This window comes from Cuculus canorus, chromosome 5, assembly GCF_017976375.1.
Source record: "Cuculus canorus isolate bCucCan1 chromosome 5, bCucCan1.pri, whole genome shotgun sequence".
In the NCBI taxonomy this organism is placed as follows: Eukaryota; Metazoa; Chordata; class Aves; order Cuculiformes; family Cuculidae; genus Cuculus; species Cuculus canorus.
In genome coordinates this window covers 9729607-9857594 of record NC_071405.1, presented here as the reverse complement: position 1 = coordinate 9857594, position 127988 = coordinate 9729607, and the positions used below count along the sequence as shown (strand labels likewise).

Below are 127988 nucleotides of genomic sequence, written 5' to 3'. Positions count from 1 at the left end.
GGCTCTTTTCTGAGCAACAGGGAAGCTGTTACAGCCCAAAGCTTTCTTAGGGTGAAATGATTTAAGCACCTCCCCGGCATCCTGCTGATCTTTCGGGAGGGGAGGAAGCCCGATAGCTGAGACTCTTCGGGATGATAATTGTGGTGTATTTGCAGAATCAAAGGTTTCCCCTTGGAGCAGAGCCAGCAAGCTTTGGGAAGAAGAATGGATCCGATACAAAGGGGTTTTTTAAAAGCCCATTAAGTTGCCTAGGGGCTGAGCTCATGTTCCCACCACTTCAGCAGGCAGCTCTGGGGGAGTGAGATTTCATTCCCATCGTCTCAGACCAAGTGGGAAAGTTCCTCTTGCCCCTTCCTCGCCTTCCCAGGTCTGCATAGGGAAAGCAATCACCCCGGGGTCTGGGGGCAGACCCTGAGGGAGCTGAGGGGCTGCTATCTCCCACCCTACACTGCGAACGCCTGGACAGCTGGAGCCAGGAGCCCCGGGCTGCTGCGAGACCTGTGGCTGGGAGCTATGGGAGACGTGCGAGACTTGGCCTGTATTTGAGCCCTGAAACCTGTAACCTATTCTTATCATTTGCACTGTCCCTTATAAATAAGCCAGGCATCTAGGAGGTGTAAAAATGCTCCCAAGACCTGATCTCATGCCCCACTCACTGTGGATCAAAACGGGGAAAGCCATGAACAGACCAGGCTTGCTGCAGGACCTGGGGGCTCTTCTCCCAGATAAGTCTGTGTCCTGAATATAATCTCTGGACTGAGGTTATTTCAGAGCTGGTGGAAAAGGCTGAGCTGTGCATGTCTATTCCCTCCTAGTGATACTGCCTTGAAAGACGCTTGGGGCAGCCCTCTTGATCCCAGCCCCCTGGGCTTGGTCTGTCCCGTGCCTGAATCAGCATCCCGTTCCTAGCACAACCATTCCGCTCCCCTGATCTGGACTGAAACATAAACAGCCTGACAGTCCTGTCAGCATTTCTCTCCTTAAGGGTTTCTAGAGGCAACAATCAGCTCTAGGAGTCAGCTCTTACTCATGCCGCCTCCGTGGAAAATATAAGAATAGGGTTAGCAATCCAGCTGTGACTAAGGAGGTTGCAACTGGGGAGGTCCCCCTTGTTGTTGGTGTGACCATGATTTTCCTCCCTGCCAACTTGGCAACACCCTTGTATCACCAGTGATTCGAGGCAGGGAGGGCACGGCCAGGATCCATCCAGCTCCCTGGGGCAGGTGGGGCAAGGAGGTGTACGGACATCTTTTAGATTCTGAGGACATCAGTCCTGCCAGGATATTGAACAGAGCCTTCTTCATGGACCTAAAATTATTGCAAGGCAGACAGAGGAGGAGGGAGAGGTTTGAGTGCTTGGGCAGTCAGGGAAAAGGATGAGAAGAGGAAAGACCAAAGCTTTCTTGTGGTGTCCAACCTCATGTCCAGCCAGGAAAATTTTCCAAGTAGGGGTTTTCCTATGGATGTAGCCTGGAGCAGCCAGAGGTGGCTGCAATAACTTCCTTTCCCCAGTGCAAACACTGCTCCCAGCACTGTGGCTCCACAAGCTGATGAAGCCACGGCAGCACCGAGAGCCTGGGTGGAGCAGCATACCATGGAAGAGGGCATAAGAGCCCATGAAAGTACCTCCCAGCAGGGAAATTGCATCCGGAAAGCAACCAGAAGCCCTCCAGGGAAAACCTGTAAGCAAATATACCCAGACAAGAGAGATGATCTCAGGGCACCGATATCACCCCAGGAATGTCCATGGATAAAGCAGAGGCTGGAGCAGTCCTGTGCTTGCTCCATCCACATAGGATTCCTGCCCTGTGAACTCCTGACAGGGATGCAACAAGGTCCGCTGCTCTGCTGATTGTAACATCGTTGTTCAAGTCTTATATCATATCTGTCCTGAATCCTGCGTATTAGAAAGAGATCCAGTATGAGGACGTGAAAAAGCCACACTGATGCTTTGAAAGATATTGGGAGCATGTACATCCAGTAACACAGCTGTCAGGGATAGGAAAAATTTTTCTGCCTGTACTGGTCGCTGAGTCTTCACATTCCAGCTTGTGTGCAGGGAGGAACAAAACCTCTTAGCTCTGCACTTACTGGAGACAGGAGGCACAACTTGAAGTCATCTGGAGTCAAGCACTGTAAAAACTTAATGATGCAGGACAAATCAGGGTGACCAAAATAGCAAGCAAGATAGAGACGGTCTTGTGATTTAATGCGCTCGGCCAAGACTAGGGGTAACTGGGAGCAGTTCCCAGGTCGACTGCAAGCTCCATGTGTCACCTTGGCTGAGTCACTAGGGACAAACACTGCCAAGAACTGGCTTAGGCATCTCGCAAAACTAAGATAGGTGCTTACAAGACAATTGTATCAAAAATCAGAAGGATTAAGATATTTCAAACGCAGCTAGGCCCTTGACGAGGGCTCCTAATTCCCATCAGACAAGCTCCTCGCCCTAACGGATGGTGAAGTTAGGCTGGGACCCACCTGGTGACCTGGGTTAAGTGTTTTATGCTCCATTAAGGGGACGGAGGCTCAGCATGAGCCCAAGATGAGTTGGCACTTCCTCGCTCTGCTACAGGTCTGGAGCAAAGGATGCTCTACTGATAAGGCAACAGCCTCACTTGGCTTCCACCACAAGATGGGTTTGTAACCCACTCCCCCAAGCAATGGAGCCAGCATCTGGCCAGGACACTTCCACCACCCCGTTTGCACTTCCTGAAAAGCCTTAAACTGAGGTTTTAAGTGGGATTTAAGTGATGCCCTGTTTTTTTCTGGCCTCTCTGCACAGGCAATAAATTCAGCCCCTTCTAGATGTGAACAAATAAAAGCAGCTCTCCCTGTAGGCTGTGTATGCACACATCGCCGTTAAACCCTTCTCTGACAGCCCGAGCAACAGCTGGTGTAAATCTACAGCAGTCTCTGGGTTTGAGAGAGAGGCACTGATTTACACCCCTCTCCCATCCCTTCTCTCCTCTTCCTCCTGCTTCACCTCTTCCCTGGCCGCTACCCCTGACCTTACCTCTTCCCTGCTCTCTGGAGATAAATAACCCTGGATATGAGGAAGATAATGGGGCATTCTCCTTTAATCCACCGAGAATTTGCTCCATCTTCTTTGAAACAGGAGAGGGTTTTTTGTCTGTTACCTTCAACAGCAATTCAGTGCAGGAAAAATCACCTCCAGGAACAGGGAGGAGAAAAGAGATGTGGGCAAAGTTACAGATCCCTGTTCAGGAATGACCTGTTTTCTAGCAGGGTTGAGGAGCCTAGCAAGGAAGAGATAGTGCCCTTGACCCACTCTGAGCTGCACACTTCCCATCAGAGTCCACATTTGATGCTGGCACTAGGCTAGGAGTGAAGCCTGGCACCAGGTGGAGGATCTGGGGAGGAGGATTCACGCTTGGCTTCCTGAGCGGTTAGGAGCTGCGTGGTAGGAAGCCCAAGACAGGCCAGGCACAAGGAAGATGATCCAAACCAGCGCACGGCCACACGCACAGCATCTCATGGGAGACAGCCAGAGGATGGATGGAGAGAGAAGCACAAGATGCTTCTGGCGGCTACAGAAGGCAGACGAGAGGGGAGAAAGGCAACCGCAGGAGCCGCAGAGAGGTGCAGGTTGAAAGACCCTGGCTGAGGCACTAAGACATTGTATTAATGTCTTCCTACAGCCCCAGCATGCCTGCAAGTGCTTTATATCTCATTGCCACTCATCTGAGTCAAATGTTAGCCACAGGGCATGGCAGTTTCTGAAGGTGAAGTGGCCAGCAGAGGCTGGGCTCTCCCCGCATCTCCCAGCACAGAGGCTCAGACCTCAACTAGAGGCAGTAGCTGTTTGCCATAAGTCTCACAATCTGCTCTCTAATTATTTCTCGCATTTTACCCTTCTCTAAACACGTTGGAAAAGAAGTCAGTTACTCGGGCTAAATATCTCTGCTTCCATCAAGGTACAACTCCCTTGTACGCCATAAAGCATTTATGTGCATGTGATTAAATGCCATTGAAGAGAGTGGGAATTTGCTTACAAGCAAATTACAAATTCCTTACAAGCTTATGGACTTTGCAGAATCAGGGCCTAAATCCACTAAGTCTCTGCTAACACTCCCAGCCAACGCAGGCACGTCTGAGTCCTGACTTGGGAATGCATTTATTTTCCCTTTTGAGGCTATGAAACATTACGCCAAAGCTTCACCTCCCCCTGCCAGCTGCCAGGAGCTGATGTGAATACTGGGGCAAAATTGGGTTCGGCACTGATAGAGATAATGCTGGCTTAGGGTGCGGTTTGTTTTCAAGAAGAACCTCCTAGCTCAGACACAGAGCCGCAAAAGGTCCTCTACACAGTTTAAAAGCCTCATATCAATGACAGAGCAAAAAGCATAATGCTGTCTCTTACCTTTGAGCTAAAACCAACCCTGATTGCAGTTGATGGAAATCTTCCCGTAAGCAGGATGGTGGTAGGAGCTCACAGCGTGTTTTTTTTTCATTCAGTGCAAGTCTTCGGCTTAGACCAGAACAACAACTAAATAAAAGCCATGGCCCATTTTTCTGCTGAGCAGACCATCTGTGCAACATGAAAGACTATAAACTCAAGATGAGAGGTCTTCCTACTTCCAAAATCGATTTTATTTAATTTTTGTATGGGAATGGGTTCCATATTCCATTACTGTCAGCTGAAGCAAGAACGTCTTTTTAAGTTTCACTGGAGCAGACACATAAAAACTCCCCCCTAGGGATAAGACAGTATTGATCTCACACGGATTGAGCTCAGAGAACATTTATAGGGTCTAGTGAGCCGCTAATGATGAACAAGACCAAACATATTCTTGTAGATTTAGAACAAGAAACCCATTTTCTTTCCCTCAGCTCACAGAAAGTCCTGGTTTAGTTTTGCATCCAATGAACAGACACTATCAAAACCCTCTTGTAACAAGGCATTATAAGGATTATTCTCCAGGAAGGCTTGGTCCCCACGTTCTCCCCTTCTCAGAGCTGGATGCTCATCTGTGTTAGGGTATGACTATTGCATGTGTCCTACTTAGCCAGAGAGGCTCTGGGCAGCTGGTAATTGGGCTTTCCTGCCTGAATACAGGAGCTTAATTTAATAGGCGGCTGTTGGAAAAACAAGCAGGAAAGCAACACAATTGGACTTGATAAGCAGCCTCCTAACAAGCTCAGAGGAGGCAATTACAAGAAAATGGCTGAGCCGTTTCGATGGGGAAGATGCACTTCCAGATGCCAACCGTTACACAGCTGCTTGTCCAGGCTGGGAGCCTCCAGATCAAACCATCACTATATAGTTAATGAATGTCCCCGAGGAGGAGAGTGGGAAGGGGAGTCCTAGGAGGACATTTTGAGGAGAAATAAAGATGAATGCAAGAGTATAAGAAAAGGTGTGCTGGGTAAAATGGGGGGACCATCCTGCCTGACATCCTTTCTCTCCCGTAGCCAGTGCTGTGTGATAACCCAAGCAAACAAGACTACTTTCCTGTAAACTCTCCAAGCCTGCAGCAGGGTGTGGTTCCAGGACCTCTTGAGCCTGAGGCTTGTATAGAGATTATGTACTGAATAATCCTAGCCTAGCCAGTTACATAGGGGAAAAATGCTCCATATCTTCGATCGTTAGTTCTTTGGTGAGAACAGAGACCAGAGCTGCTCACAGCATTCAAAGAACGAACCAGGAATTCGTAAAATATTTTTTCCTCTTTCCTCATTAATTCCTAGCCATCTATTTGCTTTTTTGACTGCTGCTCAGCAATGAGATGATGCTTTCATCAAATGTCCTGTTATAACCTCAGGATCCTATTCCTATGAACAGTCAGTTCAGAGCCCATCACTGTGTGCATGACATTAGCAGTGCTTCCTCTGAAGTTCATCATTTACATTTACATTGAATTTCATTTGTCATTTTATCAGCAAGCGTCCCGAGGTCCTTCTGTGGGTTGCTGCCGTCGGCCTTTCCGAGCAGCTCCGTGCCACTAGCAACCATCGCCACTTTCCCACCCACCCCTACTTCCACAGCAGTGACGAAGATTCTGAACAACAAAGATTTCTGCGCAGATCTCTAACAGACTTCCCTGGACCTCCCCTCACTGTGGAGGCTGACTATCCCTGTCTGCCCTTTGTGGTTTCTGTCTTTAAACCACTTAATTTTTCATGGCTTCTTACTCTCTTCAAGAGCCTTTGATGAAGGATTTTGCCAGAGCCTTTAAGAAATCCATACCTATTATATCCATTAGATCTCTGTTGTCTACCATCCAAAGACTATGCTAGAGTTTTTGAGTTACAATTTCTCCTGACAAAAGCTGTGCGGGCTCTTCTCCAGTACACTTCGAGACATGTTTATCTTTGTATCCTACCAGGTTTATAGCATTACTACTCCCAATAACCCACATTTAACATTTCTTACCCCCAAAATGCCTCCATGATTGCCACCTTCCATTGCTCCAACATCAAGGTAACGTTGAGAGCACCTGCACACTACAATGAGTAGGTTGTTCCTTTTGCCAGTATGACCTGTGAGCCCTTTTTCTGGTACTTCAGCTTGAATTCAAGTCTCCAACATGTCCTCTGGAAAGAAGGCATCTCCCAATCCCCACCATGAGCCAAAGGGGACACCCTATACATCACAGAAGCAGAGAACCATTAAGGTTGGAAAAGACCTCTAAGCTCATCCAGTCCAACACCACTGTGCCTATTAAGAAGTGCCACGTCTACACACTTTTTTAATATGTCCAGGGAAGGAGACTCCACCACTGCCCTGGGCAGCTTGTTCCAATGTTTAACCACTCTTTTGGTAAAGGCATTTTTTCTATTATCCAATTTAAACCTCCTCTGGCACAACTTGAGGCCATTTCCTCTATCGCTTCTTACTTGGGGGAAGAGACCAACATCCACCTCACTGTAACCTCCTTTCAGATAGTTGTAAAGAGCAACGACATCTCCCCTCAGTTTCCTCTTCTCATTGCATTAGAATAGGAATTACAGCAATGCATCTCTTGCTGTGGGCCGGAACGGACACAGAGACAGGTTCTGGGCAATCTTCAGCAGTTTGCATCTTTTCATGATTCCGGGAAGTGGTTAAGTCCCTGGCAAGACAAGCACATCTATAGAAAGGCATTGATGGTTTCAGAAGGGGTTATTTCACTTTTCAGAGCCTTGACTAGTTTCCAGAAAGGGACAGGATGGAATCCCTGCTGAAAGGTTCGTTCTCAGGACAGTAGCTCAAGGGTTGGTGCTTGTTTGCCAAACTCTAGACTGTGAAGAGCCATTTAAAAAAGCTTAGAGGTGAAGTCAGCACAGTAACAGGGAACTGGGATGGCTTTGAAATTCAAATCTATAAAGTGAAGCAGTTTTTTCTCTTAGCAAGTCACACTTATCCTGTGGAGCTCATTGCCACGGGAGACCAGAAGTCAGGAACAGGACAATGCATGGTGAGAAGGAGAAAATCCATTTTATGAAAGTGTGGCTTTGTTGAGATAAATGTACCTTCTTACTTTAAAAACAACAACAAAAAAACACCAGCTCAAGTCTTAAGGGATTTCTCTAATGGGCACAACCATTCCTGAGACTCTGTTGCATTTTTCTCCAGCAGTGTTGTAGATCACTTGTTTGGAACATGGATTCCGTATCTATACATGTTATACATACATTTCTGACAATCTCCCTTGTACAGAAGGTGATCTAGGAGTCTGGATGACTGTCTACAACGTATCCCATTTCTCACGTTACATTTGGTTCTATGCTGTGGTATTGACTCCCCTATGGATGCTCTTTCTTTACTTTCCCATCATTGGCCCTTCCTTTGTCTCTGTATCAGTTTGAGTGGGCTCCATATGAAAAACAATCCCTGTAAATCCCCTTCAGACCTTCCCATTACTGTTGTTGCTGAGAAAAAAAAAATCATACAAGTTATAAATAGCTTGATTTCTCATCCAGAAAAAAAAAAAGTTTACTTAAGCTAAAATGTTACCCGCTGTTAATTTGATCTGGAGTTTTGATTTGCACCAAAGCAATAACTCCTTTTGCATAAAGCCCACAGCCTTGCCTCATGTGATGAGGTTATGCCGGTGCATGTGGAAATCCAGCCATATTGCTGCCCTGATTTACGTGAAATGGGAACCCCCGGAAAATTGATTTCTTAAATCCAAGCTGACAAGCAGGGAATGCTGGAGCTTGAGAGAACTTTTTCAGGCAGCTGGGATGTTGATCCTATGTGTCTGTGATCCCCCATGTCGCCAGTCGGATGAAACTTTATCTTTGCTCCTTGCCTGGGTGGGAGCCGGATCCTCCCCACACTGCTCCCATCCTGCCTCCAGCATCACCAGCGCCAGGAGATCCGCACTGGGCCTCCAGCTTCACATCAGGACATCGTCCATGCGGTTACAGGCACACCCTCTGTTGGGTAAAAAAAACGGCTGGATGGCCGAGCCCAAAGAGTAGTGGTAAATGAAGTTAATCCGGTTGGAGGCTGGTCACAAAGTGGTGTCCCTTGGGCTCAGTGCTGCGTCCAGCTCTGTTCAATGTCTTTATCAATGATCTGAATGAAGTGATCAAGTGCTTCATCGCTTTCTGGATGACAGCTGGTCAGAAATGCTGATCTCCTTGAGGGTAGGGAGGCTCTGCAGAGGGATCTGAACAGGCTGGATCGGTGGGCTGAGACCAACGGTGTAAGGTCCATAAGGCTCAGTGCCTGGTCATGCACTTGGGACACGACAACTCCATGCAGCACTCCAGGCTTGGGGAAGAGCGGCTGGAACGCTGCCCAGTGGAAAAGGATGTGGTGATATTGGTTGACAGTGGCTGAACATGTGCCAGCAGTGGCCCCAGTTGCTGGGCTTGGATCAGGCTTGGATCCTGGCTTGGATCAGCCACGGTGTGGCCAGCAGGACCAGCGAAGGGGCTGTGCCTCTCTATTTAGTGCTGGTGAGGCTGTACCTCAAATCCTGTGTTCAGTTCTGGGCCCCTCACTACAAGAAGGACATTGAGGGGCTGGAGTGTGTCCAGAGAAGGGAATGAAACTGATGAATGTTCTGGAGAACAAATGCTACAAGGAGCAGCTGAGGGAACTGAGGCTGTTCAGGCTAGAGAAATGCAGGCTGAGGGGAGACCTTATTGCTCTGTAACTGAAAGGAGGGTGTAGTGAGGTAGATGCTGGTCTCTTCTCCACGTAACAAGTTACAGCACAAGAGGAAATGTCCTTAAGTTGCACCAGGGGAGGTTTAGCGTGGATATAAGGAAGTACATCTTCTCAGGCACTGGCAAAGGCTGCCCAGCGAGGTATAGGTGGAGTCCCTATCCCTACAGGGGATTAAAAGACAGGCAGATGAGGTGTTGAGGGATCTGGTTTAGTACAGGGATCTGGTTTAATACTGGACAGGTATGGTGGGACTGGACGATCTCCAAAGTCTTTTCCAACCATGCGCTTCCATGTTTCCAAGAACCCGTCCCAGCGGCACCGGCGGCAACTGGGGGGGCGTGACCAGAGGAGTGACGTCACCCTGGAGGGCGGGGCCGCGGCTCCCATTGCCGGCAGGGACCGCGTGTAGGGGGCGTGGCCGTGTATAGGGGCGTGGCTTGGCGATGGGGGTGTGGCCACCTCCCCACTGCGTAGCCTGGAACATGGGGCGGGGCCTGATTGTGGAGGCGTGGCTACCACTGTCTCATTATGCACAGGGTCTTGTGGGGAGGCGTGGCCTGGCCGAAGGGGCTTGGCCTGGGAACGTGCTCTAGGCGAGGGGGCGTAGCAGCCACAACCGCATAGTGGACGGAGCTGCGGGGGCGTGGCTTGGAGGAGAGGGCGTGGTTTGACGGAGGGGGCGTGGGTTTTGGCGTGACCTGGTGGAGGGGGCGGTCCTGTCTAAGGGGGCGTGGCCTGCGGGAGGGGCGTGGTGACCACAGCCCCATTGGATTGGGGGTGTGACCTATTGGAAGGGGTGTGACCTGGCGGGGGCGCGGTCTGTCCAAGGGGGCGTGGTCTGCCTATGGGGGCGAGACCTGATGAGGGCGTGGTCTGCTGTAGGGGCGTGGCTTGTAGGAGAGGGCGTGGTCTGGTGTGGGCGTGGCTTGTAGGAGAGGGCGTGGTCTGGTGGGGGCGTGGCCTCACGAGGGTGTGTGGCCTGTGGCGGGCGTGTCTTATAGGAGGGGTGTGGTCTGCCGGAGGGGGCGTGGTCTCCTGGAGGGGAGCGTGACGGCCCCATGGTGTACAGCGGCTGCGAGGGGGCAGTGGCCTGTAGAAGGGGCGTGGTCTACCGGGGCGTGGCCTATCGGAGGGGGCGTGTCCGCGGCCCCATTGTGGGCAGGGGCCGGGCGGGCTCCGCGCCGCGCAGCGCAGTGCCGCGCCGGCAGGTACGGCGATCCGCGCCACCGGGTGAGTCCACAGCGGCCCCGCCGCTTCCGTCGTTCTCCCCTTCCTCTCCTTTCTGGCTTTCGGCGGAGGGGGTGGGGTGCGGGAAGGTTTCCCTTTCTCCCGGCCCCCGCGAGGGATCCGGTTGCGCCGGCAGCGGGGCGGGGACCGGGGGTTCTCAGCGCTCTCGGGGTGCCGTTTACCCGCCGAAGGGAGGGCAGGAGCGAGTCCACAGCCCACCCCCCCCCCAGCCCCACCCCGGCTTTTACTCTCGGGCGGGCCCCGCGGCTCCCTCCCCTCCCCCGTCCTTCCCCTCTCCCGATATTCCCTGTGTGCAGGGCTTGTCGTGGCCTCCGGTGCCGGTGCGGGATGGGTGGGAAGTGGAGCGGAGCCCCGGAGCCGTGCCCGGGCGGTGCCCACCCCTGTGGAGCCGGGCAGGGGGCGCCCACCGGCGGGCGGGGGATGCGGGGATGCTGCGGCGCTGCCTTCTCCATGGCAACGTCTCCCAGGGCTGCTTCGACCTCGGCTCCCACCCAAACCGGGCGCGATGTGACCCTTTCCTTACCTGCAGAGCCCCGGGGGTGGGGTTCTCTGGAGGTGTTTAAAAGACGGGTAGACGAGGGGCTCAGGGACATGGTTTAGTGGCGGATAGGTATGGTTGGACTCGGTGATCCAAGAGGTCTTTTCCAACCTGGTGATTCTATGATTCCCCTGGCTGAGCAAAGCCTGTTTTGCAGGAGGTTCTCTGTCTTCCGCCAACCTCCCCGCTTGGCGCAGCAATTGGAGCTGCCTGATGATCTGTTTGTGTAAAACATCTTGCTGCGGGCATGCTCTGGTCCAGCCTGATGCTCTCCATACCTGGTGTATGTGGGAGAAGGATTTCGGCATGTCTTGGTGTTGAGCTATGACTGTGTCAGTGGTGTAGGGCTCCAGCGCCATCCGGAGAGCTTCCAGACATGGGGGTCAAGTCTGTCGCTGGCTGCACTGAGATGGAAATTCGGGGAGATTTGAATCAGGGGGGTTGTGTGGAGGAAGGGCGATACCCTCGCTGCATGCAAACTGTAGGGGTTGGCACCCGTTTCCATTGGCGTGCGATGGCTGCAGTCGTATCCTGCCTGATCTTGACTTGCTTGGCACAAAGTCATTGGTATTAACAGTGGCGTTTCATCCTTGGGTTCCACGGTGCTTGCAGACGGCTGTGCTGCCTCATGCCTTGGTGCCTCTGTGAAAATTGTTTGCCGCATCTTTTAGTGATCAAGGTTATTTTAAGGCAAAAAAAGCATGATAATTCTCCTCCTGACAAAACCTGCTTGAGCTGACAGGGCTGCATGCTGCCAAACAGGGGTTGAGGAACTCTCTGTGGAAATTTGAGGCGGGTGGGAGATCCTGGGATGCAGCCAAGCTCCCTTTGCCAGGTACCAGAGGTTCCAGCAAGGCCTGAGCATTGCAGATACTCAGCGTTGTACAATGAGCCGGCTTCTCCTGGCTGCACCGACATTTTTTTCCCCCTCTCTAGAGGTTGATTCTGATACTGCATACAAAACCGAGTGGTGCTGTGTATTAAGGTGAACCGCAATGCAACCTCCTTATCCTGTATCGCTGAAAACAACATATGCCAAAGCCATTGGTGTTCCCTGTCTGCCCCTCTTTTGGTCCCACTGGGAGTAAATGGATCTTGCAGCATCCAGACCTTCTTCCATGGGTGCTGGGTTTTATTTTGGTGTGCAGTGCCCCCCCAAGCCTTGCGGGCTGGGCATCCACCTTGCTGTTCCTCGATTAGTGAGTGACTCGCCTTGCTTTCCCTATGGCTGTATGCCAGGACCTGTCTCTTCTCTGTCAGGAGCAGGAAGCAAAAGCCAAAGTCCGCAATCTCTGACCGCCCGATGTGTGATACCGGGACAGCAGGAAGCACTGACGCTTCCTGGCTCCGGACAGCTTTGGCGTGTGGCTCTGCTGGTGGTGCCCCTGCATGGCCCTGCGGTTTTTGGGTCCAGCCAGCCAGGCGTATGCACTGCTCTGCATCCTAGCCTCCACCCTGGGGAGGCAAACAGGATGGGTGAGGTGTAAAATCAGAGCCGAATCTGCTCCCCTGGGCTTGAAACGGAGTCAAACTGGTCTTGACCTGAGCTGCTTCATTATCTGACCCTTTGTTTGCAGCAGGGGTGCTGGGGAGAGCAGGAAAGGGCTGGCTGTGGTGGGCTGGCTCCTCTGGTCCCAGATAAGCCCTCCTGCTGAGGATAGGCAGGAGCTGGGGACAGCCAGTCTAACTGGGTCATGTTTATCTCTATTTGATTCTTGCTTTGTTTTGGTTTGTTCCCCCTCTTCTCCCGCGCTGCCATTGCCATGGCCGAGGAGCCCAGCACAGAGCTTTTGGTGGCTGGTCTCCTTTCGAATACTGTTTACCAGGTGGCCAGGAGAGCACCCCCTCTCCCTCTGTATTCTGTTTGTGTGCATTGACTATCGATACTGGCTTGATGCCTGAAGGTCTTTGGCCGATGTGCTTACGGCAGCCCACCACATGCGCAGGTAGCAAATTTACCTGCTGCATTTATAACCTGAACTCATTAAAAACCGGCTGGGGATGCTGATAGATGCACCACCCAGAGTGGGTGGTCGTCTTTCGCCTATCCTCCTGCTGCACAGATACGCACTGAGCTGCTTCTACACACGCTTTTATCTTGGAAGTATTAATAAACGGAGCTTGCCTATTTATATGAGCCTTTTCAAGAGGCTGGTGGGGCTGCCTTGAAGGCTTGCTTGGCACTGCAAGCATTCAGAGCTTTTTTTTTCTGTGCATGCTCTAGCAGTCGATAAGCCAGGGCATCCAGCTGTCGGCTTTGGAGATTGCCAAAGCCTGCTCAACAAGATTTCTGCAGCCTTCGCTCACAAATGAGGATTTTGTTGGACGCTTTGGTTTCTGACTTGATGCTGGTAATTAAATATCTTAGCTTGGCTTCAGAAAGCTGCCACTGCCATGGAGTGACTGGTGAGGCCATGTGAAGCAGGATGCTCTTGTTCTGCTGGAATTGAGTGCGACCTAACTAAGGTTATTCAGCCTGTGATTTCTTTTTTTTTTTTAAATACACCTTTTTATATAAGTAAAATTCTTTTAAAAGAGGAAAAAAAAACCCTTACTTTTTACTGCTACACTCTTAAGCTTGCATAGACCTGCTGGGACAGTTGTTTATTTGCAAGTCATGGCAGCCCAATGCTGTAAAATTCAAATCATGTCCATATTGATTTTTTCCCCCCTTTTTAAGGTAATCATATGTGTACTTTTTGCTCCTGCACCACAACAGATATCAGCACTGTGCTGAAAAAAGAGGTAATCTGAACAAAAAGCGGGAAATTGGGGAAGAAATACTGGATATCTGATCCTGACTTCTGTGTGGGTTAATTAAGATGCTAAGATTTACTTACTCTATGTGCTTACCATACTAAGGGATGAGAGAAACAATTAGTAGAGGGTTGGAAAGAAGTTAAACATACCAGCAGAATGCATTTCCAACTTTCTATTTGATGTAAAAAAATAAGGGTTCCCCAGCTCCTTCTAAGATGCTGAGTGGGATTTGCTGTTTGCCTTCGATTCTTCTTTCCTCCCACCACTTCTTAAACCTGGAAAGAAAGCTGTGTTGGTGCCTTCTTACCTTCCTGCCCTCTCAGGAGATCATTTACACTTAGTATCTCCTGTCCTGGCGTGTTTTAATGTTTTGAAATACGTTGAAGAACATGAAGTTCTACGGTAGCATAGAAAATCTCAGTGAGTCATAAAGCTTTCAAATCTTTGTGGCCTCTGAGAAGAAAACCGAAGGAGGTGGAGATGAGAGAGGTGGCCTGGCACACCATGAAGATGTGGTTAGTTGACTGGAGAGTTTCATGATCTGAGCTGACAGTTCTTTGTTTCGTGATTGGTTTGGCCTGAGCACCAGCCACCTGAATTACAGCAAACTAACCAAATTAACATGTGAAGTTGACTGGACATCTGCTCTGTGTTTTCCTCATGGTGAAATTGGGTGGGGTCATTCCCAAGGGCATCCCATCTCACACTGCACCCAGGTCTGGAGCAACTTCTGTGTGCTCTGCATGAATCTCTGATCACCCTGTCCTGTTGGTGCTCTGTCCTGCGTTCGCCCCTAGCCTTTTTGGAGGAGTTTGTTTTGAATTTACTAAATTGAAGACTTTTGTGCTGCTTGGAGCAGTTGGATGAGGAGGTCACTCCTAACCTCTTCCGAAATCAGCTAGATGCATGAAGAGGCCCAACCTAGTGACAGTCATTGAGCCAGTATTACCATGACTCAATAAATTACTCAACACGTTACTCCTCATGGACTGAGTTGCCTTGAGAGTCTTTGTGTTCAACCCATTGCCTTGACCCAATGAAGTGGCAGTGCTGGTGGATGGGTGTGTTCTCGCCCACCCCAGCACGTGCCAGCCGGTCATCACAGCAGTGCTTACTAGTGCTAACGTGTCAAACCGCTGGAGCAGTGTTGCTATTTACTCCTCATTTCTTCCTGGAGGATATGCCAGTTGCTTCGCTACTGTTTGGAATTTTCTTTTATGGTATTTTGGAGGTCTCTCGCTGAATTCTTCTGGACTCGGCACTGAGGAAATACAGTAGCATGTCTGCAGTGCGGTTAGTAAGAGGTGGAACATTGTTGGTTGGAGGCATCCTCGTCTTTCTCAACACAGCACTGAGTTCCATGGCTCTTGCAGGGCCTGGTGGAAGATTGAAGGGTTATTCGCCTTGCCAGACAAGTGGCTTCATGTTTCGCTTTCTGCATTCCTCCGGGTGAGCATTGCATAGCATGCTACGTGCTGCTTACCTGAATCATCTCTTTCCTGTGCACGCAGCCTCACTGCCTGGAAGTCAGGGCAGTCCCTCTCCAGGCTGCTCCGTCAACGCATTAGTGTTTCTACACAAAATGGCATGTGGAGGGTGTGGTGGAGGAGCGGCTGAAGTGTCCAGCTCTGGCTTCAGTGGTGAAGGTGACTCTTGCTGCTTTTACCGCCCCTCCTAAAGGGATGGTTTTTGGAAGCTGAACCCAGTGACCCAATTCCCAAACTCTGGATTTGGGCTGTTGCCAGGAATTTTGCACTGAGGCTCCTCATCCCTTCTTGCACAAGCCCTGGATGGAGAGCAGCCTCACAAAGTTCCAAGCAACACGGCAGACACCAGCGAGATAAAGAGAGAGGAAGGACCCAATGAATTCATCTGACCTGTACCCATCCTCAGGAGAGCAAAGGAAAACACAGTGGGATATCCAGGTGCAACTTGCTCCTTGCTGCTCTGATAGGCTGGGCTGCTGGCAGATCCCGCCCCAGGACACTGTGACAGGAGGAAGGCAATTCAAAACTGTGCCATTCAGGGGCAGACTTGGGGGAGGTTGGATGAAATGCCAGTAGCTGGGCTCTGTACCAATATGCAAAACTTTGCTATGGAGCTTGGCAGCTTTTGGGGAAAGGCTGTGCAGGGCGTTGGTTCCTTCTATGCTTTGCAGGAGTAAAGATCAGCTTGCCTTCCCGATGGAGGCCCTTCTAGTAAGTGGGGCATCCTCAGAGATTTTAGGGTTGAGCATTTGAGGGTAGATTATTAACATGCCAGAAAGTGCACACACTGGTTTTCTATAGGAACAAACCTGCTTGTACCCCAAGGCTACAGCACAGAGGAGTCAGGGCTGTGCTCTGCACCTGGGAGCCAGATCGGCACTGCTTTGACCAGCAGGAGAGGACAGTACTTGTCCTGAAAATCAAAGAAAACTGAGTGTGAGAATGAGGGATGCAGAGTGGCATTGTTCTGGGGTGGCACCCGCAGCTGCTCAGGTCTGGGATGTAACAGGGAGAGCGCAGCAGGTCAGGGTGGTGGCAAGACCCATGGCATCTTATGCTGCTCAGGCGATGTCCTGGCAGCTCTTTGGCTGTTACAGACAACCTTTGTTAGCAGCAGATTTTGCTCCCAGCTCCAGCAGAGAGGAGAAGGTTGGAGGAGCAGTCTGGAGACTGTTTCCCCTGCCCCAACCAAGCAAGGTGTGTTGCTTGGTATAGCACAGCCGTCGAGGCAGCATAGCCAGGGTGTTTTCTGGCTCAGATGTGTTGCATGACATTTAGCTTAGGCTGTGGTGGGTCTGCCTCGCTGCTGCTCTCGAGTGTTTCTTTTGTGCACTGAGTGAACAGTGCTTAGAGGAGCTGTGAACTCTTGCGTGTCATTCTGGAGAGTCTGTGGTAGCTGAGGTCCGGTGCAGCTGTTTCCTTCAAGGATGCTTGTGTGGATGTAAGCAACTGTAAATCTGTTTGTGTAAAGCTTTATCTCCTGTGGCTGCCAGGCACCCTTTGCACTCCCATTCCTTCACACTGCTGCTCCTGGAAACCACAGCATCTTCTCACTGGAGGTGAGGACAGCGGAGATGTGGCTGGGTAAGGTGGATACCCTTGCTGTGCCCAGCTTTCATAGCAGTCACAGAAACATAGAATTGTTTGAGTCAGATGGGACATTAAAGGTCATCTGGTTCCAAGCCCTCTTCTGTAGGCAGGGGCACCTCCCACTGGATCAGGTTGCTCAAAGCCTCATCCAGCCTGGCCTTGGACACCTGGTATAGGGCATTACAACTTCTCCGGGAAACCTGTGCCACTGCCTCATCATCCTCACAGGCAAAAATCCCTTCCTGATATTTAATCTAAATCTCTCCTCTTTCAGCTCAAAACCATTTCCCATCATCCTATCCCTGCACTCCCTGATAAAGAGGCCCTCCAGCTTTCCTGTAGCCCCTTTCAGTACTGGAAGGCTGCTCTAATGTTTCATGCAAAGAACACTTCATTTGCTGAGGTTTTCTCTTGTCTCCCCCAAGGCGTTAGAAGTGTCTTGGCTCTGTGCAGGGAAGAGAGGCTGCTGTCTGCCTTAATATCAGGTTAAGTCTTACAGATGCATGGTGATTTCCAGCTGCCCTGTTTTGCTTGGCACTGTTCTCCTTGTGCATCCCATGTGTAACTTTCTGCTGCCATTCCTCTGCTGAGGGACACTCGCCCAGCTTGCTCATGGATGTCCCAGGGTTGGAGCTCTTCCAGCTGCAAGGGAGAAAAGCAGTCCAGGGTGACGCTGCCTTGTTTTTTCTTCTGCCACTGAGTCCTGTGGTCAAAGACGAGGCTTCTCCCATCGTTATTTCTCTGCCTCCAGGAGTTGGCAAGGTTAAGGCTGTTGGGAGCCTGGGTGTTGCTCACCAGTGCCAGGCAAGTGTCGGGCAGGAGAAAAGCTGAACTTGCAAATCTGTTCCTGGGCGCTCTGGCAAGTCACGCCAAGGACTGTTTGAACTGTGGTAATCCGCGGTGCCTCTGGAGCAACCTTGTTTACTGGAGCTGGCACTTCAAATGAGTATCCTGACAGATATTTTACGTAAGCCATTTGCTTACCAAAGCTCTGCAGGTACAAGAGGGTGGTCTTGAGACCTCAGCCAACCTGCCTCCTCCTCGCTGCAGCATTTTGGAAGCATCCTACAAAGACACTTAAGGCTTTTTGGGGACAACTCAGATCCATTTATAAACTCCAGCTCATTTATCTTCCTTAGAGAGTGCTGCTCGGCAAATTGCATGTGAAATAGCTGGTGGCTCCAGGGCCATGAGAAATCTCGACCTGTCACACAGAGCAAAAAGATGTCGAGGAAAATTTTTGGAGCGTGCTAAATATTGTAATCCCTACAGTCAGTTTGCTTTTGTGTATGGAGCTGGAAATGAGTTTATGATCATCGTTTTCTCACATTTACTTTACTAAATGCTGCTTTAGCAGTCAGGAGTTCACTAGCATTTGCTGTTTCTTAGGTGAAGCAGTGGTGGTTGTAGTGGTTTTCAAACTGCAGTGATGGGCTGTTATTGGGGTTATGGACTCATGAAATGGTGCTGTTCCCTCAGTTGGCACACTAGGATAAAATGCAATATCTCCCTGGCTTTTCCAGACATCCTATAGCATGGCAGCTTTCAGCATGAGAAGAAGAGAGTAAAGAGGGACTTTAACCTCCAAATACTAAGTGAATGGATTTCCAAAGAATCGCTTGTAATTGCATCAGAGGAAGCTCTGTTGGCTTTTCACAGAGGATGAGGATGAACTACGTGAGACGTGTGAGACAGTGATGATGAAGTCTCACGGCTGCATCTTGGTTGCCTCATATCCATATGTCTTCCTTTTGCCTTGTGTTTTAGATTACGTCTTTTGTTTTCCTCGGAGTCAGGGGTGAAACTGTGTCTTCAGGATCTGTCATCCCTGGTATGCAGTGGAGTGTTGGAGCATTTAAGGAGGGACCGATCACGGAGGACTCTTAAGAGCTGAGCTCCAGCTATAGCAATAGGTTGTTACAGTGCATACTGAGATGCACGTTCTTAGTCTGGAAAGTCAGCTCTTGGGGCAACACAAGGAGCATGGAGAAAGACCTATGAAAAATGGGTGCTCATTTTTCCATGGGGAGGAAAAAGCCAAACAAAGCGTATCCAACAGCACTTTGTCAGCAAATGTCATGGGGATGTCTGTACTCAGCTTCTGGGCTGCTTAATTACAGCTTCTCTTGCTGCTGAAAGTAAAAATTTGAATCTGTTCACTCTGGGGTTCCCACAGGAACTTTTTGGGGTGGCACCAGCCCCATAGCTCTATGCCGAGCAGCCCTTGTCCAAGGCCAGGAAATGGGTTGCGCTTTTTGGAACGGTTGGACTCGATGATCCAATGGGTCCTTTCCAACCTTGTGATTCTGTGATTCTGTGATTCTGTGATTTGCTTGCACCATGCCTTGGATTTGCAAGCACCCATTGTGGTTGAGGAAGGTCTTGGAAAAACACTGCTCTGCCCTATAGCAAACCCACCTGCTGCAAAAGGGTCTTGGAAAGGTGCTGTGGTGCTTGAGGGATGTTGCTATAAAGGCCCAAAACACATGACTGACATCCTTTCTGGTGCTGGCTTTGCTTTCAGTGCTTTCCTGCAGGAAGATCCACAGCTCCACTCTCCCTTGGGTGCAGTGTTTCCTGCTGAGCAGAATTGGCTTGGACTTGGACAAATAAACAGACCTCCAACACCACCTGTGCTGGAGCTGGGAGTCCTGGGCTGTTACACAGGTGGAGAAGGTTGTAACCGAATGGCCCTTTCCTGGCTTCTCTACCTGTGCCACTGCTACAGCTGGCTCTGCAGCCCTGGAATTGCATTGCCATCTAATTTATGATACTCTGCATTTCAAGGACTGCTTTATATTCTTGTTTCTATGTTGTTGCATAGCTCCAAGAGAGGAAAATATCACTAACCCTTCCATTTTGCACATAATTTCTTTTCTGTTCAGAGTTCTGTGTTATGAAAGCTTGTGAGATGCTGTTGTTGGAGTCTGGTGTTGGTGACCTTCTGCTGCACATAGAATCACAGAATGGTTTGAGTCAGAGGGGAAGTTAAAGCCCATCCAGTCCCAACCCACCTCCCATGGGCAGGAACACCTTCCACTGGATCAGGTTGCACAAAGCCCCATCCAACCTGGCCTTGAACACCTCCAGGGATGGGGTATCCATGACTTCTCTGGGCAACCTGTAACAATGCCTCACCACCCTCACAGGAATCTAAATCTCCCCTCTTTCAGCTTAAAACTGTTCCCCCTCATCCTGTCCCAGCACACCCTGATAAAGAGTCCCTCCCCCTCCTGTAGTCCCCTTTCAGTACTGAAAGGCTGCTGTAAGGTCTCTCCAGAGCCTTCTCTTCTCCAGGCTGAACGACCACAACTCTCTCAGCCTGTCCTTGTAGCAGAGGTCCTCCAGCCCTCTGATCATCTTCGTGACCTCCTCTGCACCTGCTCCAATGTGTCCATGACTTTCCTCTGCTGAGGACTCCAGAACTGAACCACAAGACTCTTGATGAGGCTTCAAGAGAGCAGAGTGGAGGGGCAGAAACCTCTCCCTCGCCCTGCTACTCACACTTCTTCTGATCCAGTCCAGGGTTCGATTGGCTTTCTGGGCTGCAAGTACACTTTGCTGGCTCGTATTGAGCTTCTTATCCACCAACACACCTGGGCAAAGGAGCAGGGTGGTCTTTTACCTTCACTTGCGGGTTGCTTGATGGTCTTCCAGCACTGTTGCAGCAAGGAACTGGCTTGATCATAGGGATATGGCTGGTTTGGTTCGTAGTGCCTGGGCTTTGGCTGCTGAAGCACCTGCAGTCTTGGTCTCTCAGGGCAGCCTCTGGGTCACGAAGCGCCTGGCACAGATGGCTGGTAACCACTTGCCAGTACTGGTCTAACCCCAAGTCCATTAACAGCCCATGGGATTGAGTCTTCCCCTTCCTCCTCCTGCTTCCTCCCCCTCCCTCACTTTTCAACACCAGGTTTTTGAATAAATCATCTAGGATGTGATCACACAGGAAACTCGGCGATTTGTAAGGGTTTCTTTTATAGCTGAGTTAGGAAGTGAATTCAGCTCCCCAGGGTTTCAGTCCTGTGCTTTTTAATCACAAGGTTCTCTATCCTTTCCACTCCGTCACTTGTGACGTGACGTCTCCTCAGCCGCATAGGTTTTTCCTCTGCTTCTGCCTGCCTGCAGACACAATAGCTGCTGGAAATGCTCTTCTAGAACCTGAAACGGATAGGGATTGCCTGCGGAAAATGCAGATTTGATCTGCGTTACGTCTTTTTGTTGTTATTTTGTTTATCTTGGTTATCCTTTTCCTTCAAAGAAAAGCAAAGCCCTTGTTCCTGCAGAATGCATCGCTCCTGATGCGTTCCTCGCTGGAAGTAACATGGTCAAAATACTGCATTCCTTTGTGCATCTTCTTTATTTTCTTCTTTGTCGGTGGGAGCTTAGGGAGTATAATGGGCAGATTAGCAACTGTATTTGTGGAGTAACCCATCTTTGTGCAGGTCTGGCTAGAAACCAATTAAGCTTGTCTTGATCTCTAAATGAGATTTTTGTCGAACGCCTTACCCAACTGCCTTTTGCATCCATTAATAGCGGGGTGGGATGAAAATAGCTGAACGTGTAAAGATCGCGTGTTGGATAAATAGAGAGGCGTGGGTTGCGGGGAGGTTCCCTGGGATGCGTGCGAACCACTGCCTCTTTGTGTGGTGGTTTTGTAGCTCCAGTTCTTGAAATCTGGGATTAGGTATATTTGGCTGCTAGTGTGGTGGCGTGCCTGGCATGAGGTCAGAGGCAGAGATGCTGGATAAATAGTGAATGTCCTCTGGATTTCATTAATATGCCAGTTCCCATCCCTATAACATCCCAGGAGGAGACGAGGGTGTGTTTGGAGCTCCTCGTGACTCTCAGCTGTGAGTCCCCCTGGTCTTGGCTTGCTTTTTAGCCTGGAAAATCCCTGTTGCTTTCCAGGGGGACACGTTGAATTGCTGGTCTGGGGGACCCTGCCTGGGTTGCTGCTGCCGTGATGAGAACCGGTCTGGGAACAGCACTTCAGTGCAGCGTTTTTGAAGAGCACCGGCTAAATAATCATGCTTTTAATAAACTGTGCCTTCGGGGAAGCCTTATATCTCTGTTCCAGGCTGCTTCTGCATCAAGATAATATTGCCGAGCAGCTGGATTTTGCTTTGGGAGATGTAGGTGGGGGAAGAGATTTCTTTTAGTGTGCAAACATTCATTACAATCACCTTTATTTGTAAAGTAACTGTAGCCAAGCAGTGCGCAGCCTAATACGTTCTTCCCTGAATGGGTGGCTTCTCTGTTGTGGCCAAACAGTGTAGAGAGTGATCTCAAGGGAAGGAGGGAAAGAAAACACTGGGTGAACTGTGCTCTCTTTGTTGGAAAGGATCCTGTTTTCTCTGTTCTAGCCCTCCTGGCTGCCACCTGACTGCTGCTACCCCAGCTCCGAGCTGCGAGTGTGGGCTTTGCTGGCAACAAGTTATGGGGCTTTGGTGGTGGGATCATGATGTTGCGCTTGTGCAAGGACGTAGCTGATTCAGATGAGCCAAATTGTGGAGCTAGGAGGAATAAATCCACGTGAGGCGTGGTCGATGGCAGACGGGAGCTCCTGGCGTAAGCAGGCTCAGCTAATTTAATCTGCGGTGGACCCGATCTGCTTTGTCTTCTAGTTGAGTTAAATATACCCTTTGAGTTGTGGTTACAGAGGCTAACTCCAATTTTGATTATGCAAAATGTGCTAACATGGGACACAGCTGGCTGCCTCCGACCAGAGCTGGGAGGAGGGAGGGATGGGGCGTCCCACGGTCAAGACCTGCATTGCTCTCTCCTGCTAACCTGTATCTGGACCACAGCTGAGGGGCAGGATGCTCGATAGGCAGCTGCATGGAGAACTCTAGTTCTGGGGTTTCGGGCAATACAGGTTTTGGAAACACTGGGTCTTGTAGCATAGCTATGAACTTTCCATCATCTGACAGGTTTTAAAGTTTAGAGTCTATGCTACAGCTATCTGAGTATGGCTGGTGGCTTCAGAACAGAGAAAAAGACCCTCTCCATCTTTGCAGAATTCCCAGAGGCAACAGATCAGTATTTCTGTACACAAAGGAGTACAAAGCTATTGATCATCTTGAGCAGCAATTTGAAGCAGTTTTAGCTTTGGAAGGCAAAAGGGAAGTTAAATGCTAGTGGGGAAATTTACTATATTTGTCCAAAGGTGCCACCTGGGAAATCATGTGTCTGGGATTAAGATCGGCAAGTTATGGCCAGGCTGGGGGCAGCCTGTGTGCACCCTGGTCTGTCTGTGCTAATGCTCTCCCAGAGCTGCTGGGTGGATCTCTGTTTGCTTCATCTCCTGAGATTTGCCTTTGGTGACAGCATCTCAGAGTCTTCTGTTTGGCCTCATGAGAGTCCTCAATAGACCAAAAAGTCACAACAGGTAAAAAGTACTAATTCGTCTTAGACTTGGGTATTAGAAAAAAATTTTTCACAGTGAGACTGGTGAAACACTGGCACAGGTTGCTTGGGGAGGTAGTGGATACCCCATCCCTGGAAACATTCAAGGTCAGGTTAGATGTGGCTCTGAGCAACCTGCATGAGTAGAAGATGTCCCTGCTTCTGCAGGGGCGGTTGGACTGGATGACCTGTAAAGGTCCCTTCCAACACAAAGAATTCTGTGATTCTCCAGTCTTCTCCAGGTGACAGCCTCAAAGCCAAGCATCACTTTATCTTTTCAGACTTCTGTGTTGCAGGCTTCAAAAGAGCCAAGAAAGCAGTTAATCAGGAGAGCTTTAAGGAAATGTCATAGTATCATAGTATCATAGTATCGTTAGGGTTGGAAGGGACCTTAAAGATCATCCAGTTCCAACCCCCCTGCCATGGGCAGGGACACCTCCCACTGGGTCAGGCTGCCCAAGGCCCCATCCAACCTGGCCTTGAACACCTCCAGGGATGGGGCAGCCACAACCTTCCTGGGCAACCTGTTCCAATGCCTCGCCACTCTCATGGTGAAGAAATTCTTCCTAATGTCCAGACTAAATCTGCCCCTCTCCAGTTTATACCCATTCCCCTTGGTCCCATCCCCACAAGCCTTTATGAATAGCCCCTCTCCACCTTTCCTGTTGGCCCCCTTCAGGTACTGGAAGGTCACTATAAGATCTCCTCTGAGCCTTCTCTTCTCCAGGCTGAACAAGCCCAACTCTCTCAGCCTCATAGGGAAGGTGCTCCAGCCCTCTGGATCATCTTTGTAGCCCTCCTCTGGACCCATTCCAACAGCTCCATATCCTTCTTACGTTGAGGATTCCAGAACTGGACACAGTATTCCAGATGAGGTCTCACAAGAGAGGAATAGATTTCTCTTGTGAAATGTGTCTTCAGGGTCTCCAATATCAGCCACTTCTGCATTAAATACCTGGTGACAGTTGTGCGAGCGACATATGGTGGTATTTGCTGTAGGCTGGCAAACCACTATTTGCCATTTGCTTATATGCAGAGTGTGTGACCATCTTATCCCTGAGCAGCTGGATTTAACCCCCATATCTGCCTGTGTTTTGGCAGCGTGCTGTGCTCTGCTGTGCTCTCCTGCTCCTCCACCCTGGCGTACTGGGAGGAGCCCGGATAGCTGAAGCTGCAGGTAGGGGCTTCCAGGGGAAATGGGTGTTTGCCCTCCCTGGAATGACTGATTACTTCTGTTAGTTAAAAAAACCCACAGCTCCTGGAGAGGGATGATTAATTAAATTGTTTAAGTGAATGAGTTTCCCTTTAACTTTAAAATATATAATTATGTCTGTGTATCGCATCATGATACCTAAAAGAATGAGCCCATGACCTGCTTTATCCTTGATTCAGCTTCCAGATAGAGAGGGGAGGTAAATTTTAGGTAAAAGTAGGGGAACTAGCTTTGCTCTTGCAAGGTCAACTTCTCAGCTTCTGTGGTGATGCCTGAGTTTGTTCATTAAGAAAAGCAGGGATTTGCTTTCCAAGGGCAGGGTGGTTTGTGCTTTCCTGGTATCTCAAGAGTAGGATGGCACTCATACAGTTGGAAGAAGGTTCCCTGGCCAGAGTGAAAGCCACAGCAGGTAGTGGCACATCCTCAGCTCTCTGCCTCTTTGTTCTCACAGTCCTAGGCTTGGCTCCTGCCTTTCCTCTTTGCCATTTTAAGTGATTTCCAGTGAGTGAAGAAGTGTGTATTTGGTGGTTGCACCTTCCTGTGTGGTGCTGACTTTACAGGTGTGATTGTGCCTGTTCTGTATTGCTTCGGGTGTGCGTGGGCAGCAGCTGAAGGTGTTAGGGGTTGCTACGAGCTCACCTGCCTCATTCAGGTACCAGCCACGCCATGGCAAGAGTGTGCCAAGTTCAGCACTAACCCGTGTCCCCAAATGCCACATCTACACCTCTCTTAAATACCTCCAGGGATGGCAAGTCAACCACTTCCCTGGGCAGCCTGCTCCGATACGCGACAACTCTTTCAGTGGAGAATTTTTTCCTAATATCCAGTCTGAACCTCCCATGGTGCAACTTGAAGCCATTTTCTCTTGTCCTATCACTTGTAACTTGGGAGAAGAGACCAGCGCCTGCCTTGCTTCAGCCTCCTTTCAGGCAGCTGGAAAGAGCAATAAGGTCTCCCCTGAGCGTCCTTTTCTCCAGGCTAAACAAATCCATTGATTTTTTTGTTTTTAATCCTCGCTACACAAAGGAGTAGTTTTCTCTCCATCACCCCCAAACAGCAGTGCCAGGGCAGGTGGTCCACTCAGGGTGGTGGTTCGTGGTCCCTGAGGCAGAAGGATGCTGGAACCAGGAGGATGCTGCAGAGCCAGGCACCGTGCCTTGGGTCTGGGAGGAGGCAACATCGTCACACCAGGAATGCGAAACCCATTAGCTTTTTATTCTGCAAAGGCAACACACATGGGAATGGCAACCCCTCAATGGAGAGTTAAGTGAATAGATGTGACGAGACACGTTTGTTTATCAAAATACTGATCGGTGCCAGGGGGTTGGGGTGTGTTTTGGGGAACGAGTGAGGCAGCGTGTCGGGGCGTGGGTGGCTGTGAGCGATGGGGGCCACAAACACAGCTGTGTGTGTGCCTGCATGCCCTGATAACTTGAACTCATTGCTTCTGGGAGTCCCTGCCTCAGATTGCTGCCAGAGATGTGGTAGCCTTTGTTAATCTGCAGAGGTAATTGTAATTTTAATGTTACCAGCGGGAGAGATCGCATGAGGCAGAGGCATTCCTAGAAGACCTCCACAGGTACCATCCTGGAGGCATCCAACATGATGGCTCAGCATCTTTGCTGGTGGTTTTTAAAAGTAAATCTCGAATTAGCACTGATTTATAAAACTAAGAGATGATCTGAAGAAGGGGATGCTGGGAAGTGATGCCAGGAGGTGATTTGGAGCAGTAGAGAGTGGTTTGAGTCATGATCAGTTCTTGCCAAAGTCACTTTGGGAGCAGAGCTTCTGCTTCTATGGTGGAGGGGCAGCTCCTGGTTCTGCCCTTGGCATTTGACGGAGCTGGTTTGATTGATGAGGATGTGGGGAAGTGCCACATGTGCATAAAATCTGGGGAAATGCTTCATGCTGGGGGAATGTGAGCACTCTTCTCTCCATCCAGAAACTAAAAAATGTAAGTATATATATTGCTTTTTCAAGGGGACAGTGGTGGGCATCCAGCTGCTTTTCAGTCTAGCAAACAGCCTGTGTCTGGAAGCCAAAGCTGGGCGAGTCCTATCCAGAATAAAGCACAGGTACAGCCATCTATTTCTTTATTTTTCAGAGAATTGTAGAATGGTTTGTATTGGAAGTGGCCTTTAAAGATCATCTAGTCTAACTCCCCTGTCATAGGCAAGGACATCTTCCACTCAATCGGGTTGCTCAGTGCCCTGTCCAGCCCAATCTTGAATGTTTCCAGGAATGGGGCAACTACAGCCTCACTGAGCAATCGGCTCTGGTGTTTCACCGCCCTCATCATAGAAAATATCTTCCTTCTATCTAGTCTGACTCTACCTTCTTTTAGTTTAAAAACATTGTGCTGCCTTTAACTACTGAAACGAATACTTGCAGAAAATGGCCTCAGACTCATCTTGGCATCCTGGGTCCAGACTGCTGGCAGCTCCAGGAGGGAGCTCGGGCTTGACAAAAGTCTGTTCAGCGCTTGGTATTGAGAGAAGTGGATAAGATTAACAGGCTGCAATGCTTAGGAGTCCCTTACTCTGTGATAAATCACTCTTTCAGAACCAGAACTTCTAATGAGACTTCATGGGGCTGGAAGAGGACAATACAGAGGAGCTCAGCATGGATCTGTGCCATGTCTTCCCAGACAGGTAGTCCATTTCCCTGTCCCACTGTAAGTAGACCCTGGAGGGGTGGCCACAGCAATGCATATCATGCTGTCAATGGCAGCAGCCTCTATGTCCCACCGTGCCTGGTGGCTGCATCCCTATGCAAGCAGGTGTGGATGGAGTTTATGTGCATGGAAAGCAGAAGTCAAGCAGTGTTTTTACCTGCTTGCTTGCAAAATTCGTTCATCAAGTCCACCTGCCATAGGCAGGGAGGTGGGAACTAAGATGAGGCATGGATCTGTGCTGGCTTCCCCTCCAGCCCTATGAAACCCCATTAGAATTGTAGAATGGTTTGGATTGGAAGAGACCTTGAAGCCCATCCAGTTCCAAGTTCCAACCCCCTCTGCCATGGGCAGGGACACCTCCTGCTGGATCAGGTTGCTCAAAGCCCCATTGAACCTGGCCTTGAACAGCTCCAGGGATAGGGCAGCCACAACTTCCCTGGGCAACCTGTGCCAGTGCCTCACCACCCACATCATGAAGAATTTCTTCCTAATGTCTAATCTAAACCTTCTCCCCTCCAATTTAAACTCCTTTCCCCTCATCCTATCACTACATACCTTTGTAAAAAGTCCCTCCCCAGCTTTCTTGCAGAGCCCCTTCAGGTACTGCAAGGCCGCTATATGATGTCTCCACAGCCTTCTTTCCTCCACGCTGAACAACCCCAAGTCTCTCAGCTCCTCCTCTCAGCAGAGGTGCTCCAGCCCTCTGATCATCTTCATGGCCTCCTCTGGACCCATTCCAAAAGTTCCATATCTTTTTTATGTTGGAGATTCCAGAACTGGACACAAAATTCCAGGTGGGCTCTCACAGGAGCAGAGTAGAGGGGGACAATTCCCTCCCTCAGCCACGCTTCTCTAGATGAAGCCCAGGATGCAGTTGGCCTTCTGGGCTGCAAGTGAGAAGATGCTTCTAATGTGTGACACTTCCAAAAGAGTGGCTTCTCCTGAACTATGGGGCTGAAATGATAGTGCTGCAGCCTCTTGCTGCCAAGGATAGCCCTCATTTTGTCTTGTCCCATTCATCTGAATGAAGTAATTTATAAGGACATTTTCCATGAATCAATAAATCCATGCTTGCTGCTGTGCCTGGGAGGTTTAATTTGCTCTAGATACCGCACTGAGTACCTCTGTCCTGAATTGCACTGTGACATCCTGCTCTTTGGGAAAGAATGGGGATACAGTTGGATCCTCTGGGAACACACTGCGGGCAGCTGCTGGTGCCTTGTCCCCCTTAATAGTGCATCCCCCCATGTGGGCTAAAGAGGTTAGAGAGGGTTTAAATGCAATAGTTTCTCTGGGTATGCACATGAAGCCTGAGGAATTCATCCCTTGTGCCAAGCAGTTCCTGATATTACAGGTCTTCGGGAAACTGAAGCCAAAAGTTAAAGGAGGGGAGGGAGCATTGGCCTTTGGAAGAAGACAGAGATCTTGGTTACAGGTAGTTTTCCCTTTCAGATTTCCATGTAGCCTTCCCTGTTGAGAGGAACTGAAAAATTCCTCTTGCACTGCGCCGCCTCCCCTTCCCAAAACTGCTTTTGTGAGCCAAGGAGCGTGCATCTTTTGAAAGCAATGAGTGTGTGTGTGTTTAAGAAGCCCTCCATGAGATCTGCCTGAAAAAAAAAGAGGGTTTAAAAACCCAGCCTTTCTACATGCAGAGAAGTAAAAGATAACCCCGGGATCCTCAGTCCTGAGCTTGTTTCCCTTTGTTTGTCCAAGCACCACCATGGTCTCGTGGATCTGGAGCATCGGTCTGGGGTGGGTTCATCCTATTGCCAAGACCCAGGAGGGAACCTTGCTTTCTGCAGCACTCCTGTTGTGGGTTTGGGCTAGTTTCTGACTTGTTCCTCTGGCATGATGTGTGTTTTGGGGATCTCTGAGCTCACAGAGTATGGCCTGGTGTCGGCCATCCCCATGGTCACCCAGAGCCCATCTCTCTGTCCCATTCCACCTGCCTGGCTGAGCACCCAGGGGCCCCTCTGCTTCTCCTTCAAGATGATTCTGAGACTGTTTTGCCGCTCTTGGAGGTCAGAGCTTGTACTGGGGAATCCAGAAATGTTTCTGGAGCCAAACCACGCCACAGCAAGTGGGTGTGTGCTTGGTCTCTGCTTCTCATTTCCTTCGTTGCTGCAGAGAGCAGCTGAGCTGCACACGGGGTTTCAGCAGGGTGTCCCCTCTTTTGTTCCTCTACACGAGAAACTTCTGTGCATGTGTTTATATTTAAAAGATGTATTTTTAACATAGCTGGCTGTGAGCTGTGCCACTTGGGACTGGTCTGGTTGGGCAACGGAGGGAAGTTCCTGGCAGCCGTGTGATGGTTCTGCTGGTCTGGCCATGCTTGCACTTGGAAAAAAACAAGAATTTACAGGGAACTACCCCAAACTTGCTCAAACCCAGCTAGAAAGGCTCCCTCTGTTGTAAACAGTTTTTGGAGTAAGTCTCAGAGCACTGGTGGCAAGGCCCAGTTGCTGGTTTTGTCTCACAGCCTGGCCCAAACCTTGCCACGAGTGTGTGTCATGAGTTTTCTGTCCCCATTTCCCCGCATGCTTGCTGCTGTGTGCCTCTTCTGGTGGCAGGGCTGGATGTGAGCTTGCTGCTCACCATGCTCATGCCCATCCTCCAGAATGGCGAACGCAAGGTCAAAGCATCGTCGTGCCGACGGCAAACTGGAGCAGCCGTATAAAGTTGTCATTTTAAATAATTGCCAGGATGGTTCCTCCTCCCTTTCCCCCATCCCCATGTTCTTCCCCAGCACCGTGTCCTTTCCCACCCACCACCCGCGGGCTGCCTGGATCTGTTCAAGATTTATGTTAAAAGGGGAATTTTATGTACATAATTAAAACATTGTATTGCTGGGTAGAAATAGGATTTGGTGCCTACTGCTGCGAGTCTTTCTCATGTGTGAGGGTGAACTGATTGATTACTGGGGTTTGAGATTAAATATTCCCCTGAGCTCCACTGGCATTTGGTGTGGTGGGGGGAGGGCTCAGAGCGAGGGAGGAGGAAAGCAATGGTTTTCCTCCAAGGCAAGGAAAGCAGGGGAATGTCTACTGAGCACATGCCCTTGTCTTGCTCTTGGTGCTGTCTGCTGCAACAGAGGCTCCCGGCGCTGGTATCATGGACCACAATAACGCAGGTGTCTTACTCTGAGTGGGTGATGGTGGGTGAGCTGCTGATGGGCTTTGCCAGTTTGTCTCGCTATCACATCCTGTTGTGTCCCTGTGGCTCAGCTGCATCTCCACCTCCCTGCATCCAAGTCAATGCTCAGATCCCTCCAAGCTGGGCAGCGGGGTAGACCTGCAGTCCCCTCCCTTCTCCCTCACAGCATGCCTTGTTTATTTCGTTTCCTTAATGTCTTTTAATTGAAACCCCCCTCTCTTTTTGGTTTCGATGGGAGGGGAGAAAAAACTCCAACACGCTGTTCCTCAAGCACACGGTGGGAGCCTTGCTGTGCCCACGCAGGTTGGAGACACCCGCTTTCCTTGAAGTCTAATTTTAGCTGAAGGCAATGGGATCCCTCCAGGGGTACTGTGGAGGTTTCCTATCAGCCTAGACCTTAAGAAACACGCACGCAAACAAAAACAACACAGAAGCACTTAGGTTTATTTGGGTGAATTCCTTTAAAAAAGGGTGTGACTTCTTTTTTGTGAGCAGCCCCTGGCGCACAGCGGCTTTGTTCTGCTGCAGTCGGGTATTTCAGGTCTTCCAAGATTTAATCAGAATAATTAGTTACTGTCTGTTTATACCTTCTGTTTTTGTTGCAGGGTTTCCAAAGGGCGTATTTATCTTCCAGAGTGCTGCCTAAGTGTCGCTTAATCATTAAACATTTGATTTCCTCCAAGTTATCTGTCATGCTGCTTATGTAAGTAAATAAAATAAAAAGAAGAAGGGAGGGTGGGGATGGTGTTGGTGGATTCTGCTTGGAGGGGGTTTGGAAAGGTTTTTCCTGATTGTCACAGGTTTAATTGCAAGCTGCCTTTGGTTCCCAGCCGTCATGCAGTGATCAGAGGACTGCGTGTTTGAATTGGTGCTTAATGACCCAGCCAGTTTAATGAGGTTGCTTTTAGCCAGGCCTTCATGTATACCCCACTAAACTGGCAAGAGCTGTGTTGCTCCCTGTTATTTCAGGAGGGTAAAAAAAAATGACTTTATGGAAATAAAGGGCTTTTGCTCTCGCTTGTACAGTTACGCCTTCGACTCCTTAACCCGGTCATATCCCATATAAAAATCACAGCTGGCTTGGAAGTAAGTTACCACTATAAATTTGCCAGGATTGGAAATGGGGTGGTTTTCAGCCTTTATTTGCACATTTGGTTGGTGAAGGGGAGCTGGTGGTGCATACCCATGTCTTTAATATGGGAGATGAGACAGATACAGAAAAACACTGCAGAAGAGGATGGGATGAGTGGAAAGTCACAAGACAGATGTGGTGCTGAACCCACCCCTGGTTCATGCTCAGCACCTTAATGAAGGGAAAATATAATGAGATTCAATATTTATCATCAGAGCAGCTAAGGGTGGTTGCTGTGCCGAGGGAACTGTGAGGCTTGGATGATCTGCTTTTTTTCCCTTCGTTTCCCTGTCTTCCCAAGCTGGGGTGGTAGGGGTTGCGCACGGGAATGCTGGCTTGTCAGCTGCCCTCACTGCCTCGTTTATCACGTCAGGCGTGGAAACTCTGGGGGCGAGGGTTCAGGGTGCATGCTGCTTCCGTGATGGTTTAGAGACTTTTACATTCAGAAGCAGCCATTGCCATCAGCTCCTCTGCTCTCCCTTGTGATATGGACCATCAATTTTTGAGGTCAGTAACTTTGTGTTAGTCCTTGTCGGGGATTACAGTGGGGCTTTGCTTTCAATCTTCCCTGAGGGAAGCTCATTAGAGGGAAAGGGCCAAGGCGAGGGCAGGGTGGGACCATCAGGATATGCAGGGCTTTGGTCGCTTCAGTAGACCCAGTGAATTGTGCTTGCATGAAGGCTAAGTTTGAAGTCCATCTCCTCTCTGTTTGTTGGGGAGAGTAAAGATGAACTACTGCTTTACAATGTGTGTTGGTCTCTGTGCTGCATCAGAGCTGAAACTGAGCAGGTTTCCCACATCCCATCCACCTCACCCATCTCCTGAGCAACATTTTGGGGAGATGCTGGCAAATCCTCTCTCCCCTTTGGGACCAACGCAGTTGGTGTCACAGCCTGCACCAGGTTGCTGATGGCTCTCGCTCTTTCTGCTCCGGTGTGTGTGGAGATGGGAAAAGTCCAATCTGATGAAAATATTCTTAAGGGAGGCTGTCAACCTGATGTTTACCCAGCTGGAAAGCTGGTGGAGGTTCAGATGAAATGCTGGAGATGTGTGATGTGCAGTGCAGCCATTGCTTCTGCCCGGTACAGCCCCTCTTGCCACAGTGAGGGATGCCAGAAGGGGTAACAGGTCCCTAATCTCCGTTCTCCCAGCACATGCCTTCAGCCTTTCACAGATCTGCTTAATTTGAAGAGAAGGAGGTGGAGAGGAGGAGCAGAGCTGATGGGAATTGAGAAAGATGAAAGCAACGAGGGGAAGGGAAGTTGTGGAGGTGAATGCTGGGGAGGAAAAGCAGGTGATGTGGCTCAGTTAAATGAAGCATTCACATGGCTATTGAATAGCTTTGGAGCATGTGAATGCTCTGTGTTCCTCTCCTTTCTGTGATGGAAATCACCTCCTGTCTCCATCTCTGTTTGGAGACTGTCTCCCTGTTAGAAGTCCACCTTGGAACATACGTGCAGCTTGGCACCCATGTGCTTTCAAAAAGCCCTTCCAGTTCTTCCCAGGTTCCTTCTTGTTGTGGACTACCCATCCCTTGTCTGGCTGTTGTGAGCCTTGGCCACTGGGAGCGACCACGGGTCCCCTCTCCTGTGGTTTGGTGCTCACTATGCAGTGCTAACTGCTCTGGGATGGGCTTATTGGTCTTCCATCACCTCTCTTTGAGCATCCCACTTCAGGCAGACATAATACCTGTTTGGCTTTGCTATGCTTTTGCAGGGATGAGAGTTTCTTCTTTTCTTTCAGCCATCGGAAATACTCCTCCAAGAGACTAGGAGTTTATTTTCTCCTCAAATATCTTGCTTCTCTTGTTGTCCCTTGATACAGAACTTTCTTGTCTTTATGCGCTTGGGTGTCCTGCCACCTGGTAAAGCAAATTCATGTTGTTTTATTTAATTCCTGTAGAAAATGAAGGTATTTCAGGCTGTTTCCTCTTCTTGGCCCCTAGAATAATGCGACCCTGTGGTGAAGGATGCCAAAGGCAGACCTAGATCCTAAGGAGCAGGATGCAAAGGAAGTTTGCTCTGCAGAAACCTTTATTTCAGTCAAGAAAGAGGAATATTGCCCCACACCATAGCCACCTTCGGAGATGGGCTGTGTTCCCCCATGCAAGCAGACTGTCGCCACCAGGTGCTGCTGAGGTACCCCAAGCACAGTACCACCAGGACTGCAGCTGCTTTCCTGCTCTTGCCCTCTGCTATATGCCCACCAGCCACTTCCAGGCGTGGCAGGAGAAAATTTGAGAGGACATCCCATTTTCCTCATAGCACTCCAAACAAGAGGCTCGGCCTGGTTTAGATTTTAAAAATAACTTGCACATTTGGAAGCTAAGGTTTCAGAATGGCTTCAGATGGAATAATGGCTTTGATTGTGGCAGTCCAAGATCAAGGGAGGGCTTTTTGGGTTTGCTGGATCAACTGGAAAATATATTGTAGTCTAGACTTTATCATCCTTGAGCAAGACTTTTTCAGCTCTACAAGATGTCTAATCAAAAGCCCATGTGCAGTTGATAGGAGGGCTCCTTCAGAAAGGAACCTGCTCGGGGTATAGATTGTGTCCAGAAGCAAGTTGAAAGAGGTGGAGATCAGGACCTCTGAGACTGCTTTACAGGCACTACTGTTTCTGATGAGGCTATCAAAATGGGTAGAAGCTGCTGTGTCAAAGCGCGGTGAGAAAATTGGGGATGGGGACAAGCCATGTGCCAGCCTCCTGGTCCCCAGAGTGGTTGGTTCTTCAGCTGAGCACTGCTGAGACCTTGTTGCTCACTCTTTGACTATTGCTGTTGGGATCAGCTACTCAGACCAGCATCTCCCACAACTGTCTCAGTTTTTGCTGTGTAATAACTATAAAGGTCCACATTTGTTGGTATTTAGACAGAATGTCAACATTTCTTGCTTAAGTGTAGAAAATGTGTGTCCAACCATCAGCCCAACACCACTGTGCCTAATAAACCATATCCCAAAGTACCACGTCTGCACAGTTTTTGAACACCTCCAGGGATGGAGACTACACGACTTCCCTGGGCAGCCTGTTCCAGTGTACCACCACTCTTTCAAGAAATAATTTTTTCTAATATCCAATGAATTTTTTTCTACTATCCAAATATCCATATTTTCTTTCTTTACTTTCCTTAAGTGGGTTTATAAAATAATTTTTATTTTATTTTGGGATTTGGGGGTTTTATTTGGGTTTGGGTTGTTTGTTTTTCTTTTTTTCTTAAATAATTTTCCCTAATTCGAAAGGATCCGAGGCAGAGGTGCTTGGAATAAACTCAAAAGCCTGCCGTGAAGCTGAGGACGTCTGGCCTCGTGCACTCACTGTATTTCTCTTCCTGAATGCCCACAGAGCAGTTGGGCTCCATCACATTGGAAGATGCCCAATTGAGAAAGCAGAGGCATTTTTTCTTTGAAATGCTCTGTTTTCTGCACAAGGGTCTTGAGTGTGTTTTGGCAGGTGTGCTGTTGGAAAAGTAGTCACCAACCATCTCCTCATTGCAATGCATTGTGATGTGGTGCTCAAATAGTGGCACGGGCTGCAGCACTCAAATAATGGCATGGGCTGCAACCGTAGCCCAAGACTTTGGTGATGTCGCAGCCTGGCTGGGAAAGCTTCAGCTGGAAGCTTTGCAAAACATTTGAATCAAGGATGTCATAGCTCGATGTCTGATTGTTTTCCTTTGCTTTGTCCTTGAGAGAGGGAACTGCTGTTAGGTTTCTATTTTTTTTCTTTCCATCAATTACTCTTTTAGACATATTTATTTCCAGGGATTAATTAGAGCAAATGCCAGCATGTAAACAGTTTGTGGTGTAAAATGGTATTAAAATTGGGCTGGAAGGGGTCTCGAGAGGTTACTGTGTCCCCAAGGCAGGGCCAGTTGAATCCATACATCGAACTAGAAGGCAATTCTATTTGCTGGGAGTTGTTTTCTCTGAAATTATCTGAAGAGCAGAGGCAAAAATCTGCCAAATAATACTGTCAGTATGTGTGCACAAGCCTCCTTCAGTTTATTCAAATCATTTGCTGAATAAGTGTTGAAAATTAATGCTGGGTTCATTCCCAGAACTGTTCAATGTAATATTCCAGAGTAACCTTTTCTGCTTTGGCATTTGCCAAAACACTGCAGCTTTCAGGGGTGAGATGCATTTACCCCTATTTGGTTTGGAGACAACCAGACCCCAGAAGCTTCCCTGGTTTGAAGAACAGGTTTTTTTTTTCTTTGTTTCTTGTGAGTTAAAGGCAACTTCTCAGTTCTCCAGGTGGTCTCTGCTTGGGCTAGAGGGGCAGCAACACAAAGCCCCCAGACCCACCCTGACAACACAGGGTGGTTTGGGATAATGCAATGCTAGCCCTGTGGAAATCAATGGCAACCTCTGCTGTTGACATCTGGAGGTTTAGATAATGCTGAGAGATCTGTGGCAGTGATGGGAGATGAGCAGCCTCACTAGAAATCCCTGTCTGCTTTGAGATCAAGAGCCAAGCGATGACTTTCAATTAATTTCCCCTGCTTCTTTGTGTCTTGAGTGATGGATCGAAAAAACTGAATGCAAGAGCCCTAGCTTAATCCAATCCCCTTTTGAAGGTGCTGCAGAGCTCCAGTGGGTCTATTTTTCCTTGCTTTTTGCTTCCCATTTCAATGATGAAAAGTTTTGAAAGAGCTTCACCTGTAGCCAGCTGGATGCTGACTTACTTCCCAGCCAGCATTGTGTTGTTATTAGCATCCATGCATCCCAGACGGTGACTGATTTGCTTTCATCTGTTCCTTTCCCCAGCCAGTTTATAGTAGGTGATAGCAGAATTCATCTATCTTTGGCCGTATGGCAGGTTTGGCAAATCCCCCCCCAAGTCCATCTGTACGTTTAAAGTCAGGATGACTGGCATTAAGCGTTCTTGTTTGAGCAAACATATGCAGAGCTATCACGGCTTAGATTTGTTACAGATGGGTTTCTAGATATAGTCTAAGGCATTCTGCCAGCCAATTTTATATCCGTGTAAAAGTGATTGGCATTCCTATAAATAAAGCTGCTGTGGGGTTATAAATCTAAATATACTTATTCATTAAATTATTTTTACATCTCAAGTGTTTCCATCCTGGGTTATTGTAAGAGAACCATGCTCTTCTCGTGTGTTATCCACAGCTCCAAAAATGCAGTTTCTGAGTTATTTCCCTTGGAAATATGTGTGCGTGAACTATCTGTGAGTCCGTGTGCCATGGCAGGATGAAGGACCTCTTCACCAAGACCTCTTTGCAGTCATCACTGGAAATGATCATGTCCCGGAGGCTGTAACAGGCAGAGCTCCAGAAGCAGTAGTGGCTGTGAATATGAGAGTGTGAACTCTTTCTTTTTTGGTCACAAATTAGTATGACTTTGCTGGGGTATTTAGTCCTTATGACCAAGGAAATACTATTTGCGCTGCTCCTTCAGTGCTGGGAAGGAGTCCCCCGCTAACATCTCATCCATGTCCTCTGACAAGGATCCTCACAAAGGGTTTCCTTCCTGTGTGCCGTGGAGTGCATTTCATGGGAAGGGATGTCTTTCTAACTCATTTAACCACTCTGGCTGTTGTTTTGGCTAAAGGTGAGAGTGACCTCACCTATGAGGACTGAGAGAGGTGGGGTTGTTCAGCCTCGAGAAGGTTGCAGGGAGACCTTAAAGCAGCTTTCCAGTACCTAAATGTGTCCTACAGGAAAGCTGGAGAGGGACTTTTCAGCAAGGCCTGTTGCAACAGGACAAGGAATAATGGTTTTAAACTAAGGAAGGGGAAGTTTAGAATGGATATAAGGAAGAAATTTTTTACAGTGAGGGTGCTGAAACACTGGCATGGGTTGCCCAGGTATAAGAAACTGGTTGGTGGATAAGAAACTGGTTGAATAGTCATATTCAAAGAGTAGTGGCCAATGGCTCAAAGTCCAGATGGAGATCCATGACAAGTGGTGTCCCTCAGGGGTCCATACTGGGACCAGTGCTGTTCAATATCTTCATTGATGATATTGACAGCAACATTGAGTGCACCCTCAGCAACTTTGCGGATGACACCAAACTGAATGGTGTAGTTGCCACATCAGAAGGACAAGATATCATCCAGAGGGACCTGGACAGGCAGGAGAGGCGGGCCTGTGAGAACCTCAGGAGGTTCAGCAAGGCCAAGTGTAAGGTCCTGCACCTGGATCGGGGCAGTCCTCGTTTTCAGTACATGATGGGGGATGATGTGATTGAGAGCAGTCCTGCAGAGAAGGACTAGGGAGTGCTGGTCAATGAGAAGCTCAACATGAGCCGGCAATGTGTGCTCACAGCCCAGATGGCCAACCGTGTCCTGGGCTGCATCAAAAGAAGCGTGACCAGCAGGGCGAGGGAGGGGATTCTGCCCCTCTATTCCTCTCTTGTGAGACCTCATCTGGAATACTGTGTCCCGTTCTGGAATCTTCAATGTAAGAAGGATGTGAAGCTGTTGGAACAGGTCCAGAGGAGGCTACAAAGATGATCCGAAGGGCTGGAGCACCTCCCATACGAGGACAGGCTGAGAGAGTGGTGGTTGTTCAGCCTGGAGAAGAGAAGGCTCATAGGAGACCTTATAGCGACCTTCCAGTACCTGAAGGGGGCCTACAGGAAAGCTGGAGAGAGGCTATTCATAAAAGCTTGGGGGGATAGGATGAGGGGGAACAGATGTAAACTGGAGAGGGGCAGATTTAGACTGGACATTAGGAAGAATTTCTTCACCCTGAGATTGATGAGGCACTGGCACAGGTTGCCCAGGGAGGTTGTGGCTGCCCCATCCCTGGAGGTGTTCAAGGCCAGGTTGGATGGGGCCTTGGGCAGCCTGAGCTAGTGGGATGTCCCTGCCCATGGCAGGGGGTTGGAACTGGATGATCTTTAGTGTCCCTTCCAACCCAAACTATTCTATGTTTCTATGATTTTATGATTCTATGGTGGTGGCCCCATCCCTGAAAAAATTCAAGGTCAGGTTGGACAGGGCTCTGAGCAACCTGATCAAGTTGAAGATGTTCCTGCTTCTGCAGGGGGGTTGGACTGGATGGCCTGTAAAGATCCCTTCCAACCCAAAGCTTTCACAAAGTCCCCCAGTCCGGCTCCAGGCACTGCCATGAGCTGTGCAGGTACAGAGATGGAGGGGGAGCCCAGCCAGCCGCCCATGCAGCCAGGCAGCGGCACAGGCACTGGCAAATCAGGCTTGGTCTTTGCATGGGCTTATGAAAACACTGTGAGCTGCAGCCTCTGGTTTCTTTGGGCTTGTTTTCCTCTCCTTTCAAGGTATTTGAATATTCATTCAATAAATAGTGAAGTGCAGAGCACGTGTGCCTGAGAGGCAGAATATCAGCCGTCTCACTTTCCTCAGTAATAAGGTGCATCATCAAAGTTACCTTATGATTTTAGCTTAGTTTGCTGATGAAAGGAAGCTTTAAAGTTGGTCTGTCCATCTGCTCCTTTCCTATCACTGATAATTCATCAAGTCCATTGGCTGATTTTGTTCCTTTTTCTGGGTTGATTTTCATCTCAACTCCTTGGAGCTCTTGCAACTTTTGTCAAAGCATGTGTCAGGTGAGAAGGATATTGTGGTTTGCTTTTTTTTTTTATTGAGAGAAAGAGTGCAATGAGAGCTCAGTCTGTGCTAGACACTAGGGAATACACATAGATGTTATGAACATCCAAGCCATAAAGAGTGCTTTAGTTGGATTTACCATGTTACAAGACACCGGAGAGCTCATGCTGCAGGTCTCTGCGCAGACATGTAGGTGTTGCAAGGAGGATGTTGCTTATGTGAGTTCTCTGATGTTTAATAAGTATAATTCATCCTGCAGCCTTGATACAAATGTAGTTTATATCACTTAGGTTCAAAGAGGGAAATCTCTTCTTTGTCAAGGCTGGTATTCCCAGTGCTGCTTACCCCACCAAGTATAGTTTCTGTAGCAGAGCATGGTCCACGCAGTCTTGTAGAGTATTAAGAGGCTGGTATCAACATTTGCATATCTTGCCCCTTTGCTGGAACTAGTTGGAGGTCAATGTGGCATTCAGCATTATGAAGACAGGGATTTGGCATTCTGCAGGTGGGGGCTGAATGATGGCGTTGAAAAACCTCACCATCTTCCCTCACAGGAAACCTTAACATGGCAGATGAGCAGCAGCTGGAGAGGAGAACCTATCAAGCCTGAGTGGTGGGTCCTGCATCCTTGGGTTATTTCTGATGCATATTCGCTGAATTGTAGCTGCACGGTGGAGGTAAGAGGCTGGTGTCTGGGTTTTTTGCTGGAGGTACCAGGGGTGACACATGAGCTGGACAGACAGACTGTATTGACAAACTTGGAAGTGAAACGCACCTTGCCTGGTGCAGGACCGGGTAGAGATGAACTTGGCTGTGGCATGAGCTGTGCTGCGTGGCTTCTGCTGGCAAACAGGGAGGTGGTGGCCTCTGAGAATGACATTTCCTGTGTTCTGGTGCAATACCCTGATGCAGAGCCATTCCTTCCCAGGAAAGAGCTCCTTGTTGGCACATGTTACCCAGGCTCTGGAGGTCCTGGTGTGAATGCTCAGAATCCCTAAGGTGCTTTGGTATCCTGGAGGTTACGATGTGCCTGGTTATGCTTAGTGCTTGTGAGAGCTATGTGCTGGTACACGGGTCTTAACGTGGGCGAGACCCTTGCTTCACCTTACATCTCACAGTGGGAAGAGAAAGACCTTGAAAGACCAGCCACCTACTTCCCTGCAGGGGTGCGATGGGGTGCAAGCAGGACTTAATGTTCATTATGTTCTTGGGGAGCTGCCAAGTGTTTGCATATCTGTCTGGCTTTTACTGGTAGATGTCAATACTTTTTTCCATGCCTGGTTTTTGTTCTCTGCTTTCCACCAGAGCTTGAATTCTTTGCAGTATTGAGTTTTTTCCTCTTTATTTCTTTTCTTTTCCTTCCATTTAGTGCTTCAGTAAGAACACAGCTGAAGTACCAGGAGCCCAAACTAAACCTGTCTATTACGCATTACCCGATTAGACGCCATGGTAATAAGCATTTGAATCTAAAGCTAGATTAGGCAGGGAGCAGTCTGGGGCTGGATTTGCATAGCACGCATTCCTTCTCCATATGATGTGTTGGTAAATCTACTGAAAGTGAATTTAAAAAGGACTGGCGTGCTTCAAGTGCTCCTGTTGATGCATAGTTTGTTCTCCCCACAAGGCACTCAGCTGGGCAAAAAATGCCTCTAAGTGCCTGGGAGATGCTGTTTCTCCCCTCCTCCTGCTCTCACAGCTCATGTTGCAGTTGATGGGGATGGGTAGCTTTTGCCAGCTCTAAAAAGCTGCATTAATGGCGTTTTGAAAGTTTTAGTCTGTAGAGGCAGTTATTTCAAGAGTGTCTTCTCTTCCTGTGGTATCTGCAGCAGTAGTGGAGTGAATCTGGAATTTTCAGGTACCTAAATCCAACTTGCAGCTTCTTCAGGCTTTTGCTGCAACTTTACAGGTCTTGTGCTGGAAGATGCTGTGAAAAATTTTTATCCAAACGGTATTTAACTTCCCTTGTATGCAGTCACAAGATTGTAGATGACCTTAGAGTTGCTCTCTCTTTGAGTTATTTCATTAGTGTGTGTTATGGGCATCCAAACTGCACTGTTAATTTAGAGCAATGAGCTACTGAGGTTAGATATGGAGGAGAAGGTTTTACGATGTTTAGGGCAGTGGCTGTGCAGCAAACCTGTGGGCTGGGAGGGGTTTGAGGTGAAGGTTCTGGATGTTGGAGGTTCATAGAATCATAGAATGGTTTGGATTGGAAGGGATCTTAAAGCCCATCCGGTTCCAAACCCCTGCCATAGGCAGGGATACTTTCCACTGGATCAGGTTGCTCCAAGCCTCATCCAGCCTGGTCTTGAACTCCTCCAGGGGTGAGGCATTCACGACTTCTCTGATCAACCTGTTCCAGTGCCTCACCGTCCTCACAGTAAAAGTTTTCTTCCTGATATCGAATCTTTAAGGTTCTGGATGTTCTTGTTCCATTGTAGGGAGGATTTGAGATGGATATGCTTGTGCTAAGAGCTGAGCAAAAAATAGCCTCACCCAGCCCATTCTCGTGGTGAGCTCTGTCTCGTGGCAAAGCATCGAGCAATTATACCTTTGGATATCTCAGTAGAGATGTTCTGGTGTCATTGCAGCCCCTGAACCGGTGCTTTGTCTGTGCTTTTTTATTGTTGGGGTTCTGTGTCACCCCTTTGGGAGCCCAGTGGATGTGGTTCAACCTGCTTGAAGCCTTTGCTTGACCAGCTTGTGACCCTCATAGTGTGGGTGTGAAGAAGCGTGAATCAGGAATAGAGCTCAGTTCACTGGGCTTCAAGCTCAGTTAGACCTGCTGGGCCCCACTTGGTTATCAGTGGTGTTGTCTGGACTGTGTTGAAAGATTTGGAGAGCTGATTAATGGAAAGCTGCAGCCCTGAGTGGCTCCTAATCAGCAAACTTGGTCACCATGTCTGCTTCTAGAGGTGTTTCAGCTTCAAAGCTGCTAAAGGAATGAGGTGGAGAGGAGCGTTCTAGGGGTGCACTTTCTCACTGGAGAGCTGGGATGTCAGACCTGATGTCGGTTACATACATCACCCTGAAGCCAAGAAAAGAGATGAGCTTTGAAGGAATGTCACGAAGGCACTTATCACCAGTGGTACCATGAAACCCTGCCCAGGTGGCAGATGTGAAGACCTCTGTAAGCCCCTGCCACCGCCAGGTTGTGGGAAACCTCAAAGACATGAAGTTCGCTTGTAAGACCTCATCTGGAATACTGTGTCCACTTCTGGAATCCTCAACGTAAGAAGGAGATGGAGCTGTTGAAACAGGTCCAGAGGAGGGCTACAAAGATGATCGGAGGGCTGGAGCACCTTCCATACAAGGATAGGCTGAGAGAGTTGAGCTTGTTCAGCCTGGAGAAGAGAAGGCTCAGAGATCTTATAGCGACCTTCCAGTACCTGAGGAGGGCCTACAGGAAAGCTGGAGACGGGCTATTCATAAAGGCTTGTGGGGGTGGGACAGGGGGCAACGGATACAAACTGGAGAGGGGCAGATTTAGTCTGGACATTAGGAAGAATTTCTTCACCCTGAGATTGGTGAGGCACTGGCACAGGTTGCCCAGGGAGGTTGTGGCTGCCCCATCCCTGGAGGTGTTCAAGGCCAGGTTGGATGGGGCCTTGGGCAGCCTGATCCAATGGGATGTCTCTGCCCATGGCAGAGGGGTTGGAACTGGGTGGTCATTAAGGTCCCTTCCAACCCAAACTATTCTATGGTTCTATGATTCTCCATTGCTTCAGATGGCGAGTAAACTGGACTGATGTTGGTAGGGAGCAGTACTTTCACTTTGCTGGCCAAAGTAGTGGAGTCCAACCCCAAGCAACAAATCATCTGCAGGGAGTTGTGAGCTTGGAAGGGGCCAGGAGCATCGAAGACTGATTTGAAGACTCAGGAAGGCAAGCAAAGTGATGGGGTTGAGTCACAGAGCATCTCTGTAGAGACAGCAGTGGTAGCACGGGAGGCAGGTGGTGGATGGAAGAGGGCAGAGCGCGGTGCTGTATCCCCACAGAAATAGGTGACACTGTGGCTTTCTGAGCCCGTGTCATGCCTACAGTGGCCGCTGGTAAGGTACGTCTGTGCTTGTGGGTGTGTCTGCAATGTGGCTAGTCCCAAATATGTGAACACCCAGACTGCCCTCCTGCAGCAGTTGAGATGAAATTAAAAACTTCAAACACAGTTATCTTCTCTCAGGGTGTCTGAGCCTCTCAGGGTCCCCTTGAGTTACTTTTTCAAGCAGTTCTTTGCAGTTGTGAGTCTTCTTTTTTTTAATGAAAAGGGAGATCATTCCATAAATATCTACAGGGATGGGAAGCTTGTATTGCAGTTTGTGGTGGGTGCAGTATGAAAACCTGCAAAGAGGAGAAATCCACTTCTGTACATAGCCCTGGCAGGGTGGTGGCTGCTGTCACTGTGATATTGCACCTTTGAGGAGGATTTCTGCCCTGGAACACTTGCTCCAGCATTTATGCCTTTGAGGTGGAGAGGCTCATGTTTTAAGCAGCACATAGAGATGGAGGCAGGCAGGATGTCTGCAGCATTAATGATTCTACGGATGCCCGGTTTGGACTTCAAAGCATCTGGGGAAAAACAGATTAGGTTGAATCAGTGCACAAAAGAAAAAATGAAAATCCTGTACATGTACTCGATGTATTTAAATTTGGTTTGTATTGATGTTGATGATGCTGATGTTTTTCTGGATTAAGCATTAAAATAGCATCTATGGATTTTTAAATGCATCCCCTAGGGATCTTCACAGGATGGATGTTTCCCTCTGGATGCCCCTGCTGGGGATGAGGGACCTTCGTTCGGTCCATCATCGGCAGTGATGGGTCAGCTGATGTTGGAGTGAGCCCTTCCTTGCTCCTTGCCATCAGTGGGAGGCAGGATAGTTAGGCAATTAAAACAATGCGTCTCTATTAAGCTCGGCCCTCCGAATTGCAGGTGGTGGGTTTGAGCAGCTCTCTTGGGAACCCTGAGTTCCCACTGTCCTGTGATGTGGGGTGGTACAGCTCCATCCTGATCAAAGTGGAGCATCTGCCATAAGCTACATCACATGTAAACTACACCTCTCCTGGTTGGAGGGGCTCTTGATCAGGGAGTGCAGGGACAGGGCGAGGAGGGAGTGGTTTTAAGCTGAAAGAAGGGAGATTTAGATTAGATTTTAGGAAGAAATGTTTTCGTGTGAGGGTGGTGAGGCCCTGGCACAGATTGCCCAGAGAAGTGGTGGCTGTCCCATCCCTGGAGGTGTTCAAGGACAGGTTGGATGAGGCTTTGAGCAACCTGATCCAGTGGGAGGTGTCCCTGCCCATGGCAGGAGGGTGGAACTGGGTGGGCATCAAGGTCTCTTCCAATCCAAACCATTCTACGATTGTATCTGTTGCATTGACATAAAAAAATCTAATCAAACCTTCCAATTAGTCCCACCTGCTGTGCTCGCCTGCTTTTGTTTATAATGTTTAAATGCAAACAGCCTTTTAGTGTAATGTGATAAAATTTGCTGCTTTTTCCCAGGCTGGGTGGGAGTCAGCGTCATGTTGAAGATGTTGGGATCATGTTGTGTCTGACACGTGCTCATGTATATGGGTTTTCAGTGTTCATCTGCTGAAGCAGAGGGAGGTATTAGTGGTATTAGAGATATTAGTGTTGCTCTGGAAGGAAAGGGACTGGAGGGCCATTTCTGCCATCAGACATTTTTATCAATGAATTCTCAACCCCAGGTTCAGACTTCAGGGGGAAAAAATCACTCTGGATTAATGTCAGGATTTTAAAATCTTTGAAGGGAAATCAGCATTGCAGATGGGTAGGCCAGCTGAGACATCTGACGAGTGTATTTTGTTTGCTTTGGACACTTTCTGGACTACATGTTTAATGATATCTAGCCATCAGTGTCTCTGTTAGGAAGGAATCCTGTTTACAGCAGCCTCCATCCAGTTCCCATTTTGGAAGAGAAAAAAAGCCAGCTTGCTGCACACCATGAACTACATCAACATCAGTGATTCCAGTACCCTTACCTTAAGTGTGGATAATACTAAAAGTCTCCAAATACAACCAAAACTAGCACGTTGGGACTAGTTGCCTGGCTGTGATGGTGGCCCCAAAGCAGACATTGTGGTGCTGATAGAGTGGAAGTGTCTGCTGCTGAGCAACTTGGAAACTCCAGTTTATGAAGCCAAATTAAGAGGCTTTGAGAGAGGAAAAACCTGCTTGCCACCCGCCTTGGTTTTACACTCAGAGAGGCCATCTCAACCTGGAGAGTACTGTTGCAATGGGGAGAAGTGAAATGGAAAGCTCAGCAGTGAGGCTTTTCATAGGATATATCAAAGTCAGAGCCCAAATGTTCACTGGAGGAGCAGGGCTTGAGGCTGGAGAGAGGAGGAAGGGGAGAGAATGAAAATAAAGGAAGACTTTTACTGAACTATTGTTCTCCAGGAAAAGGCTAATTGGCAAACAAATATCCTCCTTCACTGGGAAACACAGTTCCTCTCTCCCGCTTGCCAGACTGTTGAGTTTTTATTGACACAAGCTTTGCATCATCAAAGGGAGTAGTCGGATCTCAGAAATGAAGTGACTTGAATCCACATCCTCTCAGATGGAGAGGGAAATATTGAGAGGGGAGGTCTCCTTCCAGCAGCTGAGCTGGGAGGTGGTCCCAGCGTCTGACATCTGGGGAGGTTTCTGGTCACTGAAGCTGCTCTTCCTGGCTAATTATACGTGACTTTTGATGCACCGGAGTGAGTTTCACAGCTCAGTATTTTCAGCCTCCTGGAGGTGTTTAGTGCTTTGCGTTAGCTTTTTCCGTCATCTGGGGCCAAAACCACTGATGGAGATGGAGCAGGGATGGATGTTGTCTTGTGCTTGTGCTGGGTGATGACGATGGAGCTGGAATGGAAGAGAATGGTCACCCCAGGATGCTCGGCAATGGTGTAGCAGCCCCCCTGAGCTGCCCAGAGGGTCTTGCATCCCACTTTTGACTGGTTTTGGCCTTCAGGACTGCCTGTCCAAGGCTTGGCATCACCCAGCCCAAACACCCACAAAGGCTCTCTGAGAGACCATGTTCAAATGGCAAAGGACAACTTTTGTGAGGATCTTCTCTGCAAGGCTGTGGTCTTTCAGGAGAGCTCTGGCTTGATGTTAAACCCTCCCCCCCGTGTTACCTCAACTTTGAAAGAGGCTTCTTTTCCCCTTTGAGCCCCACCACAATGCAGTGCCGGCAGCTGCCTCCCTGAAACAAGAGCAGGGTGAGGGGATCACCAGGCTGGCCGGCCCCTCATGTCGCTTTTCCTTTCTGCCTGATTTTTCTATGCTGCCTTTTGAAGCCAGAGCACAGGGAGGGCAAGGGGATGCTCCAGCATCCTTCCTGGAGAGCCTTTCACTGCCTCCGCCTCCCTTCGCCTTCCTGGGAAGTCTCTTGGGCTTATCCCATCTCTAACAAGTGTTGAGTTTCAGAATGCAAATTATTCACGGCATTTAAGGGAGGAATATCTGACTTAAAAACTTCTTCCTCCTACTGCCAACCCACCCAGCTTTTTGATTTACTTCTGCAAAAGAAGAACCACAGATCCGCCTGGCTGCTGGAAAAAAAGGCACGCGTGCATTTGTAGAATCAGGTCATTTAACACCCTAGTGAATATTAAGAAATATATATTTATATAGGTTCCCAAACTGGGTCTTGTCTGTGATTCCATGCTTGTTGTCCTTGTTCCTGAAATAAATGGCATTTGCCTGAGGTGATCTGCTGGAGCTCCTGTAAGAAGCGTTCTGTAGCTGTTTAGAGGATCTGGCGCCGGCACTCAGCTCATCACCGATTAAGTTTACCCTTTTAGTGGAGAACTCGTGACCTCCCTCAGTGTTATTGCACTGCTTGAAGTCTAGCTGACTGGGAAACTTCCAGCAAGGTTTGGATTTTAATCCTTGAAAACTAAACAAAGTTTTACTCCAGCAGCATCTTCTCTGGTCACATTCATCTGTGTATTGAGCTGTGCTGTCCTCTGCAACAGCAGTGGGGTAAAGGGCTGTGTAGGTATCCCTGGGGCAGCTCCTGCTGCAGAGGATGGATACTGCAAGCTCACAGTGTCTTCTCCTTGGACCCAAGCTCATCTCCATGCCCTGGGACAGACGTGGTCCTGCAACACAGGCAGCCGTTCCCTGCTCTGAATTTTTGCTGGCTTGCCAAACTAAGCGGTGCTGCTCCGAGGATTGATTTCAGTTGGAGAGCGTTAAGACAGATCCCGTCTCACCCTGCTGTGCGCCACACTCTTCCACCCGAAAACTGGATTGTAGAGTCAACAACGCGCGTACTTCCCTTGGCAGGGAGCTTGCTTGCATGCTGGAGAGGTGACTTGCAAGCTGAGATGTGATATTCTTGCAGTGTGATGGAGGTGGTTGCTCTTTTTCCTGGGTAGCATCATCAACACCTCTAGATAGAAGAACTCCATGCAGACGCATGTGAAAAAAAAAGTCTCTCCCAGCACTTTTGTTGCTTGCCCTAGGTGTAAATTTTGTTTAGATGGAAAAAGGAAGGCTTTTTCTCATGTGTTACAAGTTTGTGCAAATGGGCTTTTTTCCCACCTATGAACGAATAAGTATTTAATGGCTCTTTGAATAAACTGGGTTGATTTTTCTTGCTGAATTTCACCATTGAGCCCCCAAATCTCATCTGCCCTTGAGCAGCGTAAAATACTTTCTTGCAAGAAAGCAGACGCAGATGTACACTTCAGATTGTGACGAATGCCTCAATAGAAGGAAAGAATACAAAGAGGAGATGACACTTTCTAGGGAAGCGCTGTGTTTTTATGATGCTGACAGATGGGACTTTGCAGGAGCGAGCTGAGAGTCTGTGACTGCGTCCAGCTTCTTCCAATATCCTTTGGGTACTGGACAGCCCAAGCAAGATTTGGAGATGCAAAACCTTCTTTGTTGGAGTCATGGAGTATAACAGGATTTTTAGGAATGGGGAAGAGGATCTGGAGTAATTCAGGATTTGGCAGATGTATTTATAAATCGTGAAACCCAAATCTCTGTGATTTGCTTATGCTGAGAATTATGGCTCTTGTGATTTAGTGATGAGTCAGGCTCCTCCTCGCAGCTGATTTTCCTGTGGCATCACAAGAAGTGTTCTGTCCCCATCCCCTTTTGTGGTTGCAGTTTTGCAGGTGGATGAAGGGGAGAGAGGCAATCGTCAGAGTTTAAAGCATTTTATCTGATTGTTTTGGCCTTTGTGCCCCTCCTGCCAATACACACGGATTTCCATCAAACGCAAATATTCCCCTCCTGTGCAGCTTGTGTGTGAAAACAGCTTTGTAAGGGAGAGAGGGTTTTTTGGAAATCGGCATGGGAGCTTGTGGCCAAAGCATCATCCTGGTTGCTTTTAACAGGAACAGCTATGCCAGGAATACCAGCACCGTGCTTAGCATGAGGCTGGCTGCTGCTTAGGGGAAGGCAATCCTGGGTTTTGGCTTTTCATCCACACAAGGGCTCTGTTTCAAAGGTTTTATTTTTCAAAATTAAATAATACTTGGATTCCCCTTTATTAAAAAGAGTTACTTTGTACTGTCTTTGGTGCAAATATGAAACAGAGCAACACTTCTCACTCCAGAGAGAGATGAGCGCAAACGCTGCTGCTTAATCCAATGGAGGCCCTCCAGAGGAGGGCCACAAAGGTGATCCAAGGGCTGGAGCTCCTCCCTTATGAGGAAAGGCTGAGAGAGTTGGGCTTGTTCAGCCTGGAGAAGAGAAGGCTCCGAGGAGACCTTATAGCAGCTTCCAGTACTGAAAGGGGACTACAGGAAAGCTGGGGAGGGGCTCTTGATCAAGGAGTGCAGGGACAGGATAAGGTTAATGGTTCTAAGCTGAAAGGGGGGAGACTTAGATTAGATATTAGGAAGAAATTTTTCACTATGAGGGTGGGGAGGCACTGGCACACGTTGCCCAGAGAAGCTGAGGATGGCCCATCCCTGGAGGTGTTCAAGGACAGGTTGGATGAGGCTTTGGGCAATCTGATCCAGTGGGAGGTGTCGCTGCTGCTGACAGGGCGGTTGGAACTGTGTGGTCTTTAAGTTCCATTCTGACCCAAACCATTCTATGGGCAGAGGACTGTGCATGCATTTCAGAGGGTTTGCAGTTGAAATCAAACCCAAGAAGAGATTGCCAGCTTTCTTGGGTCCGTAAGGTAAAAAAGTATGTTCTGAGAAGTCTTTTCTGTTTCTTAGGCAATAACTCAAACATACAGCTGGTCTGAAAAATGCCGTGAGATCATGTAGTTTTTATTGCTGTGGAGATCTGGACATGATTTGTCATGGGAGGAAAATAATCTAGAATTGTTTGTTTAAAAAAAAGATACAAAATAATTAGTGGGTTTGAAGCGCACCCCAGCACTGCACTGTGTGCTGGGTGTCCTATCCATGGGGGAAGCAGCAAGGGAGAGTGCACCACTGCGCAGTGGTGGGATGGGACAAGCATAGGGTGCAATGTGTGGGTTACCAAATTTCTGCCTTCTGCCTGCTGTAAAAAGTGGTTCAGGACTCCTGGCTGTAGCTTTTGGTGGGGGTGATGATGTCTTCCAAAACTGCCTGCTGAGGCCAATCGCCTCCTGGCCACCACCAGCCAAGGAGATCGCTTCGCAGTGAGGGAAGAAAGAAAAGTTCCATTGGTCAGGAGCATCCCAGCCTGCACTGAAACTCACAGAATAATAGAAACACTGAAGTTGGAAGACACCTCTAAGATCAAGTCCAACCACCAGGCCAAGCTGACCGTGCCTATTAAACTATGTCCCAAAACTCTGCGGGCTCGGTGGAGGAGAAGCTTTGTGTGGCCTAAGATGCCAAAATTGGTCAGAGTTCGGCAGGGAAGCTCATTGAGTCTTACTGCACTTGCACAAAAATCATCTCCCCTGTACAGTCTGCTGAAATAAAGCTTCCTGTTAAGAAAGAGCTCAACAGGAATCTTGCATCCATCTTTTGGGAGGGGATGGGAGAAGAGCCAGAAAAACAACACTCTGTATTCATATTTGAGGATTTAGCTCCTGGCTTCTGGGTGGGTTTGGAGGCGGGTGTGAAGGGGAGCGTGCAGGCTCCTTTGCATGCGTTTGTACCCTTGCCGGGTATTTTTAGACTGCAGACCGCAATGCTCTGATGCTGGTGCTGGCTTTAAACCAGCTTGTTGGGGCATTGGTCACAGACAGGCTTTGGCAGCATGCTGCTCCGCGCGGTCTAATTTAGCTTGCAGAGGAGGCTGTTGAATATGTAATCAGTAATTGCTGCTCTCCTTTCCTTAAAGCAAAGGCGGAAGCGACACCGGGGTCCAATTTTCTCCTAATGACTGATTTCATTTAAGCACTGCTCAGGGCGATGTAGCTTTTTTTTTTTTTTTTTTTTTTTTAAGGGCTGGGAACAACAAAACTGATCTCTCTGCATCACTGAGCTGCAGCTCATGGCCTCTGCCCTGTGTGGCGACTATAGCCTGTTCTGCTGGCACACATGGACTAGAGCTCCTTTTCCTCTCCCTGGCCTTTCAGGCTAAGCCCATTGCAATCACATTTCCACCCTTGTTTTTGAAAAAGCAAAGTTATTTAGGAATGATTCAGCCCCATCAGTCCTTCCTTGGGATTTTGGGTTTGGCTAGAACTTCCCTCAATGACCCTCCCCATCTTATCTTCCCTGGCTCTGTATGTGCAGAGGCAATTAAACTTAATTTATTCTGGCCCGCTTAATAAGTAAAGGCCAGAAGGCACTATTAGATCACAATCTGGCTTCAATTTATTGATCTAATTAGTGCTCGAAGGTATAAATAGGAGGTGGGAGCATGACACTTAACATGTGGTACTGCGTGGAACTGGTCCCTTCTGCTTTCCTTAACGCAAGCCTCCAGGTTGCCAGGGGCTGTCATTTTTTTCTCCATGAGTAACAAATTTCTGCAGGATTTGAAGGGAAGGAGAAGGCTGCTTAGCTGGACTTTGTTCTGATGATGCAATCTGCGCTGTCTGCAGCTTCTGACGACCTGCCAGGGAGCCGTGTTTTGATTTTGATCCATCACATCAATGAATATTCATCAGCCTTCTGAAGGTTTAATGCTGTTTGCCTGGTAGCTAGTGTATTCTTTCTCTAACCCTTTTTAGCCTTGATTGCTAATAACCTACAGCCCACTCAGCCTGCACTGTAGCGTGGTTTGGTTTCTTAAATTGTTTATAGATGAAAATGAGGAACCTCAATAGCTCCAGAGTTGGAAGCAGCTCAAAAATACCTTGTCTTGGTTGTTACATGACTGTCTGCTTTAAAATCCAAAATAAAACTTGCCTTTTGATCTGTCATTTAATCTCCTTGAAAAACATTGTCAGGAGCATGTATCTCTGAAGAGTAGGTGGTGTTCTGATAAAAGCTTTCTGTACATTTTTGCAAGTTCAAGTTGGTGCTTGGACATAGCAGCGGTTTACAAGGATGAGGTTGTTGCGTTGTTGAAAAGGGGGTAGAAATCACTCAGTGGAAGAGGAGAATGGGTCCATCTGCCTCCACTACAGGAGCAGGATCAGGCATGACTCTAGGCACACACGATCATACCCACAGATTGGGAATGACCAAATGATCCAGCTTTGCACAGCTGAGGACATGCAGGTCAGGACTGAGCTGTTGCACCAGGCAAGAAATGCTGGGCAGCCACCAGCATCTCCTTCTGCACCGTGATGCTCATGGCTCTTTACAACCCAAGGCTGCAACATTTTCACCCGTGTTGGAGGGGACAGAGGTCTGTGTGCCTTTGGTTTCTTGTTTCCTTTAGGAAAGAAACTCCCCAACATGTCCCAAAGCTCTTCTAATACCGAAGGGATGCCAGCAGGCTGCTAATGGATTTGCTGCGGTGCTGGCTGCTGGGGAGCTGTGATGAGAGAGTTTTCATGGCAGCTGAAATTCCTTCAGTGCCTGCATTTTTCTGCATCCAATATGCTAAATGTGAAACGAGATTTGGGGCTCTTCAGGAAGGGGGAATCCTCTGGACTGAGCACAGAGCAGTTGCACAGCCTGGGATTATGGTGCATGAAGACCCAATAGCTGTTTCCCATTGTTTGTGGTTCAGCAGATGATTACACCGTGTGCTAAAAATACCCAGTCAAAGACAATTTCAAGATTCTCCATTAAAATAATGTGGGTAAAGTCTGAATTTTCTGCAAAGTCCCTGTTTTGGGAGGGCAGTGTTTGCCATGCAAGTGGTGGTGCAGGGTCCAACCTCAAGTCTGCCCCCAACCTGTCTCCAGCACCGGCTCTCTGCAGGGCACAGCAGCTATTTATTTGGGTGTATAAATCCATAGGCGTAGGGGACTGTCTGGCTCCAGGGAGATCAGGCAGTCCTCTCCAAATGCAGACCTTTTTTCCCAAGCCTCTTCATAGCTTTGTTAATAGATCCGAGTCATCCGTATTTCAACCTTCCACATTAAACTTGGCTGTTTGTCCTGTCTCTTCACATCTCAGTGCCTTGTTTGGCAAAGATAAAATGTATGAGTGTGTGGATTTCTGAGACAAATATTTATGCTTTTAAAAATTATCTCTACTTTGCTAGTTGATTTTTCTCATTAGGGTGTTTCTCGGCTGTTCTCATGACTTGTAGGTGACCCTCCTCTTGGATCATTGACTTTAAGTCCCAGTTTTGGGGCAGTATTTGCCTGGTCCTTGTCATCCTGAGTCAGGCAAGATGTGTCTCCTGCCCTGAGCTTTGCTCCCAACCTGGGTTTCAGAAATCAGCAAAATCCATGCAGCCGCTGGTGCGAGCAGTGCCCCACGTAAGCACTGCGTAGGAAAGTCTGAGCTACTGGCACTGTGTGATTTTTATCAGCTGAAATCGCATCTTGTAAATATTTACTGGAATTTCAAGTAGGGTTTATCTAATTAAAGCCAAGTAAAACTTTCCATGAAAAAGAGCCACCTAACCGGTGGTTGCCAGTTGGTGTTTAGGGACACTTTAAAAGCTTGGGGGAGAATAGAGCCTGTTTTCTCAGCTCTGCTGCTGTCTATGGCTTGGAACATGCCGAGCCACGAGAGGTCTTCAAGCACTGAGTCACCTACGCTGAGGACCATGTACCTTGTGGCCCTGAGTGCATCCAGCTGTTCTGGCAGCAGCCTCCCAAACTGGCCATACTGCTGGCCAGACGGTGATGAGAGGCTGGCGTGGCTGCCGCAGCATGGGGAGATCAGTAGGTATTTGCTGGGATTTTCATCAGTGTTGAGTGTCCACTCTCCCTGTGGGAACGGCAGCACATCTCCTTGCTGCTGCCGGCTTCGGCACAAGGCAAGCAAATACATTTTTTTAATTCACATGGTTGTCAAGGTTGCCAGGACCATAAATGTCAAATCTGAGCAGAAATATTTGGCACGTAAACCATCTCCACTCTTCCTCTCCGCACTGAATGTGTGGGTGGCTTTGATTCCTCCTCCCCTCAGTGGGACGGGAGCGCGGTGCTGCGGGACGGCTGCTTGATCTTCCTCTCTTCTCTTCCCCTCAGGATCTAGTGCCCAGGAGGGAGGGACGCACAGGATTTTGGCCATGGCCCCAAGAAAGAGGAGCAGTCGAGGGATCTCCTTCATCTTCTGCTGCTTTCGCAGCAGCGACCACCCTGAGATCACATACCGGCTGCGCAATGACAGCAGCTTCGCCCTGCAGACCATGGAGCCCGCGTTGCCCATGCCACCGGTGGAGGAGCTGGACGTCATGTTCACCGAGCTGGTCGTAAGTAGGATGTTTTTCTTTTTTGTTCCCTCTGCCCTTTTTTCCCCTCTTTCTAGTCTCCCCAGGCTTGGTTTGAGTATTCAGGCAAGCTTTGGTGTGATGGGAGCATCATGGATGCATCAGGGGCTGCTGCTGGCAGCTGTTCTGCACTGAACCATGAACTCTGTTCCTTCCTGCAGCCCTGTCGTTTCAAGTAGGGTGGTTTCTCTTTCTCATTAGAAAATCTTGATTTCTTATAGCAGGGGTTGGGGGCTGGTCTGGTTTTGTTTACCTCCAGGGTGACACAGCACTGTCAGAACCAGTAATGCAGGTTGTCTCCTGTAGGTGCTAAGTGACTGTACTTGCTAGGCACTCTGCTTCAGAGAAATCCTGCAGAGATTTGGAGAGTCGGGATATTGTTTCTTTATCCCTCAGTACCAGAACTCTGAAAAACAAGGAGTAAAACAAAAAAATCTGAAGCTGAAAAGAGCTTCAGTTTCCCCTAAGCAGTAAAATGTTGGTGTGGTTTTGTGGGATGGACCAACTTTGAGTTGTTTCAGCAGTGAAGTGGGGTTTCTCTATAGTGCTTTAGTGTATAGAGAGGGCTGGGAGTCACAATGCTGGATGATCACACCTCGTGGTATCACGTGTCCCATTAGGTGCCAGGCAGCATGGTTTTGGTGAGCCAGGCCACTTGATAGAGAAGAGATCCAGACTGAATTATGAGAGCTGATTTTGCACAGATATCCTTCTCTCTGGGCACGATGAGACATCTGGTGGGACATCCAAGAAAGGGTGGTGGTGTTGACATGTCCCTGCAGCAAGACCTCTTCTTGCAGCAGTCCTGCGAAATGCTGCTGGTCAGGTTGGGTTTGCTCAAGTGAAGTGACTGCCTCTGTTCCACGTTTTTCTCCACTGATAACTTGGCCAAATCAGATTTTCCCGGGGAAATTCTTTCCCGTGGAAAACTATCCCCATGACCCAGCCAAGGGCAGTGTTAGGGCTTCTTGTGCTGCAGCTTGACATCACCAGCCAGGCTGCAGGAGGCGTCTGTGGGGGCTTATATACTGGAGCCCCACCAAGCCTGCAGCACCTTGTCTCAAACCAGGATTTTCCAAGCATCTCCCCCAAATTCAGCCAGATGCATCATGCAGAGGCCGTGCTGCACGGGATTGCTGTGTGTGCAGCAAGGCAGGAGCTCAGCAGCTCTCACAGGGACCAGCCAGACCTAGGGCGTGCCCTGCTGTGGACTCTTCTGCTATTCATCCCGTGCTGCCAAGATTTTGGGTTTTTCTCCCCAGCTGAGGGTGAGAATAAGGCTTGGAGGCAGCTGCTGCTCCAGGTCACGCTGGCAGCAGAAGCTGTGCTGGCTCCCCAGGGACTGAAGTCATATCGGGAGGGAGGCGACAATGTTTGCCCACCATACATGCAAGCAGCGAAACCCCCTGGCTTCCCTAAAAAACTTATCAGGCAGATCTCAGTCTGAGCCAGTGCCAGGTGGGAAGGAGGAGGAAGCCACACTCTGCCCCGCCAGCACAAGGGGGCAGATTCCAATTTGGGGGGAGTGAAACTGGAAATCCTCCCCTTGCCTCCCATTACAACAGCTCCTTCTTGCTCTCCATAACTGTTGGTGTCAGGTATTAAATTTCAGCATTAGTTAAATGGTTTGGAAAGTGTCCCACTGTTTCTGTATAAACCCACTGTGTAACATTTGGAAGAGAGACAGAGACAGCACTCAGAGGTGCTGAGCTGATTTTTACGCCTGTCGGAGCCCAATGCCACCCAGTCTGTCATGCTCGGCCATCCAGGGCAGGATGGCTTGTGCCTGCTCTGTGAGACCAGGGCTCCCTCCAAAGTCCTCAGTGGCCTCAGCCGATTGGATTGAGGGAAGTCAAAGGAGCTGGAGGAGATCTGGAGGCTTTGCCAGCTCAGGTTGCTCCTTGGCCAACTCTTCTTTTGCAGCTTAAAAGTGACTTTTCTGCTCCACTTGTTCTCTTTAGGGATTCAGAGTGACAGGGGTGTAAGATTTCATGCCTGGGATGGACGGTATCTTTGGGGATGTCATAGTAGTGGGATTGTCACTGGGAGGACAATGTTCCCATAAAGACCAACAATTCAGCAGGGTCCATGCTCTGCAGATCCCAGCCTGTTGCATCATCAAAAGGCAAAACTTCTTTCTTTCTGGAACTGTCCCGCAAAATATTCTCTGGACTTCGGGTGTTTTTAAGTGCGCCTGTTCGTCTGAGTCAGGAAACATCTGCAGCGTGAGAAATCAGTGATTGTCCTGTGCCAGCAGCAGAGGACGAGGGCCTGAGCTGCAGAGGGATGTGGAGCAGCTGTGACTCCAATGTCAGCTCAAGGCTTGATCTGCTCTCCCAGTGTCTGTTTTATGGCTTGCTTTATTTGAGATGGACACTTTGGATTTTAACTACAATACTTAAATAGAATAGTTAAATAGTTAGGGTTTTATTTGTGGCTGTGCAAGTGTTTCTTAAGAGGAACAACAAAGAAATGGGATGGTTTTTTTTGCCCGTGCACAAACAGGAGCAATTACCCTGTACGAAATGCCCCGTGCACATCCTGGGCTGCAGGGACAATGCGCCCTGTCCCAGCCAGTGGTACACAAGCAGGCAAGGTCTTTTCCCTGGCTCGGAGCAGATGCAGATGTTGTTGCTGAGGTCAATGGCTGATCACTGCTTCCTCCCAAAGAGACCTTTTCCCTTTCCTTTCCTTTCCCCTGCCTTGGCTGAATGGGTTTTCATCAGGGTATTGTTGGGATGTCGCTCAATCAAGCACTGGCCCCGTCTGAAAAGCTTTTCTTTGTCCACGGTCTTGCCAGGGCTCCAGCCAGGCTCAGCCACCCAGGGAGGAGCAGGTGCTGGCAGGGAGGCACAGACAAAAATGGGATATTTCAGGAAGATTTACTAATTTGCAGCTTTCTTGGCTGGGACAAAACTTTGTAGTTTTTTGCAACTCTCCTTTCATTGATACTGGTGCACCCTGATGGCTCAGGTGGGTGATATTTGCTTCCTGGCACTCGTGCTGCGGTGTGGTGTCTGCCAGGCAACATCCATTGGATTTAAGGAACTTTAGGATCCATCAGTCCTCCCATAGGACATACCAGGAGGATCGCTGTGTCACAGGGCTGCTCAGCCCCAGCAAGGGGGAGTATCAGGGGCTGCACGAGTGGCCTGCAAACCAAGAGAACAAAGCTGTACCATCTGCCACGGCTTCTTTCAAGAGGCTCCTGCGTATCCAGGCTAACAATATAGCATTTCTTCAAAGGCTAAAATCTTGCTTGCACCCTCAGAGAAAGCACTTGCAAAGCTCCACATAATGGTGCCATATGGTAGATCTTGCCATAACAATCCTCTCTATTTTCTGCCAGCAACTAGACTTTCCACCAGATGGGTAAATGACTGATGTCCTTTATATCTGCTTAACACTCCTTGTCACTCTGAGGTTTGTAATGAAATGCTCTGTGTGTGGTGGTGTGCATCAGCACAGTGGGATGTGCGCCGGGGGGAGTGGAGGCACAGGGGGATTGAAACAGCTTGCTCCGGAGAGGGTAGTGGGAGCCCCAGGTCAGGACGCAGGACCTCTTGCTGGGTCTCCTCCTGGTGGGGAGGGTCTCAGTGGCGTCACTGTCACAGCAGTATGAGAGCGATGTTCCAGCAACTCCTTGGACCGCCTGGGTGCTTGGAGGAGATGCCAGGTCTGACATGGTGTTGCACACATCTGGAGCACGAGGTACCTCTCCCTGGTCCCACGCATCACTCCTAGCCTACATCCCAGCCGATGGAGGGATCAGTTCAGAGGAGGTGCTGCCCCTGCTGCCCATTGAGGCTTGAACTCTCAAATACGCAGCCTTTGAGAAAACTCCAGTTACTGCTCCTGATGGGGCCTCTCAGACTTTTCACCTTAGCAATGCAAACAAAATTCAAGCAGCCTCCATCTAGTCCTGCATCCCACCTGTGTTGTGCAGCAGCCCACTTTAGCCTATGAAACCAGAGCAGGTAACCTTCACCAGGTCCTTCTGCCCAGACCCCAGCAGCCAGCAGGTTGGGGGAGAGCTGGGGAGGTGACGCTGGGAGCCGCGTGGCTGGAGGCTGTGCAGGGTTCCCAGCTCCCCAGGCTTAGGGTGGGTGCAGACCCTTGCCCCCTAACCTTGTGCCGTGTTAGTGGCTGCCTTTACTGGGGTCTGCCGGAGGGGAATATTCACTCATGGTCTCCACAGTTCTAGGTTTATGCCTTCCCCTCACGCAACAAAGAAGGCGGCTCCATCCCTCCCTGCTGCTTTTTGAAGTAGTGGAAACTTGGGAGCCTGGGGAACAAAAGAAAAGGCCTCTGGCAGCTTACAAGATTTATCACAGCATTTGGTTTTGCTGTACTTGGGGCAACTGATTCATTTCTTCAGAGCTGCTCTTTGGATACTATCTGTTAGGAGATAGCATCCCCCATCACAGAGATTAATTCTGTGTCGCCTTTGAAATGCTTCATGGTGGGCGATCGGTCTGTGACTGATGATGTGGGGTGCTCCAGTAAGATGCTCCATGCATTAATACCCTGCAGAGCTGTGCCTTTTCGCCCTCTCAGCACGCCGAGATGATTGCTGTTTTGTATAGTGCTCGAACAGGGAGTGGAGGACAACCTCAGTGCGAGGAGGAGGAGGTGGTGGTACGGTTGGTGTAAGCGCTGTTATGTGTTAATAGCAATGCTGAGCTGGGAACTCATTGCTAGCAATATCCAGTTCTACTTAGGAGCTTAAGTAATGTGTTTTTCCCCAATTTCTAATCCAATAAGGAGAAAGTATGAGGTTTTGGGCCTTGCAAAACAACACGGCTTTTAAGTAACAGCTGAGGGATCAGCTGCGAAGCTAAGCTTTGCATTTCATGCTTGCAGGTCAGCTGTCACTTTCTGCTGCCTGTTTTTTGCAGCATTAAGGACTTGAGGATTTTGGGTAGCACTGAATGATGGCTAAAGCCATTTTCCCCCTATATCTGCAAAGAAAAGCATGCAGTTGGTACACAGAAAAAAATACAATTGCAATAGCCCTTGTGTCCTGGTCAAAACAGCTTTCTTGCAGAGTCTTTCCATGGCCAGACACCCAGCACAGGGCTCCTGACCTGTCCCACCATGGTCTCCCAAGAGCACGTTCCCTTGAGCTTATGAATCGCTTTTAAGGAAGAAAACCAAGTGATTCGCTAATGTCTGCTTTTAAACTCACTCTGCAGGGAACCGTGCAGATGCTTTTACTGGGCTGCCCAGTTTCTGCTTGTTAAATGCAAACAGCCTAGACCTGCCATGCTCTCGTCCCAGCCTGCCACTCACAGCGCTTATTTTCGTCACCTCGTGGTGTTACACTCTCGCAGATAATCTCTTAAACATATGTTTTGATAGGTAAGCATCTGATATAGAAGTCACACACCTACTCAGTGCGAAAATAAGGATTTTCCCCTTACACATGTTCCACAGACCTGAATGAAGTAATCCACTGAGGAACACTATATTTCGGCTGAAATATTTGTGTTATTGCAATATCTGTTACAGCTACAAACCAATGTGGGGGCTTGCCCAAAACCCATGCTGTTCCCAACCTGTAATTTTACGAAGGAGCCGTGTTATAGCACAATGTGAACCCCAGCCTAAGGCAGAGAGCAAATAAGAAACCCCTTTGTTTCCAGGAGAACAGCTGAAGTGGAAAAATTTTATAGTCTACCTGCTAAGTGCTTTCCACTTTGCACTTCGTAAAAGAGGAGGCCACATCCCTGGGAGATGCCTGGACAGCTCATTCTATAACGCATCAGTGACCTTAATTAGGGCGTTTAGGTTTTTGGCTTGTGTCAGCTCGAAGTGTTTCTGGCCCAGGTCACCACAGTGGGTACCAGCCTCGTTACATCCTATGGGGCATCTGCTCCAGCGGTGATAGTTCTCCTTCCTCATTGCTCTGTGGTTCCGTGGTGTTGCTGGAATTACAAGCAGGACTGAGGAGCACGTGGGTTGTGCTTTATCACTGACTTCAGCAGGAAGTGTTCTTGCTGGGAATAGTCTGTGCCTGTCTTGTATCCTTTTGCAGATACCAGTGAAGGCTGTCCATACCCTTGTAGTATCTGTTGCCAACAGAGTCTGAGCCTTCGTTGGCCTGCAAGCACCACTGAGGGTGGCTTTCTTTTTATCTGCAGCTCAGGATCCTGCCTGAGCTCCCAGTGATCTTAATTCCAGTCAATGCCAGTGTTCAAATCAATATTGCTATTTAGAATCATAGAATCATTAGGTTGGAACAGACCTTTGAGATAATCGACTCCAACTCTGTCTTGTCCACTACTAAATCATAGACCTCAGCATATCATGTAAATGCCTTTTAAAACACCTTCAGGGATGGTAACTCAACCACTTCCCTGGGCAGCTTCTGCCAGTGCCTGAGAACTCTTTCTGTATAGAAATTTTTCCTAATGTCCAATCTAAACTTCTCCTGCTGCAGCTTAAGGCCGTTTTGTCTTGTCCTATCACCTATCAACTGGAAGAAGAGACCAACACCCACCTCTCTACAACCTCCTTTTACATAGAGAGCGATAAGGTCTCCCCTCAACCTCCTTTTCTCGAAGCTAAAAACCCCAGTTCCCTCAGCTGCTCCTTGTAAGACTTATTCTCCAGCCCCTTTCACCAGCTTTCCTAAGCGAGCATCCCCATCTGACAGAGGATATCTGAAGCCACATTTGACCCATTGCCTTGACTTCCAGCTTCAGTAGCTCTCAGGGGTGCCAGAAGCAGAGGTGATATCTAAAAACAGATTGAAAAGAGATCTGCTTCTTTGGGTCCACAAATATGAGAATCCGCATCCAAAACCTTTTCTTATTTATTTGCCGCCTGTGTTTTACTATGGTACAGGGTGCACCCACAAAAGGACAGTCATGCGCAGCTGTGGTTGACTTGAATTTAATCAGTTTTATTGATCGCAGTAATAAATAATGGGCCAATACATCTTATTTTTTTTATTTGGGACATTTGTGTATTATACAGTTGTGTGAAAGATGTGCACTGGTGATCCAGCTACAGGGCTTCTAGATCGGAGAGCGCTCTTCAGGGTTAACCTGCACAGATAATAACTCAGGCTGTAAAAATACCCTGTATTTAATTAAAATGGGAGAAAGGTTTTCCAGATGATGTTGGTGAAAAGGTCACAGAAGGCCAAACTCAATAAATTAAAAAAAATTATTTATATGGCTATAAATATATATTAGAACAAAAAAAAAGATTGGGAAACCTAAGTAAATCCTTCTTATTTAAAATACATTAGTACTGGAAGATGAACACCTTTAAAGCCTTTAGCCTATTAAAATAATGAATTAAGTGAAATAATATTAAAGCAGTACATGTTGTCTGCCTTAGTTAGGTGTTTGAACTGGTGGGAACATGAACCAGCTGCACCTAGAGTTTATTGAGGAGCTAAATCACCTATTGATGGCCATAATCATTCCTGCAGAAGAGGAAAGGAATACATATTTTATTTACAGCTGGTCAGTACGTTCAGGTCAATAACTGAAAGCTGCAGAGCAGAGTGGATTTGGATCTTTTCTTCTTACAGTCTAAAAATTTAATGTGGGAAGAGGCTGACTGGGTGTAAGCACTTCAAAGTGCTTACACATTACTCTTTGTTGTGGCTGTTAATTCCCTTGCTGTGGGCAATTTCCTTTATTAAAAAAATTCATTACATGATAACGGCAAAACTAATAAAAATCTTCTATCTGTTCTGCTTATTCATTAAAAAATATGAATAGCTGATTTTTATTCATGTTCTGTAATTCCAGCTGCATGTTGTCAAGAATAAATTAAAAATATGCAGCGATAATATTGGCTGGGGTTGGTTTATCTGGGAGATTGTTTTTAAGGTCTCAGGGTGTTACGGCTGAAAAGATGTGTGCTGCGGAGGAGGTATTTCATTACTAATATTAAAAATAAAAGACTTCATTTCCTATTTAAAGAAAAAAAGCTAAGATAAATCTGCATAAGAATTGTAATCTTCTAAATAAGGAGACCTTTATGGTCCCTTCCAACCCAAACTATTCTATGATTCTGTGAAATAAATGTTGCAGATAGAAGAGCTCCTCCTGGGGTGCAGGGTGGTTTCAAGGCCGTTGTTGTTTGCACTGTAGCAGCCACTGATTAATAAGTCTGTTTCTTTAGGAAAACAGCTTAAAAAGAAAATAGCGTACAAAGTAAAGTTGATTCTGAAGTAGAGGCTTATTGTGCGCCGGTACTGATCATGGGCAGGGCTGGCAGTCATAGAATCATAGAATCACCAGGTTGGAAAGGATCCACTGGATCATTGAGTCCAACCATTCCTAACACTCCGTTAAACCATGTCCCTAAGCACTTCATCCACCCATTCCTTAAACACCTCCAGGGAAGGCGACTCGACCACCTCCCTGGGCAGCCTGTTCCAGTGCCCAATGACTCTTTCTGTGAAGAATTCTTTTCTGATATCCAGCCTGAACCTCCCCTGGCGGAGCTTCAGGCCATTCCTTGTCCTGTCCCCTGTCACTTGGAAGAAGAGGCCAGCTCCCTCCTCTCCACAACCTCCTTTCAGGCAGTTGTAGAGAGTAATAAGGTCTCCCCTCAGTCTCCTCTTCTCCAGGCTAAACAACCCCAGCTCTCTCAGCCGCTCCTCATAAGACTTGTTCTCCAGCCCCCTCACCAGCTTCGTTGCTCTTCTCTGGACACGCTCCAGAGCCTCAACATCCTTCTTGTGGTGAGGGGCCCAGAAATGAACACAGTACTCAAGTTGTGGTCTCACCAGTGCCGAGTACAGAGGGAGAATCACCTCCCTACACCTGCTGGTCACACCGTTTCTGATACAAGCCAAGATGCCATTGGCCTTGTTGGCCACCTGGGCACACTGCTGGCTCATGTTCAGTCGGCTGTCAACCATTACCCCCAGGTCCTTCTCCTCTAGGCAGCTCTCCAGCCACTCCTCCCCCAGTCTGTAGCACTGCATAGGGTTGTTGTGCCCCAAGTGCAGGACCCGGCATTTGGCCTTGTTGAACCTCATGCCATTGGTCTCAGCCCAGTGGTCCAGCCCGTTCAGGCCCCTTTGCAGAGCCTCCCTACCCTCCAGCAGATCCACGCTTCCTCCCAGCTTAGTGTCATCCGCAAACTTGCTGAGGGTGCACTCAACGCCTTCATCCAGGTCATTGATAAAGACATTGAACAGGGCTGGACCCAGTACTGAGCCCTGGGGAACCCCAGGGCTTGTAACTTGTAACTGGCCTCCAGCTGGAGTTAACTCTATTTACCACCACTCTTTGGGCCATCCAAACAGTTTTCAACCCAGGAGAGTGTGCGCCTGTCCAGGCCAGAGGCTGACAGTTTCCTAAGCAGAATGCTGTGAGAAACTGTGTGGAAGGCTTTACCGAAGTCCAAGAAGACAACATCCACAGCCTTTCCCCCATCCAGTAGTCGAGTCACTTTGTCATAGAAGGTGATCAGGTTAGTTTGGCAAGATCTGCCTTTTGTAAACCCGTGTTGACTGGGCCTGATCACCCGGTTCTTTTGCATGTGCTTCATGATAGCACTCAAGATTACCTGTTCCATGACCTTCCCCGGCACTGAGGTCAGACTGAAAGAATGTCCTGAGTTTGAAGGGACCCACAAGGATCATCGAGTCCCGCTCTTGTCCCTGCATAGGACAAGCCCGACGTTAACACCATGTGTCTGAGAGCGTTGTCCAAATGCTTCTTGAATATTGTCAAGCTTGGCTCTGTGACTGCTTCCTTGGGAAGCTGTTCCAGTGCTCCACCACCCTCTGGGTGAAGAACTGAGTGAAGGCAGCTGCCCAGCCGGCCATGCGGACAGTGCCTGTGCATGGCAGAAGATTAGATGAGTTACAGGGGCAAAAAATGCTGATTGCCATTTCCCTTGACACTGCAGCGTTCTGGGATAAATCAAATCGATAAACTTGGAGAAGAATGCCTGGAAGGGGGTGAAAGAGCTATATGACCCCTGAGAAAGGAAGCTGATACAGGCATCAGTGGGCCATTCTTTATTTATTTTTTAATTAATTCCAATGCTGTACCAGTCAATGCCAAGTGTTGCCCAAAAAGTTCATGCTTGTTTCTTTCTTTTTTTTTTTTTCTTTTCAAGCAATCTCTCGTGCTTTATTTGAGGGTGCAGGAGACCTTACTTTTTTGTGCTGTGTCTCTCTGGTGTCCTTACAGAGGTTTTTAAACTGTGCATCCATCTATCCATCAGAAGTAAATTCATTTGCTCTTTGTTTTGTCAGTCATGTATTGATCCAGTGATAAAAGAGGAGAAGTTTAGACTAGATTTTAGAAATAAACCTTTTACACCGAGGGTGGTGAAATACTAGCACAGGTTACCCAGGGAGGTGGTAGATGCCTCATCCCTGGAAACATTTAAGGTCAGATTGGACAGGGCTCTGAGCAACCCAATCCAGTTGAAGATGTCCCTGCTCACTGCAGAGGAGTTGGACTAGATGACCTTCATGGTCCCTTCCAACCCAAACCATTCTATGATGTCTTTCTCTGTGTGCGCGTGTGCACACATCTGTATGTAAATATGAACCCAGAGCAATCCTGCAAGGTTTAAGTAATTTTTATTTTAATTTTGACAATGGATAGGGGTAATGGTTTTAAACTAAGGAAGGGAAGGTTTAGACTGGATATAAGCAAGAGGATATAAGCAAGAAATTTTTTACAATGAGGATGGTGAAACCGTGGCACAGGTTGCCCAGGGAGGTGGTGGGTGCCCCATCCCTGGAAACACTCAAAGTCAGGTTGGATGGGGCTTTGAGCAGACTGATCAAGTGGAAGATGTCCTTGCTCCTGCAAGGGGTTGAACTAGATGACCTGTAAAGATCCCTTCCAACCCAAAGCATTCTATAATTCTCTGATTCTATAACATCTTTACTTTCCTCTGTCAACTCCATCTGTCACAGTTACACAATTTGTCATTCAGAAAGGTGCATTAGGCTGGTAAGATTTTAATCTTTTTTTCTTACCACCTCTGAAGATACTCCAGAGGTTGCAAACTCTGTAAAGGGAATCATCCCTTACTTAATCTCTGCTCCCCTGCTACTTCTTGCAGAATTTTTGTTACCCTATGGGACCAGTGGGCTGTAGGAGAAGAATCAGTGGTGGTCGTGCTGGGGTCTTGCAGCCATGAGTGGGCAGCATGTGGGCTCATCCAGCTCCAAGAGCCTGTCCTGGAGCTTGTTTCTGAGGTCAGAGATTTGCAGCATCCTGCAGTCCATTGCCCCTGTGAAAGCCCATGGCTCTCAGCCAATGCTCATTAAAAAGTCCACTGTGACGTGACATGGGTGAACCAGCAGGGACGGGAGCTTGCACTGAAGGACCGTGCCGTTGTGACATGTGCCCAGTGCTGGATTTCATTCCTTCTCTGCTGAGAGGGTCAGACATTTCTTTTAGCGGCAGTATCTCGTTTTTTCTGCTTGATCTGGCTTTGCCTTCAGCAGGTGGTTGGAGACTACCTTACTGCAAACCAGAGAGATGGTAGAGTCTCCCTCCTTGAAGATATTTAAATCTGTCTGGACATCATCCTGGGCAATGGCTCCAGGTGGCCCTTCTCTGATCAGGAGGTTGGCCCAGAGGACCTCCAGTGGCCTGAGCTCCTCGTATCACCCAGTTGCCAGTTGGGAAGGTAGGGACCAAGGGAACATCTCTCCCAAGTGCCTCCAAGCGTAAGGTGTAGGGAGAGATGAAAAGTCATTTGGCCCATAGGATCCTGCTCACAGAGTGCTGAGCTGAGCCATGTGTTTCTAAGGCAGCTTTAAGAGAATGGCACGGGATCACCTTCACTGGAGCTTTTTCTGTGCTTAAGAGGGAAGAGAAGGTTTGTTTGGCTTGAGCAGAGAGCCATCAGCAAAGCAAACCATGTGGAACTGTTTTACCTCGTAGAAACAGCAAATACACATTGAGAATGAAATCGGGTGGAGGGGGGTTTAAATCATATTCAAATGAAGATTTAATGTTGAAACATGTTTCCTGATCTGAAGGTGAATAGTTTAACAGTATGGGATAAATATTTAAGAGGAGCGTATCTCTTTCCAGTAAAAACAACGCTCTGGGCAGAGACTTCCTTTTGGTAGCAAAATGAGGCTGTTATTTTATGTACATTTGACCTGATTCCAAGAAAATATTTAAAATAGCAAAGTTGGCAGATCCTGCCGTGAGAGGCAGCCAGGTGGAAGGGGCAGAGCTGTGAAAGGCGAGGGTGAAGTGAGGGGTGAGGTACACTGACTCACTGGTTATCTCCTCACTCTTCAACAGCTGCCAACATCGCATGCTCTAGCGGGAACACGTAGCTTGCAAATGGCCTATAAAATTAATTGCCGGTTAGAATCACCTAATTATTGAGCTCATGATATTAATTGAAGGCACATATGGGTTTCTCGGCCACTTTACAACTCCATCACGCAACTACAAAAGGCTCTGTCAGAGCTGTGTTTGTATGGTGGTCTCTTCATCTTTTGGAGTTTGAAGGGCATCTTATGAGTAGCCTGCCTGGAACCAAGGAAAACTGAGGTACTCATTAGTAAGTGTAAACAAAGGGCTGAGGTGGGTGCGGGAATCCCCCCACACATAGAACAGACCAAGAGCCCTGACTCTTCATGGTTAAGTTGCTGTTAAAGCTCCATATAAGTCGTTAGTAGCTGTTTGATTATGAGGAGTTTCCTACTCACTGGGTGCCACATAGTATTTATTTAAACACCTCTCCCAAGCATCCTGCAAGATATCATTAGGTAGGTGTTGCTGAGTGATGCAGGGCTGTGATGACTGAACATGTTAGAGCGGGGCCACAATGAAACACGCTGTGTGAAACTCAGAAGCATTTCTGCACCTTTTTTGGATGTGTTTGCACGTTGTCATGTACCAGGACCTAATATGTTCTTCTGCTTTATTCCTTCTTGCTGCCACTTAGGCTTCAGCTCAGTTTAGATTTTTTTTTTCTTGGTTAATAAATCTTCGTGTTTGCACAAGCTGTATTTTTAGGGTATGGGTATTTTGTAAGTTCAATAAATATTTTTCTAAGAGCCTAAGTACAGATGTGCGTGGCTGGTGCTTTCATGCCTGAATCCCAAATTCAGGTTGCAGGGACATGAGGCTGCAGTGGAAACATTTTTCTGTACTCCCTCAATCCTTCACTGCAGTGGTAAGTAATTATGAGGAGACCCTCATCCTCTCCCACACTCCTAGATGTATAGAACCATAGAATCATTAACGTTGGAAGAGACGTCTAAGATCATCCAGTCCAACCATCAGCCCAACACCACTGTGCTTCCTAAACCGTGTCCCAAAGTGCCACATCTACACATTTTTTTAACACCTCCAGGGATCGAGACTCCACCACTGTTCTCGACAGCCTCTTCCAGTGCTTCCACTCTTTCAGTAAAGATTTTTTTTTCTCATATTCCGCCTAAACCTCTCCTGTCACAACTTGAAGACATTTCCTTTTGTGCTATCACTTGTCACTTGGGAGAAGAGGCCAGCGCCTACCTGGCTACAACCTCCTTTCAGGCTATTGCAAAGAGCAATAAGGTCTCCCCTCAGCCTCCTCTTCTCCAGGCTAAACAACCCCAGTTCCTTCAGCCACTCCTTGAAAGACTTGTTCTCTAGCCCCTTCACCAGCTTCGTTGGCCTTCATTATACTTTTCCAACAGGCTGAATTTCACCTGATTCCCTGTGTCAGGTGTCATCCTGTTGGCCACCTTTAGACCTGCAGAACTGGGCTGAAGCAGAGCTTGAGACCAGCTCATAGCCTGAGAAGATACAAAGGAGGGACTCAAGTGCAATTTCTGTTTTTCTGTTTTTCACATGCACAAGATGTGGAAGGCTGATAGGACTTGCCTAAGGCTTAAGAAGGAGATGGGTTGCTGGATATTAACTTCTGACCTCCCAAACTGTAGAGACATGGGGAGGTTTGAAAGCAGCCCTCACTGGAGGAGTCCCATAGCCAGGTTCTCCTCCCTGGACACAGAGGGAAGAGAGGTGTCTCAGACTGAGCTCAGGCTTTCTTAGTCTTCACTTTTATCCAAGCCTGTTCCACAGCAGCATGTTTATTTCTGTTATAAGGGTGTCTTGCAAGTCTGCTTCCAGAGCTCCATCAACATCAGCTGTGCACAGCACAGTATTTTTACCTGACACTTGATATGGAGGTAAAAGTCAAGGAAGAGGCAAAGTCTCTCCATGTGTACGTAACAGAAAAAGCTCCATGATACCTTTCTGTTTTAGGAATAATGTCATCAGGAAATGAAATTAATACCTGAAGTGGATGTTTCAGCCTCTCAGAGATACTCAGGGCCACCCGCAGCCCTCCATAGCTGCATGTTGTGCTGGGGGGCCCTTGGCTTTGGGTAACAAGAGAGCTGAAGGCTGCCTTCCTTGGCTGCTGGGTGCAATATGAGCTTTACTGAGATCAGCTGCATGTTGTCATGGCCTGTGGGCTTGCTGATGCAGGGATGCGTCTTTCCCCACAAGCATCTTGTTCAGCTTTCACCAAATGGGGCTTTTACCTTTGATTGGGGTACCCGGGGCTACCAGCCTTAGTGGGTAAGTGTTATTATTCGGGCAGGGAAATCTTAATGGGTTTCTATGTAGTTTCTTTTTTTATTTTTTTAGTTATTAGAATTAAGTGTGTGTTTTTTAATGAGGATCCTCATAATTAAGTCCACTGGCTGCATGGGATGAGTTGACTGGAGGCCATGGCAGGGCTCTCCTGTGACCTTCTACAGCATCTATAGTGCTCCCACTGTTGCGCCAACACCCTTTCAGCACAAGGGTTGTCATCAGTGGTGGTGATTTTAAGTGACATCCATGGTTGTAAGATCAATGTTAGCTTTAGCAATGAGCCTCCCAGTCCTTCCTGAATGTTTTATTTAGTTGGTTCTCTGATAAAAGCTCTGACCTACATCCAGCACCAGGAAGCGATGAGGCTTTGATAATACTCAGGCATCCCGGTGGAGGGCATGCTGCTAACTGAGCCTCCAAGTCGAAAATGGATGTGTCCTTTAAATAAAATCAGATAAACCAATAAAGGTTTCAGACAATAAACAACTTTATCTCTGCCAGGCAATGTGTGGTCCTCTTTTGATGGAGTGGATGAACTTCTTTATGAGCTGTAGATATTAGGAAAGGCACCTTTCTATTTTTAGTTATGGGAAAACAAACTACAAGCCAAAAAAAAAAGCTCAGTATTCGATGATATAAGGGTAACAGTGATGGAAATGGACAGGACCGCTCACAGTGCTCAGTTGTGAAGCAGTTATTTGGGGTGGTAAAAAACAAAAGTCCTATGTGAGTTTTTCTTCACTGTACGTATCTTAGATGTGTTCTGTCATCCAGAGCTCTCAATCCTCTGTGCAAGGCTGTCCTGCAGGCAGCCGTACCGGCTTCATGGGTGTCATTTCTAAGATGTTTGCTGCCTTTACAAGCTGTGAAGGCAACGTCTGTGAGGAACGAGGCAGATTTTGCAGCCCTGTCCTCCCGACAGCCGGTTGTAGCTCAGGAGTCAGGCGGAGGTCAGGAACAACAGGATGAGAATTAGCATCATTGCCCTGACAAATCAATAGTCATTGGGCAATGCTGCAGGGCCATCTCTGTGCTGTGATGCGGCCCCACATTGATTTACATCACTTATCTCGGGGGGGGGGGGGGGGGTTGTGTCTATGCCATCACCCGTTTATATACTCATGTTTTGTGGTTTGTTTTTTTTCCCCACTTTCCAGGATGAACTTGACCTCACGGACAAGCACAGAGAGGCCATGTTCGCGCTGCCAGCGGAGAAGAAGTGGCAGATCTACTGCAGCAAGAAAAAAGTAAGGGACCTGTCCATGCTGGGGCTGGGGGCTGAACCAATTCCCTTCCATGAAGGACTGGGAGGAGATTTGGGGAGGGACACAGTTCTTTTTGCAAGCTACGTGGTATTTTGGGTGTCACAGAAACACATCCGGGGTGGCTCTTGGGATGGGACAGTGAACAGTGAGGTCTTCAGTCTCCAAAACTCTTCCTCCTGAGCCTTTTTGGGCTGGAGGTGTCCCCCAACTCCGCACGGGTGTCCCTGCTGGCACAAATGGGTCCATATGGAGTTCCATGGCCACTGAGGTTGGCATCATGTCGACAAGGGGCTGCTCCAGTCACCACCTCTCCTGATCCTACTCTTCTCTGCTGATGTCTAGGAGCCTGATTACAGCCTGCCCGTAAGCCTTCCCCTCCTTTGGTTTTCCAGTTTGCTGCCACGAAACAGGCTTGGGTGTCATTTTTGTCTTCCCACCAGCTCTTCTTGGAGGTTGACACAAATGGAAAGTGCCGTTGGGGAAGCCATGCCCCTGCGGTGCAGCCTGTGAGAGCTTTGGCCCGACAACATGGAGCTTGCTTTTAGGGTGAAGATGTGTCAGATGATGAAGTGCTTTAGGTTCACATGTGGAACAGAGATACTGCTGATAGAACAGGGTTGATGTGAGTTGCTGATGTGTCTGCCAGGCTGCCAGCGTGACGTGCCACTTTGCAATGCTGCTCTTGCAGGCGCCTTTCTCAAGCTGAAAACATGCATAGACATTTCTTTATGTCGAGATGCGCTGATGTCTGAGCTCGGTTGCGTCACCCTTTAGATAGAGGTCAAGAATTTAGGTTCATTTGTATTTCTGCTGGTAAATCAATGCCCAGCTGGCCAAAGCCTGTGGTACCTATAGGCAGGTTTGTGGTTGCAGCATGCAGCAATGCTGGTGCTTGTTTTCACAGTCCATCCAGGATGGGGCAGAGCACCTCTCTGCCTTTCTCCCTTCGTTCATTTGCTTTTGTATCTGGAAGCATGCAGTCTAACTGGTGCTGAGTACCACGGGCTACCTGCCTGCAAGGTGGCCAAAATCAATGTTTTTTTTCACAGTAAACTGAAGATTTTTGCCCCATATGTTGGCACAGGAGTTATCCCCAACTATCTGCTGGGACTCATTTTCTTTCTCAACCTTGGCTAGAGCAAAGATTATGCAGGAGGATCTTTGAGGTCCCTTCCAACTCACACTATCCTATGATTCTATGTACCACTGTGGGGTAAAATGGGCCCAAATCCTCAGTCTCAAAAGCAGGTGGAAGGATGCGAAAGCCTGCAAGGGAAATGCCCCCAGTTGAGGGCATGAGGGCAGGTCGAGAGTAGGGCCACAGAAATGATCAGAGGGCTGGAGCATCTCTCCTGTGGAGAAAGGCGGAGGGAGTTGGGGTTGTTCAGCCTGGAGAAGGCTCGGGGGAGACCTGATAGCAGCCTTTCAATACTTAAAGGTGGCCTATGAGAATGGTGGGGATAGACTTTTTAGCAGGGCTTGTCACAATAGGACAAGGGGTAATGGTTTTAAACTAAAAGAGAGGAGATTTGGACTAGATAAAATTAAGAATTTTTTCACACTGATGGTGTAAGGCACTGGCACACGTTGCCCGGAGAGATGGTGGATGCCCCATCCCTGGAAACATTCAAGGTCAGGTTGAATAAGTCTCTGAGCAACTTGATGTAGTTGTCCCTGCTCCTGCACGGGGGTTGGACTGAATGGCCATTAAAGGTCCTTTCTGACCCAGTCTTTTCTATGTCTCATGATTTAGTTCCGAAGTGTGTTGCTGTGTCCCCTAACCTGGCTGTAGGATTTGGCTCCGCAATGCTGGCAGTTGCCTGGGTTTTCACTGCCATTAATGCCTCTTTTCTCCTGCTTTAGCAATGGCACCAGATTTTCCAGCTGCATTTTAGGCCAAGAGCAGGCTTACCTTGGTCATGTAGGATTAAATTCTAAGCCTCTCATAAATACCCCTGAAATCCCTGTATTATTGTTAGACAGAAGCCTGCAATGCCCGAGATTTACATAGGAGGGGAGAAGAGATGTTAACAAATTACAGGCGCTGGTCTGAATCAACAAGAAAATGGGCAGGGGATGCTCGCTCGTCATTGCCTGTCGGATAAGCAGAGCTGTGCTCTGGTGCATCTGGACAAGGGGAGACAACAGAGACTTAAATCAAGTAAAGCTGTGTAATTATTATTGTGAGTGGAGATTACGTGCTATCTAATCTCCTGAGGCAGGGTTTAGATGGGGCTGATGGTGCCTTTTTCCGATTCCAGCACCTCCTTGTGCTCATGTTTTTCTAAAAACCATGCCGAGAAGCTCCCTGCTCCCGGGGGGGTTGAAAGAGGGGGGCCACAGAATCAGCCTGTAGCTTCCTCAGAGGTCCTCGGAGCAGGCACCCATCCGAGGCTGGATCCTGGCTGCTGTTCTGGTCTGGTCCTCATTCCTCTTACTGCTCTCGGCTGCTCCTTCTGTGCTTGTGATGCCATTTCAGTGAGCTGCAGAGAAGATGTGCTGGTGGAGGCAAATGCTTTTATATCACTTTTTAATGATAAATGAGCAAAACTGTATCAACGGAGGCTCCAGCAGTGGAGGAAATCGGCAATTTGGGGGGCTGGAGAATGTGTCTCTGGGCATGGAAAGCTCTAGGCCGTCCTGCTCCTATGCAATAAGGACTGGTAGGCAGCAGAAACATCATTGCCATCTCCTAGCGGCTTGTGGTAAATCTTAGTCATGTACCTAAGTTTTATGAAGACAAATCGTTTGCATCAAGGGGAGGGGCTGGGCTTCTCCAGCTGACAGCAGCAGCTTGGTTTGGGACAGGGCGGTGGAGCTGGAGACAGGGCAGGGGTCCTACCTCCCTGCCTTGGCTGCAGGCCGAGTGGCAGTGATTTGGGAAGTCCAGGATGCACCCAACTTCTTTGGCCTGCCTGTATTAATTAGCAAGTTGTTGCTTGAGGTGCTGATGACACCCCGTTTCACCTGCTGGATCCCAAGGGGCGGGCAAAGGTGGACATAAGTTGCACGCAGCTGCCTGACTTACTGTTGGAAACAGACTATTAAGAGTTAGACAGCTTCAGTCAGACTTTGATTCCAAAAGCCTCAGTTTGGGGCATTCCTAATTTTTAGCATTTTCTCTGTCTTTCTCCTGGTTGCAGGGCTCCCTGCGCAATCACAGAGACCAGTTCAAACAAGCTCCCATTCCAAAGAGCATCATGAGGCAGGACAGAAACGCTGCTCAGCCTTACCCTCGGAATTTTCCTTGAGAATCAGCTTTGCTGGGCTCTGAAATATCTTATGTTGTGGCTGTAGCTCATGCAGCCAGGGCACTCCCCTGCCTCCATGACAAAGGCATGTGCAGCACAGAAAGCATCTGAATATCAGTCCTTTCAGCATGTTCCTTGCTGCTGTGTGCCATGTCTGGCGTTTCTGCTTTGCCATCGGTGTGACGCGTTATACTCAGCTCTCCAGAGAGCGTCCCAGTTGTTACATGTTTTGTATATTCCCGTGACGGGCAAGATTTTGTAAAAGGTAACCAAACTGAGACATTTTATTGTGCTGGGTTGTCCTGGAAAAGGACCTGGCACCACCTGGCCTTGGCAGTGCTCATCAAGAGGAAATAACGGAAAACCAGCTGTTCCCTGTGTATTTCCTTCCCTGGAATATTTCTCCCGGGCCTGCAGCCTCATATCCTGGTTTCTCTGCCCTGCAAGCACCTGCTTTTATCTCAGCCCACAGTACCGGCTCACCAGGGTGTAGGCTTTGTCCTCACAGATTCTTCATAGAATTATAGAATGGTTTGGGTTGGTTTGGGTCTCCATCCATGGCGACACCGGACCTGTTCCCAGTCCTGACCCTGCTTGGAGCAGGGGGTTGCAGTGGATGAACTCCTCATGGTTCCATCCACCTGCATCACCCTGTGATGCTCAGGAGGGTGAGGAGGGAGCAGAGAGAAAAAAAAGCATCTTGTGGTGGGGGCTGGCAAGGCTGTTAGTGGCAATCCAAGCGGAAACTGAAGACTGCATTAAATCCAGCAGCTGTGCAGCACTCGGGTCAGGAGGGAGATTTAAAGATTATTGGAGAGACCTTCTTTGAAGTCGTCATGTTACTCTACGGTTGTAATAAACAGGGAGATGCAAAAGTGGAGATCTATTAACAGCGAGATGAAATCTGCTTTTAGAAGTGGTATTTCTGGATGATGACTGGTTTCATACCTCATCCCAAAATATTCCACTCCCTGCTGGCCCCACTCTCCAGGAGAGGATATTGCTCGGAAGCACGGGGAGGAAGCAGGAGGGTTTCCAGCTCTACCGTTTCTTTGGCTGCAGGTTTGCTTCAGTGAAAGAGGATGACTCAGGATGCCCTTTCTCAGGAGGCCACGCTCCAAAGCGAGTTAATAATTAACACTTTGCCCTTAGTCTGCAGCACCTCTTAATTACAGGAGGTTTAGCTCCTGCCAACTGATGTACATAATGTCAAACTAGGAAAGCAGCTCAACGGGAAATTTTTATGAATCTCAAAATATAGGTGGATAAGGGGTGTTCAGGCAGACGCTCTAAATAAATGGAAGGGATTGGTAGTGAAAACCAGCTCAGGGAGATACAAAGTCTGACTCTGCTCCCCTCCCTTTCGATTCGGCTGAGCTCTCTGAGCATCTGTAGAGCTGGGGTAAGGGAAAAATGACCTTCAGGGATGCCAAGTGATGCTGCATTCTTTAAGCTTGTGCTGAAAACCTGTTGGCATCATTGACAATGAGTTAATAGCTCTCAGCAGTGTTAAGTTGTGCCCTACAAGCAAAACTTAAGTCTAAAATTTCATCAGGCATCAGATATAAAATGGGGATCCCTTCTCATTAGTAGAAAGCAGCGGTGGTGCTTTTGCAGGGGAGAATGGAGAAAATGTGATAAATTGAGAAAGGAGTGATGGCTCTCCAATAATACTCTATTTCCCAGCCAGCCAGCTTCTTTGCCTCTACTGCGCTTTCCGCCCAGTCCCTCCAGAGAGCTTCACTTTCCAGCTCGCTCTTCCACTTGTCCTGCTCAGTCTTGCAGCTCATTCATGGGGCGTGTGTTGCTGTTTCCTGCATTTAAAAGAGCATCTATTATGAGTTTTTTGCTGCAGTAAGAGAACTAAGAGCAAAACCTGACAATGGTATGCAAGGGGAAGAGGAAAAACTAGCTTGGCATATTGCCGTGCTCCTGCGTCACCTGGGATGGATGAGGAGCATTTCATGGCCCCAGAGCATCCAGATTTACCTGCGGTTATTGCAGCAGCAGGTTGAAATATCATCTCAAGGTGTCGTTTTCCCAGGCTGAGTGAGAGAAACGAGCTGTTTGCGTGGCTGGGGGTATTTTTCAATAGGAAATGTTTATGGGTTTTATCTTTAAAGGTAATTCCCTTTTTAGTTCCAATCACAACACACTTTTATTCAAGTGAGGTTTTTCTCCCTCTCTGGCCAAAAAATCCATCTGTTAGCAATCTTTTTGGATTTTAAAGTGAAGCCTTTCAAACAATGAACCAGCTGACTACGAAAGGCATCTGGTCATGCTATATTTGCTTATGGGGAGCATAATTTTTAAACCCTGGGAAAAGCATACAAGGGAATGTGCGTATTTGCAGAGTAGAGGCTATAGGAAGTGTTGGTGTATGGAAAACTGCAGTGGGATGGGATGGGACAGTTCAGATCCCCAAATCCCAGCTGGGGAAGAATCTGATGAAGTTACAGTCTTTTGCAGCATTGCTGCAAAGGGAAGTGGCTTCAGGTGCATCGTTTAGGTTTTGTTGCAGGGATACCTGGGTGAGGGCTTCAGGGGTCAAAAAATTCCACCAGAACATGCCTGGCAACATCTTGACCGTGTCGGCAGAGCTGGGCTGGATTTAAATGTCCCATGCAGGCTGCAGACCTGTCAGTTTTAAAACCCATCTGCACCTCTGTCTGCTTCTTTTTTGACTTTGCAAACAGAATCCAGGTGGATCATCCACAACAGGAAGGGAGAGCGGGCATCCAAAACATTGTGGGTTGCCAGCTGCCACCAGCTTTCTCTTGCTTGCCTGTTGCAGGGCAGCAAGGAGGGGTGGGGAACACTGTGCAAAATAAAAATGCAGTCAGGAGGATGCATAAAAACAAAGGGGGTTGCTTTGTTTTTTTTGCAGCAGGTGCTAACTGAAAAGGATTTATTTTTAATCTCTTGCTGTGTGTCTCCTGGTGTGAAGTTCTCCTGGGGCAGACCAGCCTTGCAGGTGTTGCTAAGAGGGAGGTGAACCATCAAAGTCACAAGCGTTGTCACTGAAGAGCTCAACAGGGTTTGCTTGGAGCTGGCTGCTGCGAGACGGCCCTTTCCTTCTGAAGTGCTTTCACCTTGAAGGCTCTAACCCAGCAGGTTGGACATCAGGTGGTTGAGTAATTGACCAGCTGCCCTCCAGGGCTCAGCTGTCCCAAAGCAGCTCCACATCCATCACCACAACCAAAGGCTGTGAGTGCAAGAAGGAGGCTGCTGGATCAGATGGAGATGTTGCCGGCAGGGCTGGGCATGTGAAAGGCATAGCCACAAGCTTGGTTTGAAAGCAGAGAAGCTCTAATGAACCCCTGAGGAGCTTCACGAGTGTCTTTCTCCCTGCCACCATGGGGATGCACTGCAAACAGGAGGGTTCATGTCTTCTGGCAGCTGGGTCCTGCAGGTCAGAGAGGCAGGTACTCATGGAGATGCACCTTTCAGGTGAAAATGATGGTGTCTAAACCTGGCCAAGAGCAGCCTGTGAACTGCTTTCATGCCACCACCTCCTCTGTGCTGCTTCCCAGTGTCCTAAGGAGGGTCACTGGGAAGAGCAAGGGCATTTCTGACTGGAATGGGAGCTGCCGACACCCTGGAGGGGTGACACAGAAGCTGTGGAAGTGTCAGACTTCTCGCTAAGACATGGCAGGACTGAGGAGCATGAAATCTCCCCAGGAAGAGCAAAGGGATGGCTAGAGCTGACGGGTCAGTGACCTTCACTTGTAAAAGCTCCCACTAATGAGGCAGTGACTGGGCGCTGCTTTCCCTGCGGCATCTGGCCCTGACAGAGAGAATGGAGCTTGGAGAGAGTGGAGCTTATTTGTTGGGTTTACACCACGACAGCTCCCTGCCACTGCTCCCGCAGTGTGAAAGAGCTGAGCAACGCCATCCGTCAACGTTGTGCACAGAGCTTGGGGCTGAAAGGGCAGTGGAGGCAAGGAGAGGACGCAGCGGTGCCAGGGCTGCAGCTGATGTGATTAGTATTTTTGCCAGGTCCCTGGAAGGAAGAAGTGGAAGTCAGGGGGAGTGGGTGGGAAATGTAGGAGAGGACAGGGCAAAGATTGCCCTTTGCTGCACAGCTTTGGGTTTTCCTAATTTTTGCAGCAGCGCACATGTATCCGTCGGACAGAACAGTTGATGCAAGTGATACAGATGAGAAGGGATCCCCATCCCTGCACTGTGCAATTAAAGCCATCAGCCTGCCTCTAAAAGAGCAGTTCACAGTAAGCCACAGCATGGCACCCAGCTGTCAGCAGAATTCAGATTAGCCCTCACTTCCTGATAAGAAAGCGAACAAAGCAAAGACCTACATACAGCCCAGAGAAGAAGAAAACGAGAGGTGTTTGTGTCCTTGGGGCCAGCCAGGCGAGATGCAGTGGAGCATCCTGGAGAGCTGACAGTGTGCAGTACTCAGCTCCACGTCTGGGCATCCCTCATTGAAGCCAGGCTGCAGAACTCACATCCCTAAAACCCACCCTGGGTGCTGGGAAATAGTTTTACAAATTTACCCTTTCAACTTACAGTGCCCAGAGAGGTTCCTCCCTCCTCCTGGCTCCAAGCAAAGCCTTGTGAGTCACTTCCCTCCAGGCTTGTCACTTTGTCAAGAGATTTCTTTACCTACACTGCATATACTAAAGGACACTTATCAGTGTGCTGTAGACCATTAGCCACAGTAATTACCACTGAGCAACGTCCTGCAGGGAGCAGAGGGAAGCCTGTGCCCTGATCTTTGCTTGCTTTATTGTGCACTCCCCTTTTGCCTGGGAAGTTGCTTTCCGATGAGCCTGCCTGGCTGTTCATCTGAATTAATGAGGTTCTGCTGCACTTAATTGAGAGCGTTGTCTAAATTGGGGGTTTCAGGGAGGAAATGCAAGAGCCCGAGGGAGCCAGGCAAGGGGAAATATTTATAATGCAGCACGTTAATTATAAATGAGCAGTTTAGCCAATTTTGTTGTTCATCCTCCCCTCCATCCCCTGGAGACCTTTATTTTTTTGCTCCAGTGCTTCCTTTCAGCCCTAAATGAGCAGCAGGTCCGGATCCCTGCCCGACTCACAGGTGTTTGCACCATGCAGAAACGCCCTGGGATGCAGGATGAGCCTGCCCTGCTGCCTTCCCATCCCATTTCTTGGCACAGGTCTTGCTCCCTGCCCAAATCTTCTTGCTGGGTACATCTGGACACCTCTTGGTGCTGTGCTGTGGTGGGGACCTTGCCACCCTTTTTAGCTGGTGTTGCTGCTGGGACCACTGCTGGGAGAGGGAGGCTCCAGTGTAAGAGATGTTGATGGTGCCTTGGGGTGATGGGCAGGACCTCCAGTGACATCTCCAGGAGGTGCAAGGAGCTGATCCCTTTTTGAACCAAGTTCAAGGTACACGTGGATGTTCCAGCTCCGCTGTCCGTTGAGGCACCATTGGCATGCCAGCCTCTAAAGTGGGGCAGGAAAGCTGGGAAAATCAAAATCTTTGCCTGCAGGCTTTGCAGGTTTTGTGCAGAGCCTTCCTGTGCACGGTGTAGGATGCCTAGAGGGATGAGTTGGCAGACGTGCACGGCGTTCATGGCTCCCCAGCATCCTTCCCTGCTTCTTCAGTGCCTCCGCCACATGTACGTGCTGTCTCCTGTTTCTGGTGTGTACAGCCGGCGAGCTGTGCGTGGCTGTGTGTACCAGGGAGGGATGTGCTTTTGCACACAGGAATAATGGGAGTGTCCTTTAGGAAGGCATGCAATGTGAACTGAGAAACCAGAAAGACCTGGCTACCTGTGCCAGACAAGATTGTCACCGAGCAGGAAGATGGCCTGGCTGCTTGGCACCACTGAGGAACCATGGGGTCATTCAGCAGGACAAGCGAGTGGCGATGAATAGTCTTAGCACCAAGAAACTGCCCTTCGATTGTAGGAAAATAATGAAAGTGATGCTCTGCAGATTGACCCTGTCATCAGGTGCAGCCTGTCCTCACGTCCCTGTGGTCATTGGCCATGGGCACTTCTCCTGTATCCTGCTCCCATGTCACTCCCATGGGGCTGGTGGTCCCATCTGGGTTAAACTGATGGCTCTAAGCCACAGGTGGCAGAAGTCGTGTGTTTCCCTGGAGTGACAAGTACTTTGCAAACGACAGTTTACTTTTCCCACCCTTCTCACGAGAAGCAGAAGACCTTCCTTCTGCTCTGCAAGAGATGGTGGTAAAATATGTGCCTTTGCATTCAACTCATAAATGTAATTTACACCTGTGTTTCTCAGACTCCCTGACACTTTCTCCAAGCTCCTTGAGCATCTTTCCAACAACATGGATGTCTTTCAGCAGACCGTGTGTGAGTGGGCATGCTGGCTGTTGGGACTCCTGTGGACGCAGCAGGTGCTTCTCTGTACAGTCCAGTGGTGGGAAGGTCTGACTGATCAGACAGCTGCAGATGGGTGTCCTCTTCCTAGCTGCGTGGGAATGTATTGGGTTTCTCTCACTGTGGCAGAAACTTCTCCCTGGCCATGGATTTGTGTGGCCATACTCGATGCTGGCAAGTGACAGTCCCTGCGTGTGGTTCCAGATGTGGCCGGAAATGCGGCAGATGGGCAGTCTCCAAGTTATTTGGAGGTGATTGCTTCACTGAGTCCATTTGTCAGCGTATGGTGAGAGGTCTTTGCCCCTCTGTTCTCTTGCCTTTGCTGGAGGTGAGTTTTCAGGAGAGGGGAAAGCAGAGAGAATCCAGCATATCCCATTTTTCCTGGCTGCAAGACCAAAGGCATCCCTGTCTTTCCCCATCAGGCTGGGTTTTGCACGCTCAGCCAGGAGATGAGCATTCCTCTTTATTTAAGCACTATTTGGACAGGATGGGGACGGTTTTACTTGTTGCTGTCAAAACCTAATTATCAGAGCATGACTATGAATGGCCCTCCACCCATGCAGAGGCAGGCGGTGGGACTTCCTTCGAGTTTGTTAGGTTTGGCACTAGCATGGGTGGGACAGACTTTTTTGTTGCTTTCTAACATCTCAGAAAAATTCTTGCTCTCTGATGATTTCCAATTGGGTAAAAAAAAAAAACCCAAACCCTGGAATGTGGAGGGCAGGTGAATCAAGTGTTTTATTCAAAACCTCAGTTCTTGGCAGGAGTAGGAGGGGAGAACAACCCAAAATATTAAAGCAGAGAGCACGGAAGGCTGAATGTGGTTTTCTTGCTCAGGGAAATTATTTTATTTGCTTTAAACTTGACCAGATCTATAGGACATTAAAAAACAAGTGAGGCTCATGGATATGCATCTGTCAGCAGACAACCTGCCCAAGGGCATGGACAGCCAGCATGGAGACCTGCTTGGGGCTATCTGGTTACTGCCAGACTGCCCTCACGCTTGGAGACAGCTGGGGGTGGCCCCAAGGGTGGATGAGCAGCTTCTCTTGGCCCTCAGCACCTCACAGGAGGTGCCCGAGGGTTTGCTAGGTCTCTTGTTGCTTCCAAACTTCTTTGTTTCATCCCAGAGCCAGGCACAGCGAAGGGTCAGGCTTGCAGAGATGGGCTGCACTGCCCGTGGGGGACCTGGGTCCTGTCCAAATTACCTATCAGTGACTCCGTGCATTCCCATCTTGGCAAGTGGCTGCTTGGGAAGTTTGGATGCACAAACATTTCCTGCGTATACCTCTTGAACCATGGTAAATATTTGTGATTCTGCTCCTTGGGCTTGCAGAAATCAGCCAGAGGATATGTGGCTGTCTGCATGCACAGACGTGGGAGCGGAGGAGGAGATCATCCACCTCCCACCATTGCAGGCGATTGTGGTGAAGGATAACCTTTGCAAACATCTCTTAAAGTTAGGGAGGGGGCAAAGCTGTGCAGCAAGTCGGGCTGTAAACTGAAGATGGTTAGTGAGGGAAGATGCCTGGGATTTACGTAGTATCGTTTGACTGTACAGCCTAGACTTGTGTGGCATTTCTGCTGTGAATCTTGTTTCTTCCACTGACAGCAGTTTTTAGGAAAATACTGCGGGGAAAGCATTGATTTTGAAGTATTCCCTCAAAATCTGCCTACTTGCTCCAAGCAGTCCCTGGGGCCATGCAGCGTTATTTATCTGAGCTGGGCTCAGGAGTCCTTCAGTCATAGAATAGTAGAATCATTTTTTTAGGTTGGAAAAGACCTTTAAGATCATCAAGTCCAACCATTAACCTAACACTGACAAGCCCACCACTAAACCACGTCCCTCAGAGCTACATCTACACATCTTTTAGATACCATTGGTAGGTGCATGTTCTATCCTAACCACTAACAAAGCCCCCAGAGGAGTTGTCTGTTGTACCTGGAGTCTCTCTTAGTGTGTTGGTAAGTCATGATCTTGCTCCGAGAGCAGAGCTTAGTTTGCGTCACATGTACTGGATGGGTCCTTGAGCAGCCTGATCTAGTAGGAGGTGTCCCTGCCCATGGCAGGAGGGTTGGAACTGAGTGATCATTGAGGTCCCTTCCAACCCAAACCATTCTATGATTCTATCATTCTATGATTCTATCATTCTGTCATTCTATTCACTCTTCTTTACTTGTAAGAGACCCTTTTTTCCCTCCAAAGCACTATCATCAAGGCTGTGCAGTCGGAACTTGAAGGTCATTGTAGAGTTGATACAAGACAAATCTGGATGTAGAATTTCGGTGTAGTTTCTCTGAAGCTGATAACCACGAGGCTGATGAGATATCAGTGGGGTTGAGTTTGGTCACAGGCAAATGGTGAAAGATAGTATCATATATAAAATACACTGGCTCAGTAAATCAGGTAAAGTTCCCATAGCTGGAGCTGTCGGTGATGAGCTCAGAATAAGAACCATCATGCATACGTTGATATAAAGTAAAGCAAGAGCTCAAGGGCGCTTCAGAGGTGGTTGGTCATGAAGGGCAGGGGAGAGTAACACTATTTTTACTAATCTGTTGTCTTTATTTCACTCTTTTTTTTTTTTTTTTTTTTTTTTTTCCCCCTGCAGGATCAGGAAGAAAATAAAGGAGCCACGAGCTGGCCGGAGTTTTATATTGATCAGTTGAATTCAATGGCTGCTGTAAGTATTTCCCCAACGTTTTAGTGTTTGTGAGCCCTGTATGGGGCAGCAGCACAGTGGTGACAGTCTGTGGCACAGCCAGCATTGTGCCCAAGAGGATGACAAGTGTTTAGCCACAAAGGTGTGACCTGGGTGTCCCCAGACTTTCAGGTCTGCAGACCTCTCAACAATTTGGTGTTGGCAGTAGCTTGCAGTTTATCCCAGTGGTTCAGAAACCCTGGATGTAAGGATTTAAGGATTTGTCCTCCAACAGATACAGCTGGAAAACAGAGATATTTTCTACGTTAGGAAGGGGATTTCATATTGCCTCAGACTTTGAGGCCGTGAGGTGGGTGGCAAACAGCAGCTTTCAGTCTAAAGCCACCAGGGTGGTTTTTAAAGCCCCTGTTTGGCTGTGCAGTGCTAGTGGAGCACCAAGCTGCGTGGCTGCTTTGAAACCAATAGTTTTTGTGCTTTTTCATGCCTGCTGCCGCCTTGCTCCCAAGACACCCTTCTGTACCAGGCAGCCACAGCGAAACACGATGCTGTGGGTTGTGTGTCCCATGAGGGATGTGCTTAGGTTTAATTTTATTAAATACTTTCCTGTCAACGTTGTGCTGGGTGAGACAGAAATAGCAGTATTTTCTGTAGGAAATACAGTTTGTTTCCCTCAAGGCTGCCCAGTTCAGAGCCCCTTCGACCTCGCTTCTGCTTTCAGAGGCTGAAGGTGCTGAGGTTCCCACTGCACTAGGGACAGGAGCAGCATGGAAAATGAAAAAGAAAGTCATTGTTTTTCTCTTTTTTCCCCCTGTGTCTGCCCTGGTTTCACAGAGAGAGGATGACAGGGAAGGTAGAGCTGCGTGGAAGAGCCGGGACAGAGTGGGGATGTTGGGGGCTGCAAGCCAGGAAGGAACGTGCTTCTTCCCTCTGGAAAGGCAGGGAAACCCAGGGCTTGCCAAAGGCTGCCGGCCGGTTGAAGCCCTGAGCCTGAGCAGAGCTTGTGATCAAAGCCTGCCAGATGCCTGGATGGTAGCTTTGATCTTCCTGACACAGTGCCAAAGAGGAGCTGGGTTAAATCTGGGAGTCAGTGGCAGCTCTTTATATCTGCTGGGACGCTTTCTCCCTCCTTTGCTCTAGCCTTGGCTGGTGCTGACAGGGCTCTCCTGTCACCTCTGAGGGCCCTGTAGGAATGTTGCAGGAGGCACCCAGGGTGTTGCTTTAGCTGTGGCCTTGGTTGCAGGAGCGGGGTGAGCAAGCCATACCCTGTGCGTGCCCAGGGCTGCGGGCAGCTGTGCTACCTGGGTAGAGTTGTGGGAGCCAGAGCCCTGGCCCCCCATGCCAGCCTGATAGCAAAATCCAATGTCGGACATACCAAGGGGCACACACAGCCACTGTCCTCAGCATGGGTGCACATTCGTGGGTGGCACTGGGAAACCTGTGGCAGCAGGTTTGGCAGGACCCACCCTGGCTGTCCCTGAGCATGGCTGCAGTGTCCCATCTCCTCCAGGCTACAGGGCATCCCCTGAGCTCCCCAACTCCTCTGCAGGGGCACACGGGTACTTGTTAGGGTGCTTGGGTACCAGGGAGACCAAAGAAGCCCTCCTGCTCCCCTGCATCAGCTTAGCACCTTCCCTCTGTGGACCCCTGGTTAGCATTGGCTTAGAGCCCTGCATCCTCACAACCCCCTCAGCCCTGGAAAGAAATCAAGATTCACGTCACCTGGATGTCAGCTGCAGTGTCTCTGAGCAGGGTGCAGCAGCACGGTTCCTAATGGGTTACTGTGATGCACTTATTTACCTCTTCCTTTTGCAAAGTGTGTTTCCTGGAGGATCATGGGCAATAGGAGACATTCCAGGATTTACATCAAGAGCCCATGAGTTGGGATGCTCCTTGCTCTATCTGGGGGTTGCAGGGGACACTCGTAACCACCCTCCACACATGGACTTCTCTGGATGACTTACAGGTCAGCAGTTTGGGATCACACCAGTTTTTCCTGTAGGGCATTAACTCTGGAGCTTAATAATCACACAGGACAATGCTAGGTGTGTCCTTTTGAGGTGGTGATCCAGCTGTCCTGATTTTCTCAAGGCAGTGGAGTCCATCTTCTTGCCAGGGCTTGCTGCAGGGTGAGGACTGGTTTGGGGAAGAAGGCACAGGGTTTCTACAGCCTCACTCAGCAACTGCCAAGACTCATTGCTGCTTTGAAACAAAACCCAAGTGGCCCGGGAGAACTTTTTTGCCTCAGTCTTCACCTATAACTGCTCTCCTCTCTCCTCCTGGGTGATGGGACAGCAAGATGATGACCAGGGGGGTAGACCCCCTCCCACAGTAGAGGAGGATCAGATTCGTGAACACCTGCGGAACCTGAACATACATAAGTGTATGGGACCTGATGAGATGCATCCCAAAGTCCAGGGCAGGGGGGTTGCAGCTAGATGACATTTAAGTTCCCTTCCAACCCTAACAATTCTATGATTCTATGCAAGGTGGTCAGCAGCACCTCTCTGCTGTTTGACTGCACAAAGCCAATGTGGGATTGAGGTGTTGCTGACTTGTGATGCCCTCAACGCTTGCGGCTTGAATGTACACATGCTAACGAGTTGTATGGGCGCTTGCAGCAGCATCTTCAGGCTAAAGCAGTGCAATAACCCTTCTGTCCCCAGGCCAGGCCATCTCCTTGCAGACCACAGAGGGTTTTTCCTTGGTGCTCCTTTTCCCGAGTCCTGCAATTGCCATAAGAACCTGGAGGTTTAGATTTCCTGAGTGGATTTAGGGGCCCAGCTCCATCCCTGTGGCTTGGCACGGCAGGTAGTGGACACTTCTCAGGCGCGTGTTTCACAGGGAAATTTCCACTTTCACATCTGCCTTTCTCCTTTCACAGAGAAGATCACTGATCGCCTTGGAGAAAGAAGATGAGGAGGAGAGAAATAAAACAATCGAAAGTTTGAAGACTGCACTGCGCACAAAACCAATGAGGCAATTCCCTTCCTTTTCTGGCTTTATTACTACCGTCATCGCTTGGGATTTGTGTTCTCTGGTGGAGGGGAGGTTAAATAGAAATATAAATGGGGCTGCACAAGACAAGGGAGGCAGAGACCCTGAAACAGCACTTGCTCTTTTTCCAAGTGACCTCTTGTCATTTTGTTCCTTTTCCTTGGACCTTTCAGTAGCCAAGAGCCACTAGGACCTTCGTGTCTGTTCAGGCAAATCAGGCAACTTCTTTTCATTTATTTTATTTTCAAATTTGCTTTTGTTCTCTTTGGAACAGAATCTAAAAATTCCTTCCAGATTGAATAGAAAAAGAAAAGAAATCCATTTTTCTTATTCAACCAGGCCCTTTGTTTCAACTTCAACTTTTCTTGCACTTTTTAAAGGAGTAAAATCACATGAACGTTCAGGCTTTTATGAAATGCAAATGGGAAAAAAACCTAGAAGGTTTTGATGGGGAGGATAAAGAAAGGGTGGAATTCTTTCTGAATCTGTACTTTTTTCCTGCAAAACCTTTAAGATGCCTCAGGTCAATATTTTCTGATGGGAAAAATGTTTCGTTAAGAAATGCCTGACCTGTTCTGGTTACGGAAGAAAGACATTTGCTATTGCTTGCATATGCATTCCTCTCTGCCATTTCTCTTTTGTGATGGTTGTGGTGGTGGTACTTGGTAAGAAATTCCCAGGGTCAAAGGTGAGTGTCCGATTTCCATGAAACCCAGATTTGTTGGGTGCTGGCTCCCTGCAGTCCCCTGGGAGCAGGGCTGGTGTCCAGCCATGAAACTTTCTGAAGTCCTTAAAAGTGATTTGCAAGTCTGTCTCACTGGAAGTCAGAGGGATGCAGCAGGTTCTGCAGACATTTTACCTGTTGGACCTGCGTCTTCTCCCAGGGAAGTGAACATCAAATTTCCTGTTGACTTTGGCTGGACGAAGAGCAGGCTTTGAAGCAGAGAAAGCAGTTTTCAGCCTGCAATTACCCCTTTTGTTGCTGTGCATCAACAGGGCTTGTTGTGAATTAAAATCATCCCGATGCTGGGGTGTTCTTGGCTCATTTTCTTTCTGAGCCCATGCTTTTTGCCAAACCAGAATATAACCAGCCTGGATGGCATCGAGCAGGGAGGTCCTAAAATGCATGAGCAGCGTGGTACATTATCTCTGCCTACTCTAGTGAATCTGTCTGAGGCACTGCTCTGTGTTTGCTGTCTGCTTTCTCTTTAGTGGCATTTTAAGCCATCCTAAAAATCAGAAATCCCTCAAAATTGGTGAGATGCACCTAAGGGATGAGAAGGTTGTGGGTGGTGGGACAGGACAGGTAGCAGGAGGCAGAAAGTCTGACAGATCACAGGCTCAGCTGATACTGGAGTGTCTGACAAGGAGGCAACTCCAGGGCTTGGAATCTTCTGTCCTGTGCAAAACTGGACCCAGTGAATGGCACTTAAGACTCAGGGTGAAGACTGGGAAGGTTTTGGAATAGTGTGGAGCGTGGCTGTGAACTCCTGAAGTGGGGCTTGTCCTGTTGGGGCTGGCTGGCTGGGTTTGCTGCTCCTGTTCCAAATATCCTAGCTCTGGACAACCTTGTGCAGATGATGCCTGGTTGCCTACACTACTAGGCACTGATTAAATTGAATAGATTTTAACAGCCTCATCTCTGTGCTCTAAGCTTGCAGACCTTCTGCTATCCAAAGTCCAGGAAGAAACAGATAAAAAGGTTCTGGGTTGACTACAACAGAAAAGCCAGCCCTGTTTGAAGTTAAAAGGGTCAGCATTTGTTTTTAAAGCTAAAACCACTCTTTCTGGCAGGTTTGTAACCCGGTTCATCGATCTGGATGGCTTGTCTTGTATTCTGAACTTTCTCAAAAGCATGGACTATGAGACGGCAGAGTCTCGAATACATACCTCGCTCATTGGATGTATAAAAGCACTAATGAACAACTCCCTGGGCCGGGCTCACGTCTTGGCCCATTCGGAGAGTATTAATGTAATCGCTCAGAGTCTGAGCACGGAGAATATTAAGACGAAGGTGGCAGTGCTGGAAATCATGGGCGCTGTGTGCCTGGTTCCTGGGGGCCACAAAAAGGTACTGGAGGCGATGCTGCACTACCAGAAATACGCCAGCGAAAGGACTCGTTTTCAGGTAGGTGGGTCTTGACTCACGCCTTGGCTCTCGAAATTCAGTCTTATTGTCCCTTCTTCCTCCCAGATATCTGAATGCCACATGTAAATTATTTGTTATGGCCATTTGCAACTTAGATACTCTGGGGATTACTCCAGAACCATGTCTGATGAGGTCTGCAGCTGCACAAAGAGTGAGGAACCAGTTATTTAGAGCAGCACCCCTAAACCCAAAAATGCTTGTGTAGGGCCACTGGGACTGCAGCTCTGCAAAGCTGTAGCACATCTGGATGGGCTGATGTTAGCCAAAATGGGTGCTGGGGTGGGCTTCGTTAAAGGGACACAGCAGCTGATCATCACCAGGGGGGCTGTTAAAGGTGGGTTTGGAGCACCACAAGGATTTGTTCCTGCATGTGTCACCTGGCCATTTGTGCAGCACCGGGGCTGTCACTGGACATTTAACTGACATTTTGTGTTTGGCAGACATTGATCAATGACTTGGACAAGAGCACGGGACGGTATCGGGATGAAGTGAGCCTCAAGACAGCCATCATGTCCTTCATCAATGCAGTCCTGAGCCAGGGGGCAGGCGTGGTGAGCACTGGGACTCTTAGAGAGGGTGATGTTTTGGTCAGTTTGGGGTGGTTTTATTCCAATAATGTTTCTGAGGATGCGCTGCATTGACCCCACAACTATCCCTTGCAGGAAAGCCTGGATTTCAGACTCCACCTGCGATACGAATTTCTCATGCTTGGGATCCAACCAGTCATTGATAAACTAAGAGAGCATGAAAATTCAACCCTCGACCGGTGAGTAGTGACCCCCACCCAGCCCACTGGTTATTTTTGCCCCTGTCGTGCTTTCTGGTTTCTGGATTTGGCTGTTGGGGATCGGTGTGGATCTTGACTCGCTCCTCTGCTATCACCAGAGAGGGAAGGGAAAGTCCCAATGTGGTTTTGCTGCACTCTAACACACGGGAAGGATGTGCCATTGGGTTGCTGGGGGATGCTACCAGCCCTCCTTCTCCTCCTCTCGCCCCAAAAGTCTCCTTGGACAGGCTGTAATGACTGTAAGCTCAAGACTGAAATTCCAGTTGATGTTTCAACTCCCACTTATCTCTGAGCTACTGCCTGCCATTTATTGATTGTCACATTCATATCTGCTTTTAACAGTCTTTTCCACCCCTTCCCCCCCTTTGTTTCCTCAGGCACTTAGATTTTTTCGAAATGCTTAGAAATGAAGACGAACTGGAATTTGCCAAAAGATTCGAGCTGGTAAGTATGAACATTGCTGATGCAGACACTTGCACTGATGTCACAGTTCGTTGTAAAAGTGCCTTTGTGTCCCAGGATGGAGTGCAGTCTTTTGGATAAAATCTGGAGGTTGGAACTCTGTCTCCTGTTGCTCTGCTTTCTTGCAACCTCCATCCTACAGCCTGCTTCATCCTTTTTCTCCTCTGACTGATGAGCAGCACTGTTTGCCCATTGCAGGGCAGTTGGGCTTGTCTGTCCATCAGGTGTGGGATGGGGATCGCTCATGGGGTTTGGAGCTGAGACTCAGGAAACAGGCAGTGCCATTGCCAATCCCATGGCCTGACCTCAATTCCTCCTGTCCGCAGGTCCACATTGACACCAAAAGTGCAACTCAGATGTTCGAGCTGACAAGGAAGAGGCTAACACACACCGAGGCATACCCGCACTTTATGTCTATCCTGCACCACTGTCTTCAAATGCCTTGTGAGTCCATGGGGAGGCAAGGAAACTCATGGCTGCCGGGAGCTTGGCAGCCCACATCTCTTCCCCAGACATGGCAGCAACCTCCCTGCTGTTTCCCTCATGCTGTCCCCTCCTTCCTCTATAGATAAAAGAAGCGGCAACACCGTCCAGTACTGGCTGCTGCTCGACAGGATCGTGCAGCAGATTGTCATCCAGAGTGACAAAGGGCAGGACCCTGATGCCACTCCCCTGGAAAACTTCAATATTAAAAACGTCGTCCGAATGTAAGTGCGCGCCCTCCTCTCCCAGGGTTGGCTGCTGAGCAGCTCCAACACAGACTGCCATGGCTTTGCTACCTCCCATTCTGGCAAGCTGGGTGTTATCCTGGCCGGGCTGACATCATTTTGACCTCTTGTGCAGGTGTATTAAGCTGAAATTCTGTGTCCTTGGTGAGCTCGTTCCCCTTGACTGCTACTGTCCTTATTCATCACTTGCTGTCACCCAGTGATGTTTCTGCTCCTTGCTTGGCTAAGCCAGCATCTCCAGAGCCGTGGAAGCGGTGCTGCATCCCAGCCTGCAAAACCCAGCAGAGGTGTTGGAAATACCAATTTGGGAGCCATAAATCCCACAGTCTGGGCTTGTTAAGTTGTGTTTCTTGCTGGTAATAGCTGCTTGTAGGATTGTCCCACCACACTGCTTGTCTTTTTCTTTTAGGTTAGTCAATGAAAATGAAGTGAAACAGTGGAAAGAGCAAGCAGAAAAAATGAGAAAAGGTGAGTGATGGAGAGAGATACAGCGGTAACTTTAACCTTAGCACGTGCTGCAAACTAAATAGATAAAAGTGTGCGTGTGTTTAGCTGGATGGACTCTGCAGCCTTTATTGAGTGGTGGAGATAATACCACGCTGTGGGGTTCAAGAGGGAAATGGGCAAAGATATACCCATTTTTTTCATGGGTAAGCCCTGCCCAGGGCACTAAGGCACAACACACGCTCCCTTTCTTAACTGCACAGCTTCTCCGCAGGGCAGCACAGGGTTTAGTTCCCCGTGTGTTGCCGTTTGCCAAAAAGGAGTGTTTGTCATCCAAAAGCGTTCTCATGGGGCTGTTTCAGAGCACAATGAGCTTCAGCAGAAGCTGGAGAAGAAGGAGCGAGAGTGTGACGCCAAGGCCCAGGAGAAGGAAGAAATGATGCAAACGCTGAACAAGATGAAGGAGAAGCTGGAGAAGGAGTCCAGTGAGCACAAGCAGGTCAAGCAGCAGGTGGCGGATCTCACAGCACAACTCCACGAGATGAGCCGGGTGAGGCCCCAAACCTCCTCCTTGTTGCAGACCAGTCCCAACCGCCACCCCCAAACATCATGGGATGATTTCTGGAGGCTGAGCTGCACAGGAGGCTGAAAAAAGGTGCTTGGTGGGAGGGCAACCATGATGTCCATCCTTGGTGACAGGGTGATTTCACCCCTCCAGCTGCAATGGACCTCAGTTGGGAGTGCTGAAGCCTTTAGATGATTCCTATGCTGGTTAAACATTGGCAAAGTCTTAAAAATCAGCATAGAGGTGATTTTTGGGTGGTGTTACCTTGCTCCATCTGACCAGTCTTTCTGTTCTTTCTCTCCCAGAGGGCGATCTGTGCTGCTGGCCCTGGAGGGCCTCCCTTGCCACCAGGAGCTCCTGGTGGCCCTTTACCTTCTCCAGCTCCCAGATCCCTACTTCCCCCTCCACCACCACCACCTCCACCAGGGGGATGTCCCCCGCCACCTCCACCACCACCACCTCCTCCAGGTGGTCCCCCACCGCCCCCTGGCCCTCCACCCCTGGATGGGATAATGCCTCCACCTGGAGCACCACTAGGCTTTGCCCTCAAGAAGAAGAGCATCCCACAGCCAACGAATGCCCTCAAGTCCTTCAACTGGTCCAAGCTGCCAGAGGTAAGCTGGGCAATAATTTGGGCAGTGAAACCGGAGGTGACAGACAGCTGCCCAGTGATGTAAGGGCAGGTGGGCAGGGGATCTCCAAACAGCAATCCTCCTGCTGTTTTGCAGAACAAGCTGGCAGGCACCGTGTGGACCGATATAGATGACACAAAAGTGTACAAAATCCTGGACCTTGAAGACCTGGAAAGGACATTCTCTGCCTACCAAAGACAGCAGGTAACAGCTGACCTGGGGCGCAGAGGGGGATATGGGCAAGGCAGCGCCGTTACGAGACCGTGTGGTTTCACTCATGGTATCAAAACACATCTCCCATTATTATTTCATACCAACACCGTGTTTGCCAAATCAACTCGATTTGCTTTCTCCTCTCATCCGTGTGCCAGTGCCTTTACATTGAAGTGGCCATTTGTGGCTCAGTGTGCCCACACACCTGACCACGTGTGTCATGAAGATGGATCACAAAACAAAGAAACAAAAGAGAGAGAGAGAACGTATGAAAATAGCCCCCAGATGTGGCCATGGTTGGGTAATATTTTTGGATCGCTCTTAATAGCAACTGTGTTGCGTATCGGGTGGAAAATTTTTATCCCTTTCTGGCCAAGAAGGACACAGTTTTACCCGCATCTACCATGGGTGGATCTCTTCTTTTATTTTTGTAGTGAGCCCAGAGCAAAATGTGAGCTTTGAACAAAAAAGCAAATCCCAAACCAAAATAATGACACTGCAGGCAAAAGTCTCTGCTTTTTAATCTCCTGCTCAAGCAATATGGCCCCAGTTTGGAAGGCATCAAAGCTTCTGAAGAAAATTAGACATTATTTTACCCCAGGCAGGACCATGATGGGCAAAAGCAATGAGTTTTACAAGAAGGCAGGAGAAAGAAGCAAGGAGAGAGACTGAAAAAGTCATGTTCACCTGCTGAATGTCTGCCTGTATTGCTGGGAGAAGAGAACAAGTTGTCATGCTCTTGCCAGGCTCAGGCGGAGGTATGGTGCTGGGAAGGAGTGGACCCGACATATAAGCTCCTTAGGCAACGTGAGTTTAATCTCTTCCAGAGTCTAATTGAGGGAAAGATCAGTGTGGATTAGAGCAGGGCAAATATCAAAAGTAACCCAGCAGAAGTACATGCTGCCCTAGTGCGTTTCGGGAAGAGGTGACCACAGTGCTGGCGCTTTCCCCTGGTGCTCCTGGAGCTTGACTCATGCCTACTGAAGGGCATGTCTGCAGACGAGATGGAAATGGAAGGAAAGCAAGAATAGAAACCTGGTGTGTCAGTGGGACGGTTTGCCCTCTGGCTTGCCTGCCTGAGTCCGTGAATCACCTGGTGTGCTGCGGATTATTGCCAGACAGTAATTTAAAAATAATTTGGCTTGGCTGATCTCCTGCTGGGTGAAGCAACTGGATAGGTTCAGAACCAGCAACAAGGGGGAGATGCTCCAAAAGGAGTGCTGTGACACGGGCTTTGACCCCAGATGAGATGAGGACCAAAAGGGAGCTGAACATGGCAGCCAAGGACTAGAGTGGGACTGGCAGAAGATGCTGCAAGAGTGTCTGGAAGGGAGATTGGGAAAGAGGAGGTGAAAGCTCACTTGTGAGATGCTGCTGGCGCTGGAGCCACCCTTAGGAGCCACCCTTAGGAGCATGAGACACAAACTGGTTGTGGCTCATCCAGGTTTCATGGTACCACTGACTAGTTTGTTCAAGTTAAGTGATGGGACACATCCCCCTGGACCTGAGGGGGTGTGATTGCTCACCTGCGAGCCCCCAGGGTCACCCTCCTTGCAATTCCAGCATGGGGAGATAGCAGAAAGCTGCAAACACAGCTCTGCAGAGACTCTGCAGACAGCAGCCACAGATACACCAGATGCACCCGTTGAGATAACACGCACACCACAGGGTGCTCAGAGGTGGGCTGGGGGAGCTCCACACAGATGATCTGTTTCTGAGGGGAAGAGTAATAAACTAATGCCTTAATAATATACAGTGGTTTTGATCTCTAGTGAAAGTTGGTTCCTGTTCTGATCAAGCAGGGATTTCTTCTCTCTGCTCCCTGTCATGAGCCCTTGGCAAAAAATCACTTTCTAGGTTATGGCACCTCTCACTTGTCCTCAGACACAATGTGGGACATGGGGAGCTGCCTGCCTGCCCATGCCCCAAAGCTCTGAAATTGCGTGCCTGGGTGACACGTCACTGTGACTGGCACCCCAGCAGGGCGTGGGAGCAGCGTGCAGAGGTATGTGTGGTGCAGAGAGCTCTCAGACCCACCATGAGTAGTTGTTCCAGGGTTGCTTTTGATAGGACTTGGTTATTTTTATTGCCGTGGTGCCTGGGAATCTGTAAGTAGTGCACAGACCTGAGACTTAATGATGTACTTAATTTTAAGCATCTCTTTAAGTGCTTTTCCCATGTTACGGGCTGGGGTGTAAATGCACAATATAAAGTGAGCTCTGTAGTTGTCAGGAAAGGCCCTTTCCATGTGGGGAGGACAGGAGCCCTTAGTACTTCCCAGGGGCTCAGCCTGGGAGCATCCTTGCCCCATGCTGTCAGAGAGACTGTATCCTCCCCATCCTCCCTGAAGAAGCTCTGCAGATGTTCCTGTCCCCAGTTTGGCCCTGAGACTGTGTGTGATACCAGTGTTTACCAGTCTTGTTAGATATAACAGAAAAAACAACAGGAGCTCTGTGTTTGAGGCTGTAGCGTGAGGAACTGGCAGGGCTGGGAGCAGCTGCTAAAAGACCTGCATGTGGTATAAAAGCAAGTCTAGGACCATCGGGGCTTATGTGTGCTGCGCTGGGGTCTGCATCTCCATTGGAGGTATTTTGAGAGCCTGCAAGGGGAAGGGGCTGGGAGTGATGCTGGTAAGTGGCAGTGACACGGCAGGGCAGTCCTGGCAGGTCCCGCAGTGATGAGTGATGTATAAGAGTCAGGGCCAAGTGGGAAAAATATTAGACATCTTGTTGAACCAGGGGCTTAGCAGTGAGCTGGGAAAGAATTCATCTTCCAAAAAAGGATGAAAGGAAAAAAAGCCTCCAGCTCCTCTGTGCAAGCCGGGGGTAATAGGGGTGGGGAATGTTTGTGGGATGGTAACAGCAGATTTAAATCTACTCCTTCTTACACCACCATCCTACAGCAGAGGCTGATCGTAGTGCAGGCAAGGGAGGGGGGCAGGGATGAGGCTGGTTTGAGGCAGAGAGGAAGGGGGTTTGCAATGGACCTTTTCGGTACCTTGGTGCACGGGAAGCCCTCACTCTCCTGGAGCAGGAGACTGCAGGAAGACCATCTCATCCTTCTCCTCTCCGGCAGTGTGGGACAAGTCCAAGGATCAGGATGGAAGGAGGGCTTCCTAATTAAGGACCGGTTAAATGAACAAGAAAATACCCATTGCTGTTTGTGGGGTGCTTTATGCCTGTCCCACAAAGGAGCCTGCTGGGATATTAAACACTGATCTTTTACAACCTTGACCAATCCATAGAGTTAGTTCTACCTTGGCAACAGCCTCATGTCCAGCTAAATTGTACAGTTTTTCATCTAACCTCCCTGAAGTATAGCAGTAGCAGCTTCGCTGTCTTTATTCAGTGTCTGCAGGTCCCCCTTCCCTTGCAAAGCCCCTGATGTGGTGGCATTGCTGGAGCTCTGCTCCTGGGGATGGTCATGGCAGCATCTGGACACGTTTCTCTGCAGATGGGTGCGATGCTGCTTTGGGGAACCACTCAGCATGGTGCTGCACTGCACCGGGGTGCCCATATCACGACCTGTGGGTGCCTATCCCTCTGCTGATGAAAGGATCAGTCGCTCCTTTTCTTGGCTGATGTTTCTTTGTCTTCTGGCATGTCTTGTTCTGCTTCTTGACCACTGTGTTTCTACGGGCTCAAGGAAAGCCTGATGTGTTGGATTTTAGCCACAGGGTTTGGATTGGCACAGGTCAGCAGATGCCAGTCCCCCAGCCCCGGGTGTTCCGTGACATCTAACAGAGCCCTTTCCCATCCTCCTGCCCAGAGCCGTCTGTGAATCCTGGACTGATCCAGCCTCGGTAGCTGGTTAGGGGAAAACCTGCATGAAAAGATTTCCTTTAAACAGGCAGCAGAGATGGTCTGTGTTTGAGATCACCAACTTGACTGAGACACATGGGCCATTGGCTGCCTTGGCACAGAGGGACTGGAGGGAAATGCATTTGTAAACCAACGGTGTTTGGAGCCACTTACCTCCTCCATTCACTGCTTGCCTTCTCTTTTTACTAAAAATAAATGAAAACAAACCATGTGTGCACCATTGAAACCCTCTTCCCCAACACGGGGCTCCTGGGTGGTCTCTTGAGCCAAGCACAGAAATGAAAATAAGATGCAGCCCAGGGAACAAGGAGGGAAAACCCTCATGTATGTGTGTCTGTCTGTGGTGCCGGCTTTGCTGTATGTGCTTCCAGTATGGTGGAGGGATCCTGGCAGGGCAACCAGGTCTTTGGAGGAGTGTGGTGCCGGCAGGGTGTCGGGGTGGCATTTGGTTAGGCTGCCGAGCCCTGGAGAATGAGAATTGTCCCTGTAAGGGGAGAAGTCAAGGGGAAACATGTTGCCATGGCAAATGATAAAGTTTTGCTGTGGCCAGATTTGCTCTGGGATGAGTCTCTCGTTATTTCCACTTGAAAGCCTTGTTTTTCCTGGCAGTCTCGTTGGCATTCCAGTCTCTCAAATTCACAAAAACTAGCAATTTTCTTCCCCGGCGTGGCAGGCTGAGTGATGCTGTGCCCTTGGGCCAGCACTCACTGCCTCTCACACAGAGTAGCAGCAAGGCTCAAACACTGTCCTCCCACCTCGTTCCATGTCCCCTCCTCACCTCCTTGCACAGCAGCACCTTGACCTGATCCATTTGTGCACCTGCCTCCCTCTCTCCCATCAGCCCTCCCCTTCTGTGCATCCTTTAATCTTCACTGCATTTTCACGTGCAGCCCCTGTATTTCGGCACTGGCAGACCCTGAGTGCCTCCCCGTGCTGCCGAGCCCCCCGTGCTGCGCCCTTCCCTTGACTGTGCTTCGATTCCTTTCGGTTTTGCTGAGATCACTGAACTGCATGTGTTTTTACTGCCTTTTTCCATGCTTCTGCTATGACCGTAGGACTTCTTTGTGAACGGTAACTCCAGACAGGTAAGCGAGTACCCGCAGGACCCTGACACCTGTGAGCGGTGAGGGCAGGGTGAGCATGGGGCTGGGGATGCAGGGGATGTGCGCGGTACTGCAGCGGTTTAATGTGTGGTGAAGTAGGCATTAAATAAGAGAGCTGCAAAGATCACCAGGAGTTGCAACTCGAAAGCTGATGCTGAGGAGGCTGGTAAGTACGGAGTTGCCTGCTCTGCTGTCTGGTCAGACCTCAAAGCCACTGAGTGCAGACCTCAACTCCTGAGTCCAGGGGTTGAATTTGCAGATGCAGCTTAACATAAAGAAGCTCCTACCCGTGAGCATTTCACTTTTCAAAAGATGGAGATAAATAAACTGATACGTATGGGCTGAAGCTCTCCGTTTCATCACGGTCAGAGGAGGCAAGGCACACAAGAGAGGCAGCTGGTGGTGGTGACTAGGGGCTCGCCTTCTTTCACCTGCCACTGCCTTTGTTCTACACCACCAGTCTCTGCAGCTTCTCGTTCCTTACAGCTGGGTTGGGGTGCTTTTATTAAAACAACAAAAGGAGTCAAAACTAGGAGCTTCTGTGCTCACTCTCAGCCCATGCGGTGGCTGTGTGCCAGGTCTCCTACACTGGCAGACTTTTAGTTTGGATCTGTAGCACGTGGGACCTTGCAGCTCCTGGTTGTGTTTCTTCCAGAAGGATTGAATAGCTGGCTTTTAATTGATTAACCTTACTAAAACATGTGGTATGGTAAATTAAAACTGGGGGCAACACGAACCTCTTGGGCAACTCTGCAAAATTGCTGTTGCATAGATCTGCCCATTCACCCGCAACCACAATCTGGTAGATTGTTACTCATTTGAAGGTAACATATTTAAGCTGCTTAGGAGATGTAGGGGCTTGTGCCACAGCAATTCCTGCTTTCAAATCCCTTATTTGGGGAGAATTGCACTTAAAGAGCAGCAAATGCTGTAGGTTGTGTTTGCAAGTCTGGTAGCTTGCGTTGTAGGCTTGCGCGAGAGGACTGATGCGTGAAGGGCGACTGCAGATACTCAGAGCTGGAGTGAAGGACAAGAGTGATGCTGAGTGTGTGCAGCAGCCCATAATGAAATATTTCATGTGAGGATGTAATGAAGTATCACAAATATGTATGCTAAGAAAGACCGGCTTTATTTATTCAGCAGCGCCTGTGTGTTTGCAGATTCTTAAATCTTCCCTGTCTGAGAAAATATTTACATTTCTAACCAATGGCTTCAAAGCGAGCTCTGGTTTATGAAACAACTTACTGTGTTTCGGTTACAGGCGATGGGTTTTGCTCATAACCCATGGTGACACTTCTGACTAATGGGGGCCCGCTGTGTATCACGCTGCTATGTGCTGAGAGTACTAAATGACTTTGCTTCTCCATGGCTTTTTTCCATTATTTGTCTTTTCTTGGTTTTCTTTGTAGAAGGAAGATGCTATTGATGACACCTTGAGTTCCCGGCATAAAGTCAAGGAACTTTCGGTCATTGACGGCCGGAGAGCTCAGAACTGCAATATCCTCCTCTCCAGGTACGGTTATAGCCTTGTCATCCTCTGGGCAGCAGGGGGATGCTTGATCCCCTGCCCTGGGCTGGGGGATGCTACTCATCCTAGGGCAGGGATTAATGACAGGACCCAGCACAGGAGGACAGCCAGCGACATCTGAACCCAGCTATAGCCTTATACCGTTCACGGTGAGGAGATGAGATTAACCAGGGACGTGGCATTTTGGTGTCCCTGGGAAGCCCCAGAGGGGCTGGTGTACACAGTGAGGCTTTACAGGGAATAGGAAAGGGATTGATTTCACCTCTTACGTTCCTCAGCCTGCATTTTGTTTGTTCTTGAATGGTCTCAGGCTGGTGAAAGCACTGGGTATCAGTGCAGGGAGCAGCAACGTAATTCAAGTAGGGCCTGGCTGCCCGTGCAGGTATCCTGTGCCACATCTGGATTTTGGGAAGGGGACGTTCCCCTCTTACAGCTGCCCAGCCCCATTGGGATGACAGCCTCCTGCTCACCCCTCGCAAGGCAGGCTCAACCTTGCCTTGCTACCAGCAATTTAATTCCATCCCCAGCTTGCTGCCAAAAGGATAAGAAGGGCCTTTTTTTGGCAAGATAAACTATGCCAATAATACTGACTGCTGAGAAGGGAGAAGAGAGGCTGCAGTGGTGTGAAAGGATTGACCATCAACGTAGCTATTTGAAAAAAAAAAAAAAACACAAATAGCAGCAGAAAATGCCACTTGTTTCTGATTCACCCAAGAAAAAGATAATCCAAAAGCAGTAAGATACAGCTTCATTCAGAAATATTTGCTCTGCTGTCTGGAAGCACAGAAGGTGCCGCTCGGGTTTGGCTGGAATGGGACAGCGTTGCTGGCAGGTTGGGTTTGCAGCCACAGCACCCAAATTCTGTGTTTTCTGGAGTATGAGGTGGTAGTGCCGATGCCTTGCTGGGGCATCCTGAGTGGTTTCTTTCCCTGGAAAGCATGCAGAGGCTGATGTCTGAAAAAAAACCCTCAGGGTGGGTAACTTCTGGTCTCTTGTGCTTCTTCGAGCTCTCGCAGAGATGGTCCTCATCCCCGTGGGCAGTGGGAGCGTTGAGTGCAGCGAGCCATGTGCCACGGTGTTTGGTAGTGAAATTGCTGTGTTTATGGCCGTTTCTGCTTTGGATTGCTTCTGGGGATTTTCATACTTCCTAGCAGTCCAAATAAAAAAAGATAATGATGAAAGCAGAGTTTAAAGCAGTAGGCAAATGAGTACATCTATGCCAGCCAGCTGTTAGCAAGTAAAGTGATGGGATTCGGGGCACTCGCTGGGCTGCTCCCCAGCGTACTTGGGGCTGAGCGTAGTCAAAGTGGGTCTAGGTGTGATTCAGCCAGAGCTTTAGGTGTATAATTAAAAGTTAAGCATGCAAATAGGCCCTTCAGTGGGAAGGGGAGCTACTCAAACACTCAACTTCAAAGTCATCTTCTGTGTCTTGCTGAGTAGAGGTGTTAATTTCATCTCACCAGCAAATCTTTCAAGAAGGTGATGGCTGGAAACGACTCACCAGTAGTTAATCCAGCAAAAATGGAAAGACAGTAGCTGCTGCCTGTCCAAGCTCCCCTTTTCTAGGTGGTGCAGGGTGGTCTCCAGGACTCTCATATGGCTTTTCCAGGGCTCATCCTGCTGCGCTGTGGCCGCGTGGGGCCAAGCAGCTCTGGGGGCACAGCAGTTTATGCAAGCTGCTGCTCTGGGGGTGCTCTGGCTTCATCCCATGATGCTCCCAGGGGTGCACAAGCAGAGGGGCTAGCGTGGCAGGGTGTTTTTCTAGCGCTACATCAGCAGCCAAATCTGCTCCTTCCCCTATTTCTGCAAGTGACTAAAATCGTGTTCCTCTCCCCAAAATCACTTTGGGCAATTCATCCCTGACAGCAAGCAGCTGAAAGGAAGGGCAGTGTCAAGATGAAACCCAAACATCCTGCTGCCTCCCAAGGGCCTCCATAGGCTCAGGTCCAGTGCCTGCATTTCCAGCAGATTCCGTAGGGCCTTGGACAAGCCCTTTCATCTCTGCCTGCCCCATTTTGCCCATCCCTAGGCTGGACGGGGCAGCGGGTCCGTGGTCCTGGTGTTGCAAAGGGCTCATCTTAACCTGGTCTTGCAGGGTGGCTTGCTGCAGCTGACTTGCTGCTCTCCGACCTCACTCATGCGGCCACCACAGGGACAAGCAGACTTTCACATGTGAAAGGACCTGTAAGCTTGGCCCCTGATTTAGCCCAGACATTTGTAAGCTCACCAGGCATTGTCTGGCTTGCAGCGTGGAAAGATTACAGCCAGCGAGATACTTCATCTCTCTCTGTAGATTTATTTTTTTGCCTGCTTCCCTTGCTTTGGGAGAAATTACTGCGCAGTGAGATCACTGGATTTTCCTCTGGCTTGTAATGCAGCACAAGAATATTTTCAACACTTGCTTTTTTCTTCTTGTTTTCTGGAGAATGCTTTGCCGATGTCAGTGCATTACCGGGTCTTCCTCAGTGAACCCACCACGTCCTTGCTTTTGCTCCCCGTGTACGTGTGTGTATTTTTAGTGCTGCTGTCTGCAAGATGCAAATCAAGCCCTTGCTCCATCACTTTCTGCCTGTGCTGGCGGTGAATGGCTCACTTGATTCCTCTCTCCAGCGAGGCGGCATGGAGCATTTTTCTCACATGAATGTGGGTTTTCAAAAGGGTGCGTCCCTTTCCCAGCGGAATTAATTTTTCCCCTTCACACTTATTACGTCCTCTGCGGGACTCTACAAAAGCCACGCAAAATAGCCCCGCGCTTGTCAGGCTGGCGAGCTGTCACTTCACATCGGCGGGCTGCTGGCTTTAAATCCCTGTGACAGCAAGTCCTGTGACCCCGTTCCTCTCAGACGGCTCGCGTTCGACAGCTGCTGCCAACAATGATAATTATTGTGGTTGTAGATAAGCTTCTAGCTTTCACTGGCCCCTTTCCCATCAAATTGTCTGAGAAGCTGTTTTCTTCTGGCGCCCCGCACTTGCTCTCTGCCGATGGCGGGGCAGGCTCTTGTTCTTGGCACTGGGTTTGGATGATTCCTGAGAAAAGTTTTTTCAGCCTTTTTTTTAATATATATAAATATATTCTATTATTGACTGTGCTTTTAATGAGCAGGGCTTACAAAAGTCACCCTCAGCTTTCACCACCCTCCTGGAAATGATCACAGTTGAAAGTGTGGCTTTGGATGAGGGGTAGCTGCCTACCAGTCTCCTTCTCCCAGGATCATTTTTGCCTCCCTGTTGTCCAAACACAGCCTATGTTTGCTTTTCACTGGTGGGGGAACGGATGTGACATTTGTTGGAGGTCTGAGCTCTTGTGTCGCTGCTTGGGTATAAAAGGAGTCCTCCTGCAGCTTCACATCCTACCTCCGGTCGTGTCCATCCCAGCCACTGCCTTCATACAGGACAGGTAGAGTGTCCTCAGGACATGGCTCCTTGTCACTGCAAGCGTCAGAGGGGATGTTTTCCATGGATCTTTGGTTTGCTCCTTGTGCAGCCACTCTAGCAATTGTCCTGGCCACTACTCAGTGCAACCTCCTGGCTTAGGTGAGATCTTAACTCACCCCTCATTTAACAAACCCTCTCTTGGGAGGCTCCCTGGAGCAGTAGGTGAGAGGACCGAGTATGGGACAAGAAATATGGGCTTATAAGGAACAAATATTTATTTGCCAAGTCTGTAAGATCCACCAGCCTCAATAAAGCTAATCCTTCACTGCAGGTCTTGAGCAAAAGATTTCAAGCTAAACCAAGCTATTGCTACCCTGGTCTTGGATTCCAGCACCCTTCCTGCTTCAGATTGATCTTCCAAAAGCCAGCTTTACGGTTTCAGTCTGCTTAGGTGCCAGGATGAAAAATACCTTCCTCATTCAATTACTTGGAGTGATCAAGTCAGCTCCTGATCTTCTTCTTGATCTGCTGATCAGTTTTACACGAGACTTCACATCCCACCATAGGATGTGTTTCTGGTTTCAGCTCATTGCTTTGAGCCACATCCAGTGTTTCAGCATCCTTTGACATCATTCGTCACTGAGACTGGGTCAATGGGTTTCCTTAAAGCCCACAGACAGGTCTTTTCAGTTGTGCAACATTTCCCTGCATACAAGAAAAGGGCATTTGTGTTTTTTTAAACTGTATCTATTGCAATAGCTTTAACCTTTGCTGCAAGCTGGGCAAGGAATATGGTATTGGCAGATGGAGCTGCAGGAGTGTCTGGGCTTTCCCTCTTTTGCATTTAGATTATTTTATCAACCACAATGCAAAAACGTGAAGAAAAATAATGTGTGGTTTTGTAATCAAAATTGTTTCAGGGAGCGGTCACAGGGAATGCTGCAGACATATTAAACTGTAATTAGTGGCTGCTTTAGCCCAGGAAGAGCTGAAGGCATCTTTCTATCCATCTATTGCCTCAGCTTGGTGCAGGTTGCTGTTGGATAAACCACTGCCCTGGAAGATCAGCCTGTCGTTGTTTTCTGTGATACAATGGTCTGGGGTTTTCAAAACCTCCAATTTGAGGCTACGTCTTCAATTCCTGTTATGTGAAGTAAAGGAAGAAAAAGGTGGAGGGAGGAGCTGTTTTCCAAGCTGTTACACATTGAATCTCCACCGTTCCAAAAAAAACCTGATGGATTTCCTGAACATCCATTTCCCCTGATTTTGGATTTCTTTCTCCTAGAATCATTTGGGTTGGAAAAGACCTTTAAGATCATCAGGTCCAACTGTAAACCTAGCACTGCCAAGCTCACCACTAGACCTCTCTTTCTTCTTAGATGGAGACTCTAACCAAAAGCAGCTAGAAGGGATGGGAGAGGCAACATTCAGATCCAAGAAAAGCAGCAGAAATTGGCTAAATTTTCCTTAGAGTCTGTGGCAATGGGTTCAGGACCAGTGCTGAGCTGTGCTCCGGAGTCTGAGCTGTGCTACCAATGGGGAGCGTGACACTCGCTGTCCCCTTGGCCCTTGGGGATGGAGCAGCATTGCTACAAGAGTTCCATATAAAAGTTATATATTTTTAATACATGTATAATATACTACTTACAATACTTACATAAAATGCTATAAAATAGTGGGTGGCAGCTGCGGTGCAGGGAGAGGGATTTGGCCAGTGGGGTTTGACTCCTTGTTTGCAGTGGGGCCAGGGCTGTTATGTGCTATGCTTTGGCAGAGCACGGTCCTACCACGTTTCTCACACGTCCTTCTTCATACCACACTGTGTAGCGTTATTTGTGATGCTGCTGCTGGCCATGAGTTAAGCAGTTCATATTGCATGGGTGTGTAAGGAAACGCTCTTGAACCTTGCCTGATTGCTGGGCTGGGAATAACTCTCCTTCTCCTCCACCTCCCAGACTGAAACTCTCAAATGAGGAGATCAAACGAGCGATTTTGACGATGGACGAGCAGGAGGACCTCCCGAAAGACATGCTGGAGCAGGTGGGCAACATGTCTTGCGTTCTTCCATGGTTGCATCATGCTAAGACCAAACTGTGCAAGGCACTTGGGACCAAACTATGGATTTAAGAAGTGTGTTAGGGCCCCAGATTATTTACCAACTGTATGCTGAAGAACCACCCAGGTGGGCTGGAACAGCAGGAAAGCAGCTCGGTTGTAGCATCAGCACTGGGAGCAGCATGGGTTCCACGTGCCATGCCTGTACCTGGATCGGGCCTGGGACCCCAAGGCTGGGCCAGTGGCCCCTTTTGTGGCATAGCTTGAGGGTTTATTTTTGAAAGGTGATTCAGCATTTCTACAGTCCTCAAAAAGGGAATCCAATTTGTCATCTTGTCTGAATCCTCTTGAAAGCATATTTTTCACCTATCCTTAAAGCTGAGCTGGTAACTGCATTTTCAGCAGACATGTGAGAGGTTTCATTGAACAAAATTTCCACCTGAAAATGGGTAGACCTGCAGCAAATGAGAGTCCCTGACATCTGCTCTGGCAGAGCTGCTCTCGAAACCTCCTTGGAGCAGATGTAATACATCTGTTGTAAAACCAGAGTGATGGCAGGGCAGCGGCAAGAGGCGCTAATGTGATGGAGTAATGGGAGGAAAGTCACAGGGACAGCGATCACACTTATTTGATAGGTGCCTTGGGGTCACTGTCTGTACATGCTGAAAAGGTGGTAGTTTCAAGCAAATAAATCACCGTTTTGCTCCTGAAAATCTGTACACCAATGTCATGTCCACGAACATGTTTTCCCTTCTTTAGCTCCTGAAGTTTGTTCCTGAAAAGGGTGACATTGACCTGCTGGAAGAGCATAAGCATGAGCTGGACCGCATGGCCAAGGCTGACAGGTTCCTCTTTGAAATGAGCAGGTTGGTGGCCCAGGGGACACATATTTTGGCCAATGGCTTCATGAGCTGGTCATAAAGTGGCTGTTTATTGGAGCCTACTTGGGAACGTAGCCCTGCTTACTGTTTTTCACATCAAGAAATGAGTGGACCGAATGGATGGGACAGCAAGCAAAGGTGCTCCCACTCATAGCAATCACTCATGATGCTGCGCCTCTAAAAGCAGGGCTGCGCATCCCAGACAAGCGGCAGCCGGACAGAGCAGGGAGAAGGGATGGGGCTTCGCAGGTTATGTCCTGACACATTTCCCCTCTCATTCTGGGGAGAAATGCTTAGTCTAGCACAACTCAGAAAAACACTGTATCGTCTGAATGTTAAACAGTGCTCCTTTCCCCTTCACACAAACAGCTCCTAAAAAATACTGAAGACTGATGTATGTAAATTTGGCCCTGATGAGTCCCATTTCTCATCTCAGGAATGACTCCTCCCTGGGGCTCCTGAGAATGTATGAGCATTTCTTCCTGCTTCTGGTAGCAATCATTTAAGGCTTAGAAGTCTTCAGGGATGAATAACCTTATCTTTTGCATGCACGTCCTCTAGAGGTGTGGGTTTAAAATCTTGAAGCTCCTTACTTAAATCCAACTGAATATTGAGTATTTTGGATTTCTTAGCTGAACTTCAAGCAAGTCACTTGTTTGCAAAGTCAGTGAGTTTTACAGTTTGAGATCGCACTGGGAGATCAAAAATAGAAAAACTCCTGTCCTCCAAGAGGAATGCACCGATGAACACTGGGGCAATGCACCGTGTAGTTGCTGAGTGTGAAAGACAGGCAGGACGGAGTTGTGAAGTTCAGACCTGATCCTTCAGGGCTGGAAGAAGCTCAGAATTAGCTTTCCTATTACAGGTCACCTTTCTTCTTCGCAGTTTCTTGCCTGAGTGTTGTTCCTGTGCCTTCATCTTTTGGAAAGCACAACGTACCAATGCAAATGTTTTTTCTTGATTTCCAGCATGGATTTTTAGTTTGCCTTGTGGTCTGTAAACGACTGTGGTGTCTTTGTCACCTCTGATTAGTGCAACAGCATAGCTCATGGCCTCGTCTGCAAGCATGTCTCCCATGGGTCCTTGGTCCAAATGACTCAAATCACACTGCCATTTGCATACAAGTGAGATCTTGTTTAGCCTAAATACAACTGACATGAGCAGAGACGACCTTAAGTTGCCCAGGAAAGGGCTGAATTGGGCTGCCTTGGTGGCTTTCCAGGCTAGGTCATCATTTTGAGGATCTGAAGGTCTGGTTTTGTTAGTGCTGGTAGTTGGTGTGCCTTTGTCCAGCCACAGCTCATCAAAAAGCCCTTGAGACACCAGAGCTCATCAGCATCTTTGCTAAGGAGTGGTCATAAATTAACTGTTTGTTCATAGTAATAGTATGTAAAAATGCAGTTGTTGAACCTGCTAAGTTAAGGGTAGGCTTAAGTGTGGGCTTAAGAGCCCACCTGGATCCACCCCAGGACAGCTGTAGCTTCAGTTGTCATTTTTTCCCATCCCAGTATAGTTTCAGGGAGAAATGCAGTCATTATTTTTTAATCGGTGTGGCACAAGCATGCTTTGTAAGCACAGCTGTGAGCAGCAGATCAACTGAACTCTGCCTGGAGCAAGCAAAGCTCAACCCACATCTTCTTTTTTTCCAGGATAAACCATTATCAGCAAAGGCTGCAGTCCCTCTACTTCAAGAAGAAGTTTGCAGAGAGAGTTGCAGAAGTCAAACCCAAGGTGGAAGGCAAGTGACCAGATCTTCTGAGGTCGCCAAGGGGCTCTGTGCTGGCACAAGGAGTGTAGCAATAACATCCCTCCATATCAGGGCGAGCCTGGTTGGTGTGGAGGTTGCCTTGATGCAGCAGAAGGGAGGGAGCTAGTGGTCACTCTTTGACCGTGGGGGCACTGAAGAGGTTGCTGCAAGGAAAGGAGTCCGATGTGCTGTTATGGCATGGAGTGACATCCTGCACCTCTCTGCTTTCAGCCATCCGTGCTGGCTCCAAGGCGGTGCTGCAGAGCAGCAGCCTCCAGCAGCTGCTGGAAGTGGTCCTGGCCTTCGGGAACTACATGAACAAAGGACAGAGGGGCAACGCCTTCGGATTTAAGATCTCCAGCCTCAACAAGATCGCGGATACCAAGTCCAGCATTGACAAGTGAGCAGCCTCTGCCCTCATCCTCTGTAGCAACTGCAGGTCCCAGGGATGATGGGGAAACAGAGGTTGTTAGATTGCCTCTGGGTAGGTGGGAGCGGTTCCCTCCCCCCTGCTGCCCTGCCTGGCACATCTGGTGCATCCATTTTTTAGAGAGGATGGATTTCAAGGGAAGACAAGCTGTACATCAGCATGGTGATTGATGGGGCTTTCCTTCCTGGGCCAGCTGAATGGCACCCTGGGCTTACTGGAAGGGTCATCCTCCAAATGCATTTTTCCAACTTGGAGAAGCCAAGAGCCACTGTGCTGTGACACAGCACTGGAGGAGGGGTCCCAGGGGTTCTTCTCCATGGGAACACCCTCTGCAGCTGCCCCAAGCTACTGCAGCTGTCATCTAGTTTGCTGTCCTCCACTGAGCTCCGTGCGTGGAGCAAGAGGAGCTGGATCAGCTCTCAAACCTGCCTGGTACATCAGTAATGACAACGGAGGATGGGAGCAGTGGTACCTAAGTCACCTCCCTTGGATCCCCTCTGTGGAGAGCCCTTACTTGCAGTGACCAGGCTGCTCTGCATTGTGGCTGTGCATGAGAAAGACCCATCCCACATCCCTTGCTTGGGGATCTAAACAGATAGCAAGCAGCATCCTTGCAGAAATCCCCAAATAATTCATTGCTAGAGTTGGGATTTAACCAGTGTTTTTAACTGAGCTCTTGAGTCCTCACCACACTGACCCCACTCCTCCTTTCTCCTAGGAACATCACACTTCTGCACTATCTCATCACTATCGTTGAAAAGAAGTACCCCAAGGTCCTCCGCCTGCATGAGGAGCTGCGAGACATCCCGCAGGCAGCCAAAGTCAAGTAAGCAGGGATATAGGTGGTGCTTAGGGAGTGCCTCTCCCCTCGCTTCAGCCTGTCTTTCCATGTTGCCTTCCTGAGCTTCTGCTCCTGGCCACATCCTGGCCACGTTGGCCCGCGAGCAGCCTGGGAGGCAGGAGCAAATATCACCTGGTGGCTTTAAATCTCAGCCCTTGCAACAAAGGCTTGCGAGACTCCGAAGGCGAGGGAGGAGAGCTGCTTGGAGCAGCCGTTTCCTGTTGTTATCTCACCGCAGAAGCATTTAATTAATTTCTAATGGTACGTTAAGTAATCTGGGAGGAAGCAGTTGCGGTGTGGCTGCAGATAAGGGGCAGCTGTTTATCTGCCTGTGGTGAGGAGGCTTTGCCAGCAGCACAGGCAGGACCAGGCAGCGGTGCAAGGGGCTCACCTGCCTCCGGGTCTAGCCTAGCCCTAATTTTGCCACCAACATGGAGCTTCTAAACCTTGCAATGAGCTTTTAAAACCTTGCCCGTCTTCTGGTGACCTGTTCAGAGCAGACTGCTTCCATCTCTCTGCCAGCGGAGGCCCTCATTCAGCAAAGCCCTTAAATGCATGGCGAACTTTTAAGTGCAGGAGGAATCTGCTGTTGCTCTGCAAAGCCCTCAAGTATGTGCTGAAGTCCCTCTGAAATCAATGAGGCTCTGTTTCGGTTTAAAGTTCAGTGGGAGCTTACAGGTTTTGCTGCTTTGGGGACCTGAGCAGCAACGATCACACATTTCTGCAGTCAGCACACGTTTGTGTTAGCCTTGAAGATGAAAAGGGCCGGAAACTGCACCTTTTTAGGGAGGGGATAGTAAATATGCACAGAGTTTATGGCAGCTCAAGGGTCTTTCAAGTTTCAGAGTGCTCTTGTAGCAATAGTGGCTTCCCCGCAGAGGATTCGTAATGTGCAAAGCAAGCATCCTCGCGTTTAAAATGTAAAATAATTGTCAGCCATAGGGATTAAACAAATCTCGGCGTGTGAGGAGGAGTGTGTGGTGGCTGCCCTCGTAGGCATTGGCTGAGAACAAGGTTGAGCAGGGCACGCTCCTTGCTGGTGCAGGCTCCAGCTTTCTCATGCTCGTGTGTCTGCAGCTGCTGCACAGATTCATGTATGGGAAAGAAAATGTCTGCATAGAGGGTTTTTTTCCCCTCTTAACTTTATCATTTTGCTCTAAACTGGACACCATATGTAATATTTGGGTTTGATCCAATCTAGAGTGAAACCAAAAAGTTTCTAAAGCTCTGGAAAACCCTAAATTCCCCCCAGCCCTGCAGCTGTGAAACAAAATTACCGCCTCTGTCAATCCCACCACCAGTAATGAACTGCTGGAGCACAGGGCTCCCAAAACTGCATTTTCCCAGACTAAACCTGCCAGGAACACTTGCCCTGTGACCCAACATCAGCTTTTCCAGAGACCCCAGCACTACAACAATCGCCCCTGGAAAGATGTCAAGCCTGTGGTCATCAAGTCTTTGTGAGAAAGCTTCCACTCAGATGTGGTGGTAGAAACCCGTAAGCACTTGAACTGGATGCTCATCAGGGGCTTGAGCCTTGTGTAAACACAGTCAGAGCCAGACGCGGTGATTTATCTTTATTTCTCTATATTTGGGTTGTCTCCCTTTATGAAATCCTTGCTGCTCAGAATTGTGCTTCTCATGGCATTCACCTAACCGAGGTTCACTGAAAGACTGTCTGCTGTGCCATAGCACAGCAAGAAAATGTTCTGGTAGCTCTTGAGAGGAGAAGGGAAATCTGTGCCCCGCAAAACCCTTTCCTGAGCTCTCCTTTTGTTTTGAGAGGTCTGGAAGTTGCTGAGCTTGCTAAGCCTGCACAGTCCCCTCGATTGAAAATACAGAAAAGTGCTTTGCTTTAAAACAAGCAACTGCAGCCACTTCGAGATAGGCAGCTGTCCTGGCTTAGAGGCTGTCAGCCTGATTTGCTGCTCAAGACACGCTGCCTTGCAAACAGGAGGCAATGTGTGCTGGGGCCTTTTCAGTGGAAAAACAGTCGTTTTGGTTGGAGAGCAGTAGAAAGTGCTGAGGAAGGCTGAAAATTAACATCCTGCCATTTCCAACAGCATGACCGAGCTGGAGAAAGAAATAAACACTCTGAGGAGCGGCCTGAGAGCAGTGGAGACTGTAAGTATTATTTAAATCAAATATATTCCAGCGTGGTTCCAAGCACTACGGCATCACTCCTTGGGGAGGCAGGCGAGGGAGCTCCCAGTGAAGCTGCTTTTATCTCACATCCTGGAAAGCTGTTTGTCTTTCCTTCCTGCCTGCACGTGCACCTTCCCTCTTAGGGCTGTTTTGGCACCAAAGTTACCGTGTGTGCTGAGGCACGTGCGTGGTTTATATCTAACACGCCATGGGAGGCTGAGTAAGTCTACTGATGATGTCCACGGAAGACCTGTGATGTGCCGAGGGGTCTCCCTTTGGCTGTAAAACCGCAGAGGGCTGGAGCTTGGGCTGGGAAGCGCTTCTGGAGCCCAGCTGGAATGGTGATGAAATGGTGGGTGTATCCTGAAGGACTCACTGTCTTGCTAAATTATGCTGCTTCCACAGTCTCCCCTTGCAGGATTTGGCCTTAAAAGTGTGCTGCAGGAATGATATTGGAAACTAGGGTAATCCATGGTCTCACACATGGCAGGAGGGAGTAGTGGCGCAGCCGGTACCCGTGGCGCTGATGCAGGCACACGCTCAAAGGCACTACCAGAGGCTGATGGTGTTTGTGTCCCTCATCAGCCAGGGCCTGACCAGATTTATTTCTTTTCTTCCCTAAAGGAGCTGGACTTCCAGAAGTCTCAGGTTCAGCAAGCAGGTGACAAGTTTGTGTCCGTCGTTAGCCAGTTCATCACATTAGCCAGCTTCAGCTTCTCAGACGTCGAAGATCTTCTGACAGAAGCGAAAGAGCTGGTAAGGTCGCCAGCATCCTTGAGATCTGGGTAGCATTTCAGCCTTTCCTCCAGCCAATGGGGGTGGGGATGGTCCTGGCCTTCCTGTAGCCCATGCTGTGTGCTAACATCTCAGATGCCTCCCCCACAAGATGATGCAAGTGTCCTGCTGAGACCCTGACATAAGGAAGGTGCTGGGCTACTCTTCATGGTTTGTTTGGAGTGCGTGGGTGGGGACAGACCCTGTCCCCAGGGCATTTTTATTGCTCCACGATCCAACATGCCAGGGTCAGGTCAGGCCAAGAGATTTCTGGGACACAAGATGTGTTGTCAAAAGCTGTGAAATGCCTGTCCTATCTTTCGGGAGTGGTAGACAGTGGCTAGCCCTGGGAGAGTTGTGTCCATCAAGGGAGGAGATGATAGGTCATTTGTGAGAATCTGAGTTTTGATGAAGACCTTTCACTCAAACCTAGAGGTTTGGCTTTGCTTTCTGTGCCTTAAAATGGAAGTATCCCAGTTTTGGTGGCTTTAGAGTTAGGAGTGTCACAGCTGGGACATCTTGGCTAATGGAGGGTGAAAGTGGCAAGGTAGCAGTCTGTTCTGTCTCGTATTGATGGAAGAGGAGGAAAAAGTTCAGCCAGGGCTTCAGGATGGACATGAAATCACCCATAGGCTGATATCAGAGACAACCCAGGCTGCCCAGTGATCCCACTTCTATAGGGCAAAATAACATCTGATGCTTAACTTCGGTCTGAGACCTGCCCAGCTCTTCTCTCCAGAGAAGAGGTGCAAGGAGCTCAGTGACGTGAATTGAGGCCAACTTCAGACCTGCTTAGAGAAGCTGCTTAAAAGGTTTGCCTTCCTCAGAGTAATGCCGTGGGGAGTGCTTTGCAGTCACATGCAATGACCTCTTGCCACATCCTTTTCTCCCTACCAGTCCGGTTTAAATCACAGCAAAGGGGTGTCCATTGGCTGACATCTGTGATTTCCAAGCAATTCCCCTTTACTTACCTTCTTTCAGCAAAGGGGCACACAGCTGCATTCCATTTCCTTCAAGAACCATCCTCCAGTATCTCCTCCCTGGCCTTGCCTTCATCTTGATGGAATTGGCAGGGAGATAGTCCAGCACAGGCTGGTTCAGATGTCTCATCTTTGTCCTACTGCATGAGCTACCTCTTCAAAGACAGAAGTTATCAAATGTTACTACCTCCTCCGCCCCCTGAGCTGTACCAATGTCTGGTTGCCACTGTCTTTCAGACCATCCATGCATGCTTGGGCATTATGGTTGACCACTGCCTTCCTGAGACCGTGTCTAACCCAGGTCACCCTTTTAAACTGTTGACAGTAATGAGGCAGATCTTGCCTGCAGTGCGGTAGGGCTGCGGAGATGATGACAAATGCTCTGCAAACTGTGTTGTCTTCTGCTGACTTGGCTGGATCTGGAGGAGAAGGTCTGGTCATGGTCCACAGAGCCCATCCAAGCCCACTTGGAAGCAAAGCGCAGCTGTTCCTGTGGTTATTGGATGTGATGGGCTGTGCGAAGTGCCCCTGCTTTTCACTTTTAAAACACGGGATTCAAATGCTTTCTCTGAGGCAAGCGGAAACATCATTATTTTCTAAACTTCCTGTCCTATGAGGATAACATTTTCAGTCCTTCCCCTCACCGGAATCTCCTGTAACACAGCAGAGAATCAAGTATCTTGATTAAAACCAACAAAAATAACCTCAATTATTTTGAATTATATAGTGGCACCTCTCAGATTCCTCCCTGCATCTTGAAGTGCTAAGTCTCTTAAGTAAACAAAGAAATAAAAATGTCCTAAATGTCTTTTGAAGAGCCCAGGGCACCCATGCAAATAGAACTGAATCATATAGGCAGGCTTTAAAAATGTTCCTTTCAGTCTACCCAGCAAAATCAAAGCAACTAATAAATCTGTTCGTGCTTTGATTTTGGTTTTTTTCTGTTTTATTTAAGCATGCTTATCTCCAGAATGCACCATCACAATTTTAACAAATTTTCTGTGCACAAAGAGTCTCCTTCAAACTGGAAGTGAGAACAAAGGATGTCAGTCCCAAGGACGACTTGTGAGCTCCTTGGGGATAGGGACGCATCGGCAGTTCATGGATGTCCTGTCCTGACCTTTGCTACAGCCTCATTCAACTCCCTTACATTAATGGTGTGCAAACAGCACAAAAGGCCGGAAAACTCCCTATTTCCCTCCCCAGGGCTGTGCCTGAGCCTGGGCAGAAATGTCTTTTAGAAGTTTCACCAACACATTTGGTTTTAATAGCAGAGCATGTGGCAATGATAAATAAACCCCCAAAAATACTTCAAAGACAAACTTAAAAGTGCGAGTTTCCCTTCCCCTGCCGTGTTTACTATTAGGTTTATGTCTTCAATCTTCAGTCCCACAATATTTTGCTTCCTTGTTTTTACTGCTGCTTAGTTAATAAAGTCGAGCTGAGGCAGGGGAAGCTTCGGCAGATCCAGAGGCGAGAAGGATTGGAGGGGGATGTTTTAGGAAAGGAGGCTCAGGAGTGATCCAGGTTTTACAGGACAGCAGGTAAAAGGTCAGATGATTTCTTTCATGTCTAAGTCAAGGCTTGAGGAATCAAAGCACTACTCTCTGTCACGGCCACTGGAAGTGCTTCTTTCTGCTCCATCAGGTCAAAGACTTCCCATGGCGGGTTTCACCAGAGTAGTGGGTATCTCCAAGACTGATAGATCCCTGTCTTCTCTCCCAGTTTTCTAAGGCTGTGAAGCACTTCGGAGAAGACACGGACAAAATGCAGCCCGATGAGTTCTTTGGCATCTTTGACCAGTTCCTTCAAGCTGTGACTGAGGCTAAGCAGGAGAATGAGAACATGAGGAGAAGGAAGGAGGAGGAGGAGCGCCGGGCACGCATGGAGGCACAGGTTAGTGGGTACTGGCAAGTCCAGCAGGAACCCCGGGACACCTGGGGATGGCAACCATGCTACACTGTCCCCAGCAGCTGTCCTTGGCCATGGTGGCAGAGGGAGTGCTGAAGGCTAAGCAATGAACTTCTGCACTCTTAGACCCACCTGCTTTTCACTGTTGCTTGCTTAATTATCTAATGACCTTGGGTTGGTGAGATCTTGGAGCTAAAACATACAGCAGAGCTGGTGCTATGTGTGAGCTGCTGTGACCCATCAGTAGCAGCCACGGGGCTGTGGAAATCAGCCCATAGTTTACATCAATAAACCTGACCAGCTGTCATGTGCCAAGCTCTGGGGTGGGGAACTGCTCTTGTTTCATGGGTTTGGGAGTCACCACGTGTGTTGGGCACCCCCACAACCACCTGCATGGGAGTAAGATGTCTCCTTTCCCTCCTTCCCCTGTGGCACGTAGCTGAAGGAGCAGCGGGAGCGGGAGCGCAAGGCGAGGAAAGCAAAGGAGAGTGGGGAAGAAGGCGGTGAGTTTGACGACCTCGTCTCGGCCCTGCGCTCAGGCGAAGTCTTTGACAAGGACCTCTCCAAGCTGAAGCGCAACCGCAAGCGCATCGCCAACCAGCTGGCTGACAGCGGCCGCGAGAGGCCCGTCACCAAGCTCAACTTCTGAACTAAAGACGTCAACAACAACAAAAACCAAGAAAAAAACCCGTGGGTTAGTCTTTTTGAAGTGGCTAGGGTGTTTCTTTATTCCCGTTATACTGCCTCGTGACTCAAAGCGAAACAGTGTCACGCTCTTTCTCCCTGCGGGCGAGTGTGTGTGTGTATATACTGTGTACATAGTCGGGTCGGGGTGCAGATGGAGGTGCATGGGCAGCCCACCTTGATGTGTGCCAGCGCCGTCCCCTGCCCTCCAACCCCCTCCGAAAAGTAGCTCTCCTCATGCACAAGCACAATGCTGCGTCCACGGAGCAGGGGAGACCCCAACCCAGAGATGCTGGTGCTTCCCGTGATCCCCAGAGGCAATGGGAAGCAGCTCCCTGCTGCTCTCCTGCTCGGACTCCCCAGGGCTGTTTGCGGGGGACGCCTTGCGCACAAGCCAAGTGGTTTAAAGAGGAAAAGAAAAAAAACAGTTGACTGAACTTAATCTGATTTTGGTTTTTTTTCTCATTGTTGGGATTGTTCCAAAAAACTCACCCATCCGTGCTTTTGCACTGGTTCCTGAGCTTGGTGCTGCGGGCACTCTGGACAATGCTCTTCCCATCATCCTTGGGAAATGCTCTTTTTCCTCTTGCCGCCACCTTGCTAAAGGAAAAAGTTTATCCCAAAGTGCTTATTGCTCTAACGCCACACAGATGTATTTAGACTTTTCTAACGATTTCTGGCCCGGGGCGTTGGGAAAGGTCGGTTCTTGGAGGAGACAAAGAGCATAAACTTTTGCGTTGTAATGTTTATTCTTGTTTTCTGTTCAATGGGACAAACTGTATCCTCTGTAAAGGTGGGTCAGGACCTGATGTGCAAAGAGGCTGGTGCAAAAGCCACCAGCTTTCACCCATCTTCTTTTCTTTTTTCCTTTACCGGACACACAGAAGCAACGATGCCAAGAAACGCTCGTCTCTTAGCCAGGTTTGCTGTTCATTGTCATTGCAAATTTGTTAGCAGAACTACCTGTCAAATGTCAGTCCAAAAAAAAAAGACAAAAAAAAAATAATAATAAGAATAATTCAAAGCTCTCAGGGAGTAATAATTTATGGATTTAGAAAATTAAGAATTGGAGAATAAAAAGTAACCACCAATAACATATTAACATTTCTATTCTTAAATTATGCTGAATATATAGAGGACTGTTACTTTTTACTTTTATTTATTTGTGGTGTGTTTTTTTTAAGAAAAACAAACCAAAACCTTTTTATACCACCAATACTTTTTTAATCCTTTTTTTTTGTTTGTTTCTTTGTTTGTTCTTTTTTTCCTGTGGAGAGATGAGTTTGTCCCTGTTGCACTAGATATTAACGCTATTGGAAACACGATTGGTTTTTATTATTTTGTCAGATAATCGATATTACCGGTGGGGTGTGGGACGTCAGTTAACTGTATGTACTGTATAGCAAAAGTGCTGTTTAAACTTAATTTGTATAAAAAAAAAAATATGGTTCTAAGCACCTGAAGGCCTCGGGGTCTGTGTGCTGAGTGAAAGCTGTGAAATCTCTCTGTGACCGGAGTTGTCAAGAGCTGTGGTTTTACCATTTTTGTTCTTTTCTTCGTTGCAACTTTTGACGCACTGTAGATTAAAAAAAAAAAAGAAAAAAAAGAAAAAAAAAGACTTTCTGAGTAGCATTTAAAGCAGTAATAAATAAAGCAGGTAAGCGCAAAATAAAAGACCAGCACCTCGTATCCAAGCAGCTGCAAAACCTGCAGATTATGTTCAAAGGTGGAGTTAAGCACTTTGCTTTAAGAAGGAGGGGGAAATAAAGACAGAAGGTAATGATAATACTATTCCTTAACTAAAGTGCCTCTATTTATATTTTTTATTTATGGCTGAAAAAATGGGGCAGATGATACAATTGGGGGAATGGACTTTGGGGGGGAGGAATTTAAAATATTAAAAAAAAAAAGAATTAAAAAAAAAGGTTAAAAAAAGAAGTCTGGCCTCTGATGGTTTAAGGAATGGTTGGTCACGTGTGTTTCATTCGAAAGGCGGTGGGAGTCGCAAAGGGTGATTGCCTCCCAGGGTCCCTGGGCGTGGGGCTGCCAGGACCCACCCTCAACTCCTGCCTCCGCAACCCCAGTGCCACATCAGGACCTTTCCTGACAGATTTCCTCTTGCCCTTCCAAACCTGTTTTGGTTTTGTTTTTTTCTAATTGTTTTATAACAGCCTTATTACCGGGCTGAGTTTGCCGTTTCTTTGTTTTCTTTCCAAAAAAGAAGAGAAAAAAGACAAAAAATATTCTATCTCTATAAATAAACGAAAGGCTGTGTGCAGGTAATTCCATGTGCCATTGTCGAAAACTACTTTTAGATTGGTGCTGGTGTAAGTAGCCACTCTTTTCTCTTGGGTGTGTATTTTAAAGATGATTTTTTTTTTTTTTAATAATGCCAAAAAGGAAAAAAAAAAAATTCCATAATAATTTGTAAACTGAAGTATATGTCTTGGACTTTATTAGCTTCGTAGTGACCGAGGTAGTCTGTTAGGTGCAAGGATGTCAGTAGTCTTAGCTAGCGGGAAATGCTGTGTAATGTTATGAGACTGTACATTTTCTAAGACGGCGATATGCAATAAAGAAAAACGATTTCGGTGAGTGTACGTGGCAGAGCCGCAAGTTATTTTTTGGGGAATAAAAAGGGCTATTTGGGGACTGAAGTGGGTGTTGAAGAAAAGTCCCTGGATGGCTTGCTGTTTTTCAGAGGTATTTGCAGTTGTTGCTGGGGTTGGCTGATATTCCCTCTTCAATGCTTTTGTGCCTGCTGGGTTTCAGATGGTCGGGGGGGTTTTCCACCCTCCTGGCTCTCGTAGTTGCCCACGTGTTGGCTGGCAACACCAACTCATTCATTTCTCCCCACTGTGTTGTTGCCAATACCTATTCCCGCCTTAGTGACCAGCTTTTGTAGAAGCCTGCACTGAAGTGACCACCAGGATCGGATCATCTCCCTTTCTTCAGCTGAGCTGCTGCTGGCTGGGCTGATCAACGTGCCTCTAGCAAGCCAATCTAGACACACTGGTGATGTTTTCTTGACAGTAGCCCAAACCCCTGTTGGCCTATTCATGCTTACCATTACCTTTCCCACACACCTTCCATCTGGGCTTTGTGTTATTTTCTTCTTTTTCCAATGCTCTTTGCATCAGGGACCTTTGCAGCACCCAACACCCCCAGACCCCAGTGTCCGTAGCCATGGGAGCATCAGCATTGTGGTCAAACCCATGCTCTTCCCCCTTCATTCGGTGCTTTCCCCAGTATAACCATGGAGCACTCACTGAGCTGGCATAGATTGGCTGTCAACACATCTCTGTGCTTGCTGGGTCCTCCTTTGATGCGATCACACCCAGCGTTGGGGCTGGTAGACGCGGCAGCTTCCTTCTGTGGATGTCCCATGGCCAGCGTTTCTTACCACAGAGCATATTTATGACCGAGCAATGGGCTGGCGGGGAACGAAGGGCAGTGATGAAGAGCACGGCTACCATCACAACATCCACTGGTTGGGTGGGCTGGTGATGCCATGCAAAAGTAGCCCTGGACTGTGTAGTGAAAGGACCCAGTGTGGCTTTAGCTGCTTTTCCCTTCATAAATCCCTCTGCTCCCGGCACTGGGATGCATCCATAATGGATGTGAGCAAGCTGGCCAAAACATAAAACACGATGAAGACCTGAAATTCTGATTGATGGCAGGTTTCCTGGGCCGTGCCGCTATGTGACACAGGACAGTCCCTAGGATGGGGACAGGGTGGCAGTTGGAGATGTGAGCCAAGATAGAAGCTTTTCATTCATCTGAGATATGTGAAGTAAAAAAAAATCCTATTGATGTGCAAGCTTCCCAGCCCACGAACCCTTCTTTAGCGCTGAAATAGCATCTATGGCTTGGGAACATAAATTTGGGATATGACATTATCCCGTAGGAAAGGGAATGTTGCATGGACCAGCATGGCTGTGCTCTGTGAGGCCGTGTCACCAGGAGTTCAGGTTCACCAGTGGTCTGGCCAGTTGGGTTCTCACCTGGAAAAGTGCTTCTGTGCCCCAAATCCTGGCTGATCCCTCCAGTCAAGCCCATGAGGTGGGTGTGCTGGATAGGACAAACCTGCCTGGACCCGTCAGTACTAGGGGACCTTCTGGGCATGGCACTCCCAGAGGAATTGCCTCATGGGACTACCCAGGTTGGTGGCATCAAACCTGCTGAGCCAGCTTTGGCTTTGCTCCACTCCAGCCCAGCGGCTTTCCCCATTGCCGAAGGCTGGGATGACTGGGAGTCCTGCCGGAGCAGGGAGTGTCTGGTATCATCTCCCGCACTCAACCTGTTATCCTTGGCATCGTGCCCCCAGCTTGGAAAAGATGAGTCAAGAGGTTGGGGCGATGACCTGGTGCAGACACGGTGTTGCAGGCAAAACTCAGCTCAGTAAGTAGGGAAGACAAAGCTGCTGTGGTGCCACTGGCGAGGGGTCACAGCGTGTGGGTTGGGCAGGAGCTTGCTGAACTCCATAGAATCATAGATTCACAGAATCATAGAATAGTTTGGGTTGGAAGGGACCTTAAAGATCATCGAGTTCCATCCCCCTAGATGACACCTCCCACTGGCTCAGGCTGCCCAACGCCCCATCCAACCCGGCCTTGAACACCTTCAGGGCCGGGGCAGCCACGACTTGCTTGGACAACCAAAAAATATTTATTTACTCCCAAGTGAGAGTACAATGGGACGGATGGATCTGTCAGGTTTTGATGTCCCTCATAGAGATCCTTGGGAAAGGGTAGGCAAAGTTGGGACGTGTCCAGTCCTGCTCCCACCCGTGTCGCAGCTGGATCTGGCTCTGTCCCTAGTTCTGTCCCCAGTGCCAGTGCCTATGTCACAGTTCAAGCAGATGTTCTGGGGTAAGCTTGCACTTCGCCAATGTCACACCCGGTCACCAGATCTGCAGTCCTTGTGCAGGGCTGGCACTGCTGGAGCACCCCAAGAACAGGCTCATCCCTCAGTACAGAAACCAGTGTAGCAATAAAGCAGCACAAGTAATAAAATAATAAGATAGATAGATAGATAGACAGACAGACAGACAGACAGATCTGGGTATTTCCGTACCCGCCTGTCCTGTGGGGTGAACATGCCCTTCAAGCTGTTCTTGGAGGGATTGGGAGAGGCCAAGTTGACGTGAAAGCTGATGGGTACGGGATGGAAGCTGTGAGCCAGCACCATCCCTGTCCCCATCCCCTCTCCTACAGCAAATCCTGCAGACATCTCTCCAGTGAAGTCTCTCCCTGGCATTGCTCAGGGTTCTGCACGGGAAAAGGAAAGCTCTCATTTTGAATCAGAAGTGTTCTGACCTGAAACCTCTGAGCATTTTATATTATTTTTAGCCTCAAGCACACGCTTGTGTGCTGGTGAGCCAGGGAGAAAGCCAGGGGTCTGTGCCCCCTGAGCCCCAGCAGAGCCTCAGGAAAGGCAGCACCACCATCTGCCGTCTCTTCCCTGGACTTCACAGTTTTAGAGCTGTCAGGTATAAAATAAACTGTGCCTCTTGCTTTCCTCTGCGAGATCTCTACTGTGGTCTGAAAAGTTCAATGTTCTCTGGCGAGGAAGCCCCAGCCTTGTTCTTTGCCCAGATCCTGATCTCTGCCTGAGACCCTTATTACTGTGAAATTGGAGTGAAGCACTCAGGCAAGACCTAGTTTCTACAGCAAATCTTTCCAATTTAATAGCAGGGAGCAATCACCATTTGAGTTTCATTTTCTGGAAAGAATCTACAATTCAGATGCTGCATTCAAAACCCGACATGACCTCAGGGACCGTATATTACCAAATGTTCTGTAAAATGCACCAGACTGAGCACAGCAGCCACAGGCACAGGTCAGGAAGGAGCACAAGTGCCGTGGCACATTAGATTTCACTGGGGAAATAAGTGACCTGGTTAGTCAGAGCATTTTTTTCCCTCGTACTGAGATTAGTTCAGAGCATGTTGCTAGGTCGGGTAAGCAAATTATGGTTACATGGTTGTGAGGGAATTGCTGGATGAGCAATTTAAGAGAAATTTATCTTGCTGCTCTTTGTCCAAGTCTATGACCTTCAGGGTTTGCGATCTGTAGGACCCACTTCAGGGGGTTTTGTTCCTCACCAGCTGCAGCAACAGCATCTTGCTAGATGCCCTCCACTGTGATGCGGTGGGATGGGCTGTCAGCCTTGCCTAGGAGCCAGCCCAGTGCCCGTGTGCAGCCCCAGCCTGAGGACAATTTCCACCTGCTCTGAGTGAGCACACTTCAGTGAAGCCCTCTGGTCAAGCCCCCAAGCATAAATCTAAGTGTTTAAGCCCACGTATCAGTCCTGCTGGCAAAAGCAGGTGGAGATTCCTGCTGCCTTCAGTCAGACTTGCTCTGGCCCCTGGAAGAAGCAGAGGTGCAAAAGGGTAGCACTGAATATTTCCCCTCCTGATCTCATAGGATCATAGAATGGTTTGGTTTGGAAGGGGCCTTAGAGATCATCTATCTCCCCAGGAGCTGAGGAGTGCTGTCTCTCTAAGTGACCTCCCTGAAGTCATTCCACTGCACTTTTCAGCTTTTCCTTACAGTGAGGGTGAGGAGGAATGGATGTCCCTGTGTCTGAACGGAAAGCACTCACAAGGCATGAAGCACTGAGGTTTGCAAACACCTTTAACTCTTCAGCACGCACAACAATAGAAACCCCTCCAAGAAGAGGTGCAATATTCTTTTCAGAGCGAAGCTTTAAAACCCACTTTTTTTCAGTTTATGAATCTTCCAGTTCTTAAGAAGGGCCTACAGAAGGGTTTGCTGCAGGGACAGAATGAGGGGGGATGGCTTTAAGATGAAAGAGGGGAGATTTAGATGAGAGATTAGGAACAGACTTTTTCCTGTGAGAGTGGTGAGGCACTGGCACATGCTGCCCAGAGAAGTTATGGCTGCCCCATTCCTGGAGGTGCTCAAGGTCAGGATGCATGGGGCTTTGAGCAACCTGATCCAGTGGAAGATGTCCCTGCCCATGGCAGGGGGGTGGTACTGGGTGAACTACAAAGTCCCTTCCAACTCAAATCATTCTATGAATCTATGGATCTCTTCAGATGTTCCCTGGTTTAGTAGTTTCTAAGCTGACTCTTTGTGGAAGAGATAAGGTTGAAACTATTTTATTAAGACAAGCATAGTGGATGCACAAAGGAGCTTGAGTATTTGGGAGTTGTTCCGCATTCTGTTTTGTGGGCTTCTGCTAATGCCTGCCGTTTTGAAACCAGCTGAATCTGGAGAACCTCAGTGCCAGCTAGACTGCAAGAAATAGCACAAATAACAAATGGCTCATCTCAGAGTTAATTCATTTCCTCTGCTGAATCACAGCTGAATCCAGCTCATCTTTCAAGATCACCCCAAAAGCCTGTGGGCACTTTGGTGTGCTGCTTCACCTCGTACAAACAGCTCCAGCAAGTCTTCAGGGCTTGACTGCTGCCTGAGCAGCAAGTACCAGCACAACCTTTTTGGCTGGGGTGGCAAGACGAGTGCAACGATGTCTGCAGAAAACACACAGATTGTTCTTCAATTGTGGCTATACAGCTTCCACTAGAAGAGTCTGGCTTTAAGGCTCAGCCAAAACCTCGCCCCTGAGCAAGAACCAGTGAGTGACGCTGACCACAGGATGGTGGTGCCCACATGGATGGGGTCAGGAGCAGGGCAGGGCTGTGTAGACTCCACTCTGGCTGGGGTGGGGGCCTGGCACAGTGCTGCCAGCTGCCTGGGACAGAAATGCTGGAGCATGTCACCACCTGCCTTCCTTCTGGCACAGCTGACCAGTGAAGAGAGGGTCTTTGCAAGGGAATCCAGTGCTCTGATTCCCAGTGGACATCATGCTGTGCTGGTACTCCCTTTGCCTCTGAATTCCCCATGCTGAGTTTCCTCTGGCTTCAGCCTGAGCCTTCCAGGGACTTCTTGGCTGAGTAGATCATCCATCACTACCCAGCCAGACTGATGCAGGCTCTGGTGTTGTGCCCTGGGGTATGTGCTACTTTCACTTTGATTTCCGCTGTGACTCATCCATTTTAAGCCACTAAGAGGGATTTGCAGTCTGTCTCTCCGTGTCACTTTTCCTCCTGCTTGTCACAGTGGTGATTTCCTAGGAAAGAAATGCCTAGAAAAGCAGAACTGTTCCCCAAGCACTTCAGCTGGGGCAAATGTAGGTGTTTCAAGACTCAGGCAGAGAGCTGCCGGCAGCGTGGCTCTAGCAGCTCCTTGCTCCTTCACATAATGGGAACAGCAAGAAGGCTGGCCGTGGTGTGGGTAGCGCCTCGTCCTCCCACATCCATCCCCAGTGAAGCTGCTGGAACCCACCCCAGTGGTCCTGGAAAGCTCATGGCTTACAGCAGCAGAGCAGCACAGTGCAGCTGGGCATCGGGTCACCCAAGCCTGGATCCCTGTTAATGGGTTTTCACCAGACAGTGGGTAACTCTCGGCTTGCTTTATTTACAACTCAGAGCTAGGCCATCACCTCAGTGAGTGGCAGAGGCCCACAAAACACCACCAGATATTTATGTATTTTGACATAGCATTATACAATAGGTGTTTTCTTCAAAAAGTTCTTGGTGTTCTTCCTTGTGCTCCTAGTTCTCTATTCTTCATTAACTCAAAAGTCCACAGAAGTCCACCCTGATAATTCATCTCCACTGTCTCATTTTTGTTCTCCCTCAGAAGTGATGCTTCAGCAGGTCATATTCCTCCTCCGCTCGTATTAAGTCACTTATCTTCTTTCTCGAAACACATCTATTCACCTTTAAACTTCAAAGAAAAACCTCAAGCTGTTCCATTAACTTAGAATAATAGAATCACCAGGTTGGAAAAAATCCTCTTGGATCATCAAGACCCACCATTCCTATCTGCCACTAAACCATGTCCCTGAGCACCTCGTCTGCCCATCTTTCAAATATCTCCAGGGATGGGGACTCAACCACCTGCCTGGGCAGCCTCTGCCAGTGCCTGATGGCACTGGAACTTATATCTAGTCTATGTCTATCCTGAAAACTAAGTTGACTTTTTATCATCATTTATCATCAGATCTAATACCTATGTTCTAAGTCTGACATTTCTTGTATAATCTGTTGATTCAGCTGGACTGGGGCTGCAAATGGGACAATTGAGCAGTATTCTTGTAGTTGTCATATAGATTGATTTCCAACAGCTGTTCTTATTATATTCCTAATACAATACTCTATTACTATCAACTATCAATAGTATCTAAGTCTTACATAGATATACTTATCATATTTTCTCATTTCCCTTAACAATCTCATTGCTGATGACAACTCCTGCAGGATTTGGGACCATTTCATTCTTCTGGCAATTAGTTACTACCTTGTGCCTGTGCAATGCTTTGCAAGCAGATCTAGAGGTGCACCGATTATTAATAACCAGAGTCACCATGTGAAAACACAAATGCAGTCAGAGGGAAGAGGAAGCTCTGCCGCTGAACTAAGTGCCCTGCAAGCATCAGGACTGATCTCACCAGGCATCTGGGCTGCAGCTTTGGAGAGCATGAAGCACAGATATTATCCAGCATCACACAAAATGCTACTTCTCTGATGTGCTATCCAAATTATTCATTTCAGACTCTACGACAAGCCTCCCAAAGATCATCACGTGTTGAGTTTAATGACGACTACTCAACCCATCTTTAAAATTAGGTTTCAGAGAGGTACATTTAGGGCTTGCACTGCATTGCTCTCAACACTTGTTCTGAATGTTTTTACTTGGATTGCAGCAGTCCTGAAGGCGGGGTGGTTGATGTCATTATGAGAAGGCGGATTTTCTTGAAACAGTAGCTGAAAGGCTGTGCTGGCTACTCAGGTCTCTGCTGGCATCTGCTGGATGTGCAAGCCAACACCAGTGCTGAAAGAGAAGCAGGGAGGGTGGACCTCATGCCTGTGGGCTATTCTGGTTCTGGTCATTGATTAGTCAGCTATTACAGCCCATCAGGCTGTCCCTTATAAACTGCTAATTTTCATACTTCGTAAGTTAAGCGCAAAGCATTTGCTTTGATTTGAGAATTCATCCAGAGATTAGGAAGGGAGTAGAAACTAATGGCTTGAATAAATCTGATAATTAAATCAACAGCAAAACTAGCACTCAGTTCAGCTGGAACAGTACCTTCCAAAACACTTGATTTTCAGCAAGACAAAGTTTCCTTTCCAATATACAATGCATTAGTGGTATCAGTGTCTTGTGTATCATTGCCAGATAGCATGGCACTCGCACAGAGGGTAAGTATGCTGGAAGGTTGACAAGGGACTAAAAAACCCAAGGATCAAGTTTTTGTTTGGCTTTGGCTAATGTTGTCACCTGTATCCAGGGCTGTACTGGTCTTCAAATCATGTGAACTGCTGTCTCTCTTGTGCCAAATACCTTGCACTGAATAATTCACGTGATTTTTGAATTGGAGTACTGAAAAGTGCCCTGACATCCTTTGCAGAGCCCTTGTGCAAAGGAGATTGCAGCTCACCTTGCATGCAGGCCCACTGCAAGGGAGGAAGAAGGAAAGCAGTATCGCAGAGCCACGTCTGGAGGGTTGGAGCGTCCAAGCTAGTTTTGCAGTGTCTAAAACCTCATTGTCTTGCTAACTACTGAATTTTCCTTCAGCCCAAAGAAAGAGGATTTCTATGTGGGTTGACACTAGCGTGAGTATGTAAGAGGCATGGAGCTGATGTCTCCACAGTGGCTTGGCCAGGAGACCCATCCACATTGTTTTCCTACTGGGAACAAGCAGCTGCCACTATGAGTGGAGTTTTCAGAGATCAGGTAGAACAGTGAGGTAAACCTCACATCTCCTTCTGCTGGATGAACACATGGAGCTAGACATAAGGACAAACTTACACACTGGCTTACACAAGCCAATGACTAGTGGGACTCAGGCAGAAGCCCTTGAAGCTGTTCAAACGCCATGTGCTCTGTATGGCAAATTAGTCAGCAACAAACTCCTTGTTACTACCTGCCCGCCTATACTCTGCTCTGGTGAGAACTCACCTGGAGTACTGAGTTCAGTTCTGGAGTTGGGAAGTTCAGTTCTCAGCACAGGAAGGACACGGACCTGTTAGAGCCGGTCCAGAGGAGGCCACTAAGATGATCCAAGGGCTGGAGAACCTCTTCTACAAGAACAGGCTGAGAGAGCTGGCCTTGTTCTGCCTGGAAGAGAAAAGGCTTCAGGCAAACCTAACAGCAGCCTTCCAATACTGGAAGGGGCTACAGGAAAGCTAGGGAGGGGCTCTTTCTCAGGGAGTGCAGGGGTAGGACAAGGGGGAATGAGTTTAAGCTGAGAGGGAAGATTTGGGTGAGACACTAAGAAGAAATTATCTCCTGTGATCATGATCAGCCATTGGGACAGTTTCCCCAGGGAAGTTGTGGCTGCCCCATTCCTGGAGGTGTTCAAAGCCAGGCTGGATGAGGCTTTGAGCAATCTGATCCAGAGGGAGGTGTCCCTGCCCATGGCAGTAGGGGTGGAACAGGGTGATCTTTAAGGTCCTTTCCAACTCAAACCATTCTGTGATTCAACCTAGGTAAGAGTTAAATCTAATGTCATCATTCACAAACCCTCCTTTTTCTTCACAGTAGCCATACCTTACTGCGGAAGGGCAGGTATGCAAGAAATTCCTGTCCTACCCTTGTAACAAGTCAGTAGTGTTCGCTTGCGGTCAAAGAACTGCTGTGAAAAGCTGTGGGTTTTCTGTATGGCTTCTCTCTGAAACAGAGAGAATACAGAAGTACAAATCCACTGCTCGACTTGCAAAATCCAGGATCTGCAAGGCAAAGAATCCACACTGAAAAGTAGTCAAAAGTCAAGTCTTTTCCTTGTGGACTTCAGGAGCATCACAGAAGAAAATTACAGTAATGCTCACAGCAGGTAAAACAGCTGCATTAAAATTCCACAAATAATTAGGTATTTCAACTAGAATTTATCTGGCCATTTGTTTATAGAAGTTCCCTTCTCAAGGCTGGGCTCTGAATGATGCCAGGCTGAGACACTTTCATCTCCTGCATAAAGGACAATTTATTTCTTGTCTGGCTTACAAAATAAAGGTAGTATATTCACTTGGGTCACAAGCAGTTGAAAAAGCTGGTATAACAGTAGCATTGTATTTTTAAAGCAAATACAAGTTAAAACACTGCCTGTCTTTCACATTTTACTCTGGCAAAGACTAAGGAAGGCCCCATCTTAGTTTCTGATTCAAAATACTAATTTAAGGCTCTAGCCTTTTGGATGAAAAAATGATACTGGTAAATTCACATGAATTTATGCTGTGCAATCACACTTTCATTGTGTTACGTTCCTTTTTTTCAATGGAAAACAGAGTTGTTTTTTAAATATTATGTTCCAGATGGATTTCTGCCATCAATACAATAATAACTGTTCTCTGCATATACACATTTTCACATGCTTAAGAGCACACAAAGAGCTCTCCTTTCAGATACTCACCTGTCTTTTATGGTTCCTCTAAACATAGTTAAACGCTTGTGAGACACTTGGGATGAGCTCAAAAAGAAAACATACACCCTGTGCACAAACTCAGTGATACCATAGTCTACACCCACACCCTTTTCTTCAGTCTGTTTCAACAACTCTCATTTCTCAAATTCATTTTAACCTGATTGTGCCTATAAAAAAAGAAAAGGCAGCTGAAATTCTGACAACTGAAGTCTCATCTTCTTTTCCTTCCCACCCTCTCTGTATCATACCTCTTCCCTTTGACAACAATTGCTGTTTTGTTATGCTTGGGAGTTTGAAAAGATAAAAAAAAATCAAGTTAATAGGTTGGGTTTTCATCCTGTCCTACAATCTAAGACTTTCTGTCAGCACTTCCACGTATAATGGGTTAAAGCAACATCTTCCTGCCATGATGCAGTTTTCACAGTGTGTTGTTTTCAGCGTGTGTTCCAGCTGCCAGCGCTAGGATTTCAGTAGCTTTTTTTGGCACTTAACAAACAGCTCAGACAGTCAGTTTGGGCTGTGTTTGAGTGTCTGTCTCCTAGCTCCACTGTGGCACTATCTCCAGGACTGGAGCAAACACTGTGTCATTCTTGCAGTCAAACTCTTGTGCTGACTGAGCTCGGTGGCTATCACCAGTGCGTCAGGGCTGATGAAAGGGAAGGGGGACTTCCTTTCCCTGTGGAGCTCTTGCTTCTCAGTGACTGGGTTGCCAAACCAGAGGTCACACAATGGAGAAGAAACTATACTGTGGCTCACGCAGTCCCATCTCTCCAATTTCGTGATAGTCTGGCTCCAAAGGGCTCCAATCTCCGGGGCTCCCTGCTTTTCCTCAGGGAGACAACTCTGGACTCCCATGCCTCCATGCAGGACCCCCATCCCTTTATAGACTGGTGTCGATGGTGTCCGCTTTGGCCTGCAAGGTGGCCTCAGAGATGGTGTCTGGCTGCCCATCCCGACAGAAGAGGACTGCAGGGTTCTTGCAGGCCCACATGGCCACCTCTCCCCCACTTGCTGGGCCAGAGGAGGACAGGGCACTGCCTGGGGCTCCACTATGCTGGTTGATGTAGCGTTCCCGGACGCGATCACCGCGGCCCCGTGGTTCCAGGTGGCAGCCCGGAACCGAGAGGTAGGCTGACACGTTGTTCCTAGTCCTGTAGCCACCCTCACGACTGCGCCGCAGCAGCACAGAGATGTTGGGGTTGCGGGCAGCATAGATGAGGGGATTGATGGCACCGTTGGCCCAGGCCATCCCGCTGGCTACGGCGTCCATGGTGGGCGAGAAGGGCAGGTGGCCAGCAGCAGCAGCCAGCCCCAGGATGCAGTAGGGGCCCCAACAGCAGATGATGGAGACAATCATGATGAGGACGGTGGTAGCCGTGCGCATCTCTCCGTAGGCCCGCAGCAGGTGCCCGTAGGTGGTGAGGGGCCGCACGCGGCTCTCGGCCAGCCGCACGGCACGGCAGATGTTGTAGTGGCAGAAGCACATGAGGGCGAAGGGCAGGAGGTAGCAGAGAACGATGAGAGCTGCTCCGTAGGGTGGCCCAAGCCGGGAGGAACCCCAAGGCAACACATAGACGCAGCGGTACGCCCCGGGATGGGCTTCCCGTTGCCCCTCGCCTGCCAGCCCATACCAGGGTCCAGCCAGGGCCAGGGCGGCCAGCCAGACGGCGGCCAGGAGCTGGGCAGCACGTCGTCGGCCCATCTTGTGTCGGGGCTGGCGGACGATGGCGCAGTATCGGTCGAAGGAGAGCAGAGCCATGGTGAGGGTGGCGGCGATGCCCAACCCAGCGTGGAGGGCAGCACTGGCCAGGCAAAGACGCTGCCCGAAGAGCCACGCGCCGGGCGGGTGGCTGAGCAGGCTGACGAAGGCGAGGGGCAAGCAGAGCAAGGCTCCAAGCAGCTCCGACAGCGACAATGACAGCACGAAGGCGTTGGTGACTGTGCGGAGCTGCCGGTGCCGGGCGATCACCAGTACCACCGCCCCGTTGCCCAGCGCAGAGAGGGCGAAGATGAGCAGCAACGCCAGTGCCTGTGATGCTAGCGCTGCCACTGACCACCCTGCAGCATCCTCCTCCCCATCGCCTGCATCCTCCCCGCCGCTGGACAGGTTGCCCAGCACGGCTGCCGCCAGCTCCATGGGCTCCTCCAGCCCCAGTACCACCAGCCCTGCTGACGTCCCAGCGTTGCCCAGGGAACCAGAGAGCCCGCCCCGCCGCTACGGATGGAGGAGGATGGAGGATGGGGACCGGCGTCCTCCGAGCCCAGCAGTGGGGCTGGGGGACACCAGCTGTCACAGCCGGGATGGGGGAAGGGGCATCCCTCACCCTGTACCTGCAACATCGCCATAGAATGATAGAATTCATTTTAACTGTTGACTCTGTTGTAGAACATCTTCTGAAAGGATGGTCTTTATTCAAAAGGTGATTTTCAATTTTCTGTCATACTTTTTTTCATAAATATATTTTACTGTGCAAAAAATAGAGTTTCATATTGTAAATAAAGCACTATAGTTAAGCAGAGGCAAAGTATTAAACATATGTTTTCAAGCATTGTATAAAAATCCTGGCTATAAAAATTTTTTTTTCCTAGTATTGTTCCTTTTGCTGGTCTTA

At 48.7% G+C, this 127988-nt stretch overlaps 2 protein-coding genes across 6 annotated transcripts; one reads left to right on the top strand and one right to left on the bottom strand.

Moving 5' to 3' along the window:
• The first annotated feature begins 10227 nt into the window (after positions 1-10227).
• Positions 10228-115506, top strand: DAAM1 (dishevelled associated activator of morphogenesis 1). Of its 5 annotated transcripts, none has more exons than XM_054066706.1 (28): positions 10228-10357; positions 30801-30898; positions 39433-39555; positions 53349-53572; positions 69312-69401; positions 81621-81692; positions 84553-84647; positions 86460-86793; positions 87255-87365; positions 87477-87580; positions 87979-88045; positions 88390-88507; positions 88632-88770; positions 89201-89259; positions 89598-89785; positions 90106-90414; positions 90529-90636; positions 95522-95551; positions 96979-97082; positions 102428-102512; positions 103287-103393; positions 105058-105146; positions 105387-105555; positions 106304-106411; positions 108490-108550; positions 109196-109327; positions 112051-112221; positions 112676-115506. In XM_054066706.1, exons 4-28 carry the CDS (start codon positions 53390-53392, stop codon positions 112883-112885), a joined length of 3243 nt encoding a protein of 1080 aa, XP_053922681.1. In that variant the 5' UTR covers positions 10228-10357; positions 30801-30898; positions 39433-39555; positions 53349-53389; the 3' UTR covers positions 112886-115506. The 5 variants fall into 5 exon arrangements, with proteins under 5 accessions (XP_053922681.1, XP_053922679.1, XP_053922683.1 ...); XM_054066705.1 differs by lacking the exon at positions 39433-39555 and adding an exon at positions 26931-27019 and having other exon boundaries at positions 10331-10357; XM_054066704.1 differs by lacking the exon at positions 39433-39555.
• Positions 115507-121415: 5909 nt separating this feature from the next.
• On the bottom strand, positions 121416-127521 carry GPR135 (G protein-coupled receptor 135). The gene is made up of 2 exons (XM_054068087.1): positions 125365-127521; positions 121416-124629 (listed from the first exon to the last, which is right to left on the bottom strand). Exon 1 carries the CDS (start codon positions 127511-127513, stop codon positions 126257-126259), a length of 1257 nt encoding a protein of 418 aa, XP_053924062.1. The 5' UTR covers positions 127514-127521; the 3' UTR covers positions 121416-124629; positions 125365-126256.
• Positions 127522-127988: the final 467 nt, after the last annotated feature.

What these genes read in the sequence shown, in the direction of transcription:
- DAAM1 (XM_054066704.1), top strand. Translation starts at nt 53,390, where the DNA reads ATGGCCCCAAGAAAGAGGAGCAGTCGAGGGATCTCCTTCATCTTCTGC. An exon ending in TCATGTTCACCGAGCTGGTC is followed by an intron (nt 53,573 to 69,311) that starts GTAAGTAGGATG and finishes CCCACTTTCCAG; the next exon opens with GATGAACTTGACCTCACGGA. An exon ending in CCACTGTCTTCAAATGCCTT is followed by an intron (nt 88,508 to 88,631) that starts GTGAGTCCATGG and finishes CTTCCTCTATAG; the next exon opens with ATAAAAGAAGCGGCAACACC.
- GPR135 (XM_054068087.1), bottom strand. Translation starts at nt 127,513, where the DNA reads ATGGAGCTGGCGGCAGCCGTGCTGGGCAACCTGTCCAGCGGCGGGGAG.